Genomic DNA, 106839 nt, shown 5'->3' on the forward strand with positions numbered 1-106839 from the left:
ACCATCTACACAAGGCACTTTACGGGTTAAAGCAAGCACCTAGGGCTTGGTATGGCAAGATTGATGGTTACTTGACCTACCAAAGCTTTAGGAGGAGTCCAAATGAGCCAACACTATACATAAGGAATGAAGAAGACATGATTGTTATCTCACTCTATGTGGATGATTTGTTGGTCACGGGTGAAAATGAAAAGAATGTGGAAGTTATGAAAAATGAACTTGAAAAGGAGTTTGACATGTCAAGCCTTGGTGAAATGAATTACTTCCTTGTAGTGGAAGTGATGCAATGCTCTAGGGGTATTTTCATATCTCAAGATAAATACATCAAAGATCCTTTGAAAAAGTTCAACCTTGATGAATGCAAGCCAATGTCAACACCAATGAGCCAAGAAGACAAATACAAGAAGGAGGATGGCACACCAAAGGTAAACCTGACCCTATATAGAAGCATGATAGGAAGTTTGCTTTATGTATATTCATCAAGACAGGATATTATGCATGCCACATGTGTTTTGCCTAGATATATGCAAGCACCATCCCAAAACCATTTTGTAGGTGCCAAAAGAATTGTTAGATACTTAAAAGGAACACAAGACTTTGGAGTTTGGTATGATAGGCAAGATGTGATGAGATTAATGGCCTACTCAGATAGTGATTGGGCTGGATGCTTGGATGATATGAAGAGCACTTCGGGGTATCTTTTCTCACTTGGTAGTGGACCATTCTCATGGAATGCAAAGAAGCAAGCAACAACAGCTCAAAGCACCGTCGAGGTCGAGTGCATTGCTTGCTCTTCATGTGCAAAACAATGCATTTGGCTTAGGAAATTATTGGAGGACCTTGGTTATCCTCAAGAGGGTTCAACCATCATTAAATGTGGCAACACTTCAGCCATATCAATAGCCAAGAACCCCGTTCAACATGGAAGGACAAAACACATACCGGTGAAGTATCACTCTTTGAGGGAGTTTGAAGAAAATGGAGAAGTAAGCTTGGAATATATCAAGACTGAAGATAACCTTGTAGATTTCTTCACCAAGCCACTTCCAAAAGCAAGATTTGAGACCTTGAGCAAGCTTCTAAATATTTCAAGCAAGAACACCAAGGAGGAGTGTTGAAATGTGGTGATCTTGCCACAATGTGCAAGGTAGTTCGGCTACACTTGCACTCTTTATTTTGCAACATCAAAGACCTAACATTATTTATGTTTATGCATTTTATTTTATCTTGTAATGTTTAAGAACAATATCCTTTTTGTAATGCCCTAAGCTCATTATCTAGCTTAGGGCCTTTTTGTCTAGTTGCTGGAATTGTATTTCCAGCAACATAAGTCCACTTCCTTGGATGCTGTTTGAAGTAGGTCTGGGATTTGGACCTGAATTTTGGATATGATAAACTATATATGCAGAGGAAGCAGCAGCATAAAAGAATGGCCCAATTTGGAGCTGGAAAGGCTGAGTTAAGCCCAAAACAATCTGACCCTTGTGTTGTTTTGTTGCCAATAAAACTGGGCAAAATTGCCTCGGGTTTGATTACTTTTGAATGGGTAAATGGACTTTTTTTATCTGGTTTTTGGCTAGAGCATATTTTAATATTCAAAAAGGCTTCCCTCCAATTTTCAAGACAAATGGAGCTGGTTTTCAAATTCAAATGCCTTAGACAAGCTGAACTGCCCATTAAAGAAGGTTTCTTTCATGCCCAGCACATTGGTTAAAGTTAGTTGAGGTAGTTTGGCTTGGTTGGTTACTTTTAATGCTTTTGTATTTATTGCTCAGTATGGCAGCATGCCTTATTATCTTTTTGATGTATTTAAAAGTATGAAAATTGTAATGAAAAACGTTGAGAAAGAAAATATTCAAAAAACCAGATTTTGAAAAACAACATTTTTGAATCTCTCTCTCTCAACTACTACATTTTGGTTTCTTCTTCTTCCCAAAAGCTAACAACCTTCTCAAGAACCCTAAACCTCCATTAAAACCATAAACAAAACCTTAACAAACCCAAAAAAAAAAAAAAAACAAAATCAAGAACCAAGAACCAACAACAATCATTCTTGACTAACACCTTGAATGATTGTGCTCTAGGGTACAACAACATAAACCTACACCAAATTCCATCAAATACTTGTGTCTAGGGTTTAAGGATTGATTATAGTATTGAAAAGGAACTGGTAAGTCTTGACATGATAGCCCTTCCACTACTAATGCAGTGTCTACTGACTGGGTCTTGAATTAGTTTGGATAGCCGAACGGGGAATTTAATAAAATTATTAGTTGCGGAAAGGGTGGAAGATACATTGTATATATACTCATGAAAGTCTTTGAGTACTCCAGGATTCATTCAATATTAATTAGATTGAACGGATAATTGGCTTTGACTTATTTATGTATGTTTTTATTATATATATACTTATTTATTTGAATATATTATGTATTTGTTTTTGTAATTATTTGAATATTAAAATAATATATAAACATTTTTCCATATTTTACTTTTATTGAACTTATAATTTCTATTTATAAATAAAATATAAAAAGAAATTCTTACTTTAATCTCTAATCAAGAACATGTAATAGGACGTTTTCGATTGTTTCATAGAGCCAATCAGAGATGTAGATCAAATGGGAAAGGTGGGAAAGAAAGAAATAAGGGTATGCGGTAGATAGTGATCTATCTTGATTCTATATTTTTATGCTTTTTATTTAATAAAAAATAAAATGAAGGGCACTAAAAGAAAGAATAGGTTTTATTATTACTACATGTTAGTAACAGCCCTTTGCTACCCTTTGCTACTTTAATCAAAATGTTGTCCCGCATATTTTTCTGATGCTTAATGTTTTCCGACTATACCATAAATCTTATAATTATAATTTGATTTATTGGATTGTTTTATCAACAGTGTTGGGTCAGAACCCCTGTTGACTTTGTGCCAGTGATTTTTTTATTATTAGTGAAAAATAATTTATTAGTAGTGAACAATAATTGAATAATTCATTCATATTCATAGAGATAGAGGACATAATTCATAGGGATATAGTAAGTCTCGCTTGGGCTACTGTAATGGCAGTCTTTACATTTTCCCTTTCACTTATAGTATGGGGCAGAAGTGGACTCTAGAAGTACTGCTAATTGAATTTAGGAACCAAACTGTATCAATTTTTTTTATAGATCTTCCTGCAAAGCCGTTTTTTATATTTTAATTTCACTATTTTAATTAAAATTCCATTTTGAAACGGAAAAAAAAAAAAACATCTTCATTTTGAAATGGTATTTTATTGTAGTGGAGTAATGGATTCTATGAATAATATATGAACTCTTTAAATCAAACAAATATTGCAATTGTTCCCATGTTTGTATTTCGAAAGGAATACAAATGGAAGGAAATTGATTCCAACCGTATTCTTCATAACTTTTCTATTTCGATGACCCGACTCTTACCAAAGTTATATATGGGCAATGGGAAAGAACAAAACCTTTTTTTTCAAATTTGTTTTTTTTTACTGTTCAAAGAGAAAAGAAATCTGTTATTACATGGATACACATTTTTTATGGGAAATAACATAGTGGTTATCCAATGAGATACTACAACTCCACATAATCAAATATTGTCTTGGTTAAGTCACATATTGTGCACTTATTCCTTGTTTTATTGTGTGGTTTATTATTTTATAATTTTATTTATGCTATGCTTGCTTTACTGAACTAGTTTATATCATGGTTCAAATGTTAAAAATTAATGAGGTTTACTAATCCTTTTTGAAATCCGAAGAAGTCCCACAGAACCCTTCGGAACCTCTATCAACTACTCCAATTACTTATTTGTCAGATCCATACCATTTTTTCCTTCATTGGTTTTTTTTTTTTTTTTGTTCAATGGATATTGGGATTCATATTAAAAATAATCCAAAATACTGGAATTAGGATCATACGAATAAGAGTTATCGTTTGATTACTTCCGATTATTAATTGGGATCAACACAAATTAAATAGAACTATATGAAGAAATAGAATTGGGACATGACGCTATGTAATTTATATATGGAATTGATATCTATATATATGAAGATAATAATGTAGATTGATATATATTAAATTAACATGTATCTTCAGACAGTAAACTTTATACAATACAATGACAATACTAGATAGTATGGTAGAAAGAAAAATATGAATCTTTCTTTCTACCATACTATCATCTCTCATAGAATACTGCTGATTCTATTTTGTTCATTTCATTCATTTAATATGAAATTGGAATCTTTTTCGTTTTATTTCTTTTCTTTAATCATTGATAAGAACTAAAAAGGCAAGTTTAATTCAAATGAATCGCTCTAACTTATTGTTTTTACGTATATTATAAGTAAAAAAAGTAGTAGGAACTAGAATGAATAGTGCAGTAGCAATAAGTGCAAGAATATTGGCTTCCATGATTTCATCATTTAATTTTTTTTTTAATTAGCGATAACTTGGGATTTAATCCCATAGAAATGATAAATCTTTTGTCTGGAAATTCAATGGGATGAATTACATCTCGATGTAATCAAATTGGATCAAGATCATGAATAATAATATCTGGGCTATCAAATCGATTCATTGTCAGAAATTGAATAGTATAACATAGGAAGATCTTTTATCCATATCGACTTCAAAGGTTGCTTCCTAATCCAATAAAAAATTCCTTTAAATTAATTTAAATTTCAAATTTAAATTTTGATTTATCATTCTTTTCCATTATTTTTTTCTATAACTTACCGCCTTCCTTGTACAATCAACTGATCCTTGTACAATCATCTCATAAAGTGTCATATAATGACCATTACACTTACCTTACCATTGATTTTAACCAAACCCAAACAAACAATCGAAATGAAAAAAAGAGAGATCCGATTAGGAATGAAATTCGGCTATTTGTACTCCCTTTCACAGAAAAATGAAGGGACGAATTGATGTATTTTTGTTATTTTATTGGATTTGGATCCGTCAAGACTAACAGGGCTTGAACCCACAGCTCCTGCCTTGACAGGGTGGTGCTCTGACCAATTGAACTACAATCCCAGGGAAATAACATAACAGAATAAAGTGTACAGTATACCTATTCTTAATGATTTCATTCAAACCCTTTCGATTTAGATTTTCAATTAGAATTGTCATGTTGGAACAGAGAAGTGAGTGATATATTTCGATCCATATGGATATGCACTTTAGCAAAAGTGGCGTGGATTACTAATAGTCTTTTCGCTATTGCAAATCAATTGGATAATCAATCTTTCAATGAAAAAGTACATTTTTCTTTATTTTACTTTTGTCCTTAGCCTTTACACTTACCAATCCTAATACGAATATAGATCATTAGAAAAATCAGAATTTGTTGGAAAAAAAACAAATTTAAGTAGAGTAACTAAATAATGGAAGAGATATATCAAAAAATTTTACTTTTTTCCCATTGGGATCGAGCATTTCGGGAAAACAACAAATGGGTTATATCATGGTAGATCAGCGAATTATTGGGCCAAGCTGGATTTGAACCAGCGTAGACATATTGCCAACGAATTTACAGTTCATCCCCATTAACCGCTCAGGCATCAACCCAGGATAGGAAGAAGCAATTTCATGCCTATTGACAGTCCATGATCAACTTCCTTTCATAGTACCCTACCTGCTGAGGAAGTCGAATCCGCTCTACCTCCTTGAAAGAGAGATGTCCTGAGCCACTAGACAATGGGGCCATACTTGCTCAACTACCATCATACTATGATCATAGTATGAATAGTTTTTGAAATTGTCAATATACAATATAATGGAGTGGGAATGGTATGACCCGATACAAAGGACAACACTTTTCGGTGAGTAATTGGTCTACCAGAAAGGGGGATTAAACCCCATTCTTATGTTTTCATTCATCAATTCACTCATTGTTAAGATTAGGTGGGCATATTTCTACCTCACACTAAGATAGGAAATTCAAATAAAAAAACAATAAGTTATGGAATTTTTTTCTCCAATTTTTTTTTTGGTTCAGAGGACAGGCCGAATCTCTTTATCAACGATTGCTTCGATAAAATATTTTGGAGCTATGTTGAATTGGTAGGTACATGTATCAATCAAATGAATTTCGTTATAATGGAAAATAATGGAAAGAAACTAGGGTCGGTTGGTCTAAATACAATTCATTGCATTGATATTTATCAAATCCAATATCAATAAACCTTTTCTTACCTACAATTACTAGTATATTCTATACTAACTAGGTAAATCAAATTGAGTGATCCTGAATGACCCACTATGCATCTAAGATATATCTATTACATAGGTTATAATCTATAATGTAACACCCCATCCCGAAGTACGGTGAAAATTTCTCAAGTTGACCGGGTTTGACCATCGTTGACCGAGAAGGGTCAAACTTTGACTTATTGACTCATAAAGAATTCTAGGTTGATTGAGCCACCGTTGCGAAGTACGCATTGACCCGAGTTCACAGACTAGTAGCACGATGAAAACGGAACTACGATTTGAAAGTTATGGGCAAAACAAGTTGAAGTCTGAACTGTCCAAGAGTGCCTGAGTTGACTTTTTATGTTCATAAAAATTGAGCTTTGAATCATGTATGGTTGTGAAGTACTCGTTGATACGAGTCCACAGACTAGTGGCACGTCTAATTTGGACATGTGGTTTGAAAGTTACGGGCCTGTGAAGTTTTTTCCAAGATAGCATTTACTATTCATTGATCTCTGTGTGTGTGTGAACAGTGTTCCACATGTCAAAAATCTAGCCAACCCGTGAGTGCACAGTGGCAACCATGGGAGGCTTTTTGGTTGGGTGAAAATGTGTGAGGTGGAAGGAGGAGAGGGAGGAGAAAGAGAGAGAAAAAGGGGGGATGACTGGCCAACCGCTGTTCATCCATTTCCAGCCACTATTACCTACCCCTCAAAACCGGTTGGCTAGCCAAAAATCACAGCCAACCGACCACCGATGCACCTTGATCGAGGCGATTTTCAATGGCTGCGCCGATTCCTTCTACAATTAATATCTCCCAAACTAGACCTCCATTTACCTCACCATCAGTCCCATCAATTCATCCATTCTTTGATCTACCTTTCCTCCAAAAATCATGGCCAATGGCCATCGGATGCACTACCGGCAGTGACAGTTTTTGATGACCACGGCGGCTCATCAGGAAACCAATTTCTGGTGAGTTCCCAGTCACACCGCCCATTTTCTCCAACTAATTTCAACCCCCTGAATTCAATTCCAGTGTTCTTTTTCCCCAATTCTTAAATGATTGTAAGAATCGAGGGCCTAGAACCCGAGAGCTTTTCGACAAGATTCCAGCCACCACAGGTCCGATCTCTGGAAAGTAAGACCAAGTCCGTAATCCTCACTTCACAAGCTTCGATTTGGTATATCATTTGTAAATTTTGGTTGTCATTTGTATTCGCTCCATCGGGTACCCGTTTGTGAGTTACCCGGTTAAAATATTAATTTAATCGATTTTATGTGATGTTGATATTTTAGGAGCATGTGTGAATTATGGAATCGATTCGGTGGAGGATTGTGATTTCATTACGTGCTCAAGGTGATGTGACCCTCCTTCAAAATTATTTTGGGTTGATAAATTGTATGTATTTTGTGTTGATTATATGTTTGGAAATTATATTTCATGCGTTAAATATTTAGTAAATTTATATTTAGAATTTTGATGCCAAATGGAGTGAAATTAAGTATTTGTGCATTATAAAATATTTTTGTTTTATAGATTTAGAATTTTATTGATAAATATTATATTTTATTGTTGAAATATTGCATAACTAAATATTTGATAAATATGTTTTATGTATTTGATATTAAGAGAAATTTCCATCTAAATTCATATTTATGGAATTTAAAGGATTTATGGTTTTAAATCCTTATAAATTATTGTTATGTGTATTATTAAATTTATTGAGCATAGTTGTATGTATTTAATTATATATAGATTGATGCGGTTTTAATATTATTTTTTATATGGGTTGAATTTATGAAATTGAAGGAAATTACTTATTCTAGTTTATTATGCATGGAAATAATGGTGGATTTTATTTTAAGGTATTGATGAGTCGTGGATTTAATCATGCATGAATTTACATGGTACCTTTGATTTAAATTGATTCAAGGGTTGAGGAAATATTGCTTTAAAATTTTTATGCATTTAAATACTAAGAGTTTGATTTTATGCCATTGGATATTTGGTATATTTTATTTGAGGGATTCAATTTGATGGATTTACATTGATGGATTTAACATGATGGATTTATGATGATGATTTAAAAGAGAATGTGGATTTGAAAAAAAAATGGTATAATTCCCACGGTGAATTTTGGAAAACTTGGTACTTTAATAAAACATTTGTTAATTGATTTTAGATGCAATCATAAAGTATTGGTGTTCTGTACCGTATATGTAGATAAACGTGCAGATTGTAATGTCTCCTGTGAGTTGCTATGGACCTGAGGGTAGGCAAGTTTTATATACTGCATATAAGCCGCCCCCCTCCATGGCTGGGATGATGGTTTAAGCAGCGGTACTATTGGGATGCCGAAGCGACGGTATGCAATTTTCTCTCTTTAACCACCCGCCAGACGGTGCTCGGGACGCTGGATATTGTAGGGCATCACTGGTATATAGTATGGTACGTCAAGATATTTTCCCGATCGTTTATCAAAAATTAAATGTTTTTCAAAGTGGTATTTGAAATTAAAAGTATATTATTTATGTATTTTATTATTTATCTAAATCGAGGTTTTAACATGAATTTTATTTATATTGATTTTATTATTTTATTTAAATTGTGTTCGAAAATATATTTTACATGTTTTCAGGGCTTATATAAATTTAAGATTTATCAAAAAGATTTTCTAGGGTGTTTCCATTATTTTATTAAATTATTAAGCATAATTTTGATAAATTATTTATTGAAATCAATTTTGTTTTATGTTAAATCCCTTTATTACTAAATTGATTTGTTGTATATTATTTTCATTTTATTTATTAATATTCCTTGATTATTCACTTGGCTTGATTAATAAATGTCATGATTATATGTTGAATTAAATGTTGGCTTGGTTAAATTATTTGTGATTTGTCTTATTCTTTTATAACAATGTGTGACAATTTAATAATTGTTATTGAATTTAATTATCATTTAGTAATTGTTACAAAAATTACTTTTATTTGTATTTCTACTTTACTTGCATTCTATATTTTAGATCTTTAATTTATTGTATTTTATTTGTAATTTATCTAATTAACTATTTCTTAAGTTTTGGGGTCTATAGATATTGGGTTTTGTGAAATGTTTTAAAAGGGGGATAGTTCCAATTGAGTGAAAAGGTGAGAGTTCTGAGAGAAAATACCTTTTCAAATGCTTAGTATTATATGTTGAATTATTAGTATTGTATAATATATTGGATCACTCATGGAGATGATTAGCATCTCACATTTTTAAATCAGTTCCCCTAGGCCCAGGTTAGTAGACGTTGATCACCCGGGACAAGTGCTGCTAATATGTGGATGTAAATTGTAGGAAGGTGAGAGGAATAAGGAGATGTTGTTAGAAGGTGTTTTTTGCGTAGGGAATTTTGTGGTAAGTCCACCCTTAGGTGAGATGCTATCCGATTTTACCTTGGAGGTTACGGTAGTGTTTCCTTAGGATCAGGGCTTGTCTAGGATTCCGGTGAGGAATTTTGGATGGGTCCTGACATATAAACGTATAAGATATTTCTATTGACATATAACATATAATAAGTATATACACTAAATTCATATAACTAGCGGCTTATTCAGGAGTTGAAGTAAATAGGCCTTTTAACTCAATGGTAGAGTAACGCCACGGTAAGGCGTAAGTCATCGGTTCAAATCCGATAAAGGGCTTTGGATTTTTCATAAAACTCCAATAGCAGTATTCATATTAATAGAGATATTGTTGCCATTTGTTATAAAAGAAAGTAACAAAACATAAAATGTAATTGTAATATAATTATTTTTTATATTGAAATTCTATTAAATACTAATGAAGTGTAGTAATTTCTAGTAATTATAGTTATAAAGTTTAACATTTGTTATTATGTTTATTATACTGTTATAAATATTATAATGAATAATGCTAAGTTGTCTACCTGAATATCCAAATATTCCTATTACTTTATTTTATTATTCCCATCAAATCAATTAGAAATCAACAAAAGAAAAAGTAAGTGGACCGAACCCATTGAATCATAACTATATCTACTATTCTAATATTAAAATTCGATTAGAGATAAAATTGGAACAATGGATCTTTTTTTGTTTTTTTTTCATTTTCATATTTCTTTGGACTACGCGGGAATCTGTCGATATTTCCGATTAAATCTTCTTGTTTCTAGGTGTTGTATAGGCTTGCCATTCCATTCTCTTACTTTACAATGAAAGATTTATTCCAAGTACAACATACATAAGGGGCGTTAAAAATACCTTTCTTTGATTCTAGCACAAAAGACAAGATCACGTTCTATTTTATTATATATATTTCATAATTTATAACTGTCTATTTTACATACCTAGATAGATATCTATTAGATCGTGGTTTCATGTAACAAATATTTCCATCCATATGGATACGTACAATATTTTTGTTCTGATAATCGGATGGAAAATGGACGCAAGAAAGAGACTTTTATTTATAGTCTCCTATTATTAAATTCAATACCCTATTAATTCAATTAGATATAAATAGTAGAATAAAATAAATAGAATAGGAAGTTTATCAAAAGAATATGAAAGAGTAAAATCAAAAGTAATAAAATATATGATACTGTAGTAGTCTAAGACACATACAAATTCTTATTTTTATTAATTTTTCCAACGGGATTCAAGAATAAAATTATTTGTTAGAATGGGAGGAATATATCTGGGGATCTATCGGTAGCGAGAAAAGGGATCGCTTGTTTCTTGAACAGTTCTTTTCAAATCAAATCAAAAATGCCTCTATCTAATTGATGAGTCATAAGGCAATTCATGGTTCGGGTGGTTATTAAGAATAGGAAAGGATAACTGAATTGCGTTCAGGGATTTTACTTTACTAGGTTGAGTTAGAGACCAATAAATTTTTTTATATTCAAAACCTATTCAGAAGAAGGGGGAATGGATGAGAAATCAAATCATACATAAATGATAGAAGCACCAACGTGCTGAAAATGCTACGCTGTGCTAAAAATTGGTTGAAGTAGTTGAATAGGAGGATCACTATGACTATAGCCCTAGGAGGATCACTAGGAGTATGGATGACTAGTTACGGAGGAACCATTTTGTTTTTATAGGTTGGTCCAGTCTATTGCTTTTTCCTTATGCCTATTTCACCTTAGGGTTTTGGTTTGTAGGTACAACCCTTGTAACTTCATGGTATAACCATGGATTAGCAAGCTCCTATTTGGAAGGCTGCAACTTCTTAACCACCATAGTTTTTACTCCTACTAATAGTTTAGCACACTTTTTGTTGTTACTATGGGGCCCAGAAGCATAAGGAGATTTTACCCGTTGGTGTCAATTAGGCGGTCTATCGACTTTTATTGCTCTTCACGGCGCTTTCGGACTAATAGGTTTCATGTCACATCAATTTTAACTTGCTCGATCTATTTAATTATGACCGTATAATGCAAATGCATTCTATAGTCTAATTGCTGTTTTTGTTTTTGTATTCCTGATTTATCCGCTACATCAGTCTAGTTGGTTCTCTTGCCAAGTTTTGGTGTAGCGACTATATTTCGATTCATCCTTTTTTTCTGAGGGTTTCATAATTGGACATTGAACCCACTTCATATCATGGGATTTGTTGGGGTATTGGGCGCTGCTCTGCTATGCACTATTCATGGTGCTACCATAGAAAATACTTTATTTGAAGATGGTGATGGTGTAAATACATTCCGGGCTTTTAACCTAACTTAAGCCGAAGAAACTTATTCAGTGGCCACCGCTAACCGCTTTTGGTCCCAAAACTTTGGGGTTGCTTTTTGCAATAAATGTTGGTTACATTTCTTTATGTTGTTTGTACCAATAACTGGTTTATGGATGAGTGCTCTTGGAGTAGTCGATCTAGCCCTGAATCTACGTGTCTATAACTTCATTTCTTAGGAAATCCGTGCAGCGGACGAAAGATCCATAATTTTTAACTTTCTACACCAAAAATATTCTTTGAAACGACGGTATTCTTGCTTGGATGGCGGCTCAAGATTAGCCTCATGAAAACCTTATATTCCCTGAAGAGGATCTACCCCGTGGAAACGCTCTTTAATGGAACTTTAGCTTTAGCTAGTCGTGACAAAGAAACCATTAGTTTCGCTTGGTGGGTTGAAAATGCTCGATTTATCAACTTATCCGGTAAACTATTGAGGGCTCATGTAGCTCATGCTGGATTAATCATATTCTGGGCAGGAGCAATGAACCTATTTGTAGTGGCTCATTTTGTACCAGAGAAGCCGATGTATGAACAAGGATTAATTTTACTTCCCCACCTAGCTACTCAAGGTTGGTAGGTAGGTCCTTGGGGGGGGGGGGGGGGGGAGTTCTAGACACCTTTCCAACTTTGTGACTGGAGTAATTTACTTAATTTCCTCTACAGTATTGGGCTTTGGCAGTATTTATCATGCACTTCTAGGACCTGAAACTCTTGAAGAATTTTTTCCATTCTTCGGTTATATATGGAAAGATAGAAATAAAATGACTACAATTTTAGGGATTCACTTAATCTTATTAGGTATAGGTGCCTTTGTTCTAGTGTTCAAGGCTTTTTATTTTGGGGGTGTATATAATACCTGGGCTCCCGCCGGGGGGGGGGGGGGGGGGGATGGGATGGGATGTAAGAAAAATTACCAACTTGACCCTTAGCCCAAGTATTGTATTTAGTTATTTACAAAAATTCCCTTTTAGGGGAGAAAGGTGGATTGTTAGTGCGGAGGATTTGGAAGAGATAATTGGAGGCCATGTATGGTTAGGTTCCATTTGTATACTTGGTGGAATATGGCATATCTTAACCAAACCCTTTGCATGGGCTCCCCGTGCACTTATATGGTCTAGAGAGGCTTACTTATCTTATAGTTTAGGTGCTTTATCTATTTTTGGTTTTACTACTTGTTGCTTTGTTTGGTTCAATAATACCACTTATCCTAGTGAGTTTTACAGGACTACTGGACCGGAAGCTTCTCAAACTCAAGCATTTACTTTTCTAGTTAGAGACCAACATCTTGGGGCTAGCATGGGATCCGCTTAAGGACCTACCAATTTAGGTAAATATCCAATGCGCTCCCTGATTGGGGAAGTTATTTTTGGAGGAGAAACTATGCGTTTTTGGGATCTACGTGCTCCCTGGTTAGAACCTTTAAAGGGCCCAATGGTTTGGAATTGAGTGGCTGAAAAAATACATCTAGCCCTGGCAAGAACGGTGTTCTACGGAATATATGACTCATGGTCCTTTAGGTTCTTTAAATTTCGTGGGGGGCATAGCGATCGAGATCAATGCAGTTAATTATGTTCTTCCTAGAAGTTGGTTAGCTACCTCTCATTTTGTTCTAGGATTTTTCCTATTTGTAGGTCATTTACGGCATGCAGAAAGGGCTTGTGTAGCTGCTGTAGGATTTGAAAAAGGAATTGATCATAATTTTGAACCTGTTCTTTCCATGACTCCTATTATTTGAGACGGGAAGCCTGATGCTTGAAGTAGGAATCAATTTGATTCCACCATACATATTAGGTTAGGTGGGTCAAGTCAGACTTAAAAAGTATTCTTTTTTCCCTTCTTTTCAACACATTTATATCTAATATTTTTTTTATTTTTATTTTTTGGCTCGGCTATCCCACTTAGCCAAGCCATTCCCCTTTATGATACTGAAAGGGCAAAACCAATAAAATAAAGAAAAGCAACAAATCTATTCACCAAGCCAAGAAAGGAGATAGAGGGATTTGAACCCTCGATAGTTCTTTGTTTCAAACTATACTGGATTTCAAGACCTGAGCTATCAACCACTCGGCCATCTCTCCAAAAGCTAATTTCTTTTTTTTTTTTTCTGCCGAATAGAACATGGACATATGAATTGATACCATTACTATCTATAGAAAGATATTGGGTATGAATCTATAGGCCTATCTGTCTGTATATATATAGATGCATGACCTAGCATGCCCCTTTGTAAAGTAAAAAAATCACCCCCGATTCTATGCCTTAATAAAAAAGTGGCAAAATTGGTGATAAGTCGTATAGAATCAATGATGGAGTCAGGGTAAAATACTTCTTTGATGCATTTGTTTTACAATTTTTTGGCTGATAAATAGATCAAATGGTATAATTCTTTTGTTGGTAGATTGGAGGATTAGAAATATGGCTATTGCTTTCCAATTGGCTATTTTTTCATTAATTACTACTTCATCAATCTTACTGATTAGTGTACTCGTTGTATTTGCTTCTCCTGATGGTTGGGCGGGTAACAAAAATGTTGTATTTTCTAGCACATCCTTATGGATTGTATTAGTCTTCCTTCATTCTCTCATCTCTTGAACCTATTCGATTTAGATCTACAATTTGACCCCCTCCCTGGATTCTTTCAAGTTATGAGACACGCTAAAATTCCATATAAGCCCCAAAACTAAAATACAAATAAAGAAAAAAATTCTAAAAATTAGTGGAAGGGGTCAAACTTATTGTATTTATGTATTTGTTTTGTAAATTTTGTTTATATAAATATGAAATAAATATGTATTATAAATTATATATAAACTATACAAACAAATATCATATCAAAATAAAATATAATATATAAATATATAATAAGATATATAACTGAAAAAAAGGTTATTCATTTTTTTATTCACAGTATATCATAATATAATAAATTTTAAAGTTATATAAAATTATATTGTATATATAATTATATAACCATAAAGAACATAAAATATAGAAATGAAAGAGAGTATTTGGCCTAGCTCTGCTCCAATATAATCTAGATATTTCATATCAAGAACGAAAAAAAAGATGCGGATATAGTCGAATGGTAAAATTTCTCTTTGCCAAGGGGAAGCGCGGGTTCGATTCTCGCTATCTGCCCAAAATAATAACTTAATGTATTTAAGTTAATAGAATAAATGATTAAGTAAAGTTGATCACAATAGTATATTGGTTCTATGCCCCCTTCTTTTTCTCCCGCTCCCAAAGAAAAACAGTAATGAATTACTAGTTAAAAAATTAACAAAACCAAACCTAAAATTTGTTGTCAAAAAAATGTTGCGGAGACGGGATTTCAACCTGTGACCTCAAGATTATGAGCCTTGCGAGCTACCAAGCTGCTCTACCCTGCAATGAAAAGACGAGTGCGAAACTAATGGGCAAACAAGGATTGAATGCCCCTCTCGACCATATCTGTACAAATAGACTAGCCCATTTATACAGAATGGTAAAGGGGCCCTCTATGATCATCGATCATAGAAATGAATAGAAAAATGAATAGATAGTTTAATCTTTACCAACTCGATCTTGTTGCTCTGGGCAATAAACATGCATAAACCATTTCACAAAGTATGTGTCCGGATAGACCAAAGTCTCGATAGTTAGCTCTCGGTCTTCCAGTTGAAAAACAATGTCGATGAAGGTGTGTAGGTGTACTATTACTGGGTGGGGATTGTAACTTTCCATGAATTTCCCATTTTTCACTCAACGATGGAACTTTGATTATTTCTTTTTTTGAGGATTGATGAATCGAATGATATTTTTGTTCCAATTTTTGCCTCTTCTTCTCCCTCTGGATCAAACATTTTCTTGCCATAATGGTTTAATTCCTATTAGGTTAGTTTCAATGATACAAGTTGGATCCTAGACGTAGAAATATAAGAAGGCAGTCCCCCTTCTCCACCGAAAGAAATGATATTATCTAGGATAATACAACACATAAAAAAAAAAAATTTAACCAAATTTGCCTGATGTAGAGGCAATCAAGAAAGCCGTATAAATGAATATATAACCTATAGAAAAATGGGCATACTCGACCAATCTTGCTTCCACAACCGGAAGAGCCACTGGTTTATCTCTCCATCGACTCAAATTAGCAAAAGGTGTTCATTCATGAGCCCATGCTAAAGTTTCAATCAATTCCTGCTAATATCCACACCAGGAAATTAAGAACATAAACCCAATAGCCCAAACAAGATGTCCGCCCAAACTAATAAACTATTCATACCAAAAGGATTATTTCCATTGATAAGTTTTGAAGAGTTTAACCATAAATAATCCTTTAATCATCCCATCAAATAAGTGGAAGACTCATTAAATTGTGAAATGTTACCCTGCCATAATGTGATGTGCTTCCCATGCCAATAAAAAGTCACCCATCCAATGGTATTTAACATCTATAAAACTGCCACATAAAATGCGTCCCAAGCCAACCACCTTATCCCAGACCGTTGGAAGGAAAACTATAACCAAAATCCTTTTTATCTGGCATTAACTTGTAACCACGTGCATCTAAAGCCCCTTTTACTAAGATCAATGTAGTTGTACGTAAACCTAAAGCAATAGCATGATGAACCAAGAAGTCTCCAAGTCCTAGTGTTAAGAATAGTGAATTACTATTATCATTAACAGTATTTAACCAACCAGGCAACCATATGCTTTGACCTGCATTGAACGCGGGACCATTCGTTGAAGATAAAAGTACATCGAACCAATATGAAGTTTTACCATGAGCCGATTGTATCCATCGGGGAAATACAGGCTCGATCAAGATTAATAGTTAGAATAAAATAGTGTTCTTATTCGAAATGCCTTGTGATCTTTAGCCAATTTTGTGTTTCAATATAATTCCTAGGAGTAAGCACTATAGCCTGTTTCCAATACTCAGCAGCTCGGTTAAACTAAGCCTCCGCAATTTCGGAATCTCCTTGTTGAATGGCATGTTCTCCTTGGTTGGAATAGATGGGTAAATTCCTTCCCTTAGAACCGTACTTGAGAGTTTCCGACCTCATACGGCTCAGCAGTCAAATTTTTTTAGTATTTTATTTTTTAATCTTCTGTATATAATTGAGTAAGATTTCTAATGGATCTATCCCATTTTTTTCTCTCGAGTTAACCAGAAGAGGGTATGAGTTTCAAACTTTAATTTTGCTTAATGATTTCATCAGTTTTATCTTTTCTCCCACCTTCATAAAGCATAATTATTTCCGCTATCATTAGAATTTTATGAAAGGTAACTATCTTGGTTTCATATATAAATTTATATAGAATCTTTGAAAAAGACTTTCTTCATAGGAAGGAAAAGACTTACTATTGTTGGGATATGATGCTACACCGCTGCTCAATACCTTAGGCAATCAACTCTATTAAATAAGTGGATTCCTAACTTTTATCTCATATCATGACATAGGTAAGCAGTTGTTATTGTATCGGCCGAAAGTCTTGCAAATTGATCTTTACGGCGCTTCCTTTTTAATTAGACCTTTTATCCATAGAATAAAGTATCTAGGCATACCAATTTAGTCATATTTCCACTTTTAGGAAGTGCATTTCTTTATTACAGCTAATAAAAATCGTTGTTTTGGACTATATATATGTAGAAAGCCCATTTTTTCTAGTATTTATTAACGGATTTGCTCTTTCTTTCCCTTTCTATAATGGAGATAGTCGCACATAATGACAGATCATGACCATATTATCAAAAGCTTGCAGTAAGAATGGGTTTCGCTCTAGTGCTCGAAAATAATATTCCAAAGCTTTCGTATGTTCTCTATTCCTTATGTGGATAAGGCCTATGTTATAGAGTATATAACTTCGATAATAGGGATCGATTTCTAATCACATAGCTTCATAATAATTCTGTAAAGGTTCCGTATAATCCGTTATGGCTGTCGTTTGATTCAAAGAATCTCCGTTTCAAAACCATACATGAGATTTTCATCTCATACAGCTCCTCCTTTATCTGCATAATGAGAATAGTACATGGAATCCACAAAGATTGAAATGAAATAGTCTCATTATAAACTGACCGGGGCTAGTGTTTTTACAAGAAATCTCTAGCCAACCTTCTTGTAAAAGACATTCCCTAAACATCAAGCATGTTGGTCCTAGATAAAATAAAAAAGGGTGACTCCAACAATTTCTTTTTCTTCAACACCTCTTAATTTGCAGGAATTAGTCACTTCAACAGTATTCGATGGTTATATGGGTATCCAAAATACAAATGAGATGGAAGTTTGCTGTTCTAACCATTCTTGTGAGTCCCCATCCTGATAAAGAAAAGGTATAATTTATACTAAAGTTTTCGTGTTGTTGATTCCTAGGAGTAGTGCCTCTTCCCCTATGCTCCCTATTGGTACTAGTGGTGTAGGTTTGACCTAACCCATAGGGTAACCTCTCTCTCAATACGCTAAAATCGACAATTGAAGCATCTGAGGTTGCATTAATTGGGGATACACGACAGAAGGGCTTGTTTCATTTACAAACTTCACCTTCAACAAGCGTAGATTTATTTCAATAATTTATTTTTCTTTCTATTATGAGTGTCTTTCTCCTAAGATTGAGAGCGGTAAAATAAAAAAGTGTTACTATAAAAAAGAAAAAATTAGAAAATATATAAAAAAATATAAAATTGATTTATAACTTTATAATTGATAATTGTAATTTATTATAATTATATAATTATTTATAATTATAACAAAAATATATAATAAATATATTATTTCGATTTTTTAATTAATATAGCACTATATAATTAATATAGCACTATATAATTTCGATTTTTTTATCAACTATATGTTTGTCAATAATTAATATCTTGATTAGATAGTAAGAATTTTTTTTTTTGGGTGAATTAAAAAATGAGTTTGTAATTAATTTTTAATATTATAATATTAATCTTTATAATATAAAAAAGATTAAAAATATTATAATTATTATAATAAAGAATTAATATTATAATAAAAATTTTTATTTTTTAGTTCTTTTTTTTTATGTTATTTATGTTATTGTTATAGAAAGTCTACCTTACAAAAAGGGGAAGAGGAAGAAAAAAATGAAAAAGAAAAGTACAATCCAGAAAACAGATGGAATTCTATGATTCCTTCTTGGGGCAAATACTTTTATGCATGCTTCTTCCAGTTGATCTATACCATACTCTATTCGCGTAAGATGATACACACTGGCTAACAGTCCACTTGGTTCTACATCATACGCACACTAGGAGGGTAGATAATTGTAACCATATACATATAAAATGATAGCAATGGAATGCCAATCCTCGGGCTTTATTTGTAAAGTCTCTATTCCTTGGTAATTGAAGCCTAAAGATCTCTGAACTAGCCCATGTTTGACTAACCAAGTAGACTAATGACCCTGCATCTTTTTTATCTCTCCCGCATTTTTATTTGTATTGTATTTTATTTATATTGTATAAGTGGTTTATTTGTATAAGTATTATAAATATTGACATTTACGATTACGATGAAATTTATGAAAATTGGCTTGTTGTTTGGTATTTTGTATATGTACAAAAAAAAAAAACCTCCTGCCTAATTCACTAATTCATTGGAAGATATTGAACTTTTGTATTTGAACAATGCTTTCGGGGGGATCTCTGAAGTAGATGGTGGTTGATAGAGTAATCCTTGATTATAATTTCCATATGAGTACTGCATCCAAGATGAAACTTGTGGCTGGTAGTAAAACACCGATTCGCCTGTTGAGATCTAATTTGATCTTCATATATTTCTCAAGATATCTTCTTCCGAAGTTTTGTTATAGCATCTATAACAGCCTTTGGTTTAGGTGGACAGCCGGGCAAATAGACATCTACAGGAATTAGCTTCTCAACCCCCCAAAAAGTACTATAAGAATCAGTACTGAACATCCCCCCTGTTATTGCACATGCTCCCATAGCAATAACATTTTTTGGTTCAGGCATTTGTTCATATAATCTCACAAAGGAAGGGGCCGTTTTCATTGTTACCGTACCTGCTGTTAAATTTAGGTCTGCCTGTCTAGGACTAGATCTTGGCACCAGTCCATAACGATCAAAGTCGAATCGCGATCCCATTAATGAAGAAGATTAAAAAAAGCAACAACTAGTACCATAGAGAAGCGGCCATAAACTGTAAAGTCTTGACCAATTTGAAAGATCACTTGATGTAGTTGAAATAACTGAATTTTGGATTGTTCGATCAAGGAAGGGAAACTCAATAATGGAATTCATAACTGTTTCAATTTTTTCTTTATTTATTATTTGATAAATATTCAAGAGCTAGGACCACTCCGAAGCTCCTTTTTGCCATGCATAAATTGAACCAATAATTAGGATGAGCACAAAAATTAAAGCTTCTATAAATACGGATCCCCTCAATACATCAAAACTCATTGCCCATGGATAAAGAAAAGCAGTTTCAACATCAAAAACAATAAAAAGGAGAGCAAACATATAATAACAAATTTAAAATTGTAACCAAGCATCCCCCATTGGTTCTATTCCTGATTCATAACTCGAAATTTTTTTCGGGTCTTTTGCTAATCGGGGCTAAAACTCTGGAAATTAGAAATGCCAAAATAGGAATAACACTTGATATTATTAGAAATGCCCAAAAAATATCATATTCGTAAAACATAAACATAAATGTACTACCATCATTAATGTGGAAAATATACCGGATTAGTTGATTTGAATTGGAATTAATTGTCAAGTCATCTATATGTTTTTCTACTCATGCTTTTTTGTTGATTTTGTATCTTTTTCATCCTACTTTATTTATCTATTTAATTTTGAATTAAACATTTTTTTTTTCACTCGAAGTCGATTCTACTTGAACTTTGAATTAATTTTCATCCTAATTTTGAATTAATTTTGATTTTGTATCTATTTGATTCTTATTCAATTTCAATCGGTAGAAGCAAACAAAATAAGGTGTATAAACAGAACTTCTGTTTATACACCTTATTTTGTTTATTCGAACCCACCACCTAGTTACGATATCACATTGGTAGCCTTTACTCGTGTCTCAGCTTGTTTGAGAGCGAGATTTACTTCACTTGTTTGTCTCTTGCCTTTAGCTTTACTCAAGCTAGCTTCCACTATTTTAAGAGTTTGTTGAGCTTCTTGTGCATCAATGTTACTACTCTTCTCCGTATCATTTACTAAAATAGTGATCTCATTATTGCCTATTCTAGCAAAACCACCCATCAAAGCCATCGTTAACCATTGGTCGTTAAGGCGTATTCTTAAAATACTAATATCTACAACTGTGGCAATAGGTGCGTGGTTTGGTAATACGCTGATTTGTCCACTATTAGTAGATAAAATATTTCTCTCACTTTCGGATCCCAAACAATTCATTTCGAGGTTAGCATACAAAGATTTAAGGTCATTTCTTCAATTTGCTCTCCGTTTCTAAGTTCGTAGCTTCATTGATGTTACCTTCCAAATAAAAAGCTTGTTCAGGGAGACCATCTAATTCACCAGAAAGGATCAATTTAAATCCTTTAATTGTTTCTGCTAGGCCAACATATTTCCCTGGTGAATCGGTAAATACTTCTGCTACGAAAAAGGGTTGTGATAGGAAATGTTCAATTTTTCATGCTCTTGCTACGGTTAAGCAATCTTCTTTGGATAATTTGTCCAACCCAAGGATAGCTAGAATGTCTTCAAGTTCCTTGTAATGTTGTAAAGTTTGTTTAACTCTTTATGCAGTTTCGTAATGTTCTTCACCAACAATCCGAGGTTGGAGCATAGTTGACGTTGAATCTAAAGGATCTACAGTTGGATAGATACATTTGATAGCCAATCCTCTTGATAGTACGATGGTAGCATCTAAATGTGCAAAAGTTATGGTTGGAGTAGGATCGATCAAATAGTCCATGGGAATATAAACTACTTGAATAGAAGTTATGGACCCTTCTTTGGTAGAAGTAATTCTTTCTTGTAAAGAACCCATTTCGATACTAAGAGTGGGTTGATATCCCATAGTTGATACGAATCTAGTACAACCTGCTCCTAAACCCGTATTATATTAGCTCGGATCTAATTATGTTCAAGTTCTAATTGTCACCTTGACCCCTAACCAACCTGTGATTAGAAACCTTGGTATATAATGAAGACGCCAAAATAGGTGTTGGATGTCCTATTGATAAGTCAAAACTAAAACACTCATTCACTAATGATGTTTTAGATGTTCAAAAAAACAAAGAGAATTCAATCTCACAAATAATTTTCTGTATAAAATTCAAGCTTGATTTATCATTGAAACTAAGCCTTTAAATAGGCTAAGGTTACAAAGCAAAAACCCTAAAAAAATTAATTCAACACCTAACTCAAAGTGTGGAGAAAAGGAAAGTAGAGAAAAGGAAAGTGCCTAATTTTTCCTAGTTTCTTAAACTAATTTGGATTGATTAATTCCTTTATTTTGAATTAGGAATTAATTAATTTACAATTGAAATACTAAAATAATAACTTCCCTAAACTTATTTTTCCAATAAATAAATAAATAAATAAATAATAAAAGACTAATTTCCTAAAACAAAAAGTCAAAATCAAATTAGGAAACTAGTTGACTAGTTTGACTACTAAGGTATCTTTGACCAATCTCTAGCTTGTTTGGGCCCCAAATCAGCTTTAATATGCCATTCAGGATGCCAAATATGATTAATAATGATTCCCACACGTTGCCTCTTGATTGAATAAGTCAAACAAGAAGAAAAGTTAAAGTCAGTACCAAAAGAACACATTTTTGGCCAAATTGAGATGTTGTCCATACAAGTCCTTTTTAGATGCATTTGATTCTACCTTGGCTAGATTCCATGTCCTTTTAATGATATTATTTGAGTTCATGAAGTGTTAGAACTATTCCTTGCTGCCCAGACTCCATAAATGCACCAAAACCACTACCCGGGTCCGTATAGGCTTCCACCACTTGTATGCCCAAAACAGGTCTTCGATCTTCGAGTATGGACAAATGTTCTTGAGAATGAATTACCCCCTGGATAAAAGCAGAAAATGTGTCCCCAAACATCTTAGCTTGAGCCCTAGTGATTGGCCCAGTCTTCATCCGTATTGAGTCAACACCCCAGCGGGTTGTCGGTTGTGCGGGGTCGGGCGGAATCACATCAACAGTGGAGGGTATTCTACCCAGCAAGGCCAATACTTCAGATCCCGCTTGGACAAAATGAAAGATATTGTCAATAAATAGAAGTATGTCTTGTTCATTAACATCTCGAAAATATTCTACCATAGTTAAGGCCATTAAAGAAACTCTCATGCATGCCCCCGGTAGTTCATTCATCTGACCATACACTAGAGCTACTTTTTTCACTAATTACTCCAGATTCATTCATTTCTGTGTAAAGATCATTGCCTTCACTAGTACATTCACCTACTTCGCTAAATATCGAGACGCCCCCATGAGCTTTGACAATGTTGTTGAGCAATTCCATAATGAGTAATGTTTTGCCCACTCTCGCTCCCCGAATAGTCCTATTTTTCCTCCACAATGATAAGGGGATAAAAGATCTACTACTTTAATTCCTGTTTCAAAAGAGCTTGTCCATACTATAAGGTACAAAGCCTATTCCAAGCATCCAAGTGGTGGACGATGACACGGACCCGGGTAGCGATTTTGATGCAAAGATGGACACCGAGCAGCATGAAATGGTTCCAACTCTTTATGGATTCAATACATATGTCTAAGAGGATATGGAATCAATTCAAGCCAGCTTCAAAGCCATTCCAAAAGGGATAGTATGGACAGATTCAAGTTTGGCCTGTTTTTACTGTATTTTGTGCTGTCTTTACTGTATTTTGCTGAGTTGGCTTTTTCTCGTTCCTCCAAGCAAGGGCAATGTGTGGAACTCCATAATAAGCTTATTTGGCATCCAAATAAGCATATAGAAGCTGATTTGGAGCTCGAAGAGGTTAAAGATTGGTCAAAGTCAACTTAGTCATAAAACTAGTATTTTAGTTTCCTAAATTGTTTTTACTTTTTGTTTTCTGAAACTTCCATTACTTTTTAGTTTTTATTTATTTATTTGCTGGAAAAATAAGTTTAGGAAAGTTATTAATTTATTATTTCCATTGTAATTTAATTAATTCCTAATTCAAAATAAAGGAATTAATTAATCAAATTTAGTTTAGGAAACTTAGTTTAGGAAGTATTAGAATTCGGCCAAGTTTCTTAATTCCTATAGGTGGCCAGTTTTGAATTTATTTTTTTTAGGGTTTTTGCTTTGTAATCTTAGCCTATTTGAAGTCTTATTTTCAAAGAGAAATTAAGCTTGAATTTTATACCGAAAATTATTTGTGAGATTGAATTCTCTTTGTTCTTTTGAACACCTAAAACACCTTTAGTGAATGACTGTTGTAGTTTGACTTATCAGTAAGCCTTCCATCACCTATTGTGCCGTCTTCATTATATAACAAGATTTCTAATCACAGGTTGGTTAGGGATCAAGGTGACCATTAGAACTTGAATATAATTAGATCTGGGTTAATATAATACGGGTTTAGGAGCAGGTCGTCCTAGGTTTGTATCATTTGATATCAGAGCCAAATTTTGTTCAGGTTTGATCTATCTTTATTTGCTTTATTTGTTTTTGTGTTATTCTGCAATATTAGCATTAGGTTAAGGTTTGCATCCATCCCACACGCGTTCTACATCTTAAAAAAAAAAAAAAATCATTCCTAGCTGAATTAGGATTTCCTAGTTTTATCGTATTTTTGTTTCCTAATTTGTTGGTTGTTTTCCACCATTGTTCTTGTTAATTTTGGTTTTTGTTGATTTTTCTTTGCTGTTTTAGTCTTAAATATTTGCATTCATATATTCAAAAAAATAAAAATAAAAAATTTGAAGAGTGGGGTTTGCGGAATAAAAATAAATAAAATCACATAATTTGAATTTTTGATTGGAAGGTCACAGGTTTGGTGTTTGTTTTGGAGTTGGAATTGCAATTTTGGTAATTATTCTTGCTGCTGTAGTTGTTTATGTTCTGTGAGTGAAAAAAAAAGAAAAAGAAGAGGTCAAGCCGAATAAAAAAAAAATTTCAGGTTTGTTGAATTTGGTGATGAAATTTGAGTTTAGGAACTTGATTGATTTGGAGATTTGATTTGTTGTATTTTGCGTTTCTGGATAATTATTTTGTTGGATTAAAATTAATTAAAGGATTTGATACAAAACTTGAATTACAAGAACAACAACCAACACTTTTCTATATTTTTGTTCTCTTTGATTCTTGTTCGTATTTGAATTTCTTTTCTTGAACTCATAATCTATTACCATCTGGTCTAGTTCTTCAAAATTCCAAAGTTTTCTCAATAATTCGCTTTATTTCACCTAGAAAAGTTGAAAACTAGGTTTTGTTGAATTCCTTCGGTATTGCCTATTTTTGTTTTTTGCTACTGTTTTGTTGACAATTTTAATTTAAACATACTTGTGATCTAATCGTTGTTTTGGAGGTGTTTTAATTAGAACTTTGAGATAATTCATTGAGAGGAAAAAGGCGAGAGAGTGTGGGCATAAAAGAAGGTTAAAAACCGAAATTAGTGTGCAAACACGAGTGTCAAGTTCTTATATTGAGTGAAACACGTGAAGGATTGAATCTGGTAAGAATTTATTTTATTTTTGTATTATTCATACTAACATGGAAGATTCAAGGGTGAGAAGAGGAGATCCATCTTTGAGAATTAATGAAGAGGCGTCCGTAGGATTTAAAGGTGATTTCCGAGCTACTGGGAGTGGTGAGCAAATGGACATGAGGGCTATAATGGGGCAATTGCAGCGGATGAATGCTCAATTCGACCACATAAATCAACGAATGGATAGAATAGAAACATCTCATGGTGGGACAAATTTGAGGCAACAATTCCATGAAGGTCGGGGTCGAGGTCGAGGTCAAAAAGACCATGGGCGACCAAGAGAGGAGTTTGAGAAGCAAAATTCTGGAGATGATTTTGAAGAAGGAATGGATGAAACATTTGCTGTCCAAGGGAGGCTAGGCTGTGGGAGGCATAGGAGAGAGGATGTAGACAATGATCTTGGCAACATCAAGATAAACATTCCACCATTCATGGGTAAAAGTGATCCGGAAGCGTACTTGGAGTGGGAGGAATGAATGGAGATGATCTTTGATTGCCATAACTATTCGGAAGCTAAGAAGGTGAAATTGGCAGCAATGGAATTTGGTCATTATGCACTCCAATGGTGGACGAATGAGAAAAACACCCGAAGAAGAGTTGGTGATGACTTGATCACTACATGGCGACAAATGAAAGGGGCCATCACACTATCATAGGTTGCTGCATCAAAGGCTTCAATCTTTATCTCAAGGAAGCAGGTCTGTGGAGGATTATTACAAGGAGATGGAGATTCTTATGATAAATGAAAAGAATGTGGAAGTTTTGAAAAATGAACTTGAAAAGGAGTTTGACATGTCAAGCCTTGGTGAAATGAATTACTTCCTTGGAGTGGAAGTGATGCAATGCTCTAGGGGTATTTTCATATCTCAAGAGAAATACATCAAAGATCTTTTGAAAAAGTTCAACCTTGATGAATGCAAGCCAATGTCAACACCAATGAGCCAAGGAGACAAATACAAGAAGGAGGATGGCACACCAAAGGTAAACCCGACCCTATATAGAAGCATGATAGGAAGTTTGCTCTATGTATGTTCATCAAGACTTGATATTACGCATGCCACATGTGTTTTGTCTAGATATATGCAAGCACCATCCCAAAACCATTTTGTAGGTGCCAAAAGAATTCTTAGATACTTAAAAGGAACACAAGACTTTGGAGTTTGGTATGATAGGCAAGATGTGATGAGATTAAGGGCCTACTCGGATAGTGGTTGGGCTGGATGCCTGGATGATATGAAGAGCACTTCGGGGTATCTTTTCTCACTTGGTAGTGGACCATTCTCATGGAATACAAAGAAGCAAGCAACAACCGCTCAAAGCACCGCTGAAGCCGAGTACATTGCTTGCTCTTCATGTGCAAATCAATGCATTTGGCTTAGGAAATTATTGGAGGACCTTGGTTATCCTCAAGAGGGTTCAACCATCATCAAATGTGACAACACTTTAGCCATATCAATAGCGAAGAACCCCGTTCAACATGGAAGGACAAAACACATACCGGTGAAGTATCACTCTTTGAGGGAGTTTAAAGAAAATGGAGAAGTAAGCTTGGAATATATCAAGACTGAAGATAACCTTGCAAATTTCTTCACCAAGCCACTTCCAAAAGCAATATTTGAGACCTTGAGGAAGCTTCTAAATATTTCAAGCAAGAACACCAAGGAGGAGTGTTGAAATGTGGTGATCTTGCCACAATGTGCAAGGTGGTTCGGTTACACTTGCACTCTTTGTTTTGCAATATCAAAGACCAAACATTGTTTATGTTTATGCATTTTATTTTATCTTGTAATGTTCAAGAACAATATCCTTTTTGTAATGCCCTAAGCTCATTATCTAGCTTAAGGCCTTTTTTGTCTAGTTGCTGGAATTGTATTTCCAGCAACATAAGTCCACTTCCTTGGATGCCGTTTGAAGTAGGTTTTGTATTTGGACCTGAATTTTGGATATGATAAACTAGATATGTAGAGGAAGCCGTAACAAAAATAATGGCCCAATTTGGAGCTGGGAAGGCTGAGTTAAGCCCAAAACAATCTGACCCTTGTGCAGTGTTGTTGCCCAGAAAACTGGGCAAAACTGCCTCGGGTTTGATTACTTTTGAATGGGTAAATGGACTTTTTTTTTTCTGGTTTTTGGGTAGAACATAGTTTAACATTCAAAAAGGCGTCCCTCCAATTTTCAAGTCAAATGGACCTGGTTTTCAAATTCAAATGCCTTAGACAAGCTGAACTGCCCATTAAAGAAGGTTTCTTGCATGCCCAGTATATTGATTAGAGTTAGTTGAGGTAGTTTGGCTTGGTTGGTTACTTTTAATGCTTTTGTATTTATTGCTCAATATGGCAGCATGCCTTATTGTCTTTTTGATGTATTTAAAAGTATGAAAATTGTAATGAAAAACATTGAGAAAGAAAATATTCAAAAAACAGATTTTGAAAAACAACATTTTTGGCTCTCTCTCTCTCAACTACTACATTTTTGGTTTCTTCTTCTTCCCAAAAGCTAACAACCTTCTCAAGAACCCTAAACCACCATTAAAACCAGAAACAAAACCTAAACAAACCCAAAAAAAAAAAAACAAAATCAAGAACCAAGAACCAAGAACCAACAACAATCATTCTTGACTAACACCTTGAATGATTGTGCTCTAGGGTACAACAACATAAACCTACACCAAATTCCATCAAGGGCAAGGCCGAGGACGAGGAGGTCACGAGAGACCGAGAGAGGAATTTGATGAGGAGCCATTCGGTGGAGACTTTGAAGAAGGTATGGATGAAACTTTTGCTGTCCAAGATAGAGCTGGCCGTGGAAGATATAAGAGGGAAGATACAGATGATGATTTGGGAAATATCAAGGTTAACATCCCACCTTTTATGGGTAAAAGTGATCCCGAAGCTTATTTGGAGTGGGAAGAAAAAATGGAGATGATTTTTTACTTCCACAACTATTCGGAAGGTAAAAAGGTGAAGCTAGCAGCAATGGAGTTTGGACATTATGCTCTCCAATGGTGGACCAATGAGTAAAATACCCGAAGGAGAGTTTGGACATGAGAAAGCGGTTTATGCCATCCCATTTGATGTGATTCTGCCCGAGCCAGCTCAACCGATAACTCGCTGGGGTGCTGACTCGACACGGATGAAGACTAGGCCAATCACAAGAGCTCAAATTAAGAGATTTAAAGCCAACCTGGGAGTATTTATATAGGGGGTAATCAATCTCAACAGAGCTTGTCCATACTTGAAGATACAAAGCCTATTCTAAGCATCCAAGTGGTGGAAGCCGATACGGACCCGGGTGATGGTTTTGGTACATTTTTGGAGTCTGGGAAGCATGAAATGGTTCCAATGCTTTCTGGGTTCAATACATATGCCTAAGAGGTCATGGAATCAAGTTAAAGCAGCCTCAAATGCAATCAAAATGGGCTTGTACGGACAGCCTCAACAATTTGGCCGAATTTGCTGTATTGCTTGCTGGCTTTACTGTATTTTACTGTATTAGGCTTTTCTTATTTTTCCAAGCATGGGTAAAGTGTGGGACTTCATATTCAGCTTATTTGGCATCCTAAAAATCATCTAGAAGCTGATTTGAAGCTCAAAGAGGTCAAAGATTGATCAAAGTCAACTTGATCAAAAAGGCTAGCATTTTAAGTTTCCTAATTTGCTTTTACTTTTTGTTTTAGGAAACTACCATTACTTTTTGGCTTTTATTTATTTATTTTCTGGAAAAATAACTTTAGGAAGGTTTTTATTTTATTCTTTCCATTGTAAATTAATTAATTCCTAATTTAATATAAAGGAATTAATTAATCAAACTTAGATTAGGAAAGGAAGTATAGTTTCAGCCAACTAGGTTTCTTTATGTGTGGTGGCTGGTTTTCTTTATGTTCTAGGGTTTTATTTCGTGGCTTTATAGCCTATTTAAAGGGTTAGTTATCAATAAGAATACAACTTTGATTTGATTAAGAAAATACATGTGAGATTAATTATCTCTTTGTTCTTTGAGAACACCTAAAACACCATTAGAGAATTGGTTGTTTTAGCTTGACTTATCAATAGGTTTTCCATCCCCTATTGTGGCGTCTACATTATACCAAGGTTTCTAACCATAGGTTGGTTAGGGGTTGAGGTCCATTCCATTAGAACTTGAACTTAATTAAAGATCCGGGCTAATATAATACGGGTTTAGGAGCAGGTCGTCCTAAGTTCGTATCATTTGGTATCAGAGCTAAATTTTGTTCAGGTTTGAATCTATCTTTATTTGCTTTATTTGTTTTTGTGTTATTCTACAATTTTAGTATTAGGTTAAGGTTCCATCCATCCTAAACACGTTCTGCATCTTAAAAAAAAAAAAAAAAATTTATTCCTAGTTGAATTAGGATTTTCTAGTTTTACTGTATTTTTGGTTTCCTAGTTTGTTGGTTGTCTTTCATCATTGTTCTTTTAATTTGGTTTTTTTTATTATTTTTCTTTGCTGTTTTAGTCTTAAATAATTGCATTCATATATTCAAAAAAAAAAAAAGAAAAAAAGAAAAAAAAAAGAAGTTTGCGGCAACATTTAAAAAAAAAAAAAAAGAAAAAACTGCACATTTTGTTTATTTGGAGGTCACGGGTTTGGTGTTTGTTTTGGAGTTGGAATTGTAATTTTGGTAATTATTCTTGCTACTACAGTTGTTTATGTTCTGTGAGTGGAAAAAAAAAAAAAAGAAGTTAAAGCCGAATAAAAAAATAATAAAAAAATATTTCGGTTTGTTGAAGTTTGATTTGCTTGCTGGAAATTTGTTGGAGCTGCTGGTTTTTTACTTATTTATTCAATATTTGAGTTGCTGGGGAATTATTTTTTGCTGCTGGATATTTGGATTTTGGGTGCTTAAATTATTTGGATTAAAATCAGTTAAAGGATTTGATACAAAAACTTGAATTACAAAGAACAACAACCAACAACTATTCTATATTTTTGTTCAATTTGATTCTTGTTCGTATTTGAATTTCTTTTTCTGGAATTTTATTCTTGAACTCATAATCTACTACCATCTGGTGCAGTTTTCAAAAATTCCAACGTTTTCCCATTATTTTGTGTTTTCTTGTCTAGAAAGCCGAAAAATTAGGATTTGTTGGATTCTTTCGGTATTGCCTACTTTTTGCTTACTGTTTGTTGATAAGTTTAATTAAAATATACTAGTGATCTAATTGCTGTTTTGTGGATGTTTTAATTAGAACTTTGAGATAACTCATTGAGTGGAAAAAGGCAAGAGTGTGTGAGCTTAAAAGAGGGTAAAAGCCAAAACTAGTGTGCAAGCACGAGTGTCGAGACCTTGTTTGAGTGAAACACGTGAGGGAGTGAATATTGTGAGGATTTATTTTATTTTTGCAGTATTTTACTAACATGGCAGATTCTAGAATAAGAAGAGGAGATCCACCCTTGAGGATCAATGAGGAAGAGTCCGTAGCATTCCATGGCAATGCCCAAGCTACCGGGAGTGGAGACCAAGTGGACATGAGAGCTGTTTTGGAGTCAATACAGCGGGTTAGTGCTCAAGTTGAGCATGTGAATCAAAGGATGGGAAGGCTAGAAGTTTCCCAAGGAATTCCGAACACAAGAAATAGGCAAGAATTCCATGGAGGACGAGGCCAAGGACGAGGAGGTCGTGAGAGACCGAGAGAGGAATTTGATGAGGAGCCATTCGGTGGAGACTTTGAGGAAGGTATGGATGAAACTTTTGCTGTCCAAGATAGAGCTGGCCATGGAAGATATAGGAGGGAAGAAACAGATGACAATCTTTGCAATATCATGATCAACATCCCACCATTCATGGGAAAAAGTGACCCCGAAGCATATTTGGAGTGGGAAGAAAAAATGGAGATGATATTTGACCGCCATAATTATTCGGAGGCTAAGAAGGTGAAATTGGCAGCAATGGAGTTTGGCCATTATGCACTCCAATGGTGGACCAATGAGCAAAACACCCGAAGGAGAGTTGGTGATGACTTGATTACTACATGGCGACAAATGAAAGGAGCCATGCGGAAGCGATTCATACCATCACACTATCATAGGTTGCTGCATCAAAGACTTCAATCTTTATCTCAAGGACATGGATCCGTGGAGGATTATTACAAGGAGATGGAGATGCTTATGATGAGATTGAACTTGAATGAAGATAGGGAAGCAACCATGGCAAGGTTTCTTGGTGGTTTGAATCGTGAAATAGCCAATCAACTAGAATTGCAACAATATGTGGAATTTGAGGAGATGTTGCATGTGGCTATTAAATTAGAGCATCAATTCAAGAGGAGGGGTGTAAGATCATGGTTTGGAGGTGTTTCCAACAGTGGAAGGTCCAATTCAAGTGACTGGAGGAACAATCCCATCTATGAAAGCAAGCCAAAGCCGAAAGTCAAAGAAGAAAGTTCAAACTGGCCAAGGAAGGAGACTAGAATCAAATCTGTCCAAGCACCAAAGAATGAGGTAAAATTAGATCCTAAATCTTCTAGAACTCATGATGTTGTGTGTTTTAAGTACCAGGGAGGAGGACACATTGCTAGCCAATGCCCGAATAGAAGAATCATGGTGTTAAAGGGCAATGACGAGCTAGAATCGGAAAGTGAAGAAAGTGAGGATGAAGCCAAGCAAGAGGAGGAGGACTTGGAGGATGAACCCGAAACCTTGCAAGCATCCAATGCTGAATTAAACTTGCTTTCTAGGAGAGTACTTGCTGCATACAAAGATGAGGATGAAATTCAAAGAGAGAACATCTTCCACACCCGATGTGAAATTCAAGGTAAGATTTGTAGTATGATTATTGATAGTACAAGTTGTACTAATGTAATAAGTAACCTTGTAGTTAATAAATTGGGCTTAAAAACAAAAAAACATCCTAAACCATATAGATTACAATGGCTTAATGATAATGGTGAGATGAAAGTAAACAAACAAGCCAAAGTAAAATTTAGTATAGGTAGATATGAGGACGTAGTCTTATGTGATATTGTACCCATGATTGCTGGACATATACTATTAGGTAGGCCATGGCAATTTGATAAAGATGCTACTCATTTTGGTCGAGAAAATAGTATTGTTTTCAGGTTTAAAGGGAAGAAGGTCAAGCTGGAACCATTATCTCCTAAAGAGGTTTGCAAAGACCAATTACAAATGCAACAAAGGAGAGAAGCCGAAAAGGTTAAGGAAAAAGCAAGTATGGCACCAATGGCTTCACCATCCTTTCAAGAAGGTAAGAATGAGGTTGCTGATCAAGGTAAGGTTTCTAAGACTCATATTGAGTGGAAAGATCAAGGAAAAACCAAAAGAGAAGGGAAAGAAAGTGGCAAACCCGAGAGCTTGGAGAAGGAAGGGAAATCCAAAGGTTTGCGCCAATCCGAGAGGGAAAAAGAAAAAGAAAGAAAAGAAAGGTCAAGTAGCAACTTTTATTTGAGTTTAGGGGATATTAATAAGGTTATTGAGTGTAAGAAACCTTTGCTGGTCATGATTTATAAAGAAAATTATTTTAATGATCAAACTAACTTTGAAGAACTTGAATTGCCAAGTTCAATGATTTCTCTTTTGAAGGAATTTGGAGATGTCTTCCCAAATGAAATTCCAAGTGGAATACCATCCAATCAAGAGGTAAAAGGTGAGCTTGCTGTCCAAGGTAAGTTTTCTAATACTCAGGTTGTGTGGAAAAATTTTAATAAAACCAAAAGTGAGAAATTTGGTGCAAAAGCCGAGAGTGAGGAAGGTGAGATGGCCGTGAGTGAGAAAGGAAAAGGAAGACAAGAAAGGAAAAATATAAATTTTTATCTTAGCTTTGGTGATGTTAATAAAGTAATTATGAATAAGAAATCATTGCTGACCATGAATTTAAAAGATACTTATTTAAAGATGTCTTTATTGCATAGAACTTTATCTACATTGTTGAGAGCTTTACTTAGTGGTAATTTGAAAATTTGGGAAATATTGTTTGCTAACTTTAAAAAGTGTAATTTTTACCATAATGAGCATGTATTTCTAGATTTTGTTGTAATAGAGTTTGATCCAGGAGAATTAGTTTGGTTGCACTTACGAAAGGAAAGGTTTCCTAAACAAAGAAAATCAAAGCTCATGCCGCCTATGGATGGACTTTTTCAAATTTTGGAGCCGAATAACAAGAATGCCTACAAGCTTGATTTATCGGGTGAGTATAACATGAGTGCTGCATTTAATGTTGCTGATTTAACTCCTTCTACTGCAGATGATGATCTTGATTTGAGGACAAATCCTTTTCAAGAGGAGGGGAATGATGTGATTCTGCCCGAGCCAGCTCAACCGATAACCCGCTGGGGTGCTGACTCGACACGGATGAAGACTAGGCCAATCACAAGAGCTCAAATTAAGAGATTTAAGGACAACCTAGGAGTATTTATATAGGGGGTAATCAATCTCAACAGAGCTTGTCCATACTTGAAGATACAAAGCCTATTCTAAGCATCCAAGTGGTGGAAGCCGATACGGACCCGGGTGACGGTTTTGGTACATTTTTGGAGTCTGGGAAGCATGAAATGGTTCCAATGCTTTCTGGGTTCAATACATATGCCTAAGAGGTCATGGAATCAAGTTAAATCAGCCTCAAATGCAATCAAAATGGGCTTGTATGGACAGCCTCAACAATTTGGCCGAATTTGCTGTATTGCTTGCTAGCTTTACTGTATTTTACTGTATTAGCCTTTTATTATTTTTCCAAGCATGGGTAACGTGTGGGACTTCATATTCAGCTTATTTGGCATCCTACAAATCACCTAGAAGCTGATTTGAAGCTCAAAGAGGTCAAAGATTGATCAAAGTCAACTTGATCAAAAAGGCTAGCATTTTAAGTTTCCTAATTTGCTTTTACTTTTTGTTTTAGGAAACTACCATTACTTTTTGGCTTTTATTTATTTATTTTCTGGAAAAATAACTTTGGGAAGTTTTTTATTTTATTCTTTCCATTGTAAATTAATTAATTCCTAATTTAATATAAAGGAATTAATTAATCAAACTTAGATTAGGAAAGGAAGTATAGTTTCAGCCAACTAGGTTTCTTTATGTGTGGTGGCTGGTTTTCTTTATGTTCTAGGGTTTTATTTCGTGGCTTTGTAGCCTATTTAAAGGGTTAGTTATCAATAAGAATACAACTTTGATTTGATTAAGAAAATACATGTGAGATTAATTATCTCTTTGTTCTTTGAGAACACCTAAAACACCAATAGAGAATTGGTTGTTTTAGCTTGACTTATCAATAGGTTTTCCATCCCCTATTGTGGCGTCTACATTATACCAAGGTTTCTAACCACAGGTTGGTTAGGGGTTGAGGTCCATTCCATTAGAACTTGAACTTAATTAAAGATCCGGGCTAATATAATACGGGTTTAGGAGCAGGTCGTCCTAGGTTCGTATCACCATTAGCATAGGTTGCTGCATCAAAGGCTTCAATCTTTGTCTCAAGGAAGTAGGTCTGTGGAGGATTATTACAAAGAGATGGAGATGTTAATGATGAGGCTGAATATGAATGAGGATAGGGAGGCAACAATGGCAGGATTTCTTGGAGGGTTAAACCGTGATATTGCCAACCAACTTGAATTACAACAATACTTGGAATTGGAGGAGATGTTGCATGTAGCAATTAAGCTTGAGAACCAATTCAAGAGGAGGGGTGTTAGTACATGGTTTGGAGGAGTTTCTAGTAGTGGAAGGACAAGTTCAAGTGGCTGGAAAAACAATTCCATTTATGAAAACAAGTTGAAGCCGAAACTGGGTGAAGAAACTACCAACCGGCCAAGAAAAGAAATTAAATCCGAATCTGCCCAAGCCATTAAAGGTGAGGTAAAATCTTAACCTAAACCTCAAAAGTCAAGATAAATTATTTGTTTCAAGTGTCAAGGAAGAGGACATATAGCCAACCAATGCCCGAATAGAAGAATAATGGTAATTAAGGGTAATGGAGAGGTGGAATCCGAGAGTGAGGCTAGTGGGGCTGAAACCAAGCAAGAGGAGGATTGCAATGAAGATGAAGCCAAACCTGTAGATACATCTAATGCCGCGTTGAGCTTGGTTTCAAGGAGAGTACATCTTCCACACTCGTTGCGAAATACAAGGTAAAATTTGTAGCATGATTATAGATAATGGGAGTTGTACTAATGTGATAAGTAATCTTGTAGTTGATAAATTAGGCTTGAAAACAATTAAACATCCAGAACCCTATAGGTTACAATGGTTAAATGATAGTGGTGAGATGAGGGTAAATAAACAAGCCAAAGTAAAATTTAGTATAGGTAGATATGAGGATGTAGTCTTGTAAGATATTGTTCCCATGATTGCTGGGCATATGCTATTAGGTAGACCATGGCAATTTGATAAAGATGCTACTCATTTTGGTCGAGAAAATAGTATTGTTTTCAGGTTTAAAGGGAACAAGGTCAAGCTGGAACCATTATCTCCTAAAGAGGTTTACAAAGACAAATTACAAATGCAACAAAGGAGAGAAGCCGAAAAGCTTAAGGAAAAAGCGAGTATGGCACCAACGGCTTCACCATCCTTCCAAGAAGGTAAGAATGAGGTTGCTGATCAAGGTAAGGTTTCTAAGACTCATATTGAGTGGAAAGATCAAAGAAAAGCCGAAAGAGAGGGGAAAGAAGGTGGCAAACCTAAGAGCTTGGAGAAGGAAGAGAAATCCGAAGGTTTGCGCCAATCCAAGGGGAAAAAAGAAAAAGAAAGAAAAGAAAGGTTAAGTGGCAACTTTTATTTGAGTTTAAGGGATATTAATAAGGTTATTGAGAGTAAGAAACCTTTGCTGGTCATGATTTATAAAGAAAATTATTTTAATGATCAAACTAACACTGAAGAACTTGAATTACCAAGTTCAATGATTTCTCTTTTGAAAGAATTTGGAGATGTCTTCCCAAATGAAATTCCAACTGGACTGCCATCCAATCAAGAGGGAAAAGGTGAGCTTGCTGTCAAAGGTAAGTCTTCTACTACTCAGGTTGTGTGGAAACATTTTAATAAAACCAAGAGTGAAAATTTTGGTGCAAAAGCCGAGAGTGAGGAAGGTGAGATGGCCGTGAGTGAGAAGGGAAAAGGAAGACAAGAAAGGAAAAATATAAATTTTTATCTTAGCTTTGGTGATGTTAATAAGGTAATTATGAATAAGAAATCATTGCTGACCATGAATATTAAAGATACTTATTTAAAGATGTCTTTATTGAATAGAACTTTATCTGCATTGTTGAGAGCTTTACTTCGTGGCAATTTGAAAATTTGGGAAATATTGTTTGCTAACTTTAAAAAGTGTAATTTTTACTATAATGAGTATGTATTTTTAGTCGTTGTTGTGATAGTGTTTGATCCAGGAGATTTGTACCTAAGAAATGAAAGGTTTCCTGAGCAAAGGAAGTCCAAGCTTATGCTGCGTCGAGATGGAAATTTGATTTGATTGATTTGCCGGGTGAGTATAATGTTCGTACTACATTTAATGTTGCTGACTTATCTCTTTTTGCTACAGGTGATGCTCTTGATTTGAGGACAAATGCTTTTCAAGAGGAGGGGAATGATGTGATTCTGCCCGTGCCCACACATCAATCCATGTCTCGGAGGACATCCATACCTCGGAAGGCAACCATACCTCGAATACCTCGGAGGGCATCCATACCTCGGAGGACATCCACACCTCGGGAAGCATTTTACCTCGGACAACATCAGTCCATCCAGTCTCGGACAACACTGGTGTCATCCATGTCTCGGACAACACCAGTCCCTTGGACATCAACAGCATATTTATACCTCAGACAACATTCCACATCTGCTACCAACTATCCCAGACATCCGACTCTTGTTCAACTATTTCGGACATTTTACTCTTGTCCAACTATCACAAACATCTGACTCTTGGACAACATCAACTATCTCGGCCAGTTGACACTATATAGTTTGGACACAAGCTAACTTGGATGAAAGGCATGTTCGGACACAAGCTAACTTGGATGGAAGACAAGCTCGGTCATGAGTTATCTCGGTTGAAGACATAATTCAGCCTAGATGTCAAAGTCAACTCGTTACCTAATTTGCGATTGACTTTCTTTTTCTTTGGGTTTTTATTTATTTATTTGCTAGACAAATAAGTTTAGGAAAGTTTTTATTTTATTATTTTGTTTGTAAATTAATTAATTCCTAATTGAAAATAAGGGAAATTAATTAATTAGATTAGGAAAAGGAAAGATTTGGTCAAGCTAGAACTCTTCATTGTGTGGCCTATTTTTCCTATGGTTTTAAGGGTTTATTTTGTTTCTTTCAAAGCCTATTTAAAGGCTTATTTTTCAATAAGAATACAACTTTGATTTGATTGAGAAAATACTTGTGAGATTAATTATCTCTTTGTTCTTTGAGAACACCTAAAACACCATTAGATAATTGGTTGTTTTAGCTTGACTTATCAATAAGTTTTTCATCCCCTTTTGTGGCGTCTATATTATACCAAGGTTTCTAACCACAGGTTGGTTTGGGGTTGAGGTCCATTCGATTAGAACTTGAACTTAATTGAGATCTGGGCTAATATAATATGGGTTTAGGAGCAGGTCATCCTAAGTTCGTATCACTAATGGTCACCTTGACCCCTAACCAACCTATTATTAGAAACCTTGGTATATAGTGAAGACACCACAATAGGTGATGGAAGTCCTATTGATAAGTCAAAACTAAAACACTAACTCTCTAATGGTGTTTTAGGTGTTCAAAAGAACAAGGAGAAATTCAATGTCACAAAATAAATTCTGAATATTGTTAATGGTGTGTTGTTCCTAAACAACAAGCCCTTTTATAGGCTTAGAGAAAACAAAAATAAACCCTAATTACAATAGGTAAAGCCGACCGTGACTTGTAGAATTCTATTATGGTAGAAAATCTACTTCTCTCCTAATCTAATTTCTATTAATTAATTCCTTTATTTTGAATTAAGAATTAATTAATTTACAATGAAAAATAATAAATAATAACTTTCCTAAACTTATTTAGCTAGGAATGAATTTATTATTATTATTATTTTTTTTTTGTAAGATGCAGAACGTGTGTGATAATAGAAGCAAGCTTAACTAAACGCTAAAATTGTAAATTAACATAAAAAAGAAATAAAGGAAATAAAGATAGATCATACCTGAATAAAATCGGCTCTGATACCAAATGATACGAATCTATGACGACCTGCTCCTAAACCCGTATTATATTAGCCCGGATCTAATTATGTTTAAGTTATAATGGTCACCTTGACCCCTAACCAACCTATAATTAGAAAACTTGGTATATAGTGAAGACGTCACAATAGGTGATGGAAGTCCTATTGATAAGTCAAAACTAAAACACTAACTCTCTAATGGTGTTTTAGGTGTTCAAAAGAACAAGGAGAAATTCAATGTCACAAAATAAATTTTGAATATTGTTAATGGTGTGTTGTTCTTAAACAACAAGCCCTTTTATAGGCTAAGAGAAAACAAAAATAAACCCTAATTACAATAGGTAAAGCCGACCGTGACTTGTAGAATTCTATTATGGCTGAAAATCTACTTCTCTCCTAATCTAATTTCTATTAATTAATTCCTTTATTTTGAATTAAGAATTAATTAATTTCAATGAAAAATAATAAATAATAACTTTCCTAAACTTATTTAGGTAGGAATGAATTTATTATTATTATTTTTTTTTTGTAAGATGCAGAACGTGTGTGATAATAGAAGCAACCTTAACTAAACGCTAAAATTGTAAATTAACATAAAAAAGAAATAAAGGAAATAAAGATAGATCATACCTGAACAAAATCGGCTCTGATACCAAATGATACGAATCTATGACGACCTGCTCCTAAACCCGTATTATATTAGCCCGGATCTAATTATGTTTAAGTTCTAATGGTCACCTTGACCCCTAACCAACCTATAATTAGAAAACTTGGTATATAGTGAAGACGTCACAATAGGTGATGGAAGTCCTATTGATAAGTCAAAATGAAAACACTCACTTTCTAATGGTGTTTTAGGTGTTCAAAACAACAAAGAGAAATTCAATCTCACAAAATAAATTCTGAATATTATTAATGGTGTGTTCTTCCTAAAAAACAAGCCCTTTTATAGACTAAGATAGAACAAAAATAAACCCTAATTACAATAGGTAAAACCGACCATGACTTGAAGAATTCTATTATGGCCGAAAATCTACTTCTTTCCTAATCTAATTTCGATTAATTAATTCCTTTAATTTGAATTAGGAATTAATTAATTTACAATGGAAATAATAAAATAATAATTTTCCTCAACTTATTTGTCCATAAAATAAGTAAATCGAATCCAAAAAGTAATGGTAATTTCCTAAAACAAAAAGTAAAATCAAATTAGGAAACTAAAATACTAGCTTTTTGACTAAGTTGACTTTGACCATTCTTTGACCAATTTGAGCTCCAAATGAGCTTCGGTATGCTTTTTAGGATGTCAAATAGGCTGATCATGAAGTCCCACACATTTTCCTTGCTTGGAAGAGAGAGCAAAAGCCAACTCAGCAAAATACAGTAAAGTCAACATAAAATAGAGTAAAACCCGTCAAATCTTGGACCCATGTGCACACCACTTGTTTTTTGGCCTTTGAAGCTACCTTTAATTGATTCCATGACTTATTAGACATATGAATTGAGTACATAAAGATTTGGAACCATTTCATGCTGTCCAGACTCCTAAAAAGTACCAAAACCGCCCTAGGTCTGTACCGGCTTCCACCACTTGTATGGTCAAAATAGGTCTTGGTTCTTCAGGAATTGACACACTCTCTTGAGAATGGTTTATGCCCTGGATAAAGGCAGCAAGATGATCCCAAAACCTCTTTACTTGAGCTTTAGTGATTGGCCTGATCTTCATCCGAATTGGGTCAGCACCATAGTAGGTTGTCGGTTGTGCGGGCTCGGGTGGAATCACATCACCATTTCCCTTCAACACCATAATCCTTCTATTCGGGCATTGGATAGCGATGTGTCCTCCTCCATGGAACCTAAAACAAATAATTTCTCTTGAGCTTGAAGGTTTAGGATCAGATTTGACCTCATTCTTTTATGCTTGGACAGATTCGGTTTTGGACTCCCCTTTTGGCCGATTAGAACTTTCTTCACCAAGTTTTGGTTTTGACTTTGAATCATACATGGGATTGCTCCTCCAAACACTTGGATTTGATCTTCCACTATTGGAAACACCCCCAAACCATGAGCCTACACCCCTCCTGTTAAATTGATGCTCTAATTTAATAGTCACATGCAACATCTCCTCCAATTCCACATATTGTTGCAATTGTAGTTGATTGGCTATCTCACGATTCAAAACACCAAGAAATCTTTCCATGGTTGCTTCTCTAACCTCATTCATGCCTAACCTCATCATAAGCATCTCCATCTCCTTTTAATAATCCTCCACGGACCTGCTTCCTTGAGATAAATATTGAAGCCTTTGATGCAGCAACCTATGATAGTGTGATAGTATGAATCGCTTCCTCATGGCTCCTTTCCTTTGTTGCCATGTAGTGGTCAAGTCATCACCAAGTCTCCTTCAGATGTTTTGCTCATTGGTCCACCATTGGAGTGCATAATAACCAAAATCCATTGCTGCCAACTTCACCTTCTTGGCCTCCGAATAATTATGATAATAAAAAATCGTCTCCATTCTCTCCTCCCATTCGAAATATGCATCCGGATCACTTTTTCCCATGAAAGGTAGAATGTTTACCTTAATATTGCCTAGATCATCATCTTCATTCCTTGCTAGTCTCCCACGGATTGGCCTTTCTTGAGGTTCAAAAATTTCATCAAACCTCTCATCCGAGTCAGCTCCAAAGTTACTTCCCTCAAATTTCTCCCTTTGTCAGCCTCGGCCTCCTCAACCTCGACCTCGACCTCGATGAGCATCTATCCTTATATTCGACCCTCCTTGTGATGTTTCTATCATGTCCATCCTTTGATCTATGTTATCAAATTGGGCATTCATCCGCTGCAATTGCTCCAATATAGCCCTCATGTCTGTTTGCTCACAACTCCCCGTAGCCTGGGAACCACCATGGAATCCTACAGACTCTTCTTTATTAATTCTTAAAGGTGGATCTCCTATTCTCATCCTTGAATCTGCCATGTTCGTATGAATAATACAAAAATAAAATAAGACCTCACCAAATTTACTCCATCACATGTTTCACTCAAACAAGAACTTGACACTCATATTTGCACACTAGTTTCGACTTTAAACCGTCTTTTGAGCTCACACACTCATGCCTTTTTCCACTCAAAAAATTAACTAAAAGTTCTAATTAAAACATCCAAAAAACAGCAACTAGATCACAAGTATGTTTTAATTAAACTGATCAACAAAACAGTAGCAAAAAGCAAGTAATACCGAATGAATTAACAAAACCTAGTTTTCAGCTTTTCTAGACAAAATAAGACAAATCAACAAGAAAATTTTGGAATTAATAAGAACTAGACTAGATGCTAAGAAATTAATAATCCAAGAATGAAATTTTCTAGAAAGAAATTCAAACTCAAACAAGAATAGAATTGAACAAAATTAAAGAGTAGTGTTGGTTGTTGTTCTTGTAATTCTAGTTTTGTATCAATTCCTTTAACTAATTTTCATCCAAATAATTTAAGCACCCAAAATACAAATATCCAGCAGTAAAAATAATTCTCCAGAAACCCCAAATATTTAACAAATAGTCAACAATGCAGCAGTTCAAAGAAATTTCCAGCAAACACCAAATTCAACAAACCAATTTTTTTTTTTATTCGGCTTTTTGTTTTTCTCCTTTTTTTTTTTTTCCACTTACAGAACATAAAACAACTGCAGTAGCAAATATCAACACCAAAAATAGAAATTCCACACCAAAAATCCATCAAACCTATGACCTCCCAAAACAAAATACAAATTTGTAATTTTTTTTGTATGTTGCTTCAAATTCTCTTTTTCCTCCTTTTTTTTTTGTTTTGAATATATGAATGCAAATATTTAAGACTACAAACAGCAAAGAAAAAACAACAAAAAACAAAATTAATAAGAACAATGATGAAAAGCAACCAACAAACTAGGAGACAAAAAATACAATAAAACTAGGAAACCTAATTCAACTAGGAATGAGTTTTATTTATTTATTTATTTAAGTATGTAGAACGTGTATGATGATAGAAGAAACCTTAATCTAATGCTGAAATTGCATATTAACATAAAAAAAAAAACAAATAAAGATAGATTAAACCTGAACAAAATTCAGCTATGATACCAAATGATATGAACCTTGGACGACCTGCTCCTAAACCCGTATTATGTTAGCCCGGATCTAATTATGTTCAAGTTCTAATGGTCACCTCAACCCCTAACCAACATGTGATTAGAAACCTTGGTATATCAAAGACGCCACAATAGGTGATGGATTTCCTATTGATAAGTCAAACTAAGACACTGACTCACTAATGGTGTTTTAGGTGTTCAAAAGAATAAAGAGAAATTCAATCTCACAAAATAAACTCTGATATTATTAATGGTGTGTTCTCACTAAAAAACAAGCCCTTTTATAGGCTAAGAGAAAACAAAATAAAACCCTAAAATAAAAAGAAAAAATCAGCCATGCAATGAAGAATCCTAATATGGCCGACAGTCTCCTCCTTTCCTAATCTAATTTGGATTAATTAATTCTTTTATTTTGAATTAGGAATTAATTAATTTACTATGAAAATAATAAAATAATAGCTTTCATAAACTTATTTTTCCAGAAAATAAATAAATAAATAAATAAAGTAATGATAATTTCCTAAAACAAAATGTAAAATCAAATTAGGAAACTAAAATACTAGCTTTTTGACTAAGTTGACTTTGACCAATCTTTGACCAATTTGAGCTCCAAATCAGCTTCAATATGGTTTTTAAGATGCTAAATAAGCTTATTATGGAGTCCCACACTTTGCCCTTGCTTGGAAGAAAGAGAAAAACTAACTCAGCAAAATACATTAAAGCGAGGAAGCAATACAGCAATTTTTGGCGAAATTTTGAAGCTGTCTGTACAAGTCCTTACAAGTTGGTTTTACTTCTGTTTTGACTTTTTTCCACGACCTCTTAGTGATATTTATTGAATCCATAAAGATTTGGAACCATTTCTTGCTGCCCGGACTCCATAAATGCATCAAACCACTACCCGGGTCCGTATCGACTTCCACCACTTGTATGCCCAAAATAGGTCTTGGATCTTCAGGTATGGACAAGTGCTCTTGGGAATGAATTTCACCTGGATAAAGGCAGCAAAATTGGCCCTAAACCTCTTAGCTTGAGCCCTAGTGATCAGTCCAGTCTTCATCCGTATTGGGTCAGCAACCTAGCAGGTTATTGGTTGTGCGAGCATGGACGGATTCGCATCATTTCGAGAAAAAGTATCTCTTGTTTTTCATTCCCATTTGCATAAGAATGAATACTATGATTGGCATTTTGAACAGGCATGAATACAGCATCTATAGGATAACTTTCATCTTGAAAGTTATTTGGCATTTTTATACGATACCGGCGATGCCATTCGAGTTTTCATTTAATACGATACCGGCATTTTTATACGATACCGGCGATGCCATTCGGGTTCACTATAGGCTATGTATTATCAAAGATTTCCACCAAAGCTGGTAAGATGATGTCTTTAGCAGTTATATATCGGGGACCTTTGACACAAGTAGACGCATCATAAGTTCCACAAAAATTACTTCTCAATACAATTTCTTCCAAATTCATTAAAATCTCATTGATAGTTTGATACGAACCTAGGATGACCTGCTCCTAAACCCGTATTATATTAGCCCGGATCTCAATTAAGTTCAAGTTCTAATGGAATGGACCTCAACCCCTAAACAACCTGTGGTTAGAAACCTTGGTATAATGTAGATGCCACAATATGGGATGGAAAACCTATTGATAAGTCAAGCTAAAACAACCAATTCTCTAATGGTGTTTTAGGTGTTCTCAAAGAACAAAGAGATAATTAATCTCACAAGTAATTTCTCATTCAAATCAAAGTTGTTTTCTTATTGATAACTAAGCCTTTAAATAGGCTACAAAGCCACAAAATAAAACCCTAGAACATAAAGAAAACCAGCCACCACACATAAAGAAACCTAGTTGGCTGAAGCTATACTTCCTTTCCTAATCTAAGTTTGATTAATTAATTCCTTTATATTAAATTAGGAATTAATTAATTTACAATGGAAATAATAAAATAAAAATCTTCCTAAAGTTATTTTTCCAGAAAATAAATAAATAAAAGCCAAAAAGTAATGGTAGTTTCCTAAAACAAAAAGTAAAAACAAATTAGGAAACTAAAAATGCTAGCCTTTTTGATCAAGTCGACTTTGATCAATCTTTGACCTCTTTGAGCTCCAAATCAGCTTCTAGATTCTTTTTAGGATGCCAAATAAGCTGAATATGAAGTCCCACACGTTGCCCATGCTTGGAAAAATAAGAAAAGGCTAATACAGTAAAATACAGTAAAGCCAGCAAGCAATACAGCAAATTCGGCCAAATTGTTGATGCTGTCCGTACAAGCCCTTTTTGCTTGCATTTGAGGCTGCTTTAACTTGATTCCATGACCTATTAGGCATATGTATTGAACCCATAAAGCATTGGAAGCATTTCATGCTTCCCGGACTCCAAAAATGTACCAAAACCGTCACCTGGGTCCGTATCGGCTTCCACCACTTGGATGCTTAGAATAGGCTTTGTGTCTTCAAGTATGGACAAGCTCTGCTGAGATTGATTACCCCCTGTAGAAATACTCCCAGGTTGTCCTTAAATCTCTTAATTTGAGCTCTTGTGATTGGCCTACTCTTCATCCGTGTCGAGTCAGTACCCCAGCGGGTTATCGGTGGAGCGGGCTCGGGCGGAATCACATCATTCCCCTTCTCTTGAAAAGGATTTGTCCTCAAATCAAGATCATCACCTGTAGTAAAAGGAGTTAAATCAGCAACATTAAATGCAGCACTCATGTTATACTCACCCGGTAAATTAAGCTTGTAGGCATTCTTGTTATTCGGCTCCAAAACTTGAAAAGGTCCATCCATAGGCGGCATGAGCTTTGACTTTCTTTGATTAGGAAACCTTTCCTTTTGTAAGTGCCACCAAACCAATTCTCCTAGGTCAAACACTATTACAACAAAATCTAGAAATACATGCTCGTTATGGTAAAAATTACACTTTTTAAAGTTAGCAAACATTATTTCCCAAATTTTCAAATTGCCACTAAGTAAAGCTCTCAACAATGCAGATAAAGTTCTATGCAATAAAGACATCTTTAAATAAGTTTCTTTAAAATTCATGGTCAGCAATGATTTCTTATTCATAATTACCTTATTAACATCACCAAAGCTAAGATAAAAATTTATATTTTCCCTTTCTTGTCTTCCTTTTCCTTTCTCACTCACGGCCATCTCACCTTCCTCACTCTCGGCTTTTGCACCAAATTTTTCACTCTTGGTTTTCTTAAATTTTTTCCACACAACCTGAGTATTAGAAGACTTACCTTGGACAGTAAGCTCACCTTTTCCCTCTTGATTGGATGGTAGTCCACTTGGAATTTCATTTGGGAAGACATCTCCGAATTCCTTCAAAAGAGAAATCATTGAACTTGGCAATTCAAGTTCTTCAATGTTAGTTTGATCATTAAACTAATTTTACTTATAAATCATGACCAGCAAAGGTTTCTTACACTTAATAACCTTATTAGTATCCCCTAAACTCAAATAAAAGTTGCTACTTGACCTTTCTTTTCTTTCTTTTTCTTTTTCCCCCTTTGATTGGCGCAAACCTTCGGATTTCCCTTCCTTCTTCAAGCTCTCGGGTTTGCCACTTTCTTTCCCCTCTCTTTCAGTTTTTCCTTGATCGTTCCACTCAATATGAGTCTTAGAAACCTTACCTTGATCAGCAACCTCATTTTTCCTTGAGCTTTTCGGCTTCTCTCCTTTGCTGCATTTGTAACTGGTCTTTGTAAACCTCTTTAGGAGATAATGGTTCCAGCTTGACCTTCTTCCCTTTAAACCTAAAAACAATGCTATTTTCTCGACCAAAATGTGTAGCATCGTTATCAAATTGCCATGGCCTACCTAATAGTATATGTCCAGCAATCATGGGTACAATATCACATAAGACTACATCCTCATATCTACCCATACTAAATTTTACTTTGGCTTGTTTGTTTACTTTCATCTCACCACTATCATTAGCCATTGTAATCTATATGGTTTAGGATGTTTTATTGTTTTTAAGCCCAATTTATCAACTACAAGGTAACTTATTACATTAGTACAACTTCTACTATCAATAATCATACTACAAATCTTACCTTGAATTTCACATCGGGTATGGAAGATGTTCTCTCTTTGAATTTCATCCTCATCTTTGTATGCAGCAAGTACTCTCCTAGAAAGCAAGTTTAATTTAGCATTGGATGCTTGCAAGGTTTCGGGTTCATCCTCCAAGTCCTCCTCCTCTTGCTTTGCTTCATCCTCACTTTCTTCACTTTCCGATTCTAGCTCGTCATTGCCTTTTAACACCATGATTCTTCTATTCGGGCATTGGCTAGCGATGTGTCCTCCTCCTTGGCACTTAAAACACACAACATCATGAGTTCTAGAAGATTTAGGATCTAATTTTACCTCATTCTTTGGTGCTTTTACAGATTTGATTCTAGTTTCCTTCCTTGGCCAGTTTGAACTTTCTTCTTTGAGTTTCGGCTTTGGCTTGCTTTCATAGATGGGATTGTTCCTCCAGCCACTTAAATAGGACCTTCCACTGTTGGAAACACCTCCAAACCATGATCTTACACCCCTCCTCTTGAATTGATGCTCTAATTTAATAGCCACATGCAACATCTCCTCCAATTCCACATATTGTTGCAATTCTAGTTGATTGGCTATTTCACGATTCAAACCACCAAGAAACCTTGCCATGGTTGCTTCCCTATCTTCGTTCAAGTTCAATCTCATCATAAGCATCTCCATCTCCTTGTAATAATCCTCCACATATCCATGTCCTTGAGATAAAGATTGAAGTCTTTGATGCAGCAACCTATGATAGTGTGATGGTACAAATCGCTTCCGCATGGCTCCTTTCATTTATCTCCATGTAGTAATCAAGTCATCACCAACTCTCCTTCGAGTGTTTTGCTTATTGGTCCACCATTGGAGTGCATAATGGCTAAACTCCATTGCTGCCAATTTCACCTTCTTAGCCTCTGAATAATTATGGCAGTCAAATATCATCTCCATCTTTTCTTCCCACTCCAAATATGCTTCGGGGTCACTTTTTCCCATGAATGGTGGGATGTTGATCTTGATATTGCTAAGATTGTCATCTATTTCTTCTCTCCTATATCTTCCACGGACAGCTCTATCTTGAACAGCAAAAGTTTCATCCATACCTTCCTCAAAGTCTCCACAGAATGGCTCCTCATCAAATTCCTCTCTCGGTCTCTCGTGACCTCCTCGTCCTCGACCTCGTGCTTCATGGAATTCTTCCCTATTTCTTGTGTTCGGAATTCCTTGGGAAACTTCTAGCCTTCCCATCCTTTGATTCACATGCTCAACTTGAGCACTAACCCTCTGTATTGACTCCAAAACAACCCTCATGTCCACCTGGTCTCTACTCCTGGTAGCTCGGGCATCGCCATGGAATGCTACGGACTCCTCCTCATTGATCCTCAAGGGTGGCTCTCCTCTCCTCATTCTCGATTCTGTCATTTTAGTATAATAATGCAATAGAAATAAAATAGGACCTTGCAATTTCACTCCCTTACGTGTTTCACTGAAATGAGGACTCGACACTCGTGTTTGCACACTTGTTTCGGCTTTTACCCTCTTTTAAGCTCACACACTCTTGCCTTTTTCCACTCAATGAATTATCTCAAAGTTCTAATTAAAACACCTACAAAGCAGCAATTAGATAACTAGTATATTTTAATTAAACTTATCAACAAACAGTAAGCAAAAAGTAGGCAATACCGAAAGAATCCAACAAATCCTAATTTTTCGGCTTTCTAGACAAGAAAACACAAAATAATGGGAAAACATTGGAATTTTTGAAAACTGCACCAAATGGCAATATATTATGAGTTCAAGAATAAAATTCGAGAAAAAGAAATTCAAATACAAACAAGAATCAAAGAGAACAAAAATATAGAAAAGTGTTGGTTGTTGTTCTTGTAATTCAAGTTTTGTATCAATTCCTTTAACTAATTTTAATCCAAATAATTTAAGCACCCAAAATCCAATTATCCAGCAGCAAAGATAATTCCCCAGCAACTCAAATATTGAATAAATAATAAAAAAACCAGCAGCTCCAACAAATTTCCAGCAAACAGGTCAAACTCAAACAAACCGAAATATTATTATTATTATTATTATTTTTATTCGTCATTACCTCTTCTTTTTCTTTTTCTTTTTTATTTTATTATTTGTTTTTTCACTCACAGAACATAAACAACTGCAGTAGCCAGAATATTTACCAAAGTTGCAATTCCAACTCCAGAAATTCACCAAACCCGTGATCTCCAAATAAACACAAATGTGCATTTTTTTTTTAATATATGAATGCAAATATTTAAGACTAAAACAGTAGAAGAAAATCAACAAAACCCAAAATTAACAAGAACAATGATGAAAAACAACCAACAAACTAGGAAACAAAAAATACGATAAAACTACGTAATCCTAATTCAACGAGGAATGAATTTTTTTTTTTTTTTTAAGATGCAGAACGTGTATGGTGATAGAAGCAACCTTAACCTAATGCTAAAATTGCAGAATAACACTAAAAGAAATAAAGCAAATAAATATAGATCAAACCTGAACAAAATTTAGCTCTTATACCAAATGATACGAACCTAAGCGACCTGCTCCTAAACCCGTATTATATTAACCCGGATCTCAATTAAGTTCAAGTTCTAATGGAATGGACCTCAACCCCTAACCAACCTGTGGTTAGAAACCTTGGTATAATGTAGATGCCACAATAGGGGATGGAAAACCTATTGATAAGTCAAGCTAAAACAACCAATTCTCTAATGGTGTTTTAGGTGTTCTCAAAGAACAAAGAGATAATTAATCTCACAAGTAATTTCTCAATCAAATCAAAGTTGTTTTCTTATTGATAACTAAGCCTTTAAATAGGCTACAAAGCCATGAAATAAAACCCTAGAACATAAAGAAAACCAGCCACCACACATAAGGAAACCTAGTTGGCTGAAACTATACTTCCTTTCCTAATCTAAGTTTGATTAATTAATTCCTTTATATTAAATTAGGAATTAATTAATTTACAATGGAAAGAATAAAATAAAAACCTTCCTAAAGTTATTTTTCCAGAAAATAAATAAATAAAAGCCAAAAAGTAATGGTAGTTTCCTAAAACAAAAAGTAAAAGCAAATTAGGAAACTAAAAATGCTAGCCTTTTTGATCAAGTTGACTTTGATCAATCTTTGACCTCTTTGAGCTTCAAATAAGCTTCTAGATTCTTTTTAGGATGCCAAATAAGCTGAATATGAAGTCCCATACATTGCCCATGCTTGGAAAAATAAGAAAAGGCTAATACAATAAAATACAGTAAAGCCAGCAAGCAATACAGCAAATTCGGCCAAATTGTTGATGCTGTCCGTACAAGCCCTTTTTGCATGCATTTGAGGCTGATTTAACTTGATTCCATGACCTCTTAGGCATATGTATTGAACCCATAAAGCATTGGAACCATTTCATGCTTCCCGGACTCCAAAAATGTACCAAAACCGTCACCGGGTCCGTATCGGCTTCCACCACTTTGATGCTTAGAATAGGCTTTGTATCTTCAAGTATCGACAAGCTCTGCTGAGATTGATTACCCCCTGTATAAATACTCCCAGGTTGTCCTTAAATCTCTTAATTTGAGCTCTTGTGATTGGCCTAGTCTTCATCCGTGTCGAGTCAGCACCCCAGCGGGTTATCGGTGGAGCGGACTCGGGCGGAATCACATCATAGTTCTTGAATAACCACTATGGTAGAATATTCATGTGGAATTTTATCAAATTTTATGCATGTGATACATGTTCCTTCTATTTCTTAGAGATCTCAATTGATTCAACAATTGGATCTATGGAGCTATCATATTATTGGCCTTGGGTTTATCTTTTTAACCATAGGTATCCTTTCAGGAGTGGTGTGGGCTAATGAAGCATGGGGATCATATTGGAATTGGGATCCTAAAGAGACGTGGGCATTTATTACTTGGACCATATTTACGATTTATTTACATACTCAAACAAATTTTAAAAGCGTAAATTCTGCATTTGTGGCATCGATGGGATTTTCTAAAATTTGGATATGCTATTTTGGAGTTAATCTGTTAAGAATAGGCCTACAAAGTTATGGTTCATTTACATCAATATTGAATTGAATTGAAGAAAGGGCTTGACGAATACAAACCTTGGACAAGGTAAGCATATATAAGAAAACTTCGTGTAAGCCATTGAGAAACCTTTGAATCAAGTAATGTAAATGATCAAAGGTTTCTCAATGGCTTACATATCTGGTTAAAATAGAATTCCAATTCATTTTTATTTTTATTTTAGTTAGATAAACTTACGAGAAGAAAAAAGAATTATTTTTACTTTATTTTACAATGAATGATTTTCACAATCATAGGATTTCTGTTTGATGTTTTGGTTTGTTTACTAAGGAAAACTATTAATAAAAAAATTAGATAGAATAACTTCGATTTTATCAACTAATAGTGAGAAAATGAAATCCGGATAAATCCCAATAGCTACTACAGGTAGCAGTATAGAGAGAGAAACAAATAGCTCTCTTGGCCCAGAATAAAAAAAATTGGAGTTTGGAGCATTAAAAAGCTTGTATCCATAGAAAATCTGACGTAACATAGATAATGAGTAAATAGGAGTTAATATCATTCCAATTGCCATTACAAAAGAAATTACTATTTTTGTAATTAAAAGATATTTTTGGCTAGTAAGTATTCCAAAAAAATACTATCAATTCTACAACAAAACCAGTCATGCCCGGTAATGCAAGAGAAGCCATCGATAAGATACTGAAAGTCGTGAATATTTTTGGAATTGCAATAGCCATTCCGCCCATTTTATCGAGATAAACAAGACATATTCTATCATAACCTGTTCTTGCCAAGAAAAAAGCGCAGCACCAATAAATCGATGAGAGATTATTTGTAAACGGCTCCATGGAGTCCTGTATCATTTATTGAACCAATTTCTGCAATTATGAAACCTATATGAGATACAGAGGAATAAAATATTCTTTTTTTTTTTTTAAATTACATTGCCTTGGAGATGTTGAAGTTGCATAGACTATTTGAATTGTGCCTACTATAATCAACCAAGAAGAAAAGATAGAATGAGCATCAGGTAATAATTGCATATTTATTCGAACCACTCCATACGCTCCCATTTTTAATAATATTCTAGCTAAAAGCATACAAATACTTTAATGTGCCTTTCCATGGGTGTCTGGTAACCATGTATGTAAGGGTACAATCGGTGATTTGATTGCAAAAGCACTAAAAAATCCAATATAAAAAATGATTTCTAGTGCTACAGGATACAATTGATTAGAAAATGTTTCAAAATTTAATGTAGATTCACTAGAACCATGTAAACCAATACTCAGAACTCCTATTAATAAAAAAGCAGAAGCTCCTGCAGTGTACAAAGTAGATAAACTGGAATTAATTCTAACTGCCACACGATGAAAAAAAGTAAAAGGTCTTGAGAAGAAAATGGTCCTATTTGACCGCTATACATTGCTAACATCAGGAAATGGAATAATCGAGAATCTCGAGTAACCGGCTAGGCCGCTAAAGTAGTGATAAATCCTATCAGCAAAATGGGTCCTATAGAAATTCCATCTATTCCCAATCTCCAGTAAAAATAAAAAAAATGGATCCATTTATAATCATCTGTAAGTTGGATTAATGGATCGTCCAATTGGAAATGATACCAAAATGTATAGGTTATTAGAAAGAGTTCTATTATGCATATACAAATAGTATACCACCTAATTACCTTATTCCCTCTATGAGGGAGAAAGAAAATTAAAGAACCTGTAGATATTGGCAAAACTACAACTATTGTTAACCAAGGAAAATCATTCATGGTAAAAGCAGGATACACTTAGACCAGAAAAACCCGTGCTGAAAAATATAAAATAAAATATATTATTTTGAGTGCGGGTTTTTATTGGTAAAAAAATAAAAATAAAAATATTCAACTAAGGTTTTCTCGAACATATCAATAAGCTAGCCCCATACTTCGAGTTGTTTCATGCCATAAATAAACTCAAACACTCAAGAAATCCGTTGGATAGGCGGATTCACATCTTTTACAACTGACACATTCCTCTGTTCTTGGAGTACAAGCAATTTGCTTAGCTTTACATCCGTCCCAGGGTATCATTTCTAATACATCCGCAGGGCAGGCTCGGACACATTGAGTGCATCTTATACACGTATCATAAATCTTTACTGAATGTGACATTGGATCTACAAATTTTTTGAACATTCTAAATTTTGATCTATTAAATTTATAAATAAATCATATATTTAGACACCATATGAATCAATGATTTACCATAATTTTTTTAATCAATCTACTTCTGGATCAACTCATGTAAAGGAGCCAAGATACTTTGATTTCTTAATTTTTCGCAAACATGATCATACACTATGTATAATACATGCTAATTCGAATTTATGAATATTCTAATTTCTATGATTAATAGTGCTTAATCAACATTTTTGATTGATTAATATGAGTTGATTTTCTGTTATGATAAATTTGCGAAACAATAGCCGGTCCAATAGCTGCTTCAGTAGCTGCAATAGCTATAACAAAAATTGAAAAAATATTGCCTTTTAATTGGCGACTATCAATAAAATTAGAAAGTGTTACAAAATTTATATTAACCACATTCAATATAAGTTTAAGACAAATAAGGGCTTTCACCATATTGCGGCTTGTGATCAATCCATAAATACCAATAGAAAATCAATAGGCACTCAAAACAAGTACATGTTCGAGCATCATTGACCAACTCTTTATCAATTAAATTTTGATTTATTTCAATATAATACGAACAATAATTCAATGAATCAAATTGACTAGAATGTAAAAGGTACAGAACAAATAAATAGAGTGGTAATAGATATAATAAAAGAATTTCTATTTTCAACATAAACAATCTTGAATTAGAATTGAAGACAAATAGATGTGATAACATAAACTGAAGTTTCATTTTGGATTGCTATTGCTAATTCTATAGATTTGTGATTTATTGTTGGCACGCCACAGCGATTGAACCTATCAAACCAGCTAAAAGAATTATTGAAATGAATTCAAAATGAAGAAAAAAATATGTTGATAAATGAATTCTAATTTGTTGACTATTACTTATCAAATCTTGCTCTATAATCTGGCTTGATCTTGCAGTCCAAATAATCCCATGCCATGATGTGTCCGTAATAGTACTCATTAGTAAAACCAAAATACATGTACAAACCAGCAAAGTAACCCCATCCCCAATAGTCCAAAGATTAAAATCTTTGTAATATTCTAAACCATTCATGAACATCACAGTAAATATGATTAAAACATTTATAGCTCCCATGTAAATAAGGAGTTGTGTCGCAGCTACAAAATAAGAGTTTAATAGAATATAGAATAAGGATATACAAACAAGAACGAGTTCCAATGAAAAAGCAGAATAAATTGGGTTGGTACATAATACTACTCCTATGCCTCCTAATATAAGACCTGCTCCAAGAAAGAGAAAGAAAATTATGTATTGGTCTAGGAAAATCCATTATACGTAAAAAAAGAGATAAAAAATTGAAATTTTTTTCATGACCTTATTGAGACCCAACCTGAAATTTTATTTTATTTTTTTTATTTACAATCAATTCCTAATTGAATGATATCTTTAGGGATGTGAATTAATGTGCATACAGATATTGGACTAATCTCATTCTTTATCTAAAAGAAAGAGTAGTTGAAATCCAAAACTATATTTTGAAATAATTATATAGACATTAATTAGTAGATTTTCAATCCAAATTAAGACGTGATTATTACCAACTAATGAATAGTTGGGATCTGTATGGTGTGACCAAACCAAATGAAAGGAACCTTAGTACTTAGTAATTCGAAAATTTTCTTGAATCAAGGGAGTTACTTAATTTTTATTTGAGGCGAATTCAAAATTGTTCGAATTGTATAATTGTATAATTGTCAATTATTGATATTGGTAAATGAACCAAAGCAATTTGATTATAATTTAATTCATGATGATCATAAATAGAAAGTTCATATTCTTTAGTCATTGATAAACAATTTGTTGGATAATACTGAATGCAGTTACCACAAAATATATAGATTATGAAATCAATACTGTAATTAAGCAATTGTTTCTTGCAAATATCAGTTTCCAATTTTCGATCGATGACGGGTAGATCTATAGGACACACACAGGCACATACTTCATAAGCAATACATTTATCAAACTCAAAATGGATTCGACTGTAGAAATGCTTAGCGGTGATTAATTTTTCATGAGGATATTGAATAGTTACAAGTAAACGATTTGCATGGGATAAGGTAATAATGAAACTTTGACCAATGTACCTTGCAGCTCATACTATTTGTTGACCATAATTCATGAATCCAGTTACCATAAGGAACATATCGTGAATATATATGAATAATTTGATGTTTGTTTATTTCTCTTGTTTAAGCCAAGTTATGAATATAGAATATCATATTCCTTTATAGTGAAAGAGTTGGCAAGAAGTTGTTAATAATAGGTTATAGCAATACGTAAAAGAAATTTCCATCCAAGATTTAATGGTTGGTCCATTCTTAGCCTAGGTAAAGTCCATCTTGTTGTGACAGGAATGAACAAAAACAAATAAGTTTTAGCTAATGTAATAAAGATACCAATTGTTAACCCAATAACATCATATCATTGATTTATTTCAAAAAAGATCTAGAACAAATATATACGGAATAGAGGTATTCAAACCGTCCAAGTGAAGAACTGTGACAAATAATGACAAAACTAATAGGTTTTGATAGGAAGCAACATAAAATAAACCAAATTTTATCCTCGAATATTCAGTTTGATAACATGCTACTAATTCTTCTTCCCCTTCTGGTAAATCAAAAGGCAATCTCTCACATTCTGCTAGGGAAGTGATACGAACCTAGGACGACCTGCTCCTAAACCCGTATTATATTAGCCCGGATCTTTAATTAAGTTCAAGTTCTAATGGAAAGAACCTCAACCCCTAACCAACCTGTGGTTAGAAACCTTGGTATAATGTAGACGCCACAATAGGGGATGGAAAACCTATTGATAAGTCAAGCTAAAACAACCAATTCTCTAATGGTGTTTTAGGTGTTCTCAAAGAACAAAGAGATAATTAATCTCACAAATATTTTCTTAATCAAATCAAAGTTTAAAGTTCTATCATTAATGAAAAATAAGCCTTTAAATAGGCTTTGAAAGAAACAACATAAACCCTAAAAACCCTAGGAAAAACCGGCCACTCAATGAAGAATTCTACCTTGGCCGAAACTTTCCTTTTCCTAATCTAATTTGGATTAATTAATTCCTTTATTTTGAATTAGGAATTAATTAATTTACAAAGAAAATAATAAAATAATAACTTTCCTATTCTTATTTGTCCAGAAAATAAATAAATAGAAACTAAAAATAATGGTAGTTTCCTAAAACAAAAAGTAGAATAAAATTAGGAAACTAAAATACTAGCTTTTTGACTACATTGACTTTGACCAATTCTTTGACCTCTTTGAGATTCAAATCAGCTGCTAGATTCTTTTTAGGATGCCAAATAAGCTGAATATGAAGTCCCACACGTTGCCCATGCTTGGAAAAATAAGAAAAGGCTAATACAGTAAAATACAGTAAAGCCAGCAAGTAATACAGCAAATTCGCCAAATTGTTGATGCTGTCCGTACAAGCCCTTTTTGATTGCATTTGAGGCTGATTTAACTTGATTCCATGACCTCTTAGGCATATGTATTGAACCCATAAAGCATTGGAACCATTTCATGCTTCCCGGACTCCAAAAATGTACCAAAACCGTCACCCGGGTCCGTATCGGCTTCCACCACTTGGATGCTTCGAATAGACTTTGTATCTTCAAGTATGGACAAGCTCTGTTGAGATTGATTACCCTCTGTATAAATACTCCCAGGTTGCCCTTAAATCTCTTAATTTGAGCTCTTGTGATTGGCCTAGTTTTCATCCGTGTCGAGTCAGCACCCCAGCGGGTTATCGGTGGAGCGGGCTCGGGCGGAATCACATCATTCCCCTCCTCTTGAAAAGGATTTGTCCTCAAATCAAGATCATCACCTGCAGCAAAAGGAGTTAAATCAGCAACATTAAATGCAGCACTCATGTTATACTCACCCGGTAAATCAAGCTTGTAGGCATTCTTGTTATTCGGCTCCAAAACTTGAAAAGGTCCACCCATAGGCGGCATGAGCTTTTACTTTCTTTGATTAGGAAACCTTTCCTTTCATAAGTGCAACCAAACCAATTCTCCTGGGTCAAACACTATTATAACAAAATCTAGAAATACATGCTCATTATGGTAAAAATTACACTTTTTAAAGTTAGCAAACAATATTTTCCAAATTTTCAAATTGCCACTAAGTAAAGCTCTCAACAATGCAGATAAAGTTCTATGCAATAAAAACATCTTTAAATAAGTATCTTTAAAATTCATGGTCAGCAATGATTTCTTATTCATAATTACTTTATTAACATCACCAAAGATAAGATAAAAATTTATATTCTTCCTTTCTTGTCTTCCTTTTCCTTTTTCACTCAATGCCATCTTACCTTCCTCACTCTCGGCTTTTGCACCAATTTTTTCACTCTTGGTTTTATTAAATTTTTTCCCCACAACCTGAGTATTAGAAGACTTACCTTGGACAACAAGCTTACCTTTTCCCTCTTGATTGCATGGTAGTCCACTTGGAATTTCATTTAGGAAGACATCTCCAAATTCCTTCAAAAGAGAAATCATTGAACTTGGCAATTCAAGTTCTTCAAAGTTAGTTTGATCATTAAAATAATTTTCTTTATAAATCATGACTAGCAAAGGTTTCTTACACTCAATAACCTTATTAATATCCCCTAAGCTCAAATAAAAATTCTGGTTTTTCCTCTCTTTTCTTTCTTTTCTTTTTCCTTCCTCGGTTTGGCTCTCATTGGCGAAAATTTCCAGTTTTTTTATGCTCTCGGGTTTGCTCTCTTTTCTCACCTCTCTCTCCGCTTTTTCTCGGTCTTTCCACTCAATATGAACCTTAGAACCCTTACCTTGGTTAGCAACCTCAATCTTACCTTCTTGAAAGGATGGTGAAGCCATTGGTGCCATACTTGCTTTTTCCTTTAGCTTCTCGGCTTCTCTCCTTTGTTGCATTTGTAATTGGTCTTTGTAAACCTCTTTAGGAGATAATGGTTCCAGCTTGATCTTCTTCCCTTTAAACCTGAAAACAATACTATTTTCTCGACCAAAACGAGTAGCATCTTTATCAAATTGCCATGGTCTACCTAATAGTATGTGTCCGGCAATCATAGGTACAATATCACATAAAACTACATCCTCATATCTACCTATATTGAATTTTACTTTGGCTTGTTTGTTTACTTTCATCTCACCACTATCATTAAGCCATTGTAATCTATAAGGTTCTGGATGTTTAATTGTTTTCAAGCCTAATTTATCAACTACAAGATTACTTATCACATTAGTACAACTCCCACTATCTATAATCATGCTACAAATTTTACCTTGTATTTCGCAGCGAGTGTGGAAGATGTTTTCTCTTTGTATCTGCTCTTCATCTTTGTAGACAGCAAGTACTCTTCTTGAAACCAAGCTCAACTCGGCATTAGATGTATCTACAGGTTCGGTTTCATCTTCATTACAACCCTCCTCTTGCTCGGTTTCAGCTTCACTTTCTTCACTTGCGGATTCCAGCTCACCATCACCCTTTAATACCATGATTCTTCTATTTGGGCATTGGCTGGCTATGTGTCCTCTTCCTTGGCACTTAAAACAAATTATTTCTCTGGATTTTTGAGGTTTAGGATCAGATTTTATCTCACCTCTAAGTGCTTGGACAGATTCGGTCTTGACCTCCCTTCTTGGCCGGTTGGTAGATTCTTCTCCTAATTTCGGCCTCAACTTGTTTTCATAAGTGGAATTGTTTTTCCAGCCACTTGAACTTGTCCTTCCACTGCTAGAAACTCCTCCAAACCGTGTACTAACACCCCTCCTCTTGAATTGGTTCTCAAGTTTAATGGCTACATGCAACATCTCCTCCAATTCCAAGTATTGTTGTAATTCAAGTTGGTTGGCAATGTCACGGTTTAACCCTCCAAGAAATCTTGCCATTGTTGCCTCTCTATCCTCCCTCATGTTTAACCTCATCATTAACATCTCCATCTCTTTGTAATAATCCTCCACGGACCTACTTCCTTGAGACAAAGATTGAAGCCTTTGATGCAGCAACCTTTGGTAATGGGATGGCACAAACCGCTTCCTCATGACTCCTTTCATTTGTCGCCATGTTGTAATTAAATCTTCACCAACCCTCCTTCGGGTGCTTTGCTCATTTATCCACCATTGAAGTGCATAATGGCCAAACTCCATTGCTGCCATCTTCACCTTCTTACCTTCCGAATAGTTGTGGCAGTCAAAAATCATCTCCATTTTCTCTTCCCACTCCAAATAAGCTTCAGGATCACTTTTACCCATAAAAGGTGGGATATTAACCTTGATATTTCCCAAATCTTCATCTGTATCCTCCCTCCTATATCTCCCACGGCCAGCTCTATCTTGGACAGCAAAGGTTTCGTCCATACCTTCCTCAAAGTCACCGTCCAATGGCTCCTCATCAAATTCCTCTCTCGGCCTCTCGCGACCTCCTCGTCCTCCATGGAATTCTTGCCTATTTCTTGTATTCAGCCTTCCTTGTGAGGCTTCTAATCTTCCCACTCTTTGGTTTACATGCTCAAATTGAGCACTCATCCGCTGTATTGATTCCAAAATAGTTCTCAAGTCCACTTGGTCTCCACTTCCGGTAGCTCGGTCATCGCCATGAAATGCTACGGACTCTTCCTCATTGATCCTCAAGGGTGGATCCCCTCTTCTTATTCTAGAATCTGCCATGTTAGTAAAATACTGCAAAAATAAAATAAATCCTCACAATATTCACTCCCTCACGTGTTTCACTCAAACAAGGTCTCGACACTCGTGTTTGCACACTAGTTTCGGCTTTTACCCTCTTTTAAGCTCACACACTCTTGCCTTTTTCCACTCAATGAATTATCTTAAAGTTCTAATTTAAACACCCACAAAACAGCAATTAGATCACTAGTATGTTTTAATTAAACTTATCAACAAAACAGTAGCAAAAAGTAGGCAATACCGAAAGAATCCAACAAATCCTAATTTTTTGGCTTTCTAGACAAGAAAACACAAAATAATGGGAAAACGTTGGAATTTTTGAAAACTGCACCAGATGGTAGTAGATTATGAGTTCAAGAATAAAATTCCAGAAAAAGAAAGTCAAATACGAACAAGAATCAAAGAGAACAAAAATATAGAAAAGTGTTGGTTGTTGTTCTTGTAATTCAAGTTTTGTATCAATTCCTTTAACTAATTTTAATCCAAAAAAATTTAAACACCCAAAATCCAAATATCCAGCAGCAAGAATAATTTCCCAGCAACTTAAATATTGAATAAATAATCAAAAACCAGCAGCTCCAACAAATTTCCAGCAAACAAATCAAACTCCAACAAACTGAATTTTTTAATTTTTTTTATTCGACTTAACCTCTTCTTTCTTTTTTTTTTTTTTTTCACTCACAGACCACAAACAACTGCAGTAGCAAGAATAATTACCAAAATTGCAATTCCAACTCCAAAACAAACACCAAACCTGTGACCTCCAAATAAACAAAATGTGCAGTTTTTTTTTTTTTTTTTTTTTAATGTTGCCGCAAACTCTTTTTTTTTTTTTTTTTTTTTTTTTTAATATATGAATGCAAATTTCTAAGACTAAAACAGCAAAGGAAAATCAACAAAAACCAAAATTATCAAGAACAATGATAAAAGACAACCAACAAATTAGGAAACAAAAATACGATAAAACTAGGAAACCTAATTCAACTAGGAATGAATTTTTTTTTTTTTTTTTTTTTTTTAAGATGCAGAACGTGTATGGGATGGATGCAACCTTAACCTAATGATAAAATTGCAGAATAGCACAAAAACAAATAAAGTAAATAAAGATAGATCAAACCTGAACAAAACTTAGCTATGATACCAAATGATACGAACCTAGGATGACCTACTCCTAAACCCGTATTATATTAGCCCGGATCTTTAATTAAGTTCAAGTTCTAATGGAAAGGACCTCAACCCCTAACCAACCTGTGGTTAGAAACCTTGGTATAATGTAGACGCCACAATAGGGGATGGAAAACCTATTGATAAGTCAAGCTAAAACAACCAATTCTCTAATGGTGTTTTAGGTGTTCTCAAAGAACAAAGAGATAATTAATCTCACAAATATTTTCTTAATCAAATCAAAGTTTAAAGTTCTATCATTAATGAAAAATAAGCCTTTAAATAGGCTTTGAAAGAAACAACATAAACCCTAAAAACCCTAGGAAAAACCGGCCACTCAATGAATAATTCTACCTTGGCCGAAACTTTCCTTTTCCTAATCTAATTTGGATTAATTAATTCCTTTATTTTGAATTAGGAATTAATTAATTTACAAAGAAAATAATAAAATAATAACTTTCCTATTCTTATTTGTCCAGAAAATAAATAAATAGAAACTAAAAATAATGGTAGTTTCCTAAAACAAAAAGTAGAATAAAATTAGGAAACTAAAATACTAGCTTTTTGACTACATTGACTTTGACCAATTCTTTGACCTCTTTGAGATTCAAATCAGCTGCTAGATTCTTTTTAGGATGCCAAATAAGCTGAATATGAAGTCCCACACGTTGCCCATGCTTGGAAAAATAAGAAAAGGCTAATACAGTAAAATACAGTAAAGCCAGCAAGTAATACAGCAAATTCGCCAAATTGTTGATGCTGTCCGTACAAGCCCTTTTTGATTGCATTTGAGGCTGATTTAACTTGATTCCATGACCTCTTAGGCATATGTATTGAACCCATAAAGCATTGGAACCATTTCATGCTTCCCGGACTCCAAAAATGTACCAAAACCGTCACCCGGGTCCGTATCGGCTTCCACCACTTGGATGCTTCGAATAGACTTTGTATCTTCAAGTATGGACAAGCTCTGTTGAGATTGATTACCCTCTGTATAAATACTCCCAGGTTGCCTTTAAATCTCTTAATTTGAGCTCTTGTGATTGGCCTAGTTTTCATCCGTGTCGAGTCAGCACCCCAACGGGTTATCGGTGGAGCGGGCTCGGGCGGAATCACATCAGGAAGAAATTAGAAAAACGATAAACCCTATAGGTTGACACTATTGAAAAGGTGGTAATCTTGCCACCTTGTGCAAACCAAAATCCACCAAGGTTTGCACCCTCTTTCTTTCTTTAAAAGAAATATTTTGTTTAATGACCTAACGCAATATTTATATCTATGTTTTATGTTCCTTTTAATGTCTTTTTAAGACCTAAGTTTTATTATATTTAGCTTAGGAATTGTCTCTTTGTTGGGTATTGATTTTATTTTATAAAATGGCTATGTGTTGGAAACAGTGTTTCCAGCAACATAGGTCCATTGTTGGGGCTGGTGTTGTTGGAGATTTTAGAATGAGTTTATGATTTTTGGATATGTTATAGTATACATGTAAATGAAAATATAGAAAAAATAATGACTTAAAAAGGCCTTGGGAAGCCCAAGATATGCAGATTGCAAGTTGGCATTGATGGAATTTGGTGTAGGTTTATGTTGTTGTACCCTAGAGCACAATCATTCAAGGTGTTAGTCAAGAATGATTGTTGTTGGTTCTTGGTTCTTGGTTCTTGATTTTGATTTTTTTTTTGGGTTTTTTTTAGGTTTTGTTTCTGGTTTTAATGGAGGTTTAGGGTTCTTGAGAAGGTTGTTAGCTTTTGGGAAGAAGAAGAAACCAAAAATGTAGTAGTTAAGAGAGAGAGAGCCGAAAATGTTGTTTTTCAAAATCTGTTTTTTGAATATTTTCTTTCTCAACGTTTTGCATTACAATTTTCATACTTTTAAATACATCAAAAAGGCAATAAGGCAAGCTTCCATATTGAGAAATAAATACAAAAGCAATAAAAGTAACCAACCAAGCCAAACTACCTCAACTAACTCTAATCAATGTGCTGGGCATGCAAGAAACCTTCTTTAATGGGCAGTCCAGCTTGTCTAAGGAATTTGAATTTGAAAACCAGCTCCATTTGACTTCAAAATTGGAGGGAAGCCTTTTATAATATTAAAATATGTTCTACCCAAAAACCAGATAAAACAAAGTCCATTTACCCATTCAAAAGTAATCAAACCCGAGGCAGTTTTGCCCAGTTTTCTGGGCAACAACACTGCACAAGGGTCAGATTGTTTTGGGCTTAACTCAGCCTTCCCAGCTCCAAATTGGGCCATTCTTTTTGTTTCTGCTTCCTCTGCATATCTAGTTTATCATATCCAAAATTCAGGTCCAAATACCAAACCTATTTCAAACAGAATCCAAGGAAGTGGACTTATGTTGCTGGAAATAAATTCCAGCAACTAGACAAAAAAGGCCTTAAGCTAGATAATGAGCTTAGGGCATTACAAAAAGGATATTATTCTTGAACATTACAAGATAAAATAAAATGCATAGACATAAACAATGTTTGGTCTTTGATGTTGCAAAACAAAGAGTGCAAGTGTAACCGAACTACCTTGCACATTGTGGCAAGATCACCACATTTCAACACTCCTCCTTGGTGTTCTTGCTTGAAATATTTAGAAGCTTCCTCAAGGTCTCAAATATTGCTTTTGGAAGTGGCTTGGTGAAGAAATATGCAAGGTTATCTTCAGTCTTGATATATTCCAAGCTTACTTCTCCATTTTCTTCAAACTCCCTCAAAGAGTGATACTTCACCGGTATGTGTTTTGTCCTTCCATGTTGAACGGGGTTCTTGGCTATTGATATGGCTGAAGTGTTGTCACATTTGATGATGGTTGAACCCTCTTGAGGATAACCAAGGTCCTCCAATAATTTCCTAAGCCAAATGCATTGATTTGCACATGAAGAGCAAGCAATGTACTCGGCTTCGACGGTGCTTTGAGCGGTTGTTGCTTGCTTCTTTACATTCCATGAGAATGGTCCACTACCAAGTGAGAAAAGATATCCCGAAGTGCTCTTCACATCATCCAAGAATCCAGCCCAATCACTATCCGAGTAGGCCCTTAATCTCATCACATCTTGCCTATCATACCAAACTCCAAAGTCTTGTGTTCCTTTTAAGTATCTAAGAATTCTTTTGGCACCTACAAAATGGTTTTGGGATGGTGCTTGCATATATCTAGACAAAACACATGTGGCATGCATAATATCCGGTCTTGATGAACATACATAGAGCAAACTTCCTATCATGCTTCTATATAGGGTCGGGTTTACCTTTGGTGTGCCATCCTCCTTCTTGTATTTGTCTTATTGGCTCATTAGTGTTGACATTGGCTTGCATTCATCAAGGTTGAATTTTTTCAAAAGATCTTTGATGTATTTGTCTTGAGATATGAAAATACCCCTAGAGCATTGCATCACTTCCACTCCAAGGAAGTAATTCATTTCACCAAGGCTTGTCATGTCAAACTCCTTTTCAAGTTCATTTTTCAGAACTTCCACATTCTTTTCATTTTCACCAGTGACCAACAAATCATCCACATAGAGTGAGATAACAATCATGCCTTCTTCATTCCTTATGTATAGTGTTGGCTCATTTGGACTCCTCGTAAAGCCTTGGTAGGTCAAGTAACCATCAATCTTGCCATACCAAGCCCTAGGTGCTTGCTTTAACCCGTAAAGTGCCTTGTGTAGATGGTAGACTTTGTCCTCATGTCCTTGAACAATGAAGCCCTCGGATTGCTTGACATAAACCTCCTCTTGAAGCACACCATTCAAGAAAGACGACTTTACATCAAGGTGGTACACCTTCCATGACATTGAGGCCGAGATGGATAGGATGAGCCTTATGGTCTCCATTCTTGCAACCGGTGCAAACGTCTCTCCATAATCTACACCCGCTTGTTGTGCATAGCCTTTTGCCACAAGCTTTGCCTTGTGCTTGCATATTTTTCCATTCGGGTTGAACTTGGTCCTAAAGATCCACTTTACACCAATTGGTTTCTTGTTTTTAGGTTTAGAAACCAAAGACCAAGTTTCATTCTTTTCTACCATATCCATTTCGGTTTGCATGGCCTCCTTCCACTCTTTCTTTTGCATAGCTTCTTGAGCATTGGTAGGATCACTCAAGGCAACATTGCACCTTTCATATATTTCAAGCAATGGCCTTTCTCCTCTAACACCATCTCCAATCTCCAATTCGGCTCCAATGGTCTCAAGTGCATCCTCCTCATCATCTTCATTTTCTTCATTGTCATTGTCATTGGTTTCTTCTTCTCCATCATCCAATCGAGCATTATCTTCATGGACAAGAAGCTCCTCCTTTGTCCAATCCCAAACAGCATCTTCATCAATCTTTGGCATGTCCTTCACAATGGCATTGGTGTTTTTCATGGCACCATAGCTAGAATGCCCAAGCCTTTTATGCCAAAGTTGAGAAATGGTACCTTTCTAGGTCCAATCTATAGCTTTTGTCCTTCAATGGTACCTTAAACAGCTCATTACCACAAGCATCATATATGATACATCCATCTCTTGCAAAATTTAAAGCAAAGCCTCTTTCTACCAATTGTGCTACACTAAGCAAGTTTTCACACAAACTAGGAACATATAGCACATCTTTTATAATTTTGGTACCTTCCTTGGTGTTCAAGCACACATCTCCTTTGCCTTCTACTTTCATGAACCGACCATCACCAATCTTCACTTTGGTTTTGTAGTTTCGGTCAAGCTCCATAAAGCCATCCTTTTGGAAACTCATGTGGTGTGAGCAACCACTATCCACAAGCCAACCAAGACAACTACTTGTGGCTTTAAGACATGTGGCCACAAATAGGTTCTCAGCTTCTTCATTAACTACATTGGCTTGTTGTCTCCTTTGCTTGCATACTTTGGCAATGTGGCCTTTTTCTCCACATCTTTCACAAGATGCATCCGGCCTCCAAAAACACTTGGATGGTGGATGTCCAAGCTTCTTGCAATGAAGGCAAGGTGGGTGTCCTCCTCAGTTTTGATGGCTTTGTTGTTTTTGTTGTTGTTGATTCCATCCATTTTTGTTGTTGTTTATGTTGTTGTTGGTTGTAAAACCGGTGTGGTTGGTGTTGTTGCTCTTCCTTCCTTTATTCTTCTTTTTGTTGCCGTGGCCACAATAGAATGCACTCTCTATGGTCTCCTCCTTTCTAATGGCTCTCCTTTGTTCGGTTGCTTGAAGAGCATTGATGAGCTCACTCAAGGTTATTTCACTAAGATTTCTAGATTCTTCAAGGGAGGAAATCTTAGCTTCAAACTTTTCGGGTAAGCTCACCAATACTTTCTCTACTACCCTTTTATCGGTCAATTGCTCACCAAGGACCCGAATTTGATTTACCACTTTGAGCATCCTTTCCATGAAATCCTTGATAAGCTCATTCTCCTTCATCTTCAAGGTCTCAAACTCTCTTCTTAGGTTTAAAACTTGCATTTGCCGAGTTCTAGTATTTCCATGGAACTCCTCTTGAAGCTTTATCCAAACCTCTCTAGCACTTGTGCATGACATTATCCTTGTAAAAATGGAATCACTCATGGTGGAGTGCAAGGTAGTGAGGGCCTTGAACCCCTTGGCAACTTCGGCCTCATGTGCATTTCTTTGTGCTTGGGTTGCATTAGCTCTCAACTCTTCCACTACATAACCTTCTTCCATGACTTCCCATAAACCAAAGGCTTGAAGGTAAGCTTTCATTTTTATACTCCAAATGGAATAGTTTTGGCCTTCAAACTTAGGTGGTGTTGGGGTTGCAAAGGATTGTGAGGCCATTTGAAAAAATGGTTTTTGAAAAGTTTTGAAAAATGGACACAAGAACAAGCTCTCGGGTGGTGGTGTTTTGGTGAGTTTCAACTAGTCTTTTTGGGAGGTTTTGGTTTCGGTTGGAAGGCTTTAGGTGGGGGATCCTCTCACAAATAAAATGGTCTAGGTTGAAAGCTCACAAGGTCCTAAAAAATTACACTATACTCTGATACCATGACACAAAACCAGATTTTTTAAGAAAATGGCTCTTGGGTTGGATTTTTGGTGAGTTTTCTAACTAGATTTTTGTAACACTTCAAACCAAAAATGAAAGGAATGAAATGGGGGGTTCCCTTAGAAGAAAATAGGCTATAAAGAAAGCTCACAAGGTTCTTCAATGGTTCAAACAAAGCTCTGATACAATGTTGCAGTTTGGTATGGTTTTGGGTTCATTTGGCCAAGAGTGTTGTACATAAAGTGTTACTCCTGTGCACAACCTTTAATCCAGTTTTTGGTTTGATTTTTGGGTGATTTTTGTGTTTGTTTTTGGTATGGTGATATTTAGGATTGTTAGGGTTTTTGTTTTGAAGGAAGAAGAAGAGGATGAAGAAGAAGAGAAGAAGTTAGAGTAGGCCACACAAAACTAGACAGCACATTAATTCATTTTTACTTTTGATTCGTTTGTTGCATATATAGATACAAAACTTGTCTCATACATGTGAGGTGTGTGTGGGATAAAATGGAAGTCTTTAAACCGTTCAACCACCTAATCTTGTACCACTATTTTGACCAGATGGGAGCTGAGATATCTTCATCCAAATTGCTTGAATTTTTGCATGTCGCATGTTGGAATGTCAAGGATGAAATATGGAGAAGACTAAGTCCAAAAGAATTGGGTAAGGCCTCCAATTCATCTCAAACCCGTGGCCTATAACTGCTGGAAATCTCAGCAGTTATGATTGTTGAAATGTGGTGATCTTGCCACAATGTGCAAGGTAGTTCGGTTACACTTGCACTCATTGTTTTGCAACATCAAAGACCAAACATTGTTTATGTTTATGCATTTTATTTTATCTTGTAATGTTCAAGAATAATATCCTTTTTGTAATGCCCTAAGCTCATTATCTAGCTTAAGGCCTTTTTTGTCTAGTTGCTGGAATTGTATTTCCAGCAACATAAGTCCACTTCCTTGGATGCCGTTTGAAGTAGGTTTGGTATTTGGACTGGAATTTTGGATATGATAAACTAGATATGTAAAGGAATCAGCAGCAAAAAGAATGTCCCAATTTGGAGCTGGGAAGGCTGAGTTAAGCCCAAAACAATCTGACCCTTGTGCAGTGTTGTTGCCCAGAAAACTAGGCAAAACTGCCCCGGGTTTGATTACTTTTGAAAGGGTAAATGGAATTTGTTTTATCTGGTTTTTGGGTAGAACATATTTTAATATTCAAAAAGGCTTACCTCCAATTTTCAAGTCAAATGGAGCTGGTTTTCAAATTCAAATGCCTTAGACAAGCTGAACTGCCCATTAAAGAAGGTTTCTTGCATGCCCAGCACATTGATTAGAGTTAGTTGAGGTAGTTTGGCTTGGTTGGTTACTCTTAATGCTTTTGTATTTATTGCTCAATATGGTAGCATGCCTTATTGTCTTTTTGATGTATTTAAAAGTATGAAAATTGTAATGCAAAACGTTGAGAAAGAAAATATTCAAAAAACAGATTTTGAAAAACAACATTTTTGGCTCTCTCTCTCTCAACTACTACATTTTTGGTTTCTTCTTCTTCGCAAAAGCTAACAACCTTCTCAAGAACCCTAAACCTCCATTAAAACCAGAAACAAAACCTAAAAAAACCCAAAAAAAAAAACAAAATCAGGAACCAAGAACCAAGAACCAACAACAATCATTCTTGACTAACACCTTAAATGATTGTGCTTTAGGGTACAACAACATAAACCTACACCAAATTCCATCATGGTATCAGAGCATAGTGTAATTTCTTAGGACCTTGTGAGCTTTCAACCTAGACCATTTTATTTGTGAGAGGATCCCCCACCTAAAGCCTTCCAACCGAAACCAAAACCTCCCAAAAAGACTAGTTGAAACTCACCAAAACACCACCACCCGAGAGCTTGTTCTTGTGTCCATTTTTCAAAACTTTTCAAAAACCATTTTTTCAAATGGCCTCACAATCCTTTGCAACCCCAACGCCACCTAAGTTTGAAGGCCAAAACTATTCCATTTGGAGTATAAAAATGAAAGCCTACCTTCAAGCCTTTGGTTTATGGGAAGTCATAGAAGAAGGTTATGTAGTGGAAGAGTTGAGAGCTAATGCAACCCAAGCACAAAGAAATTCACATGAGGCCGAAGTTGCCAAGGGGTTCAAGGCCCTCACTACCTTGCACTCCACCATGAGTGATTCCATTTTTACAAGGATAATGTCATGCACAAGTGCTAGAGAGGTTTGGATAAAGCTTCAAAAGGAGTTCCATGGAAATACTAGAACTCGGCAAATGCAAGTTTTAAACCTAAGAAGAGAGTTTGAGACCTTGAAGATGAAGGAGAATGAGCTTGTCAAGGATTTCATGGAAAGGATGCTAAAAGTGGTAAATCAAATTCGGGTCCTTGGTGAGCAATTGACCGATCAAAGGGTAGTAGAGAAAGTATTGGTGAGCTTACCCGAAAGGTTTGAAGCTAAGATTTCCTCCCTTGAAGAATCTAGAAATCTTAGTGGAATAACCTTGAGTGAGCTCATCAATGCTCTTCAAGCAACCGAACAAAGGAGAGCCATTAGAAAGGAGGAGACCACAGAGAGTGCATTCTATTGTGGCCACGGCAACAAAAAGAAGAATAAAGGAAGGAAGAGCAACAACACCAACCAAACCGGTTTTACAACCAACAACAACACAAACAACAACAAAAGTGGATGGAATCAACAACAACAACAACAAAGCCATCAAAACCGAGGAGGGCATCCACCTTGCCCTCATTGAAATAAGCTTGGACATCCACCATCCAAGTGTTTTTGGAGGCCGGATGCATCTTATGAAATATGTGGAGGAAAAGGCCACATTGCCAAAGTATGCAAGCAAAGGAGACAAAAAGCCAATGTGGTTAATGAAGAAGCCGAGAACCTATTTGTGGCCACATGCCTTAAAGCCACAAGTAGTGGTCTCGGTTGGCTTATGGATAGTGGTTGCTCACACCACATGAGTTTCCAAAAGGATGGCTTTATGGAGCTTGACCGAAACTACAAAACCAAAGTGACGATTGGTGATGGCCGGTTCATGAAAGTAGAAGGCAGGAGATGTGTGCTTGAACACCGAGGGAGGTACCAAAATTATAAAAGATGTGCTATATGTTCCTAGTTTGGGTGAAAACTTGCTTAGTGTAAGAAAATTGGTAGAAAGAGGCTTTGCTTTAAATTTTTCAAAAGATGGATGTATCATATATGATGCTTGTGGTAATGAGTTGTTTAAGGTACCATTGAAGGACAAAAGCTATAGATTGGATCTAGTTAAGAATGAACAAGCCTTAAAAACCAAAGTGGAGTCCATTTCTCAACTTTGGCATAAAAGGCTTAGGCATTGTAGCTATGGTGCCATGAAAAACACCAATGCCATTGTGAAGGACATGCCAAAGATTGAGGAGATGAAAAGCCTGTGTGATGTATGCCAACTAGGGAAATCCACACGGCTTCCATTCCCTAAAGCCGGTTCATGGAGAGCTAAGGAGAAGCTTGAGCTAGTCCATTCAGATGGATGTGGACCGATGAGTTTGTCATCAATTGGAGGATGTAAGTACTTCCTAACCTTCATTGATGACTACTCAAGGATGTGTTGGATATATTTTCTAACAACCATGTCAAAAGTGCTTGAGAAGTTCATGGAATTCAAGAAGATGGTGGAAACCCAAAGCAATGCAAAGATGAAGTGCTTGAGAACCGACAATGGTGGAGAATATACAAGCTTGGCTATGGAGGATTTTGCAAAGAAAATGGAATGGTGCATCAATTCACAACACCATACACACCACAAAAAAATGGTGTTTGTAAGAGGAAAAATAGGACCTTGATGGAGATGGCAAGGTGCATGATACATGAGAAGAACATGCCAAAGAAGTTTTGGGCCGAAGCCATATACACGGCTAGCTACATCCAAAATTGAGCATACACCAAAGCCAATGAGTCCAAGACACCCTATGAGATATCGTATGGACAACATAAAAATCTTTGAAAGTGTTTGTTTTCTTCATGTTCATCCACACATGAGAGACAAGCTTGACAAAAGGGCAAATGTGGGCATCTTGGCCGGCTTTAATGAGGTTACCAAAGGTTTTAGGGTTTTCAACTTGGAAACCAAGAAACTTGTGGTAACAAGGAATGTGAGGATTGATGAAGATGCTGTTTGGGATTGGACAAAGGAGGAGCTTCTTGTCCATGAATATAATGCTCGGTTGGATGATGAAGAAGAAGAAACCAATGAAAATGACAATGAAGAAAATGAAGATGATGAGGAGGATGCACTTGAGACCATTCGAGCCAAATTGGAGATTAGAGATGGTGTTAGAGGAGAAAGGCCATTGTCCGAAATATATGAAAGGTACAATGTTGCCTTAAGTGATCCTACCAATGCTCAAGAAGCTATGCAAAAGAAAGAGTGGATGGAGGCCATGCAAACCGAAATGGATATGGTAGAAAAGAATGAAACTTGGTCTTTGGTTTCTAAACCTAAAAACAAGAAACCAATTGGTGTAAAGTGGATCTTTAGGACCAAGTTCAACCCGAATGGAAAAATATGCAAGCACAAGGCAAAGCTTGTGGCAAAAGGCTATGCACAACAAGCGGGTGTAGATTATGGAGAGACGTTTGCACCGGTTGCAAGAATGGAGACCATAAGGCTCATCCTATCCATCTCGGCCTCAATGTCATGGAAGGTGTACCACCTTGATGTAAAGTCGTCTTTCTTGAATGGTGTGCTTCAAGAGGAGGTTTATGTCAAGCAATCCGAGGGCTTCATTGTTCAAGGACATGAGGACAAAGTCTACCATCTACACAAGGCACTTTACGGGTTAAAGCAAGCACCTAGGGCTTGGTATGGCAAGATTGATGGTTACTTGACCTACCAAGGCTTTACGAGGAGTCCAAATGAGCCAACACTATACATAAGGAATGAAGAAGGCATGATTGTTATCTCACTCTATGTGGATGATTTGTTGGTCACTGGTGAAAATGAAAAGAATGTGGAAGTTCTGAAAAATGAACTTGAAAAGGAGTTTGACATGACAAGCCTTGGTGAAATGAATTACTTCCTTGGAGTGGAAGTGATGCAATGCTCTAGGGGTATTTCCATATCTCAAGACAAATACATCAAAGATCTTTTGAAAAAATTCAACCTTGATGAATGCAAGCCAATGTCAACACTAATGAGCCAATGAGACAAATACAAGAAGGAGGATGGCACACCAAAGGTAAACCCGACCCTATATAGAAGCATGATAGGAAGTTTGCTCTATGTATGTTCATCAAGACCGGATATTATGCATGCCACATGTGTTTTGTCTAGATATATGCAAGCACCATCCCAAAACCATTTTGTAGGTGCCAAAAGAATTCTTAGATACTTAAAAGGAACACAAGACTTTGGAGTTTGGTATGATAGGCAAGATGTGATGAGATTAAGGGCCTACTCGGATAGTGATTGGGCTGGATTCTTGGATGATGTGAAGAGCACTTCGGGATATCTTTTCTCACTTGGTAGTGGACCATTCTCATGGAATGTAAAGAAGCAAGCAACAACCGCTCAAAGCACCGTCGAAGCGGAGTACATTGCTTGCTCTTCATGTGCAAATCAATGCATTTGGCTTAGGAAATTATTGGAGGACCTTGGTTATCCTCAAGAGGGTTCAACCATCATCAAATGTGACAACACTTCAGCCATATCAATAGCCAAGAACCCCGTTCAACATGGAAGGACAAAACACATACCGGTGAAGTATCACTCTTTGAGGGAGTTTGAAGAAAATGGAGAAGTAAGCTTGGAATATATCAAGACTGAAGATAACCTTGCATATTTCTTCACCAAGCCACTTCCAAAAGCAATATTTGAGACCTTGAGGAAGCTTCTAAATATTTCAAGCAAGAACACCAAGGAGGAGTGTTGAAATGTGGTGATCTTGCCACAATGTGCAAGGTAGTTCGGTTACACTTGCACTCTTTGTTTTGCAACATCAAAGACCAAACATTGTTTATGTCTATGCATTTTATTTTATCTTGTAATGTTCAAGAATAATATCCTTTTTGTAATGCCCTAAGCTCATTATCTAGCTTAAGGCCTTTTTTGTCTAGTTGCTGGAATTTATTTCCAGCAACATAAGTCCACTTCCTTGGATTCTGTTTGAAATAGGTTTGGTATTTGGACCTGAATTTTGGATATGATAAAATAGATATGCAGAGGAATAAGCAACAAAAAGAATGGCCCAATTTGGAGCTGGGAAGGCTGAGTTAAGCCCAAAACAATCTGACCCTTGTGCAGTGTTGTTGCCCAGAAAACTAGGCAAAACTGCCCCGGGTTTGATTACTTTTGAAAGGGTAAATGGAATTTGTTTTATCTGGTTTTTGGGTAGAACATATTTTAATATTAAAAAAGGCTTACCTCCAATTTTCAAGTCAAATGGAGCTGGTTTTCAAATTCAAATGCCTTAGACAAGCTGAACTGCCCATTAAAGAAGGTTTCTTGCATGCCCAGCACATTGATTAGAGTTAGTTGAGGTAGTTTGGCTTGGTTGGTTACTCTTAATGCTTTTGTATTTATTGCTCAATATGGCAGCATGCCTTATTGTCTTTTTGATGTATTTAAAAGTATGAAAATTGTAATGCAAAACGTTGAGAAAGAAAATATTCAAAAAATAGATTTTGAAAAACAACATTTTTGGCTCTCTCTCTCTCAACTACTACATTTTTGGTTTCTTCTTCTTCCCAAAAGCTAACAACCTTCTCAAGAACCATAAACCTCCATTAAAACCAGAAACAAAACCTAAAAAAACCCCAAAAAAAAAACAAAATCAGGAACCAAGAACCAAGAACCAACAACAATCATTCTTGACTAACACCTTGAATGATTGTGCTCTAGGGTACAACAACATAAACCTACACCAAATTCCATCATGGTATCAGAGCATAGTGTAATTTCTTAGGACCTTGTGAGCTTTCAACCTAGACCATTTTATTTGTGAGAGGATCCCCCACCTAAAGCCTTCCAACCGAAACCAAAACCTCCCAAAAAGACTAGTTGAAACTCACCAAAACACCACCACCCGAGAGCTTGTTCTTGTGTCCATTTTTCAAAACTTTTCCAAAACCATTTTTTCAAATGGCCTCACAATCCTTTGCAACCCCAATGCCACCTAAGTTTGAAGGCCAAAACTATTCCATTTGGAGTATAAAAATGAAAGCCTACCTTCTAGCCTTTGGTTTATGGGAAGTCATAGAAGAAGGTTATGTAGTGGAAGAGTTGAGAGCTAATGCAACCCAAGCACAAAGAAATTCACATGAGGCCGAAGTTGCCAAGGGGTTCAAGGCCCTCACTACCTTGCACTCCACCATGAGTGATTCCATTTTTACAAGGATAATGTCATGCACAAGTGCTAGAGAGGTTTGGATAAAGCTTCAAAAGGAGTTCCATGGAAATACTAGAACTCGGCAAATGCAAGTTTTAAACCTAAGAAGAGAGTTTGAGACCTTGAAGATGAAGGAGAATGAGCTTGTCAAGGATTTCATGGAAAGGATGCTAAAAGTGGTAAATCAAATTCGGGTCCTTGGTGAGCAATTGACCGATCAAAGGGTAGTAGAGAAAGTATTGGTGAGCTTACCCGAAAGGTTTGAAGCCAAGATTTCCTCCCTTGAAGAATCTAGAAATCTTAGTGGAATAACCTTGAGTGAGCTCATCAATGCTCTTCAAGCAACCGAACAAAGGAGAGCCATTAGAAAGGAGGAGACCACAGAGAGTGCATTCTATTGTGGCCACGGCAACAAAAAGAAGAATAAAGGAAGGAAGAGCAACAACACCAACCAAACCGGTTTTACAACCAACAACAACACAAACAACAACAAAAGTGGATGGAATCAACAACAACAACAACAACAAAGCCATCAAAACCGAGGAGGGCATCCACCTTGCCCTCATTGCAATAAGCTTGGACATCCACCATCCAAGTGTTTTTGGAGGCCGGATGCATCTTATGAAATATGTGGAGGAAAAGGCCACATTGCCAAAGTATGCAAGCAAAGGAGACAAAAAGCCAATGTGGTTAATGAAGAAGCCGAGAACCTATTTGTGGCCACATGCCTTAAAGCCACAAGTAGTGGTCTCGGTTGGCTTATGGATAGTGGTTGCTCACACCACATGAGTTTCCAAAAGGATGGCTTTATGGAGCTTGACCGAAACTACAAAACCAAAGTGACGATTGGTGATGGCCGGTTCATGAAAGTAGAAGGCAGGAGATGTGTGCTTGAACACCAAGGGAGGTACCAAAATTATAAAAGATGTGCTATATGTTCCTAGTTTGGGTGAAAACTTGCTTAGTGTAAGAAAATTGGTAGAAAGAGGCTTTGCTTTAAATTTTTCAAAAGATGGATGTATCATATATGATGCTTGTGGTAATGAGTTGTTTAAGGTACCATTGAAGGACAAAAGCTATAGATTGGATCTAGTTAAGAATGAACAAGCCTTAAAAACCAAAGTGGAGTCCATTTCTCAACTTTGGCATAAAAGGCTTAGGCATTGTAGCTATGGTGCCATGAAAAACACCAATTCCATTGTGAAGGACATGCCAAAGATTGAGGAGATGAAAAGCCTGTGTGATGTATGCCAACTAGGGAAATCCACACGGCTTCCATTCCCTAAAGCCGGTTCATGGAGAGCTAAGGAGAAGCTTGAGCTAGTCCATTCAGATGTATGTGGACCGATGAGTTTGTCATCAATTGGAGGATGTAAGTACTTCCTAACCTTCATTGATGACTACTCAAGGATGTGTTGGATATATTTTCTAACAACCATGTCAAAAGTGCTTGAGAAGTTCATGGAATTCAAGAAGATGGTGGAAACCCAAAGCAATGCAAAGATGAAGTGCTTGAGAACCGACAATGGTGGAGAATATACAAGCTTGGCTATGGAGGATTTTGCAAAGAAAATGGAATGGTGCATCAATTCACAACACCATACACACCACAAAAAAATGGTGTTTGTAAGAGGAAAAATAGGACCTTGATGGAGATGGCAAGGTGCATGATACATGAGAAGAACATGCCAAAGAAGTTTTGGGCCGAAGCCATATACACGGCTAGCTACATCCAAAATTGAGCATACACCAAAGCCAATGAGTCAAAGACACCCTATGAGATATCGTATGGACAACATAAAAATCTTTGAAAGTGTTTATTTTCTTCATGTTCATCCACACATGAGAGACAAGCTTGACAAAAGGGCAAATGTGGGCATCTTGGCCGGCTTTAATGAGGTTACCAAAGGTTTTAGGGTTTTCAACTTGGAAACCAAGAAACTTGTGGTAACAAGGAATGTGAGGATTGATGAAGATGCTGTTTGGGATTGGACAAAGGAGGAGCTTCTTGTCCATGAATATAATGCTCGGTTGGATGATGAAGAAGAAGAAACCAATGAAAATGACAATGAAGAAAATGAAGATGATGAGGAGGATGCACTTGAGACCATTCGAGCCAAATTGGAGATTAGAGATGGTGTTAGAGGAGAAAGGCCATTGTCCGAAATTTATGAAAGGTACAATGTTGCCTTAAGTGATCCTACCAATGCTCAAGAAGCTATGCAAAAGAAAGAGTGGATGGAGGCCATGCAAACCAAAATGGATATGATAGAAAAGAATGAAACTTGGTCCTTGGTTTCTAAACCTAAAAATAAGAAACGCATTGGTGTAAAGTGGATCTTCAGGACCAAGTTCAACCTGGATGGAACAATATGCAAGCACAAGGCAAGGCTTGTGGCACAAGGCTATGCACAACAAGCGGGTGTAGATTATGGAGAGACGTTTGCACCGGTTGCAAGAATGGAGACCATAAGGCTCATCCTATCCATCTCGGCCTCAATGTCATGGAAGGTGTACCACCTTGATGTAAAGTCGTCTTTCTTGAATGGTGTGCTTCAAGAGGAGGTTTATGTCAAGCAATCCGAGGGCTTCATTGTTCAAGGACATGAGGACAAAGTCTACCATCTACACAAGGCACTTTACGGGTTAAAGCAAGCACCTAGGGCTTGGTATGGCAAGATTGATGGTTACTTGACCTACCAAGGCTTTACGAGGAGTCCAAATGAGCCAACACTATACATAAGGAATGAAGAAGGCATGATTGTTATCTCACTCTATGTGGATGATTTGTTTGTCACTGGTGAAAATGAAAAGAATGTGGAAGTTCTGAAAAATGAACTTGAAAAGGAGTTTGACATGACAAGCCTTGGTGAAATGAATTACTTCCTTGGAGTGGAAGTGATGCAATGCTCTAGGGGTATTTTCATATCTCAAGACAAATACATCAAAGATCTTTTGAAAAAATTCAACCTTGATGAATGCAAGCCAATGTCAACACTAATGAGCCAATGAGACAAATACAAGAAGGAGGATGGCACACCAAAGGTAAACCCGACCCTATATAGAAGCATGATAGGAAGTTTGCTCTATGTATGTTCATCAAGACCGGATATTATGCATGCCACATGTGTTTTGTCTAGATATATGCAAGCACCATCCCAAAACCATTTTGTAGGTGCCAAAAGAATTCTTAGATACTTAAAAGGAACACAAGACTTTGGAGTTTGGTATGATAGGCAAGATGTGATGAGATTAAGGGCCTACTCGGATAGTGATTGGGCTGGATTCTTGGATGATGTGAAGAGCACTTCGGGATATCTTTTCTCACTTGGTAGTGGACCATTCTCATGGAATGTAAAGAAGCAAGCAACAACCGCTCAAAGCACCGTCGAAGCCGAGTACATTGCCTAGAAAACTGGGCAAAACTACCTCGGGTTTGATTACTTTTGAATGGGTAAATGCACTTAGTTTTATCTGGTTTTTGGCTAGAACATATTTTAATATTCAAAAAGGCTTCCCTCCAATTTTCAAGTCAGCTGACTTTCAAATTCAAATGCCTTAGACAAGCTGAACTACCCATTAAAGAAGGTTTCTTGCATACCCAGCACATTGATTAGAGTTACTTGATGTAGTTTGGCTTGGTTGGTTACTTTTAATGCTTTTGTATTTATTGCTCAATATGGCAGCATGCCTTATTGTCTTTTTGATGTATTTAAAAGTACGAAAATTGTAATGAAAAATGTTGAGAAAGAAAATATTCAAAAAACAGATTTTGAAAAACAACATTTTTGGCTCTCTCTCTCTCAACTACTACATCTTGGTTTTTTCTTATTCCCAAAAGCTAACAACCTTCTCAACAACCCTAAACCTCAATTAAAACCAGAAACAAAACCTTAACAAACCTAAAAAAAAAAGAAAATCAAGAACCAAGAACCAAGAACAATCATTCTTGACTAACACCTTGAATGATTGTGCTATAGGGTACAACAACATAAACACACAACAAATTCCATTATAGCTTGGGTCTTATGAATTACTTTCTTGGTGTGGAAGTAATGCAATGCCGAAGAGGAATATTTATATCACAAGAAAAGTACATTAAGGATCTTTTGGAGAAATTAACTCTTGAAGAATGCAATCCAATGAGCACTCCTATGATCCAAGGAGAGAAGTACCAAAAGGAGGATGGCACACCAAAGGTAAATCCTATTCTTTATCGATCCTTAATTGGTAGTTTACTTTATGTGTGCTCATCTAGACCATATATTATGTGTGCTGTGTGTGTGCTTTCAAGATACATGAAAGTACCCACCAAAACTCATCTTAGAGGTGCCAAAAGAGTTCTTAGGCGAAAGAGTTCTTAGGTACTTAACACAAACAATTTCTCTAGATCTTGAAGGTTTAGGATCAGATTTTACCTCATTATTTGGTGTTGGGCTATGTTTAGTTCCAGCCTCTCTCTTTGGTCAATTTGAACTTTCTTCTCTAACTTTTGGCTTTGGCTTGTTTTCAAAGGTAGGATTGTTTCTTCAGCCACTTGGAATTGCTTTTCCACTGTTGGAAACACCTCTAAATTGATGCTCTAATTTAATAGCGACATGCAACATCTCCTACAATTCCACATATTGTTGCAATTCTAGATGATTGGCTATTTCACAATTCAAACCACCAAGAAACCTTGCCATGGTTGCTTCTCTATCTTCATTCATGCTTAACCTCACCGTAGGCATCTCCATCTCCTTGTAATAATCCTTCACAGACCTACTTCCTTGAGATCAAGATTGAAGCCTTTGATGCAGCAACCTATGATAGTGTGATGGTACAAAGCGCTTACTCATGGCTCCTTTCATTTGTCGCCATGTAGTGATCAATTCATCACCTACTCTCATTCAGTGTTTTTCTCATTAGTCGACCATTGGAGTGCATAATGTCCAAACTCCATTGCCGCCAATTTAACTTTCTTAGCCTCCAAATAGTTATGAAAATTAAAAATCAAAAATCATCTCCATTCACTCCTCCCATTCCAAGTAAGCCTCTAGGTCACATTTCCCCATGAAAGGTGGTATGTTTACCTTGATGTTGCCAAGATCATCATCCACCTCCTCTCTCCTATGCCTCCCATGGCCTAGCCTCTATTAGACAGCAAGTGTTTCATCCATTCCTTCCTCAAAATCATCTTCAAAATTTTCTTCTTCAAACTCCTTTCTAGGTCATCCACAGCCTCCTCGACTTCGACCTCCATCTCCATGGAACCCTTGCCTCCAATTCGGCCCACCATGAGATATTTTTATTCTATCCATCATTTAATTTATGTGGTCAAATTGAGCATTCATCCGCTGCAATTGTTCCAAGACATCCCTCATTTCCATTTTATCACCAATTCCCTTATCTCGGGAATCACCATGGAATCCTATGAATTCTTTTTCATTAATTCTTAGTGATGGATCTCCCCTTCTCAACCTTGAATCTTCCATGTTAGTATGAAGAACACAAAAATTAAAATAGGACCCCTCCAAATAAGGATTCGACACTTGTGTTTTCACACTGGTTTTAGCTTTTACCCTCTTTTAAGCTAACACACTCTTACATTTTTTCACTCAAGGAATTATCTTAAAGTTCTAATTAAAACACCCACAAAGTAGAAATTAGATCGCAAGCATATTTTGATTAAACTTATGTACAAAATAGTAGCAAAAAGCAAGCAATGCCGAATGAATTTAAGATACCTAAATTTCGGCTTTTCTAGGTAAAATAAGGCAAATTACAAGAAAATTTTGGAATCAATAAGAACTGGACTAAATGGTAAGAAATTAAAGATTCAGGAATAAAAATTTGGAAACAAAATTTCAAACACGAACAAGAATCAATTCGAACATAAGTAAAGAATAGTGTTGGTTGTTGTTCTTGTAATTCAGGTTTTGTATCAAATCCTTTAACTGATTTAATCTAAGTACTTTAAGCACCCAAAAAGTTTAAATATTCAGCAACAAAAATAACTCTCTAGCAACTCCAAACATTTAATAAATAATCAATAAAGCAATAGCTCCAAGACATTTCCAGCAACAACTTTTAACACCAAATTCAACAAACCAAATTTTTTTTTTTAATTCAACTTTTTCTTCTTCTTCTTCTTTTTCACTCACAGAACATAAGCCAACTGCAGTAGCAAGAATCAACACCAAAATTGCAATTCCAACACCGAACAATCACCAAACCCATGACCTCCAAAACAAAATACAAATTGTTCATTTTTTTTTATATGTTGTCACAAACGCACTCTTTTTTTTTCTTTTTTTTTTAAATATATGAATGCAGATATTTTAGACTAAAACAGCGAATGAAAATCAACAAAAACAAAACTTAACAAGAACAATGATGAAAAACAACCAAGAAACTAGGAAACAAAAATACGGTAAAACAAATTTAACTAGGAATGAATTTTTTTTTTTTTAAGATACAAAACTTGTACAACCTTAACCTAATGCTAAAATTTCAGATTAACACAAAAATTAATAAAGCAAATAAAGATGGATCAAACTTGAACCAAATTCAGCTCTGATACCAAATGATATAAACCTCGGATAACCTACTCCTAAACCTGTATTATAATAGCCTGAATCTAATTATGTTCAAGTTCTACTTGTCACCTTAACCCTTAACCAACCTGTGATTAGAAACCTTGGTATAATGAAGATGCCACAATGGGTAATGGACATCCTATTGATAAGTCAAACTAAAACACTCAACACTAATGGTGCTTTAGGTGTTCAAAGAGAACAAAGAGAATTCAATCTCACAAATAAATTTTGAATATTATTAAATGTGTGTTCTTCCTGAAAAATAAGGCTTTAAATAGGCTAAGAGAAAACAAAATAAAACCCTAAAAACTAAAGGGAAAACCAGCCATGCTTGTTGTTTCCTAATGTGATCGAATTCTCTATCTCCTTTCTTAATCTAATTTGGATTAATTAATTCCTTTATTTTGAATTAGGAATTAACTAATTTACAAAGAAATAATAAAAATAATTTTCCTAAACTTATTTTTCAAGCAAATAGACAAATAAAAACCAGAAAGTAATGGTAATTTTCTAAAACAAAAAGTAGAAATCAAATTAGAAAACTAAAATACTATCTTTTTGACTAAATTGACTTTGACTAATTTAAGCTCCAAATCAGGTTCCATATGCTTTGTAGGATTCCAAATATAATTTCCATGGAGTCCCACACATTGCCCTTGCTTGAAGGAAAGGGAAAAAGCCAACTCAGAAAAATACAGTAAAGCCAGTGGGTAATACAGCAAAACCGGACAATTTCTCATGCCATGCGCACAGCCCGTTGTTGGTTTCCTTTGAAGCTGCCTTGACTTGGTCCTTAGACATATGTATTGAATCCATGAAGTACTGGCACCATTTCATGCTGCCCGCACTCCATAAATGCATTAAAACTGCTACTCGGGTCCATATTGGCTTCCACCACTTGTATGCTCAAAATAAGCCTTGTATCTAAGGGTATGGACAAGCCTTTTTGAGAATGAATTACCCACTGGATAAAGGCAGCAAGGTTATCTTTAAACCTCTTAGCTTGAGCCCTAATGATCCGCCTGGTCCTCATCCATACCAGGTCAGCACCCCAACGGGTTGTCGGTTGTGCCGGCAAGGGTGGATTCGCATCATCTCCCTCCGTGGATGAACCTTGCGGAGGAACCCTTAGGTTTTGGGGCATTGGATTCTCACCTATGTTTACATTACTCAAGCCGATATTCTTGCTTCTAATTAGTCTACCACTGCTCGGGCGGTGCTTCCCTCTAGGAAAAATGCTTCCCTACCGATGCATCCCACAACTTTGGCAAATCGCTTAGCCCCGTTCATCTTTATTGCAAGAGCGCTCAATCAATGAGCTATTATGCACTCTTTCAATGGTGGCTACTTCTAGGAAAACTCCTGGCTGTCTCTGCACCCCTACCTCCTTTATCATTGAGCGAACATTGATGATTCGGGTTATTTCCTTCTCGACGATGACCCCTACTATTTTGAGGTCATATTTAGTATTCAAAGTTTGCCTTGATTTGGTATTGCTCTCAGGGCCCGCACCAAAATAGTGCTTTACCCTAACTATCCAACCAAATGTTGTGCCTCAACGCATTTCGAGGAGAACCAGCTAGCTCTAGATTCGAGTGGCATTTCACCCCTAACCACAAGTCATCCACTGATTCTTCAACATCAATCAGTTCAGACCTCCACTTAGTTTCATCCAAGCTTCATCTTGGTCATGGATAGATCACCCAAGTTTGAGTCCATAACCAGTGACAATTGCCCTATGAAGACTCGCTTTCGCTACGGCTCCAATGGGTTCCCTTAACCAAGCCACTGCCTATAAGTTTCTGGCTCATTCTTCAACAGGCATGCAATTAGAGCCCTAGTCTCCTCCCACTGCTTGGGAGCTTATAGTTTCACATTCTATTTCAGTCCCTTATGGGGGTTCTTTCCACCCTTCCGTCATGGTACTACATCACGACTGGTCACCCAGGAGTATTTAGCCTTGCAATGTCGTCTTTGCTGATTCACACAGGATTCCATGTGTCCCATGCTACTCAGGTCAGAGTGTAAGCTAGTGATACTTTCGGCTACTAAATGCTCTCCATCTAGGGTGCAGTAGTCCACCACTTTGCCTAGCAGTACGACATTTCTATTGTTCTCCCACACCACAACCCCTTCACAATTGAGGTTGCTCCCATTTCGCTCGCTGCTACTATGGGAATCACTTTTGCTTTCTTTTCCTTTGGCTAGTAAGATGTTTTGATTTACCAGGCTATCTCTTGCCTGCCCATGGATTCAACAGTAGTTTGAAAGGTTGACCAATTGGGGAATCTCCGAATCTATGCTTATTTTTAACTCCCCGAAGCATTTAATCATTTATTACACCCTTCCTCATCTTTGGGTGCCTAGGTATCCACCGTAAGCCTTTCCTCATTTAAACCTTGCCTTTAACTTTAAGGCTATGCCATCCCCTAAGGTACTGCTAAATGGGAGAATCTTATCAACGTGCATGAATGCTACATCATAGCATAGATCGAACTGTCGGATTGAAAAAATTGGGTGCTAACATAAAGCTTTGTATCCGCTAAGTTCATGAGTTAGATATAAGTGGACTCGAATCATTGACATCTGCCACAATGTAAACCACTACCTCTCAGGCCCTCGACTGATTCTACCATAGAGGCCAATGATAGAAAATAACTCTCCCTCAAACATAGCTTACAACTTTCAATGTACTGTGCTCTTGAAAGAGCAACTCTTCTCAAAATCTCAAACGGTTTTGAGTTGGAATCCCATTCTAACTAAGGATTCTTGTGGTTCAGGAGGATCTTGATGTGATTCCGCCCGAGGCTGCTCAACCGATAACCCGCTGGGGTGCTGACTCGACACGGATGAAGACTAGACCAATCACAAGAGCTCAAATTAAGAAATTTAAGGACAAACTGGGAGTATTTATACAGGGGGTAATCAATCTCAACAGAGCTTGTCCATACCTGAAGATACAAAGCCTATTCTAAGCATCCAAGTGGTGGAAGCCGATACGGACCCGGGTGACGGTTTTGGTACATTTTTGGAGTCCGGGAAGTATGAAATGGTTCCAATGCTTTATGGGTTCAATAAATATGCCTAAGAGGTCATGGAATTAAGTTAAACCAGCCTCAAATGCAATCAAAAAGGGCTTGTACGGACAGCATCAACAATTTGGCCGAATTTGATGTATTGCTTGCTGGCTTTACTGTATTTTATTGTATTAGCCTTTTCTTATTTTTCCAAGCATGGGCAACGTGTGGGACTTCATATTCAGCTTATTTGGCATCCTACAAAGCATCTAGAAGCTGATTTGGAGCTCAAAGAGGTCAAAGATTAATCAAAGTCAACTTGATCAAAAGGCTAGCATTTTTTAGTTTCCTAATTTGTTTTTACTTTTTGTTTTAGGAAACTAGCATTACTTTTTTAGTTTTTATATATTTTTTTTTCTGGAAGAATAATTTTAGGAAAGTTATTATTTTATTATTTTCAGTGTAAATTAATTAATTCCTAATTCATAATAAAGGAATTAATTAATCCAAATTAGATTAGGAAAGGAGTGAGAATTTCGGCCACCATAGGAAACTACTTTGTATGGCCGATTTTCCCTTCTTTTCTGGGGTTTTATTTCATGGTTTTGTAGCCTATTTAAAGGCTTATTTTTCAATAAGAATACAACTTTGATTTGATTAAGTGGATACTTGTGAGATTAATTATCTCTTTGTTCTTTGAGAACACCTAAAACACCATTAGAGAATTAGTTGTTTTAGCTTGACTTATCAATAGGTTTTCCATCCCCTATTGTGGCGTCTACATTATACCAAGGTTTCTAACCACAGGTTGGTTAGGGGTTGAGGTCCATTCCATTAGAACTTGAACTTAATTAAAGATCCAGGCTAATATAATACGGGTTTAGGAGCAGGTCGTCCTAGGTTCGTATCATTTAGTATCGAGCTAAATTTTGTTCAGGTTTGATCTATCTTTATTTGCTTTATTTGTTTTTATGTTATTCTACAATTTTAGCATTAGGTTAAGGTTGCATCCATCCTATACACATTCGGCATCTTAAAAAAAATAAAAAATAAAAATATTCATTCCTAGTTGAATTAGGATTTCCTAGTTTTATCGTGTAGGAGGAATTTGATGAGGAGCCATTCGGTGGAGACTTTGAGGAAGGTATGGATGCAACTTTTGCTGTCCAAGATAGAGCTGGCCATGGAAGATATAGGAGGCAAGAAACAGATGACAATCTTAGCAATATCAAGATCAACATCCCACCATTCATGGGAAAAAGTGACCCCGAAGCATATTTAGTGTGGGAAGAAAAGATGGAGATGATATTTGACCGCCATAATTATTCAAAGGCTAAGAAGGCGAAATTGGCAGCAATGTAGTTTGGCCATTATGCACTCCAATGGTGGACCAATGAACAAAACAACTGAAAGAGAGTTGGTGATGACTTGATTACTACATGGCGACAAATGAAAGGAGCCATGCAGAAGCGATTCGTACCATCACACTATCATAGGTTGCTGCATCAAAGACTTCAATCTTTATCTCAAGAACATGGATCCATGGAGGATTATACCAAGGAGATGGAGATGCTTATGATGAGACTGAACTTGAATGAAGATAGGGAAGCAACCATGGAAAGGTTTCTTGGTGGTTTGAACTGTGAAATAGCCAATCAACTAGAATTGTAACAATATGTGGAATTGGCAGAGATGTTGCATGTGAATATTAAATTAGAGCATCAATTCAAGAGGAAGGGTGTAAGATCATGGTTTGGAGGTGTTTCCAAAAATGGAAGGTCCAATTTAAGTGGCTGGAGGAACAATCCCATCTATGAGAGTGGGCCAAAGCTGAAAGTCAAAGAAGAAAGTTCAAACTAGCCAAGGAAGGAGACTAGAATCAAATCTGTCCAAGCACCAAAGAATGAGGTAAAATTAGATCCTGAACCTTGTAGAACTCATGATTTTGTGTGTTTTAAGTGCCAGGGAGGAGGACACATTGATAGCCAATGCCCGAATAGAAGAATCATGGTGTTAAATGGCAATGACGAGCTAGAATCGGAAAGTGAAGAAAGTGAGGATGAAGCCAAGCAAGAGGAGGAGGATTTTGAGGATGAACCCGAAACCTTGCAAGCATCCAATGCTGAATTAAACTTGCTTTCTAGGAGAGTACTTGCTGCATACAAAGATGAGGATGAAATTCAAAGAGAGAACATCTTCCACACCCGATGTGAAATTCAAGGTAGGATTTGTGGTATGATTATTGATAGTGGAAGTTGTACAAATGTAATTAGTAACTTTGTAGTTGATAAATTAGGCTTAATAACTATTAAATATCCAGAACCTTATAGATTACAATGGCTTAATGATGGTGGTGAAATAAAAGTGAATAAACAAGCCAAAGTAAAATTTAATATAGGTAGATATGAGGATGTAGTTTTATGTGATATTGTACCCATGATTGCTGGACATATACTGTCAGGTAGGCCATGGCAATTTGATAAAGATGCCACTCATTTTGGTCGAGAAAATAGTATTGTTTTTAGGTTTAAAGGGAAGAAGGTCAAGCTGGAACCATTATCTCCTAAAGAGGTTTACAAAGACCAATTACAAATGCAACAAAGGAGAGAAGCCGAAAAGCTTAAGGAAAAAGCAAGTATGGCACCAACGGCTTCACCATCCTTTCAAGAAGGTAAGAATGAGGTTTTTGATCAAGGTAAGGTTTCTAAGACTCATATTGAGTGGAAAGATCAAGGAAAAATCAAAAGAGAGGGGAAAGAGAGTGGCAAACCCGAGAGCTTGGAGAAGGAAGGGAAATCCGAAGGTTTGCGCCAATCCAAGGGGGAAAAAGAAAAAGAAAGAAAAGAAAGGTCAAGTAGCAACTTTTATTTGAGTTTAGGGGATATTAATAAGGTTATTGAGTGTAAGAAACCTTTGCTGTTCATGATTTATAAAGAAAGTTATTTTAATGATCAAACTAACTTTGAAGAACTTGAATTGCCAAGTTCAATGATTTCTCTTTTGAAGGAATTTGGAGATGTCTTCCCAAATGAAATTCCAAGTGGACTACCATCAAATCAAGAGGGAAAAGGTGAGCTTGCTATCCAAGGTAAGTTTTCTAATACTCAGGTTGTGTGGAAAGATTTTAATAAAACCAAGAGTGAAAAATTTGGTGCAAAAGCCGAGAGTGAGGAAGGTGAGATGGCATTGAGTGAGAAAAGAAAAGGAAGACAAGAAAGGAAGAATATAAATTTTTATCTTAGCTTTGGTGATGTTAATAAAGTAATTATGAATAAGAAATCATTGCTGACCATGAATTTAAAGATACTTATTTAAAGATGTCTTTATTGCATAGAACTCTATTTGCATTGTTGAGAGCTTTACTTAGTGGCAATTTGAAAATTTGGGAAATATTGTTTGCTAACTTTAAAAAGTGTAATTTTTACCATAATGAGCATGTATTTCTAGATTTTGTTGTAATAGTTTTTGACCCAGGAGAATTTGTTTGGTTGCACTTACGAAAGGAAAGGTTTCCTAAACAAAGAAAGTCAAAGCTCATGCCGCCTATGGATGGACTTTTTCAAGTTTTGGAGCCGAATAACAAGAATGCCTACAAGCTTGATTTACCGGGTGAGTATAACATGAGTGCTGCATTTAATGTTGCTGATTTAACTCCTTTTGTTGCAGGTGATGATCTTGATTTGAGGACAAATCCTTTTCAAGAGGAGGGGAATGATGTGATTCCGCCCGAGGCCGCTCAACCGATAACCCGCTGAGGTGCTGACTCGACACGGATGAAGACTAGGCCAATCACAAGAGCTCAAATTAAGAGATTTAAGGACAACCTGGGAGTATTTATACAGGGGGTAATCAATCTCAACAGAGCTTGTCCATACTTGAAGATACAAAGCCAATTCTAACCATCCAAGTGGTGGAAGCCGATACGGACCCGGGTGACGGTTTTGGTACATTTTTGGAGTCCGAGAAGTATGAAATGGTTCCAATGCTTTATGGGTTCAATACATATGCCTAAGAGGTCATGGAATCAAGTTAAAGCAGCCTCAAATGCAGTAAAAAAGGGCTCGTACGGACAGCATCAACAATTTGGCCGAATTTGCTGTATTGCTTGCTGGCTTTACTGTATTTTACTGTATTAGCCTTTTCTTATTTTTCCAAGCATGGGCAACGTGTGGGACTTCATATTCAGCTTATTTGGCATCCTACAAAGCATCTAGAAGCTGATTTGGAGCTCAAAGAGGTCAAAGATTAATCAAAGTCAACTTGATCAAAAGGCTAGCGGACTTCATATTCAACTTATTTGGCATCCTACAAAGCATCTAGAAGCTGATTTGGAGCTCAAAGATGTCAAAGATTAATCAAAGTCAACTTGATCAAAAGGCTAGCATTTTTTAGTTTCCTAATTTGTTTTTACTTTTTGTTTTAGGAAACTACCATTACTTTTTAGTTTTTATTTATTTTTTTTTTGGAAGAATAAGTTTAGGAAAGTTATTATTTTATTATTTTCATTGTAAATTAATTAATTACTAATTCAAAATAAAGAAATTAATTAATCCAAATTAGATTAGGAAAGGAGTGAGAATTTCGGCCACCATAGGAAACTACTTTGTATAGCTAGTTTTCCCTTCGTTTTTAGGGTTTTATTTCGTGGCTTTGTAGCCTATTTAAAGGCTTATTTTTTTTAATAAGAATACAACTTTGATTTGATTAAGTGAATTCTTGTGAGATTAATTATCTCTTTGCTCTTTGAGAACACCTAAAACCCCATTAGAGAATTGGTTGTTTTAGCTTGACTTATCAATAGGTTTTCCATCCCCTATTGTGGCGTCTACATTATACCAAGGTTTCTAACCACAGGTTGGTTAGGGGTTGAGGTCCATTCCATTAGAACTTGAACTTAATTAAAGATTCGAGCTAATATAATACGGGTTTAGGAGCAGGTCGTCCTAGGTTCGTATCAGATCTAGCTATAGGAGAACCAAGAACAGAGAGCTTTCCCCCATTTTCCACCTGAATTTTTGATCTTAAGAATACTAGTTTTAATAATTAGTGATTGCCCTTCTATGACCCTTCCTGCCCAACCTGAAAGCGGACAGCTAATGCATTCCACTTACTAAACATGTTTCTATGGTCGGTTCGCGACCCTTGGATGCTGAAGGCATCCTTGGGGTGATCTCGTAGTTCCTACGGGGTGGAGACAATGGGGTCGGTCCATGGATTTTCCTTCTTTTTGCCACATTTCGCTTAAAGAGTTGAAGGGAGATAATCCATAAAGCTGTTTGCAAGGGCCAACTTGATCCTCTTCCCCAAGGATCCCAGATGACGAAACCTTAGGAAAGCCACCGACTCCAACTTTCATCTATGTACAATCCATACTAAATCTGACCTACTGCCCATCTTACCTCTTCTACGTTCTTGACAGCCCATCTTTGTCTCTGTAGAGTCTTTTAGTGGCATGCTTCGATCCTCTTCCCCATTAGTTAGAAAAAGTGAGACACCGGTTCTGGTATACGATACTATCACTATCGCCTGGATAATTAGACATCCAACCTGTAATCACAACGACCAAATTGTAAGAGTGAAGCTCTACTAACTGAGCTATAACCCTCTAAGCCCAGTGGATCATGCATGAAGGAGTTAGACAGTTTAAGTACAAGTTATCAATGGAAGACCTTAGCCCATTACCTATATTGACATAAGAACCTTGGTATGGTGAATACGCCACAATAGGGTTCAGAATAACCTATTGATCAGTTAAATTTGAGCTCCACAAGCAAAGCTTGAAAAAGGTTCGATATAGTTCTTAAAGAACCAAGAGAATCACTTTCATTTTGAATCAAAATTATAATCTGATTTTTATCCATGACTTATGTGCCTTTAAATAGGTCAAAAAAATTACAAAGCTTTCCGAAATTTGATAAAAGTAAAGGTGGCTGAAATTTAGGTTTAGGAAACCAAATTTGGTTAGGTTTTGGAAATCTAACTTGGTTAGATTTAGGAAACCTAATGTGGCTTCTAGTTTTCTAATTTGAATGACCTTTAATTTTTTGACCAATTCAACTTTAATAAAATTAGGAAAGTAAATTAAAAACCTAATAAAACTAAATTAGGAAAGTAAATAGGCAACATGCTAAAATCCAATCAAGACATAAATAAAAAGGTAACGTTTCCTAATTATAAAATTCGGCCAAGCTTAGTTGAATGCCACGTAGGCATATATCACCCTCCACGTAGCAAAAGTGCCATGTCACCATATGATGCTACATCACCATCCATGTCATCAAAATGTGCCACATCACTATACTGTTGGATTCCATGTGTTAGGCTTGCTTTCATGTTGGCATCCACCGTTCTAATCATATGGACCAATTTTGGTTCATTTTCAGTAATGAACCTGCTTCCGTGGGATGTGAACACCTCCTGGATTAAACCATTTAGTGCTTTTTTAAACCTTTTTGCTCTTGTCCTGGTTATTGGTCCAATAGAAATTTGAAATGGCTCTGGACTCCATCTTAGGGTGCTCCTAGTCATGCCCTCATCATTCCCCTCCTCTTGAAAAGGATTTGTCCTCAAATCATCATCTGCATAAAAAGGACATAAATCAATGACATTAAAAGTACCACTTACATTATACTCACCTAAAAGATCTAATTTGTCGGCATTGTCATTAAGTCTCTCGAATATTTGGAATGGACCATCTCCACGTGGCATGAGTTTAGACTTTCTTTGTGCGGGAAATCTTTCCTTTCTCAAATGCAACCAATCCTAATCTCCAGGCTCAAAAACAACTCGTTGGTGCCCTTTGTTTGCTTGCTTCATGTATTGTTCGGTTCTCCTCTCAATGTTAGCTTTACCTTTTCATGTAGTTACCTAAGAAAATAAGCTTTCTTTTTCCCATCTAAATTACCAAGCTCACTCAAAGGTAAAGGTGTTAAATCCAATGGAGGTAAAGGATTAAAACCATATACAATTTCAAAAGGTGAAAATTTAGTGGCTGAATGTAAAGATTTATTGCAAGCAAATTCAACAAGAGGTAAACATTCTTTCCAAGTTTTGATATTCTTACTTATCAATGCAAGCAACAAAGTAGACAAGGTTCTATTTACTACCTCTGTTTGTCCATCAGTTTGTGGATGATAAGTAGTAGAAAATAACAATTTAGTACCCAACTTAGCCCATAATATTTTCCAAAAGTAACTTAAGAATTTTGCATCTCTATCAGATGCTATTATTCTAGGCATTCCATGCAACCTAACAATTTCATTAAAGAAGAAATCAGCAAAATGAGATTCATCATCAGTTTTATGACATGTAATAAAATGTGCCATTTTAGAAAACCTATTCACAACCATAAAAATTGAATCCCTGCCTTTCCTTGTTCTAGGCTATCTTAAAACAAAGTCCATAGAAATGTCTACCTAAGGGTGGTTCGGTATAGGAAGTGGCATGTACAACCCATGTGGTTGCAGCCGTGATTTAGATTGCTTACATTTAATGCATCTATCATAAATTCTCTATACATCTCTTTTCATATGTGGCCAATAAAAATGTTCTTGTAGAACAGCTAAGGTTTTAGCTATTCCAAAGTGTCCCATTAAGCCCCCACCATGAGATTGTCAAACAAGTAGATCACGAAAAGAACAAATTGGCTTAAAGTTTATTTTCCCTAAACAAGAATCCCTCAAATCTATAAAACTTGCTCTCATCGTGCTTTTCATAAAGTTTGTCAATTTCACCAAAATCATGATCTAAAGCATATAATTCTTTAATTTATTCAAAACCAAGTAATTTAGCATCCAAAGTAGAAAGTAATACATACGTGCAGGATAATGCATCAGCTGCAATATTTTCTTTACCTTGCTCGTAGTGAATCACATAGAAAAACATCTTAAGGAATTCCATCCACTTTCCGTGGTGCCTAATGAGCTTTCCTTGTCCTTTTATATGCTTCAAGGACTCATGACCTATGTGAATCACAAACTCTTTAGGCCATAAGTAGTGATGCCATGTCTCCAATGCTCTAACAAATGCATATAGCTCATTGTCATCAGTTGGATAGTTTAAGGCGGCCCCACTTAAAGGAGCATTTATTAGTTTTGGAAATATTAGGCAATACCAATAAAGGAGATTTGTTAGTTTTTCTTTTAATAAATTAAAAGACCTTTCTTGAGCTTCTCGCCATTGAAAACCAACACTCTTCTTAATAACCTCTGTCAAAGGTGCAGCAATAGTACTAAAATATTTAACAAACCTTTAACATAAACTAGCCAAACCATGGAAGCTTCTAACTTGGGTGATGCCAGTTGGCGTGGACCACTCTTGAATGGCTTTCACCTTCTCTTGATCAACTTTGATACCTATAGCACTAATCACAAAACCTAGAAACACAAGCTCAGATTTACAAAAATCACACTTTTTAAGATTGGCATAAAGTCTTTCTTTCCTAAGAACATCTAATACTAACCTAAGATGCCCTATATGCTCTACTAGACTCCTACTATATACAAGGATATCATCAAAGTACACAACCATAAACTTTCCAATGTAAGAATGCAAAACATGATTCATAAGTCTCATAAAAGTACGAGGGGCATTAGTTAACCCAAATGGCATAACCAACCAGTCATACAAACCATGCTTTGTTTTAAATGTTATTTTCCATTCATCACCTTCCTTCATACGAATTTGATGATAACCATTCTTAAGGTCAATTTTTGAAAACATGCATGCACCATACAATTCATCTAGCATATCATCTAACCTAGGAATATGGCGATGATATTTGACAGTTATATTGTAAATAGCCCTACAATCTACATAGATTCTCCATGTTCCATCTTTCTTAGGGACTAATAACACAGGTACAACACATGGACTCATGCTTTCTCTAACATATCCCTTTTCAAGCAATTCACTTATCTGCCTTTGAAGTTCCTTTGTCTCCTCTGGATTACTCCTATAAGCCGGCCGGTTTGGAATTGTTGATCCTGGAACAAAATCAATTTGATGTTCGATCCCCCTAATCGGTGCTAACTCAGTTGGAATCTCCTCGGGGAAGACATCGTCGAACTCCTGTAAAAAATAATGGAACTAGGCAAAATAGATTCATTAGGGTTAGTTAAATGATTCATATATGCTTCTTTGTACGTCATTACAATCATAGGCTTTCTACAACAAAAAAAAACTTCTTCATCTCACTCTGTTTTGCATAAAAACTCTCTTTTTTCTTTCCACTATTTTTCTTTTCTTTTTCACTCACACTCTCATCCTCACCACTCTTTTTCTTCTCTTGGTGGTTAGATACAATTTGATTTCGTTGTTGTTCAGCTTCTCTCCTCTTTTGTAAAGCCAATTGATCATCAAAAGCCTGTTTAGGAGTCATTGGCATAAGCGCCACTCATTTACCCTTGAAGTTGAAGACAATCTTATTAGTACGACCATGATTATTAGCATCTCTATAAAATTGTCACGGATGTCCCAAAAGCAAATCACCAGCTTGCATGGGTACCACATCACAAATAACCTCATCTTCATAACCACCAATAGAGAATGCAATCTTCACTTGCCTATTCACCTTTAACTCTCCACAATCATTAAGCCATTGTAGCTTATATGATTCTGGAAGCTTCATAGTTAGTAAACCTAGTTTTTCAACCATAGTAACACTAGCAACATTAGTACGACTCCCACCATCAATAATCATGCTACATACCTTATCCTTGACTTTGCACCTAGTATGGAAGATGTTCTCCCATTGTACTTCCTTCTCATCTTTATACACAATTAAAGCTCTCCTAGCAACCAATGATAAGTCCCCATAAATTGGATACTTGTAATCATCTTCATCTTCATCACCAACACCTTCCAATGGCAGCATGGATTCATTATTCAATTTCTCCATTTTTCCAAATCACCATGACCCTCTTATTAGGACATTGACTTGCAATATGACCCCTGCCTTGACATTTAAAGCACATGATATCTCGATTTCTAGTTAAAGATTAATCGAATTTACTTACTTGCTTGGATGAGGATGGTTCGGCCTTAACTTCAGATTTAGGCCATGTGGTGGCTTTATCTTCAAACTTAGGCTAATTGGGTTTCCATATGGATGGGCTTGCTTTCCAAGTGTTTTGAGCAATACTAGGTCTTGTGGTACCCCTCCTCTTAAGTTGTTGCTCTACTTTGATGGCCATGTGCAACATCTTCTCAATCTCCACATAATGATGCAAGTCCATTTGATTTGCTATTTCCCTATTCAAACCAGCCAAGAAACGTGACATAGTAGACTCCCTATCCTCCTAAACATTAGCTCTCATCATAAGGATTTCCATCTCCTTATAATAGTCCTCCACACTCCTATTTCCTTGAGACAAGCTTTGTAGTTTCTGAAAAATTCTTCTATAGTAATGGCTAGGTACAAAACGCTTCATCAAAGCCTTCATCTCCTTCCATGTATCTATAGGTCCTTGACCCGCTCGCCTCCTAGAAAGTGTCTCTTTATCCCACCGTCCAATAGCATGGTCCGTGAATTCAACAGCAGCTAGTTTAACCTTTTTAGGCTCGGAGTAGTTCTGACAATCAAATACCATCTCAATCCTCTTCTCCCACTTGAGAAATGCTTATGGATCACTATTACCTTGGAATGATGGTATTTTCATCTTAATTCCTCCATAGTCATTGCCTCGGTCTAACCTCTCCCTCCCACGAAGTTGATTGGTTCCCGAACCAGTGTCTTCCTTTTCTTCCACATAGTTATCTCCCACTCATTCCCAATCTTCCCTTCTTGGAGTATTTCTTCCTCTACCATGTCCACGAGCAAACCTTTGTGGAGGTCGTGGTTGCGGCATTTGGATTGATGATTCCAAACGATAGAAACCTATGATGACCTGCTCCTAAACCCGTAGCAAGATTGATTTAGACCGTCTAATTACAAGTTATCAATGGAAAACCTTGACCTGTTATCTATATTAAGGTAAGAACATTGGTATGGTGAAAACGCCACAATAGGGTGTGGAATAACCTATTGATAAATAAAATTTGAGCTCTACAAAAAAAGATTGAAAAAAGTTCGATATAGTTCTTAGAGAACCAAGAGAATCACTCTCACTTTGAATCAAAATTGTAATCTGATTTTTATTCATGACTTATGTGCCTTTAAATAGGCAAAAAACAATTACAAAGCTTTCCAAAATTTGCTAAAAGTAACGGTGGCCGAAAGTTAGGTTTAGGAAACCTAATTTGGTTAGGTTTAGGAAACCCAACTTGGTTAGGTTTAGGAAACCTAATGTGGGTTCTAGTTTCCTAATTTGAATGGCCTTTAATTCTTTACCAATTCAACTCTAATACAATTAGAAAAGTAAATTAAAAACTTAATAAAACTAAATTAGGAAAGTAAATAGGCAACATGCCAAAATCCAATCAAGACATAAATAAAAGGTAATGTTTCCTAATTATAAAATTCAGCCAAGCTTAGTTGAATGCCATGTAGGCGTATATCACCCTCCATGTAGCAAAAGTGCCATGTCACCATATGATGCCATGCCACCATCCATGTCATCAAAACATACCACATCACCATATTGTTGGATTCCATGAGTTAGGCTCGCTTTCATGTTGGCATCCACCGTTCCAATCATATAATGAACTTGCTTCCTTGGGATGTGAACACCTCCTAGATTAAATTATTTAGTGTTTCTTTAAACCTCTTTGCTCTTGCCCTGGTTATTGGTCCCATAGAGATTTGAACTGGCTCTAGACTCCATATTGGGGCGCTCCTGGTCATGCCCTCATCAGCAGCTGGGCCATCCTGGACTTGGACCAGAAACCTTGCCCGTGAAGTAAATCATCGCACATACGGTCCAACCAATTGGGTGAGAATCAGTAGATTCTTTTTTAGGAGCGATTCATACAACTCTCCATTGTACTATGCTTTTCAGGTGTGCTTGCTCCTCCCTTCTTCCTTACCGTAGCAAGTCTTTGTGAAATAACTCTTATGAGAAGAAAAAAGAAGGCATTAAGAAACCCTCCTGACCCAACCCTAGACACTCTAATATCCTTTTCAAACCTACTCCCATTTGAGTCAAGAGATAGATAAATAGACACATCCCATTGCACTGATCGGGGGCGTTCGTAGTGATGGAGGGGGTCGAAGACCAAGAAGTGAGTTGTTTATCAACAAAATCTTCTTCTTACGGCTAGATCCAATCTACTAGTCCCTGCAGAAAGGAAAAAAAAATTTCACATTCTTCCTTTCAGGAAAGGAGGATTTGCAGGATCCTATTGATTGCAACTTTCTCCAAACTTCCGGGAAAAGCATGAAAAAAAATACTCGAATGGTACGATTCCTCCGTGACCCCATAATGAAAGGGGCGATCTCGTAGTTCTTGGCTTGTGAAGATACATTGTTAGGTGCTCCATTTTATTTTCCCATGGAGACCGAACCTAAACCAATGCTCGAGAGATAGTTGTCCATATACTGATAAGGGATGCATGGATTCTCGAGAAAAGAGGAGCCGTGGTGGTCCCTCCTAGACCGCCGGGATCCCACAAGTGAATAGAAAGTTGGATCTACATTGGATCTCACCTGAATCGCCCCATCTATCCTCCTGAGGAGAAGTTCGATTTCGAACACCAATTCGAACAGGAGAAGTACACCATGCTAATATGCCTTGGATGATCCACATCTTCGGGGTAGGCGCTGATAAGCACATTAAACAATCCATGTGGCTGAGGGCCCTAACAGCCCAAGCACAACGATGCGATTATCATGGGCACGCTCTACCACTGAGCTATTAGCCCATCATGTGGGCCTCCGGCTGGGGGCCCACTATGCTAAAAGTGAGAGGAACCCCATCCTTTTCTTTCCCTTTTTACGCCCCATGTCGCCACACAGGAAGGTAATGGGGACCTAAAAAAGGGGATCCTATCAACTTGTTCCGACCTAGGATAATAAGCTCATGTCTTACTTCGTTGTTGAGTAACGAAAGAAGACTTCCATCGCCAAGTTTCACTCAGATGTAGCTTGCTTCTTTTTGGGTGTGCAGTAGTGTCAAACCAAAATATCCAACAAGCATTAGCTCTTCCTCAAAAGGAGGTGATCCAATCACACCTTCTAGTATGGCTATCTTGTTATGACTTCACTCCAGTGACTAGTCCTGCCTTCGGCATCTCCCTCCTTGCAGTTAAGGTAATGATGTCGAGCTTGGCTAGCTCCCATAGTATGACGGGCGGTGTGTACAAGGCCTGAGAATGAATTCACCGCCGTATGCAACCTATAATCTAAACTGAGGATCACGACCCTTTGTCCCAGCCATTGTAGCACCTATATCGCTTAGGGCATAAGGGGCATGATGACTTGATATCATCCTCATCTTCCTTCGGCTTATCACCGGCAGTTTGCTTAGGGTTCCAAGCTCAATGGTGGCATACAGTTGTCTTATACACTATAAGGATTGTGAGAAAAGATATATTCTACATCCCAGAGGGGCTATAATTAAGGATACCATTGTTTCTGGTATAGAAGTTCCTACAAAAACTAGAAAATGCTATACCTTTGAGTGCGGCTTGAACTATTGATTTACGTAATTGGAAATAACCAATTAAGTTTACGACGAAACCTAGAAATCGATCATTGATCCAATTTGAACACCTCTACAGGATAGACCTCAACAGAAAATTGAAGAGTAACGACAGCAAGAGATTGATTGCAGTAGTTCCTCATATAAAATTATTGACTCTAGAGATATAGTAATATGGAGAAGACAAAATTGTTACAAGCACCGACAGGACCAGAAGCGCCCCTTGTTCTAGAAGGAGGAGGACGTGCTGTGAATTCGCCTGAGCTCGAACAACTGATAACTTGCTGAGGTACTGATCCGATACGGATGAAGATCGGACCGATCACTAGGGCTCAAGCTAAGAGGTTTAAGGACAACTTTATTGTCTTTATCTAGGAAGTAATTCATTCTCAAAATGGCTTGTCCATACTTGAAGATAAAAGACCTATTTTAAGCATCTAAGTGGTGGAGGCTGATTCATTGGACATTTTACATTGGACACCCATACATCAGACATTTTATATTGGATAACCATACATCGGACATTTTATATCAGACACCCATACATCGAACATCTGACCTCGAATTTCAAACTTTGGAGATTAGACATAACTTAGTTCGGACACCAGGTAGACATAAGTTAGGTCGGACATCAAGCAGACATAAGGTAGCTCAGACAGACATAAGTTAGCTCGGACATCAGGCAGACATACGTTAGCTCGGACATCAGACATAAGTCAGCTTAGTTGTCAAACTAGTCAACTCGTTTTCTAATTTGCTGGACAAATAAGTTTTGGAAAGTTATTATTTTATTATTTTTATTGTAAATTAATTAATTCCTACTTCAAAATAAGGGAATTAATTATTCCAAATTAGATTAGAAAAGGATGTGAAATTAGGCAATTTCCTAATTTGATTTTACGTTGGCCGAAATTTCCTAATCCTTTCAGGGTTTTATTTTATTCATTTAAAGCCTATTTAAAGGCTTATTTTCAATAAGAAATCAAGCTTGAATTTTATAGAGAAAATTATTTATGAGATTGAATTCTCTTTGTTATTTTGAACACCTAAAACACCATTAGTAAATGAGTGTTTTAGTTTGACTTATCAATAGGCCTTCCGTCACCTATTTGTTGAAATGTGGTGATCTTGCCACAATGTGCAAGGTAGTTCGGTTACACTTGCACTCTTTGTTTTGCAACATCAAAGACCCAATATTATTTATGTTTATGCATTTTATTTTTTCTTGTAATGTTTAAGAACAATATCCTTTTTGTAATGCCCTAAGCTCATTATCTAGCTTAAGGCCTTTTTTGTCTAGTTGCTGGAATTGTATTTCCAGCAACATAGGTCTACTTCCTTGGATGCCGTTTGACGTAGGTTTGGGATTTGGATCTCAATTTTGGATACGATACACTAGATATGAATAGGAAGCAGCATAAAAAAGAATGGCCTAATTTGGAGCTGGTAAGGCTGAGTTAAGCCCAAAACAATCTGACCCTTGTGCAGTTTTGTTGCCCAGAAAACTAGGCCAAACTGCCTCGGGTTTGATTACTTTTGAATGGGTAAATGGACTTTGTTTTATATGGTTTTTGGCTAGAAAGTAGTTTAATATTCAAAAGGCTTCCCTCCAATTTTCAAGTCAAATGGAGCTGGTTTTCAAATTCAAATGCCTTAGAAAAGTTGAACTACCCATTAAAGAAGGTTTCTTGCATGCCCAGCACATTGATTAGAGTTGGTTGAGGTAGTTTGGCTTGGTTGGTTACTTTTAATGCTTTTGTATTTATTGCTCAATATGGAAGCATGCCTTATGGAATTTTTGATGTATTTAAAAGTATGAAAATAGTAATGAAAAACGTTGAGAAAGAAAATATTCAAAAAATAGGTTTTGAAAAACAACATTTTTGGCTCTCTCTCTCTCAACTACTACATTTTGGTTTCTTCTTCTTCCCAAAAGCTAACAACCTTCTCAAGAACCCTAAACCTCCATTAAAACTAGAAACAAAACCTTAACAAACCCAAAAAAAAAACAAAATCAAGAACCAAGAACTAACAACAATCATTCTTGACTAACACCTTGAATGATTGTGCTCTAGGATACAACAACATAAACCTACACCAAATTCCATCATGGTACCAGAGCATAGTGTATTTTCTTTGGACCTTGTGAGCTTTCAACCTAGACCATTTTATTTGTGAGAGGATCCCCTACCTAAAGCCTTCCAATCGAAACCAAAACCTCCCAAAAAGACTAGTTGAAACTCACCAAAACACAACCACCCGAGAGCTTGTTCTTGTGTCCATTTTTCAAAACTTTTCAAAAACCATTTTTTCAAATGGCCTCACAATCCTTTGCAACCCCAACACCACCTTAGTTTGAAGTCCAAAACTATTCCATTTGGACTATAAAAAAGAAAGCCTACCTTCAAGCCTTTGGTTTATGGGAAGTCATAGAAGAAGGTTATGTAGTGGAAGAGTTGAGAGCTAATGCAACCCAAGCACAAAGAAATGCACACGAGGCCGAAGTTCCCAAGGGGTTCAAGGCCTTCACTGCCTTGCACTCCTCCATGAGTGATTCCATTTTTACAAGGATAATGGCATGCACAAGTGCTAGAGAGGTTTGGATAAAGCTTCAAGAGGAGTTCCATGGAAATACTAGAACTCGGCAAATGCAAGTCTTAAACCTAAGAAGAGAGTTTGAGACCTTGAAGATGAAGGAGGATGAGCTTGTCAAGGATTTCACGGAAAGGATGCTCAAAGTAGTAAATCGAATTCGGGTCCTTGGTGAGCAATTGACCGATCAAAGGGTAGTAGAGAAAGTATTGGTGAGCTTACCCGAAAGGTTTGAAGCTAAGATTTCCTCCTTTGAAGAATCAAGAAATCTTAGTGAAATAACCTTGAGTGAGCTGATCAATGCTCTTCAAGCAACCGAACAAAGGAGAGCCATTAGAAAGGAGGAGACCATAGAGAGTGCATTCTATGGTGGCCACGGCAACAAAAAGAAGAATAAAGGAAGGAAGAGCAACAACACCAACCAAACCGGTTTTGCAACCAACAACAACACAAACAACAACAACAAAGCCATCAAAACCGAGGAGGGCATCCACCTTGCCCTCATTGCAAGAAGCTTGGACATCCACCATCCAAGTGTTTTTGGAGGCCGGATGCATCTTGTGAAAGATGTGGAGGAAAAAGCCACATTGCCAAAGTATGCAAGCAAAGGAGACAACAAGCCAATGTGGTTAATGAAGAAGCCGATAACCTATTTGTGGCCACAAGTAGTGGTCTTGGTTGGCTTGTGGATAGTGGTTGCTTACACCACATGAGTTTCCAAATGGATGGTTTTATGGAGGTTGACCGAATCTACAAAACCAAAGTGAAGATTGGTGATGGCCGGTTCATGGAAGTAGAAGGCAAAGGAGATGTGTGCTTGAACACCAGGGAAGGTACCAAAATTATAAAAGATGTGCTATATGTTCCTAGTTTGTGTGAAAACTTGCTTAGTGTAGCACAATTGGTAAAAAGAGGCTTTGCTTTAAATTTTGCAAAAGATGGATGTATTATATATGATGCTTGTGGTAATGAGCTGTTTAGGATACCATTGAAGGACAAAGGCTATAGATTGAACCTAGTTAAGAATGAACAAGCCTTAAAAACCAAAGTGGAGCCCATTTCTCAACGATGGCATAAAAGGATTGGGCATTCTAGCTATGGTGCCATGAAAAACACCAATGCCATTGTGAAGGACATGCCAAAGATTGAGGAGATGAAAAGCGTATGTGATGTATGCCAACTAGGGAAATCCACATGGCTTCCATTCCCTAAAGCTGGTTCATGGAGAGCTAAGGAGAAGCTTGAGCTAGTCCATTTGGATGTGTGTGGACCGATGAGTTTGTCATCAATTGGAGGATGTAAGTACTTCCTAACCTTCATTGATGACTACTCAAGGATGTGTTGGGTATATTTTCTAACAACCAAGTCACAAGTGCTTGAGAAGTTCATGGAATTCAAGAAGATGGTGGAAACCTAACATCTTTTATTATGGTGAGGCAAGAAGGCACAAGAGCTCAAATTAAGAGATTTAAGGACAACCTGGGAGTATTTATACAGGGGGTAATCAATCTCAATAGAGCTTGTCCATACTTGAAGATACAAAGCCTATTCTAAGCATCCAAGTGGTGGAAGCCGATACGGACCCGGGTGACGGTTTTGGTACATTTTTGGAGTCCGGGAAGTATGAAATGGTTCCAATGCTTTATGGGTTCAATACATATGCCTAAGAGGTCATGGAATCAAGTTAAAGTAGCCTCAAATGCAATCAAAAAGGGCTTGTACAGACAGCATCAACAATTTGGCCGAATTTGCTGTATTGCTTGGTGTCTTTACTGTATTTTATTGTATTAGCCTTTTCTTATTTTTCCAAGCATGGGAAACGTGTGGGACTTCATATTCAGCTTATTTGGCATCCTAAAAAGAATCTAGAAGCTGATTTGAGGAACTGCGACAGGGGAACATGACAGTGAAAATGGAGAGTCAGCACCCCAGCGGGTTATCGGTTGAGCGACCTCGGGCGGAATCACATGGAAAAGTCATAGCAAACCCTGTAGCTACTTGTACTAAAAAACAAGTAGGTGTAATTTCACCCAGAAAATAAAAAGTGTTAACATGAGGAGGAACATATTTACTAGTTATATCATCTGCAATAGCCTAAATCTTAAGAGATTCTTCGAACCAATCATAGATTTTATTGGGATAGGTAAACCAAGCTGCCCCCCCTGCGAAACCCGTATAAGAGAATTTCATCTCGTACGGCTTAAACAAAAACACCAAAAATGCTAGTTCTACCGGATTGTGTAATAGAAAGTTAAGTTAGAAACGTCATAATCCTCTGATTCAATCGTTTATGAAGATACAAAAGAATAAAAATCCGAAAGTTCTTTCTTGTGTTTATAATGTCAAAATGTTAAGTAGACTCATTTGTCTCTATGGTGATTATTATAGACCTTTTAAATCTTCTTTTTACCTATTTTATAGTTTTTTTTTTATTATCTGTAATGTGCCTTTAACTACTGTTTTCTTTATTATTGATATTGATAGGAGTTCTCTTGTTAAGACCCTATGAATCAGTTACAACCCCAAATTCATACTAGAACCACAATGATTCAATAAAACCCTTTCTTTATAAACTAATATCAAAAATTCCTTGAGTAAGAGCTATTGGATTATCACTTACTCAATGAATAACTAGAATGAATAAAAATCCAACAACACCCTTGTCCTTTGATCAAAATAAGCCTAAATATGAGTTTGAAAAAATAAAAATAATTTGATTTATAACTTCTAAATCTAACTCTTTGAAAAAAAAAATGGAAGTCCGAACACGTGGTCTGAATATTAAGGATGAATCATAGTACTAATAATACTTTGGAATTTATTTCCTATATTCCGGGCTTTAAATACCAGAATGAAGATCCGACGAAGTAAAACCATCTGTATCAAGATGACAGATGCATTCTCTGTACTTTCCACAGGATCAATTATAATAAGTTACCCACTCATATTCTCGAACTACAGAAACAAAGAAATTTCATGATCGAACTAGCAAAATATAATGGGATAAAAATCAGTGACCTAAATGCTTTACTTTGTATTGAAAAGCTAGTTACTAGTTTTTGTGAATCTAATTCATTCCAATTCCATCTAGTAAAATGGAAGAATTATAAATCTATAAAACAATAGATAGGAACCGCAAAAAGGGCCATTGCGATACCCATCAAAGGAGTAGTTCCCTACCCAAGAGCTACTTTACCGCATTCTGAATTCAATGGTTTCAATAAACTCCTTACAGTAGTTTGTCTTGGACCAGATCTAGAACTACTCTGAATGGTTTATGTAGCCATAAATTGTATTTTATATTCATTGAGATCTATTGGCTTTGTATACCATTCCGTTGTAAATAAATGATCTTACGGGTCTTGTGGTCTTGAAACTATATAATAATGGAAATAGAAACCCTAGTTGTCATCTTTATATCGGGTTTACTTGTAAGTTTTACTGGGTACACCTTATATACTGCTTTTGAGCTACCCTCTCAACAACTAAGAGATCCATTCGAGGAACATGGAGACTAGTTTAAGTAATGAGCTTCTCAATATTTGGAAGCTCATTACTTTGGATTGAGATAATGAAAATTCATTTCACCTTTTTAGTTGGAAATTTAGGTGGTTCTTGAAAAAAGATAGCGAAAAAAATTATTCCTAAAGTTGAGAGTAAGAAGAATGTATAAACCAATACTTCCATAGATTCGATCATGGTTTATATAAAATTGTAGCTTCCGTACCTGTTTATTTGGATCATCTCCCAGATAAAGAAAGAGCAAAAGTCAAAGAATAGGTAGCGATTCAAATCAAGATTTATCTTGTACACTACTCACAAAACTAAAAACAAATAGTAACAAAACAATATTCTATCAGATTACTCCTTTTCTTGTAATTGGATCTCAAAGTTTTTAGAATGCTCTAAATTCTACTTGAGCATCGAAATCGAGTTCAATATCAGCAAAAAATCTCTGAACAAGGTTCTAGCACCATGCCAAATGTGTCCGAAGAAAAAGAGCAAAGCAAACGAAGCATGTCCAAAAGTAAACCAACCCCTTAAACTGCCACAAAAAAACACCATCGGATATCAAAGCAGCACAATCTAATTCAAAAATTTCATCGAATTTAGCACGTCTAGCATATTTTTTTCACGGTAGCAAGATCATTATAACTTACTCCATTGAGTTCGCTGCCATAGAACTCAATAGTTACACTACTTGTTCGACACTGTATTTCGATTCTGCCATTTTAAAGGAACATCGACTCTAACAATTCCGTCTTCGTCTACCAAAACAACCGGAAATGTTTCAAAAAAAGTAGGCATACGATGAACAAAAAGTTCACAACCCTTTTTATCTCTAAAAATAGGGTGTCCTAAACACCCAACAGCAATTCCATCCCCATTGTCCATCGAGCTCACTCTGAATAATCCCCCCTTCGCTAGATTATTGCCAATGTAATCAGAAAAAGCTAATTTTTCAGGAATTTAGATCAAGCTTCAGATAACCTTTGATTTTTTACTAGCCAAGCACCAACTCATCCATATATTTCTTGTTAAAGTGTCCTTGATCCCATTGATAATGAGTGCGACCAAATAATTCAATCGGGGTAGTCACCAAACCATACCACGTAGTTCCAACAACCACAGAAGCTACAAAAAAGACAACAATGATGCTACTAGAAAGGATGGTTTCAATATTTCCCATACATAATCCTTTGTATAGACGTTGGGGCAGATGGATGCTAAGATGGAATAGGCCTGCCAATATGCCCAAGGTCCCTACTGTAATATGATGAGAGGCTATTCCTCCCAAAACAAAAGGATCAAAACCTTCCACACCCCATGTCGGATTTATAGATTGTACCCTTCCGATTAGTCCATAAGGACTGGATACCCATATTCTCGGACCATGCAATCTTGTTACATGAAATGTGCTAAAACTAAAGCAAGCCAGCCCTAAAGGAACTAAATGAATTCCAAAGATGTTTAGCAAAACCAAAAAGGGTTTTCCTGTACATTCATCACAAAATATTTTTAGATCCCACTACACTCAGTGCCAAAACCATTAAGCCAGAAAACACAATATGTGCACCAGCCATGCCTTCGTAACTCCAAATACTCGGATTCGTTATAGTCCCTCCTGTGATACTCCAACTGCCCCATGAATTGGTTATTCCTGAACGAGTCATGAAGGGTATAACAAACATCCCTTGTTGATACTAACCTAGGACGACCTACTCCTAAACCCATATTATATTAGCCCGGATCTAATTATGTTCAAGTTCTAATGGCCACCTTGACCCCTAACCAACCTGTGATTAGAAACCTTGGTATATAATGAAGACACCACAATAGGCGATGAAAGGCCTATTGATAAGTCAAACTAAAACACTCATTCACTAATGGTGTTTTAGGTGTTCAAAAGAACAAAAAGAATGCAATGTCACAAATAATTTTCTGTATAAAATTCAAGCTTAATTCTTATTGAAAATTAAGCCTTTAAATAGGCTACAAAGTCACGAAATAAACCCTAAAAAATAAAGGAACAGCCGGCCATACAAAGTAGTTTCCTATAGTGGCCAAAATTCTCACTCCTTTCCTAATCTAATTTGGATTAATTAATTCTTGCATTTTGAATTAGGAATTGATTAATTTACAATGAAAATAATAAAATAATAACTTTCCTAAAACTTATTTTTCCAGAAAATAAATAAATAAAAACTAAAAACTAATGGTAATTTCCTAAAACAAAAAGTAGAATCAAATTAGGAAACTAAAATACTAGTTTTTTGACTAAGTTGATTTTGATAAATCTTTAACCAATTTGAGCTCCAAATCAGCTTCATTATGCTTTTTAGGATGCCAAATAAGCTGACCATGAAGTCCCACATGTTTCCCTTGCTTCAAAGAAAGAGAAAAAGGCAACTCAACAAAATACAGTAAATCCAGCACAAAATACAGTAAAAACAAGCCAAATTTGAAGCTGTCCGTACAACCCCTTTTTAAATGCCTTTGAAGCTGGATTGAATTGATTCCATATCCTCTTAGACATATGTATTGAATCCATAAAGTGTTGGAACCATTTCATGTTGCTCGGTGTCCATATTTGCACCAAAATCGCTACCCGGGTCTGTATCGGCTTCCACCACTTGGATGCTTAGAATAGGCTTTGTATCTTCAAGTATGGACAAGCTCTGTTGAGAATTGATTACCCCTTATATAAATGCTCCCAGGTTGTCCTTAAATCTCTTAATTTGAGCTCTTGTGATTGGCTTGGTCTTCATCCACGTTGGGTCAGCACCCCAGTGGGTTATCGGTTGAGCAGGCTCGGGCGGAATCACATCACTTGTCTCCACATTGGATCAAGAATAGGGTCAGAGGGATCAAAAACCGCTAATTTGTATAGAGCCATCAACTCGACCCAATCAGCAACTAGAGTTGTATGCATTATATGGATAGCAAGCAAACAACCAAGATCATTCAATACAACGGTATGAACACGGTACCAAGGCAACCCATGGAAATACCCCTCTATCAAGGAAAAATAGACACTCTATAACTTTATTGCACTGGAAAAAAACTATACTATATGTCTTCC

General features: G+C 36.1%; 2 pseudogenes; both read right to left on the reverse strand.

Moving 5' to 3' along the window:
• Nucleotides 1-19567: 19567 nt before the first annotated feature.
• LOC125419383 (NAD(P)H-quinone oxidoreductase subunit K, chloroplastic-like) lies at nt 19568-20253 on the reverse strand (annotated as a pseudogene).
• Nucleotides 20254-20996: 743 nt separating this feature from the next.
• Nucleotides 20997-94894, reverse strand: LOC107431570 (uncharacterized; annotated as a pseudogene).
• Between the last annotated feature and the right edge of the window lie 11945 nt (nt 94895-106839).

This window comes from Ziziphus jujuba, chromosome 11 (assembly GCF_031755915.1).
Source record: "Ziziphus jujuba cultivar Dongzao chromosome 11, ASM3175591v1".
NCBI lineage: Eukaryota > Viridiplantae > Streptophyta > Magnoliopsida > Rosales > Rhamnaceae > Ziziphus > Ziziphus jujuba.